Genomic DNA, 121,896 nt, shown 5'->3' with positions numbered 1-121,896 from the left:
CGCCAAAATTTTGACAATCGAAAGAGCTACGCCATAGCTCAGGTCATAGAGACCCAAAAATTATTTTTTGACACGGTACCCTAACAAATAGGTTTCGGCCACTCTCAAAAATAGGGTTTCCGAACTTTTTCTTCGATCTAAATCAATTCCTAGGTATTCTTAGGCGATATCTAGGCCAGGAAAACTCTCAGAAAAATTATCGGGTCGAAAACTGTCGCAGGGGTATTTTGGTCAATATTTTTAGCTCGGAAACTCAAAATCAGAATTTCGAAAAACAAATTAGATGGGGTCGATACCAATGATGATTATGACGACTAATCCTACTAACGCTAAGCTCAGTCGAGAGTTTTTGACTCAAAAAGCGGAACCTTTGTCAGAAATGGGTATTTTGAGCAGAATTGAAGTTCGGCGGCGATTCGACGAGATTCAGCGAAATGTAATCCGCTAAACATGCTCAGGGCCACGCAGGAAATAAGTTTAGACAGAGAAATCAAGTTATTTGGACAGTTTTACAAAAAGCTCAAAACTTTGAGCACAGAAAGACATAGAGAAAAGCGACATAATTTACGATTAGAGGTAAGGAAAAGCATTAGTACCTCGAGGCTTATGCGTAGCAACGAACTGTGCGACGATCAGACAAGAATCGGCGAAAATCACTTCTGCTCCTTCCTCCTTGGAAGCCCACGGCTGTGTGTGTGTTTTTTGATGTTTTTTTATTTTTTTTTTCATTTTTCAAGCTATTTATAGGTGATAGAAAATGCGGAAAAATGAAAATTTCGCGATTCCGATTTCTCCTGTGCCATCCTCTGTGAATTCTAAGATAGGTTATGGCGACAGAATTCCATAACTCAAAATAAGTTTCTTGGAATTAAGGCAAACGACCTAAAGTCGGTGTAAATCCATTTTACCCGAAAAACTACTTTTTGCAGTTGATGTCGGATGAGAAAACTTCTTTCTGAAGAAAGATTAGAAACATCGAAAGAAATGGGTGCACGCATGTGGAATCTTCGTTTGAAGCTCCGAATAGAAAATGTCTTCATTAACCGTCTATTTTAGGTTTCTTGAGCTATCAGGGTTTTCGTTTCGGCAAACCTCCGAGAACTAGAATCGGACGTTCGTACATTCCAGGGTTTCGCATCGAAACGCTTGTCATGGAAGGATTAAGAGAAGTTCTAACATTTCACTGAAGATTTTTGGAATTAGTTTCCATCGTGTCTTTAAGTGCAAATTAGTCGTTTACTAACGTTTTCGCCCTAAGGCGGAAGTGAATGAACTCGTGCTATAGCCTATAGCAACTATATAACTATTCTTAACCATTTCCTGAACTTTATTCTTCATAATATTAATCCAAACATTAAACACAAGTCAAGTTCCTCTCACGCTTACACATAATCCTATACGTGAGTTGGAAATTAATTATTTATTTAATTCTAAAATCTTGGGTCTTACACCTTTCATCTACAATGTGGTCAATTAGAAATTCAGACACCAGGCACTCTAACAAAGAGGACCAAACCAATCGTGAATGTTGTTTAAAGGATTGTTTCCATACAAAAATTTATTTCTGAATCTATTTAAGAGTAAAACTGAGCTTGAGACAAAGAAAACATGATTGAATAGGGAAGAAACTATTACAAAACCTTGCAAGTAAAAAAATGAGATCACTAAACTCGACCCCTCATTCGTTTTGGCTTCTTAACAAAACTCAATCGAATCTGCTTCAGGCATCTTCTCTTTCTAGCCATTTTCTCAGGCAAGGTTTCCCTCTTCTTCACAGCCTTGACCTTCTTCTTCTTCACATATCTTGGGTCAACAACGTACTCCTTAGGCGTCACAGCCAATCCTCTACTCTGGGCTTCATGGAAAAGATCATTAGCCTTATCAAGACGATTGTCAGCACCCAATTTGGACATCAACAAATCATAAGTCTTAATCCCAGGTTCACACCCATCAACTTTCATCATGGCAAAGACCTTCAAAGCATGCTCAACCCTCTCAATCCCACACAAAATTGTGAGAAACTGATAGTAAGCCTTCTTATCAAGAGAAGCACCAAACCCAGCAGATTTCATCCTATCAATCATTTCATCCCCTTCTTCCAACCTTGCAGCCTGATACAAGCTCCTTACCAAAACAACAAATGTAGTCTCATTGGGATAGCATCCCCACTCTCCAATCCTATGGAACAATTTCAACGCATCATCGGTCTTCCTAATCTTACACAAATTCGTTATCAGAACATTGAATGTCTCCACATTCCTGGGAACCCCACGATAGTCCATCTCAACCAGCACCTTCTCCACCTCCGAATGAAGCAGAAACGGATCCTTCTGGCGACAAAGCTCACACACACAATGAAGCATCGCATTGTAAGCCACTATGTAAGACCCAAGATTTTAGAATTAAATAAATAATTAATTTCTAACTCACGCATAGGATTTTGTGTAAGTGTGAGGGGAACTTGACTTGTGTTTAATGTTTGGATTAGCGTTATGAAGAAGAAAGTTCAGGAAATGGTTAAAAATAGTTCTATAGTCGCTATAGGTTATAACACGAGTTTTATTCACTTCCGCCTTAGGGCGAAAACGTTAGTAAAGGGCTAATTTGCTCTTAAAGCACTGTAGAAACGATATTCAAAAATATTTAGAGGAATATAAGAATTTATCTTATTCCTTTCCATGACAGGTGTTTCGACATGAAACCCTGGAATGTACAAATGATCGTTTTCGATTCTCGGAGGTTTGCCGAAACTGAATCCCTGATAGCTCAAGAACCTTAAAGTAAACTGTTGATGAAGACTTTTTCTATTCGGAGCTTCAAACAAATATTCCACACGCATACACCCATTTCTTTCGATGTTTCCAATCTTTCTTCAGAAGGAAGTTTTGTCATCCGACATCAACTGCAAAAATTAACTTTTCGGGTTAAATCGATTAACACCGTTAGTGAATCGTTTGCTTAAATTCCAAGAAACCTGTTTCGTGTTCTGAAATTCTGTCGCCGGATTCTCTCTTATAATTCACAGAGGAATGTGAAGGGGAAATCAGAATCGCGAAATTTTCATTTTCCCGCGTTTTCCCTTTTCTATAAATAGCTTGAAAAAAAAAAAACATCACCACCAACACACACACACACATGGCCGAGAAGCTTGAAGAGGAAGGAGGGGAGAATTGATTTTCGCCGATTCTTGTCTGATCGTCGCTCTGTTCGTTGCTACGCGTAGGCCTCGAGGTACTGATGTTTTTCCTTACCTCTGATCGTAAATTATGTCGATTTTCTCTATGTCTTTCTGTGCTCAAAGTTTTGAGCTTTTTGTAAAACTGTCCAAATAACTTGATTTCTCTGTCTAAACTTATTCCATGCATGCCCAAGAGCATGTTTAGCGGATTACATTTCGCCGAATCTCGTCGAATCGCCGCAGAACTTCAATTCTGCTCAAAAACCCATTTTTATGCTGAGGTTCCGCTTTTTGAATAAAAAACTCTCGACTGAGCTTAGCGTCAGTAGGATTAGTTGTCATAAACGTCGTGGGTATCAACCTCATCCAATTTATTTTTTGAAATTCCGATTTTGAGTTTCCGAGCTTAAAATCTTGACCAAAATACCCCTGTTCTAGTTTTCGATCCGATATTTTTCTGAGAGTTTCCCTGGCCTAGATATCGCCTAAGAATACCTAGGAATTGATTCAGATCGAAAAAAAAGTTCGGAAACCCTATTTTCTAAAGTGGCCGAAACCTGTTTGTTAGGGTACTGTGTCCAAAAATAATTTTTGGGTCTCTATGACCTGAGCTATAGCGTAGCTCTTTCGATTGTCGAAAATTTGGCTTTGGTTTCGTGTAATTCCGAGTTCTGTAGCTCAAGTTATGCGCGTTTTAGCAAATGAAGTTCTGTTGTCAATTCGTGCCTAAATAGGAACTCTGAAGCTTTAAAAGCTTTCTTTCCGGTTTCGATTAGTGTTATTAGATCCATTAATTCTAGTAGGTCTTGTGTTGATGATTGTGTTTCCTTGTTCTAGGTTCGCAACTTCCATGCACAACTTCTACTCACGAAGGTAAGGGTAACTCAGTTTTAGCGTGTCTTTGAGTCTTGCCTACTTTTATCGCACTGTCTGCGTTTGAGATGAAGATGATTATATTCCTTGAGTTGATTTATGTTCGTTGATAATAGGAATAACATGTGGTTACTCTGATTGATCATTTGTTGGGCATTGTTGTTGGCTGACTTGGCATATAGGCTTTGGTCCTTAAGTGACAATGAGGTGGGTGTGGTCCCGCGTGATTGTTCCGTCTTTCGAGGCGTTATAAAGTGGAATGAGGTTGGTGTGGTCCCGCGGGATTGTCCCATCTTTCGAGATGTTCTAAAGTGGCGATGAGGTGGGTGTGGTCCCACGCGATTGTCCCGTCCATAGTGGCGCTAAGTGACGATGATGTGGGTGTGGTCCCGCGTGATTGTCCCCTCTTTCGAGGCGTTATAAAGTGACAATAAGGTGGGTGTGGTCCCGCGGGATTGTCCCATCTTTCGAGATGTTCTAAAGTGGCGATGAGGTGGGTGTGGTCCCACGCGATTGTCCCGTCCGTAGTGGCGCTAAGTGGCGATGAGGTGGGTGTGGTCCTGCATGATTGTCCCGTCTTGTGAGACGATATTGATCGATCCATTTTGGTAGAAGCATATAGTCGCATTATAGGACACTAACATTCGATGGTACTGATGTTTGATTTGATGTTATATTGTTCAATGAATCGTCATTTAACTTGATATATGTTGTTAGTTTAATTATCATGTTATATGATTAAGTTCGAATAACATGTTTTCTCTTTCATATGTGGAAATGACATGGAGTTAACCATTTCTATTTGCTACTTGTTGTTTGGGCGCTTAACGCTTTTAGGCGATGGAGATCCTTCCGTCGAAGCTTAGCTGCTCGAGTTGGAGATCGGGTTGTTGGCGGTGGAGTAGAGGTGTAAGAAGCAGCTTTGCTTCTCTTATTGTGGACTATGTTTGAGTCTCCTTTTCTATATGAGAACTCTGTTATTAAATCCTTGCTTCCGCCACTGTTAAAGTGCGCATGTTTATTCTGAACCTTACTTATGGTATTGTAAACTATTATTGCTGTATATCGGGAAACAGGTTATTTAAATAAAGTTATGATGTGTTTCCAACCCTATGGTATTTAGTCATTTTCAAACAAAAAATACCCTTGGATTTTAGGGATTGCAGAATAGTCCTTAGACTTTGTTAGGTTACTTAATGTGATTCCTCAGTTGAGAAATTGGGGTGTTACATACTACGCCAAGCTAAAACCCTCCACGATACATCTCCCCCGCAAGCCTCCGAGCTTCTTCAAGCTTCCCATCAACGTACCAACCCTTGATCAGCAAATCACACATGGCTTCATCCGGGAAGATCACCATAGCCAAATCCTTCACCATCCTCTCCGCATAGCTCGCGAAACCCTTCGAACACAGCTTCTCCACAACCACCTTCAGGGAACCGCGATCACGCTTCAAGCCATAATCCCGCTCCATCCTCTCGAAAAATTGAACCGCTTGGCTCGGCCGCCCGGCGCGAACAAGCCGGTCGATCGCCGCGACAAGGGTCTTGGGCCCTGCACCGCCGCCGGAGAGAACATCGTGCGCGGCCTTGAAATCTTTGCGACGGCTGAAGTAGTCGGCGAAATGGCAGAGCGTATCGTCTGTGAGGTTGAAATTGGGGTGCGAAGCGAGCCATTGGTGGAACCCGACGGTTCTGCTAGCTCTGAGAGAGAGGTTTATGACATGGAGGACTAAATCAGGGGTTGGTGTGACGTGAGAGAAACTCAGGTTGAGATGCTGCGTGACAGAGCGAGGGTCTGAGTCAGAGTCTTTGAGAAGCTCCGAGGAGAGGGCAGTGGCAACTGGATCCGAATCTTCTGGGAGCGTTTGGGTTGGGGTTGGGGTGACGGGTTTCGATGAGAAATGCCTGGTTTTGAAGAGTGAAGATGGAGTGAGAAGGGTTGGGGATTGTAAATGGGGTGAGGGATTGGAAGAGTGGTGGTGGTGAAACGGAGGAGAGGGTTCGATTTGATAGGAGGAGATGGGTGCTAAGGAAGAGGAATGGAAGGATCGGAGCAAGAGCCTCCGAAGTCGCAGAGACGCTAATGGCGACATTTTTAGGGTTCTAGAGTAGATGACAACCGTTTCATGCCTAATATTTTCTCAGGTGTTTGATGATGGTAAACTCATTCAGATAATTGTGGTCATCCCCTCCGAATAAATGATTTTTTTGAGATTTAAATTTGTGTCATCGTCCTTATGAGAATCCAGTTTGTTTGCCACTAAACAAGCACATTATTGATTCTTGGACTATGTTTGATCATTATCTTGTTTATGATTGTTTGGTCTCCTAAATTCTTTTATTCCTTGTTTACCATTAGTAAAACTTTGGTCTATGTTCGGTTTCTTGACCTAAAATAACTGTATATGATAATAGATTTTTTAATCGGCGATGGCTTCTACTGTTTGAAGGTCAGTCAAGGTGGATAAGCATACTTTGAAGGTGTGTTATAGTCATTATTCTTGAGTATTGTGAAAATAAATTCAAGTGAACATGTGGTAGGGAAAACTTGACTTAAAGGTTAAAGGTTACAAGTTGCTTATGAAGGTCTCCACATCATTTATGATGGATACTACAAATGTCACTTAGGGGTATCTAAATGACGTGTTCATATGACATTGTGTCATAACAAAAACTCACCGATAAACTTATTAATGACTAAAGAAGGACGATAATGACATGCATTAAGTTGGACAAGGGCAATTGAAAGTTAAAGCTCATATAAATGAACAAATTTGGTATTGGTTTGACCAAATTGACTCAAGGTTAATGTGTAACACGTATGATTGTGGTTCTAAATAAGTGAGTATGAGTTAAGTTTCATTTTTTGTACTTAAGTTATGCACCTTAATTTGGGTCGAGGGCCTCAAGTGCCGATTTCCCTAACTTGAGATATGATGTTGAACATCATCAGTCTAATAGCTCTAATCCAAACCAAACCATGTGTCCAAATCAATAAAGTATGAAGGCTTAAAAGCACTTTTGGTCCCCCACATTTCACCTTTGTGCAAAACTGGTCCCTCAACTATTTTAATAGCATTCTTGGTCCCCCACGTTTGCCTCCGTTATGACTGTTGGTCCTTGGGTTCTTTTCCGTCTAAATTTGGACGGATCTCTCCTACGTGGATTATTTTAATGACTTGGCCAACATTAGGAGTGAGAGAAAGACCACGTGAGTGGCACGTGATATCTTCTCCTTCATCTACCTGATTCTAACCCAAACCCATCAAATCCCTAATTTCATAAAATCCCCAATTGTCTCTCTGAACGAAAACGTTGATCAATCCTTCGTTTACGTGTCTCTTCTCCATTATCTCCTTCTTCGATTCTTAGTTATGGGTGGCTATGGTAGTCCGTCAATTCGGTGGGATGGAGGAGAGTCCTTGGAACACACAAGGTCAGCCTCGCATGGACGAAGTGAGAACTCAACGGGCTCATCTGATTCGAGGAGAAGAATAATGAAAGTTTGTGGGTGTGGAGTTGAAGCTCCGTTGCTGACTTCGTGGACTGAGGATAACCCTGGGAGGAGGTTCTACGGATGTTGTCTGTTCAAGGTAAGGTTGCTGCAGTTTCGATTCTTCCATGTTGCTGCAGTTTCGATTCTTCCATGTTGCTGCTGTTTTGATTCTCTTCTGCTTCTGTTTCTTTCTACTTCTCTGTATTAGGAACACAAGGTCAGGTTGGGGATTAGGAATTGTGTAGGAAAATTGTTGGTGTATGTACAGGGAAGTGGAGACAAAGGCTTTGGAAGAAGCATTGACTGGTCCCCTGCACCGATATGGACATCACGATGGTCCCCAACACTAACCTCTGAACCAGATTCGCGATTTGTATTCATCTTCACCCTCTGTCTTCCCATTTCTTCTTCAATCGGCAGCACCTAAACCCAAGAACCACGGACCTCTTCTTTCTCAAGTTTCTCAAGTGTGCAATTTTGAGCCTACACCTTACTAATTTCAGATTTCGCGAACTAGAGAGATTTAGGGTTCAGGTCACGTGCAAGCCACGTGACTGACATCTCTCTCTCTCACTAAGTTTCTTCTCTCCTAATAAGCATAGCCTCTCTCCTCCACGTCAATTAAAAAGTGACACACATGAAAAATCCGTTCAAATTTTAACAGAAGGATCAACAGTCATAACAGAGGCAAACGTGGGGGACCAAGAATGCTATTAAAATAGTTGAGGGACCAATTTTGCACAAAGGTGAAACGTGGGGACCAAAAGTGCTTTTAAGCCAAGTATGGAGTGTTTGAGTTAGGATGATCTAAAACCCACTTACATCTTCACATCACATATTCCAAAGCAACAATAATATACGTTAGGAAGGAAAGTTTGAAGAAATACCGATGTGACGTGACAAAGGTAATTGTGATGTTTAGCAGAAATCATGAGGTAATGAATAGTAATTTTCTCTTTTTGTGTTTGCATTTATAATTTAACATTTTTCATTCCAATTAATACAAGTATAGTTTTAGTACACAAACAATGTAAAATATTTTACACCAACAACTAATCACCCTATGCTATGTTGGAGAAATAAATAAATACATTTCTTTTGTATTTGAATCGAGTAAACAACTTATTTTTGATGATGTGGCGGAATATAGTTAGATATCTATGTGAAAATATGATTTAACACATATTACTTTAAATTACATTTAATACCTATATTAGATAAATCTTTTTTGTTTTATAAAAAAATAGTTTCCGATTTTGCTTTTCACTTTCCTTTCTCTCACGCATTCTGCTTATTCTTACAATAATATCATTTCTCTTGATTTCATTACCAGACGCAATTGAAGAAGCTGCGAAGAAAAAAATCAAGCAGGTTACAGAGAAATCGCTATCTCCGATCCCAATCCACAAACCCTAAAGCTCCGTTTTCCATTCAGGTAAACCCCTCTCGATTGCAGATTTCCATTTCACGTTCAATTCAATCGAGATTTTCTGTTTTCAAGAATCCCGAATCGGTTTCGATTCTTGAAATGTGTGAAAAACCCTCTAATCTGTCTCCATCCGAGCTTGATTGAGCTGAAATGAGAATGGTTGTTGAAGTTGGAGTTAGAAATTGCTGTTGATTATTGTTCTCTAGTTCATTTTGTTGTATGAGTATTTTTCAACTTCATCGGCTTCTGTATTTTTCTTGGCATCAGATTTGGATGGCGGTTCGTCATTGTTATCGGTGTTGGTTCAGAGTAACTGGGTGATCTCACTTGAAAAATTAGTCTCACGAGAAGTGAGAACTGGAACTGTTGGGTAGTTCATGAAGTGTCACAACTCACAAGTAGATGGTTGATCTTAGTGAGGAAGGATGAATATTGTTAAGGGTGTCGCTGACCTTATCCGGAGAACTTCCTCTGGCCATACCGGCGAATCCCCAGGTTTCCAAGCTCAGAAGTTCTCTCCTCCTGGGCCCAAGATTCGCTTCAGGTAAAATTATATATCGAATAATAAAGCTTCTTGGTTGCGTTAATTGCAACAATTTGAACAATATTGTTATGAAATCATGTCATTTGATGTTCTCAGAGTGCAGAAGTTGCGTTTTTTCGTAATTGAGTAGAGCATTAGGAAGGGAGTTTTATGGTTAATATAATGTTTCATTGTGTTTTGATTCATAGAGAATACATTGTGTTTGGCAATCTCTTAGGTACTCTTGATCAGGGTTGTTAATGGCGGATAGCGTAGTGTAGCGGCAAGCCCATAAAACGCTATTTCGAGCGCTATTGCGGTAGCGGCAAATAGCGGTGAATAGTGGAGTAGCGGTGAACCCCCAGGGCGCTACGCTATAGGCTATTGCGCCGCTATAGCGTGCTATTAACAAGCCTGCTCTTGATACAATAGGACTAATAGGGATTGTATTGCAAATATCACCCCTCTTGAGATTGGGAGTGACTGGTTGACATTAAGTGTGCTTGTTTTTATGGAATTATATTTCTTTGACCAATGGAAAAGATGTGAATTTTGCTTTATTCAGGGTATTTTCTTTTACCGCTTTAGGAAAATAAATAAAAAAAGGCAAATAAATGAAGAATATAATGCTTAAATCTTGTTAAGTTTGTGCCAGAGAAAGAAACTCATGTAATGATTATTGTCGATCAACACTACTTGCGACTATCATTCCTCTTGGACTTTCTTGAATCCTCTCTCTCGATGACCCTTGATCTGATTGGGGAAGACACCGATAAGAAATGCACTATTTTTCATGCTATTATGAAGGGTTTCATCTTAGAGCTTCAAACCACATTTATTTTGTAAGCTTTTTTCACCAACTTTTTAATATCTGGGCGGTGATCTCTGTCTGAGTGACCATGTTGTCATACAAGTGAATGTTGTTAGATATTATTAGCTGTTTAGCACGTGAATTACTTCTTATGCAAATCTGTCTTGAATGTGTAGGATATGATGGCCTTTGTTCTATTTTTTATCTATTAATGATTGCATGACTATAGAGGGTGCTAAGCTTTGTATCTAGTTTCATATATATATTTTTTAGATATATAAAAGAATATTGTTAAAGTGCGAAACATAAGAAAAATTGGGGTGAGGATACGGTACCCCCAGGAGCTGGAAAGGAAAAACTAAACAGTCTAAATTACATAGGAATCTGGGAATACAGTGGCTTCCCAAATCCCAATCCATTTATACGTCAGAATTTTTCGCTTCCTTTGAACAACCTTCCGCAGAACACAAGAGTGGCTAGGTACCCCAAAGCTAGTTAATGTAGAATTACAATGTGACTCCCTTAAAGATGTGCGCATTTTGTTGTAGATTCTTGCATCAAATATAGCAACATCTCATATTGCTCCTCTTTACTCTTACTAAATCATATAAACTGTCATAAAAAATAAATCTAGTGTAAAAGGACTCTCCTAGTGCTCGTCAAAGATCATAAATTGGTTGATCCAGAGGCGGCTGCCTTGTATGAAGAAATAAGCGTTGACATCATGTCCCTTTCTCCAAAGGGCATTGGGTAGTTTATGATTCTGCAGTAAATCATTTTTGGTAATCCTGTTAACAACACTCTCAAATAGGAATTTTCAATGATGAATTTAAATGGTTAGGGGATTAAGCGAGAAACTGATATAGGGATTCACATTAGAAGAAGCTATGAGAATCATTTGTGCCAAACTGCCAATAATGATGCGATACCTTTTTCTCACACTTGAATTTCATTTCACTTTTGACTTATTCCAGTGACGTTGGTGATGAGGCAATTGTAAATACTCTTTGGGAGCGATATGAGAAAGTTGATGATAAGGTACGATTGAATTTGTGCTTACTAGATTTATGCTCATTTAATGTTTGTATTTTCTGAAGAAAGCTTCATAAGAGCTATTTATTGAAAATTTTGTATATGCATTTAGTACATGTAAGATATGCAGTCTGTTGGATTTATTTATTTATCTGTTATGTATATGTAAAAGAATGTGTTTTCTAAATTTTTTGGTTGGCACAGTCGTTGAGTATGATGTTACATGCATGCTTTATTTCTTTCTCTCACAACAGTAATTACCTATTCAGTAGATTTCCCTAATATAATATAATGACCTTAATGTTTTAGGTGGAGAAAAAGAGATTGCTTCATGTTTTCATCAAGCAATTTGTAGCTGCCTTCAAGGATTGGGAACCTGTAAATTCAGGCATATTATTAGAGTCTGCTTCTGTTGAGAATTTTCCATCAACTGATGATGTGGTTATTGGCTGTTCATCTGGACATCCTGTTGAAGTCATTCGGGTATTAGTTGAAGAGGTCACACAGTTAAGCTCACTAGTCACTGAGTGTAAGATGCATATCATAGCCATCCTCATTATTCTATTCACCTTCCTCTTAATTATGTAGCGTTCACTAAAAGGAAATCCACATGGGTTTACACATGTATACAAATTTAGATTTTGGGCCTATAGCATCTATATGCAAAATAAATGAAACAGATTTAAGAAGGTATATACTTATTAGAAATTGTTTACTAGGATCAGTGGTTTAATTTACTCTTAAATTTTCATTCGCTAAGTTAAAAATGAGTCCCATTCTGATTCCAAGATGTTGTTGTCTCAAATGTATAGAAATGATAATTTTGGTTTATTGTACTGGTAGGTTATTGATGACATGTAATTCGTGTCTCCCTCCCCTTGTTCTTTTCAGTGACCACCAGCACAGTGCAACCGTCAACAGAATTTTCTGGGGCTGCGACCAAGTTGTTTATCACTTCTGAAGGATTTTACATTTTGGATGCACTGAAAATTATTGCTCGTTCATTGTATAATTGCAGACTTTTTGGATACTATGGTGGAATTCAAAAACTTACAGCGCTAATGAAAGGTATAATCAATGTTATTTGATAATGGGTTTTCTTTTTTTATTTCTGGTTTTGATTAGTTTTGTGCATGATGGTTGCTGAAAATTGGTAATTGTTTTGTCTAATGTTGTTTAGTTCTGCATATTGTTTCTTTATAGGTTGATTACTTTAGCATTTTGTTAGGTTTTTAACGTTAAGGCCAGGCCTACGTGTTCCACTGTTATAGCTAAACAGATGTTTTTTTTTTTTTTCTCACTTCAAATGATTTACTGCTACATTTTGTTCAAACTGTCGTACCTTTACAAACCAAATATGATATCAGTCCCAGCAATTTGAAGGATTTAATTCCTAAATCTTATTTTCAACCCTTTTATGCATCGTAGGCCTATGTTTCAAAATTTTACTTTGGTGCTTTGATTAGTTGCTTCTTGTTATTCACTAACATGTGTCAATTATAAGCCTATAAAAATGAAATATATTCTGACTCTGGGTTCAATTTATTACAGGGGCTGTGGTCCAACTTAAAACCATATGTGGTGCCCTTTCTGCTGATGAAAGTTTGTCTGACTCTTCTTTGGAGAAAATCAGGCTGCTTCAACAAATTCTTATATATGTTGTGTCAGTAATTTATATTTTTATCGATTTAGGTACCAATATAGACAAACAGGATGAGTTGTTCTGCACACATGTTGATGCTCCAATCAGCTCTTCAAATAGTTCAAAGGTTTTGTCTACTGAAGCAAGGTTACATTGGCGACAGAAAGCAATTGTTTCTGTGATGGAAGCTGGTGGTCTAAATTGGTTAGTAGGTAAGGTACGCATCTGTTATATTAGTATATTTTGAGCAATTTTTTTAAACCAAACTGGTCATTAAACCGGTGGAGGGATCTTTTGTATTCTGTTAAAGTAGTTACACTGTTCAATACACAGTGTATATTTATAGTACAAGAGTGTTATATCACTAACTAACTGCTTGACATTACAAGTGTATATTATATATTCTATTACTTTAAAAGTTATTAAGTGGAGTGACTTTGATAAGAGTTACTCCTGGAGTCACTTGATCCCTCCTCATTTGTATTATAGGATATTAGTATCATATCTTACTTGTTAGAGATTTAGAACGATCCTTTCCCTTTTAACCATTGTACCTTGTATCTATGTCCATCACACATCAAAGTGAGAATCAATAAAATATTCAGTTTCCTTAATTTCTAGTGTATTCACCTAACCTAAATTTGTCTCAGAGCTATTACGTGTCATTAGAAGATTCAGCATGAAAGAACTGTTGATGGATGATTCACTTCAGTACTTGAGCATGAAAATCCTTTCCTTGGCCTTATCTTCAAATTCCCGGGGTCAGAATCATTTTAAAAGTATTGGAGGGCTGGAAGTGCTGCTGGATGGTCTTGGATTTCCATCAAATTATGCAACAACTTACAGTAAATTCGTGTTGACTCATGGATTCAGGTATTATTGGATATATTTCCAGCTAATTATTCTTTGGTTGGTTTAGTGGCAAAATATAGTTTTCTTAAGCAAGTTGTGTATCTGCATTATTCTTCTTTGAGGGATTATTGCAAGTCTTAGAAGTTTGATTTTGTGATTAATAGCTTGATAACCAGCTTTATACTAGTAAAGTGTCTGTACTTATGCATCACGGTTCAGGTTTGTTGTCTGTTTACTATATCCTTTTAGCCGTGACATGCACGTTTTGTCTCCTCTGGTGGTTTTGGTTAGTATCATGCATGTAGGAAAATCTATCTGGTATTTCTGCTGTATCCATCTCTCTGGGAGTGTGTCTACATTATTACATCATAATACATCCTGTCTTTCAATCTTTAAGTATTTGCTTGTTTTTGGCAGGGATGATAAACCATTGCAAAAAAATTTTGTGCTCCATCTTCTTTCTCTGGAAGTTTTAAGGGAGGCAGTGTATCCTTCTTAATGTCCTCATGTTGTGAATTTTGGAAGTTGTCTTCTGTGCTACTTTGATATGCTCTTTTATGTGAATAATCAAATGCTAATTATCAAAGGCCAAAACACACAAAAGTAGAAAAATTGCTTCAACACTATTGCCTACTAGAGTCCCAACACATTTAATATGTGTTTTTTTTTTGATAGGCAAACATTTAATATGTGTATATTCACACAAGATGTATTTTATGTAGTAGTTCTTGATGCTTGAGACCTTGACCTTGCTACAGCTTTGGGAACGTAAACAACCTGCAATTTCTTTGTGAAAATGGTAGGGTGCATAAATTTGCAAATAGTTTTTGTTCACCGGCTTTTGTGCTTCAAGGTTTGGGACAGGAGAAGGATTTTGCTGGCAAGCAGGCTGTTGGCATGCCTTGTCTTGACATACAAGAAAATGAGAATCGTGTGAAACCTGATCCAGTGATGGCTTCTGCTGACCTTCCAACCAGTGCTTCTTTTTCTCATTTTTGGAATGATTATGTTCTTATGTTGAGCAGAAGTCTCTGTTCATTTCTTTTAGTTCCTGAAGGTTCAAAGTCTCATGTCCAAGTATCTTCTGGTCGGCTTGCATTACCTGTTTCCTCATCATATTGTGAAATGTCAATCAAATGGGTCATGAGGGTTCTAGTGTCAATATTTCCTTGCATCAAAGCTTGCTCGAGTCAGAATGAGTTGCCAAGCTTTTTAAGGTGAATATTACCAATGGCTTGCAGTGTCTCTATTGGTGATCTTTGCTGAAAATTCTTATTGACTCTCAAAAACTGTATCCTGAATTGTTTTGTTTCTATGATTATGAACTAATTTTGTATGTTGATTTTCTTCCCATTTTATGCAGGGTCTTTGTCACCATTCTGCAGAACACAGTTCTTAATGCATTTAGAAATCTTCTTTCTTCTTCTCCCTTGTCACTTGAAATTTTTCGTGAAGAGGGAATATGGGATCTTATATTTTCAGAAAATTTCTTTTACTTTGAGTCAGCATCAGAAGAATCTGCTGGACAGATATCTGCATACAATAAGAAGTCTGAAATATTGTCTGCTTCAAGTAACACTAGTGATACAAGTACAACAGAAGTTAAAGGAGTTAATAGTCTACAGATGGAAGCACTGTCATTTGTGGAATTTGCTGCAACTTCTAATGGAAATACTCACAACATGGTGGGTTCTCCCCCCCCTTTCCATCTAGTATGATATTTTTCAAAAATTTCTTTGATTCTGTGAAATTGAGGCTTCAACACAGGCTTCTTGTCCATAGGTAGAGAGGGAGAGAGAGAGTTGTGTTGGATATTTGTTTTAAATTTGCACTACCTGTCTTGTTAATTGCTTAATGCATCATTTTCCTGAAATAACATTACTGGTATGTGTCCTTTTTCATACCTGTGTTCAATCGCTTCATGTCTTCTGAAATAAAGAGAGATAGAAAAGATAGGCATAGCTTGAAATCTGTGAGTCAAGCTACTCAGCGGAGAGCAGTGATATGTGAATTGATCTCTAGTTATGTAGACTTTTGGTATATAATAGATAATTTTATCATTTTACCGAACAGAAGTGCAGGGATTTGTGTAAAGGTCTTTCTATGAAATTGCAACAGTCTGCAATCTTGAAATTATATGTTATTATAGTACTCGTGTTGGATATTTGTTTTAAATTATGCACTACCTGGCTTTATGCATTGCTATTTTGCTGAAATAGGATGACAAGTGTGTGTATCTTTTTGCTTGCCGGTATTATTGAGAATTTTCTAAGTATTTTTATCTGGTTTAAATTACAGACTGAATTGTCTGCATTGCTGGATGCACTTGAACATTCTGCTTGTAATCCTGAAATTGCTGGTGTTCTTGTGAGGACTTTGGTTCGCATTTTGCACGTATCCCCTGAAAAAACAGTTGCTTCCTCTATGACCTTGAATGCAGTTTCTCGGGTTCTACAAGTTGCCTGTGTTCAAGCACAAGAGTCTAGAAGATCTGGAAGCATGAATCCTTCCAGTGTGAATAGTGGCATAGAAGTATTGGTATCAGTGCAAGATCAACAAAAATGCAATTCACCTGACACTGTACAAAGTTGGTTTAGTTGTATGAAAATGTGCATGGAGTTCTTTACCATGTTTTTAGCGTCCGCTGAAGATACTAGGAGTTTGATATTGCATAGTTTTACATGCATTGATTGCTTGTTTGATTTATTTTGGATAGAAGATTTGAGAGATGATGTGCTCAGACACATACTTGATCTCATGAAGGTATTCATTTTGTTTTATTTACTTGAGTTTGGCTGTGTTATAATGTAAATGTGGAATTCATACTCTAGGTCATGATTGATTGATTATCATGTGAATATTATTTATTAATTTTCTTTGTTTAACATTGCTCCTTTTCAGATTATACCATTCTCTGAGGAAGATAAAAAAGCAAAGTTGCAGTTATGCTCTAAGTATTTAGAAATGTTTACTCAAGTAAAAGAACGAGAGAAAAGCTTTGTTGATCTTTCTATTAATTTGCTGGTTGGAATGAGAGATATGCTCCAAGCTAACCAGGCAGTATGTGCCCAATGTTGATTTTTTTTTTCTTAACCTTATTTGCTTTTATGTCTTCAGAAGCATTTGGCAATTTAACTGAATGGCTACCTTGGATATTGTTTTGCTTCAGTACTATCAGGCTCTATTTCGTGATGGGGAATGCTTTTTGCATGTTGTATCATTACTTAACAGTGACCTTGATGAGGCAAATGGGGAAAAATTAGTTTTAAATGTACTCCAAACACTTACTTGTCTGCTTGCAAGTAATGATACCTCAAAGGTACTTGTCTTTCTTCATAGCTCTCTTATTTATTTTTTTATCCTTCACTGCAATACTTATTGATATCACTATCTCACTTTTTTTTTGAATGAGCACATATATAGCTGATATTGTTCTGTATGGTTCAAAAGTTCATTCTTGTGTTGCCCTTTGGTTGCTTTTGGATTGTGGTAAACTAACTAATGCAAAAGCTTAAGTTGTTGTATAATGTTAGAATTGATAACATGTAAACATTTGATAGCGGTTACTGATTTGTAGGGATTGAATTTGGCATCACATTCAATTGTATTCAGTAATGTACAAGAAAAAATTGATGCATTTGTAGACTAATTAGTCACACATGATTGACTTTGTTGCATCTCTATAAAACAGCCTTCGGGGCTTGTGGTATGAATAATTCAATGGCCCGTTTTTTACTCTGCTGAAATCCAATTTTTATTTAGAGGCAAGACAAAATATGATAGGACATCTCTTTTTCTGTGATTTAATCTTCTTTCTCTTTTAATAAATTGATCTTTCACGATATCTAGCATCAATGGAAAAAGGGATGAAAACTTTGCTAGCTGTAGTGCTTTTTCTTTTGTCTTTTTTAATATGTTTAGAAGTTTTTTGTCAGCACTATTATTGTGGCACTTCACAAAAGCATTCAACCATAAAAAGAAATTGATACTTCTTTATACTCTTTCATGGATTAAAATGTTGGTGATCCTGTATAACCTGAAATTGAAGGTTTTAGTACATGCTTGGCAATAATCAATTTGGGGAGCAGCTTTTCATTGAAAGCTTTTATTAACAAAAAATAAACTAATTCAAACACACATAATGGCAAGTCCCCTTAATTTCTATATCTAATTTTGAAGAGTTGAGACTTGAGAGTCCCCCCCCCCCCTCCCCCCCCTGAGAATGGAAAATGCATGAGAATCTAGAACATATTCTTATAAAAGCAAGAGACAAGATGATGTTGCGAGGTCAAGTGCAAAACAATGTAACAAACTATCAAGTCATTGCATCGGCTACTTGTGAAACCATTTAGCTCACCTAGTTACTTTAGAAAGTTTGATTTGGGGAGGTAATGCATACGACACTCATTTGTGATAAATATGTTATTCTGTGTAGTGTCTCAAATCCAGTATTTCGTAATAAGATTAACACATTGAAAATAGATTGTCATTTCAGTAGAAATGATTTTGTCTGGAGACATCATCATTAGCTTTGTCAATTTGAATGATCAATAAACGTATGTTTTCATCAAGTCTTTAATAAGTCCTTGAATAAGTTATATCTATTACAAGCAGTGTTTTAAAACTCGGCTCGGTCATCGACTCGGCCGGGGTACTGAGTCAATGACAATGAGTCACTGGTCAGACCAGTGAGTCAGTGGGTTGATTGCTTGACTCGGTTGTCTATTAAAAAAATCTAAAATTCAATATACTAGCTATTAATATGTATAGATTGAAAAATGAGTCTGCCCCCTAATAACACAAGCTGCCTAACCCTTATTAAATATTATACTATAATATAGTCAGATAAAATTTGATTAAGAAAAGTAAAATGATAATACAGCTGTATATAACTGTCCGCCTTTTTGAAATTGAAAAGTTAAACTCAAGTCACTAAGATTAGACGGTTGGCTACTTCAAGTAAGAAAATTATTTTATCTTATACATGGGAAAGAGGAGTATGAAAAGCAAAAAATTGGGGAAAGGAAGCGTCTCTCTCTCTCAGATCTCTACTTTCATCTCTCTCGCTACTTAGTTTTCTTCCATTCAATTTAAGCGTCGATTCTCGGTGGTTTACTTTGAAGATGCAAGGGGTCTCACTTTGAGATGTGAGATGTGATATGCGCTTCTTTTTTATCAAATAACATTATTTCCGTTTTGCTTGGAGCTGGTAGTCTGAGTTTGAGTATTGCAAGAGTGCAAGGACAGCCCCAACGATGGCCATTCTCCATTCCTTCTTCATCTTTCTTTCTTCTCTCTTTTTTTTCTCTTTTTCTTGACAAAGGTGACTCACTGGTTCGCCCAGAAATAGGCCGAGTCATACCGGGTCCCACCGGTTCCATTACTTATCTGATCCGAACAAAGACTCGAACCGGTCATATGACCTAGTTCTGGTCGGACCGGTTCAACTGGCCGGCCTGAGCTGAGTCTTAAAACACTGATTACAAGCTTTATGCATATCTACATGCTTCAGCTTGAGAGTGAGTGTTAGAAGGAGAATAAATACGGCAATTATATGCTGTAAAGTGTTATGAAATCAAGGTAATTGTAAATCTTTTTATTTATTGCTTCATGTCAATATGATATAGTTTTGCTGTACAGTTTAAACACACATATTCATCAAATGTCTCGTGTCTCTTCTTTCCTAAGAAGGATGCTTGTATTCTGAATTATATATCATCTTGTACAGTAGAAGATGCTACATGAGCATTATCAGTTACTGTCGCATATAATCTGGAACCAGTTTTTCTTGAAGTGTGGTTTAGTGTCATGTTTCATACCTCAATGAATATGTGATTGCATTTTTTTGTATAGGTTACTAGACGGTCAGGAATACTATAGAATTTTAATCTTCATTGCTCTCTGCATCATATCTCATGGCAATGATATTAGATAGGGAAAATACTGGCTGCCTGTGCAAGTAAAACTATTACACTCTAGGTCTTAAACTGCATTGAGTTTTTTTTTACTGTTGTTTTCTTAACATACAAATTTGGGTACAGCCGTACAGGATTTTCTATTGATGATGAGCCTTTTTTTTAAGTTAACTGTAGTCCATTTTGTATTGCAATGAGGTCAAACTTATATGTAGTTATTGTTGTTTTGTACTTGCTTGCATTGTAAGAGTGCCTTTTGATTCAAAAGTTTACTCCTTCTATCTTCATCTCTTGCAGGTTGCATTTAGAGCTCTAGCTGGAAAAGGGTACCAGACTCTGCAGAGCCTGCTGTTGGATTTTTGCCAAGGGCATTCAAGTGAAAGCCTTTTAGACGCTTTGCTTGATATGCTTGTTGATGGTAAATTTGACATAAAAATGAGTCCTATTATAAAGGTAATATGCTATTACGTTGGCATAGCTTCCAAAATTGTTTGATAAACTTGCACTGTTCCAGTTTCTGTTGCAAGAAACTGGGGAAATTGGTATTGGGTGCACCCACATGCTGTATCATATTGATTTAGTAAATCTTCATTTAATTAATCTTAATTTAGTGTTTTCTTATTTTTCTACATTTCTATTTTTTATTTCAGAATGAAGATGCAATAACATTATATCTGATTGTGCTGCAAAAGGTTTCCCATTCACTTCCCTTTGCCTTTTCCCCACCAATTATTAATTTATTGTTATTCTTGATGATTTTTTAGTACTTGCTAGACTTTACTTCGAGAATATAATGCCATCTGTTTATTGTTTGCTATCTTGTGATTGGGCAGAGCAGTGAGTCGTTGCAGCATCACGGGCTAGACGTGTTTCAGCAACTACTAAGAGATTCCATTTCTAATAGAGCTTCTTGTGTCAGAGCAGGAATGCTTGATTTTCTTCTTAATTGGTTTTCTCAAGAACACAATGACAGTGTGATCTTTCAGATTGCCCAGTTAATTCAAGCCATTGGCGGGCATAGCATATCAGGGAAGGACATTCGCAAAATCTTTGCTTTACTGCGAAGTGAGAAAGTTGGGATGAAGAGGCGGTACTGCTCTATTTTGTTAACAAGTCTCTTGGCAATGCTGCATGAGAAGGGGCCAACTGCCTTTTTTGATCTTGATGGGATTGATTCTGTAAGTCCTGAATCTATTATTGACGCATCTCTATTTCTATAAAAATTCCTGGTTCTTCTTTAGTTACTACTTGAAGTATTTTGCATCAGTTTTACATTTTCTTCCATCCTGGATATATGCTAACACAAGGTGTGTCGTGTATTTCTATGGTGTCAATGGTTAGTTATAGTTAGATGACAATTGTCATCATAACTGCTACAGCTAGAAATGTTGCATCTATCTCATTGTATATATACAGATTTTTATATGCATGCAATTCAGTAATGACATCAGATTCACAATTAAGAAATCTTTCTCAGATTTTCTCTTTCTCTGATTACATTTTCTTTCACTTTTTCTCGCTTTATTAGGGAACACTATGAGTGTGTATAGAGTTACACGTTAGCATTGCTGACTGTACTATCAGTCAGCACTAGGTTTGTTATGCTGAGTTGGCATTTCAGTTAGGCTAGGTTTATTAGGGAACACTGTATGAGTGTGTATAGAGTTACACGTTAGCATTGCTGACTGTACTATCAGTCAGCACTAGGTTTGTTATGCTGAGTTGGCATTTCAGTTAGGCTAGGTGGTTATGCTTAGCTGGCTAACTGAATCTGTTAGAGTTCTTGTTAAGCTTGTTGAGAAAGCTATAGAGTTCTATATAAGCTGTAATTAAACTCTTGTATCCTCAACTTTTCATAATCAATGATAAACACTTTTCACTATTCTGAGTTTCTCTAACATGGTATCAAGAGCCTTCTACGATCCTTGAGATCCTTCTCTGATTTTTCTTTCTTCTTCATCATCATCATGGCTGATGAAGTTCATGCAGATCATTCTTCTGCAATTCCTATGCCAGTTCCAGTTGCTGTTGCTCCATCACAGTTGAGTTCTTCTACGTTGGTTCACAAGCTCACGCTGAAGCTTGATGATTCCAATTTTCTCTCCTGGAAGCAACACGTTGAAGGCATTGTTCGTACGCATCGGTTACAGAGTTATCTTGTTCATCCAGAGATTCCACCGAGGTTTCTCAATGAGCAAGATCGTGAGAATGCAGTCGAGAATCCTGCATACCAGATTTGGGAGCAACAGGATTCAGCGTTGTTCACGTGGCTTCTCTCTTCACTCTCGCCTTCTGTGCTTCCAACGGTGGTGAATTGCAAGCAGTCATGGGAAGTGTGGCAAGCTGTGCTTGATTTCTTCCAGGCTCAGACGATTGCGCAATCAACACAGCTTCGATCTGAATTGCGAACCATTACCAAAGGATCGAAGAGTTCATCTGATTTTCTCAAGCGCATCAAGTCGATCGTGAACGCTCTTGTCACGATTGGTGATCCGATCTCGTATCGCGAGCATTTGGAAGCAATCTTTGATGGTTTGCCAGATGATTATAGTTCGCTGATGACGATTGTTTACAATCGCGATCAACCTTGCTCGATCTCGCAGGTTGAAGCGATGATCATTGCGCATGAAGCGCGTTTGGAACGCACGCGTGTGCGTCAGATGCAAGCGTCTTCTCCAGCGGCGTTTCTCGCTCATACGACTGCGCCATCGCTGGCGCCTCCAGTTGCGCCACCGCCGGCGACACCTACTGCACCGCCTCCGACGACAGTTGCGCCTCCATCGCCGGTGTACTCAGAGGTCAACTACGCTGCTAGTAGCGTTGACTCGTCCAGATCTGATGATCGTAATCGCTCCGGTGACTCACGCGGTTATGGCGGTGATCGTGGTGGTTACAATAACTATGGTGGACGTGGTGGCCGCTCCAATCGTGGTGGACGTGGCGGTGATCGCTCCGTTCAATGTCAGATCTGCCACAAGTATGGCCATGACGCAAGCATCTGTTATCATCGTGGTGGTTCTTCTACCTCTGCTTCGTCTTCACACAGTGGTATTCAACCACAGGTTGCTTTAGCCTCACTTCTTGGCTTCAATCCTAATTTTGGAATGCTACCACAGTTTGGTTACTCTCCTTTCAGAGGCATGTCTCAGTTTGGTTCCCCTGCACAATTTGGAGTTCCGTTTACTGGAGCAGGATTTGGAGCTGGTTTTACCTATCCTTCAAGTGCTATGATGTATCCCACTGCACCTGGCTCTCTTCCCTTTGGCATGTTTCCTCGTGCTTCTGCTCCAAATCCTCGGGCACCACAGGCGTTGCTCACAGGACCAGCATCTTCTGCTTCTAACCTTGGCACTTGGTTTCCAGACTCAGGAGCAACACATCATGTCACTCATGATGCCTCTGCAGTTTCAGATAGTGTATCCGTGGCTGGCAGTGATCAAATCCTGATGGGAAATGGTAAAGGTTTAGCTATAAAGTCTGTTGGTTCTGCCTCTTTTCCTTCTCCTTATCACACACAAACCACTCTTACTCTTAAAAACTTGCTGTTAGTACCTGATATAACTAAAAATCTTGTGAGTGTTAGCAAGTTTGCACAGGATAATGGAGTTTTCTTTGAGTTTCACCCTTTTCATTGTGTTGTGAAATCACAGGACACTTCTAGAGTTCTCCTTCGTGGCTCACTTGACAAGGATGGCCTGTACTCCTTTGATGGCATGCACTCTTCCACATTTCTCAAGAATTCTCTTCCTGTTCAGTTTCCTTCTGTTTTTGCTGTTTCCAAGCATAATTCTGATGTGTCAAGTCCTAGTGACTCTGTTTCTAGTATTGTACCTAGCCAAAGTTCTTATGACTTATGGCATAATAGATTAGGGCATCCTCATCATGAGGCTCTGCAGAATGCATTGTCCACTTGTAAGATTCCAATTCCTAATAAATCAAAATTTCATGTTTGTCATTCTTGTTGTGTTGCTAAGTCTCATCGTTTACCATCTTCATCTTCTACTACTAGTTATTCTACACCCTTGGAATTAATTTTTACTGATCTTTGGGGTCCTGCATCAGTTGAAACCAATTCTGGTTGTCTTTATTTTTTAACTTGTGTAGATGCCTACTCTAGGTTTACTTGGATATATCCAATTAAGAAAAAGTCAGAAACCAGCTCAGTTTTTCTTCAATTCCAGGCCATGGCTGAGTTAAAATTTGGTACAAAACTGAAATCAGTACAAACTGATGGAGGTACAGAGTTTAAGCCTCTCATTTCTCACTTTGTCAAAACAGGTATAGACCATAGAATTACATGTCCTCACACACACCATCAAAATGGAAGTGTGGAAAGAAAACATCGTCATATAGTGGAAACTGGTTTGTCATTACTAGCTTGTGCTAACATGCCTTCCCAATATTGGGATCATGCTTTCCTTACAGCTGTTTTTCTCATCAATAGGCTTCCAACACCAGTTTTGAGTAATCTCAGCCCTTATCATAAACCATGAGGCAGAGTATAGGAGTCTGGCTAATACATCTGCAGAGTTGCTTTGGATTCAGTCCTTACTCCATGAGCTGCATGTTCCATTTTCTACTCCCAGAATTTACTGTGATAATATGGGAGCTGTGGCCTTAACTCACAATCCTGTGTTGCACACCCGCACCAAGCATATGGAGCTAGACATCTTCTTTGTCAGGGAAAAAGTCCTCAATAACTCTCTTCATGTGCAACATGTGCCCTCTATTGATCAGCTTGCTGATATCTTCACCAAGGCTCTCTCTCCTACTCGCTTTGAGCTTCTTAGAAGCAAACTCAATGTGTGTGAGAAACTAGTTTCTCACCCACCTTGAGTTTGAGGGAGGATATTAGGGAACACTGTATGAGTGTGTATAGAGTTACACGTTAGCATTGCTGACTGTACTATCAGTCAGCACTAGGTTTGTTATGCTGAGTTGGCATTTCAGTTAGGCTAGGTGGTTATGCTTAGCTGGCTAACTGAATCTGTTAGAGTTCTTGTTAAGCTTGTTGAGCAAGCTATAGAGTTCTATATAAGCTGTAATTAAACTCTTGTATCCTCAACTTTTCATAATCAATGATAAACACTTTTCACTATTCTGAGTTTCTCTAACACGCTTTCACTTAGTTTATTCTCAATACTTGGGTTATGGTGATTCTGTTATCTTATTGAAGTTATGACAAATGCAATCACGACCTGCTGATAGAAATGCTACCCAACTATATCAATATTGACATTTATGTGGTACCAATTTAAAATTTCAATCCTCTTGGATTCTGTAAGCATTCTTTTTGTTAATTGTTAATATATGCTGATGCTGTTCGTAGAAGTACGGTTTTTTCCTTCCCCTTGTAGTGTTTTTGTGGAACAATTTTTCCATTTCGAAATCTGATACTATGACATCATTCATACTTGTTTACTATTTATATTCTAATTCCTTTCAAATCTTTGTAGGGTATCATTCTTAAAACGCCTCTGCAGTGGCCTCTCAACAAGGGATTTTCTTTTTCCTGTTGGCTCAGGATTGAAAACTTCCCTAGACATGGAACAATGGGTCTGTTCAGTTTTCTTACAGAAAATGGAAGAGGGTCGTTGGCTGTGCTTGCAAGGGAGAAGCTCACTTATGAGGTTGGGAATAATCTTATGAAAATTTGTTCCTCTGTTCAAGTTATGTATTTGTTCTTTGTTAAGTTTATTTTTTTGTTGCTTTACTTGGCCTTACCTTCAATACATTCCGTTTCTGTTGTTTTTGACTTGATTTTCCTTTGATGTTTTTATTTTGCCTGTATATTGCAGTCAATCAACCTGAAGAGACAGCGTGTGGACCTGCACGTTAATTTAGTCAGGAGGCGATGGCATTTTCTTTGCATAACTCATAGCATCGGAAGAGCATTTTCTGCGGGTAGCTTGTTGAGATGTTACCTGGATGGTGATCTTGTTTCATCTGAAAGATGCAGGTTCAAACCATGATTTTTTTTTATTTGTTTAAGTGAATTTATATTTGGGATCAATTGCTAAATAGCTTTTTGTGGCGTTCTGACTTGATTTACATCTCTGTTAATTCAGGTATGCAAAAATCAGCGAATCATTAACAAGTTGCACGATTGGTGCTAAACTTAAGATGCCTCACTATGAAGACAATGCGCCCTCGTTCGAATCTATCCGTGATTCATGCCCGTTTTCTGGCCAAATTGGTCCTGTTTATTTGCTTAACGATGCCATTTCTTCTGAACAAGTACAGAGTATCTACTCTCTTGGTCCGAGTTATATGTACTCTTTCCTTGATAATGAAGCCTTACCTCTTTCTGGTGATAAACTGCCGGGTGGGATTCTTGATGCCAAAGATGGTCTCGCATCTAGAATTATCTTTGGACTCAATGCACAGGTCCTTTTTTTCATTTCATATTCACTTACCTATACTGCATACTCGTTTAATATATATATATATTTTTTCATATAAGAGGTATGTTTGAGCCATATTTCATCTTTTATTTTTCAGGCAAGTGTTGGTAGAATGCTGTTTAATGTTTCACCGATAATGAATCATGGATTAGATAAAAATTCTTTTGAAGCAGCTGTAATTGGTGGGACTCAGTTATGTTCAAGGCGCTTACTGCAGCAGATAATATACTGTGTTGGTGGTGTATCTGTGCTTTTCCCTCTTATCAACCAGTGCAGTAAATTTGAAAATGAAGAAGTTGGAAAATCTGAGAAAACAGGACTAACAGAGACGGCAAGGGAGTGTGTGACGACTGAAGTTATTGAGCTTATTGCCTCTCTTTTAGATGAGAATTTAGCAAATCAGCAGCAGATGCATATTGTATGTGGATTTTCTGTCCTAGGATTCCTGTTACAATCCGTTCCTCCTAGACAACTTAATTTAGAGACTCTTTTTGCATTGAAGCATCTTTTTAATGTTGTTTCAAATTCCGGTATGCAATTTGTTCCTATTTGTTGTCCATCCAATTTTCATTTGATGAAGTTTTCTGTGGCTATTATGGTTTTTTTATTTCTGTTTCTATGCTCTTCAGGACTGACAGAGTTGCTTGTGAAAGAGGCTATATCTAGCATATTTCTTAATCCTCTCATCTGGGTTTACACTGTTTACAAGGTGCAACGTGAACTATACATGTTTCTGATCCAGCAATTTGACAATGATCCTAGATTGCTGAAGAGTTTATGCCGGCTTCCACGTGTCCTTGATATAATTCACCAGTTCTATTGTGATAATGCTAAGTTTCGATTATTTATTGGAAGGGACGCCCTTCAACTTGCTGATAGCAATCAAGTTAATGGCAAAAGGCCTAGTAAAGAAGAGATGCATAAAATCCGTCTCCTTTTGCTAAGTCTTGGTGAAATGAGTCTCAGGTAAGATCTATCTCCTTGTTGTGTTTACTTTCATTTCCCCCATTTCACTTAACAATTGCTATAGTATATTTTCCCTACTCCACAGATCTGTTGTTCAATTTTTCATCCCAAATTTTGGTGATATGCAGGCAGAACATTGCTGCTGGAGACATAAAAGCTCTCATAGCATTTTTTGAGACAAGTCAGGATATGACCTGCATTGAAGATGTCTTGCACATGGTTATCCGTGCTGTTTCCCAGAAATCTTTACTTGCTTCTTTCCTTGAACAAGTTAATATCATCGGTGGCTGTCAGATTTTTGTCAATCTTCTCCAGCGGTATGTCACACCTAAAATTCTGTATATAAGTTTTAGTAACAGAAATAAAAAATGAATGATAATCTTTAAATCAACTTTATATTAGAATTCTAGAGAGAAAGAGAACGTGAATGAATAGATCTGAGAAATTCTGTTATTCAATTTGAATCATTACACTGCATGAGCTACATTATAGCTTGTGCTTAGCTTCAATAAGAAGCTACAAGCAATTATAATGTAATTGCCTAAATAACTAACAGTACACAACAACTAACGTTAGAGAATTAGTAGAGGATCAGGGTATGCTGCCAAAGCCTACGTCAGGCTACATAATGCAACTCTTTTATAATACAAAGATCACAATCTGAAACATGTCCACCCTGCAAGCTCAGGTTGCACGAGAGAAGGAAACCACCAGAACAACAATCTGAAACATCTAACATTCCCTCTAAGTTCAGGTTGAGTAAGAGGAAGAAACCGACCCCGAGTTTGGTTATGAGCTCTGCAAACCTTTGCTTGTTGAGACCCTTGGTTAAGATTTCAGCAACTTGTTCATGGGCTGGAATATGAACAACAGCAAGAACTTAGCCTGCACTTTTTATTTGGGGAAGAACTCGCAAGCTCAATTTGATTTGTTCTTGAGTGAAGAACTGGATTATGGCATAAAGCTATTGTGCTTTTGACTGTCACAATAAATCACTGGGTAGGGACAGAAATGTGTAATTCATTGAGAAGAGATTGTATCCACACAATCTCTGCCAAACTGATTGTTAAAACAATACAAAGCCATTCATGTGTCTCCACCCAACACTTATAGCTTTTGGGGGATAGTTGGTCCATGATATGGGATCACAGCTTATCGCAGATCCATATCTTGGGTCACCCGCAGATGTTCAATTTTGCAAACTTTACACTCCAGATGTTTTGCCCTGGGTGTGAGTGAGTGTATTAAGTTCCCGCATTGACTAGAGATATAACTAAAATAATCCTTTTGTAGGGTAGAACAATTATAACCCCTGAGCTAGCTTTTGGGTAGAGTTAGTCCTAACTAGAATTCTTAGAACTAGTCTTACCTCTACTATCAGGATTTGGGAGGCCTAACTCGACCCCAAAAGCTAGCTTAAGAGGTGAGGATCGCCTTCCCATATATAAGAGCTATATTGGCCATATCTCTATTCAATATTGGATTTCTCAACATCTACCATTTCTTGAGGAGTCTTCTTAGCTTCTTTGGGTTTGCTATTTCATAGTAGGGTTGTTTCTTCATGGTTCATAGTATATTGAATGTGATTGGCATGCTTTGCCAAATGATATTTCTCTTGTTTTATTTCTCCCTCTAAAAGATTAATCTATTCTCTGCTTCTGTTTTTTTTTCTCTTCTCAGTTAACTTCATTTATCAAAATGATTTTTTACTATTGATTGGGACATTTGGATGTTCTGCACATTATTGTTTCAAACGAGTTGTCAATTTTTACATTCAGAGAGGCTAGGCAGCCTTGCTTCTTTATTGAGTTTTTTATATTACTCTGTCTTTCCTTGTATTGCACTTATGCATTCTTGTGTTTTTTGGTCTGGCCTAGGGAGTCCGAGTCTATCAGATTGCTGAGCCTACAGTTCCTTGGAAGGCTTTTGGTTGGCCTACCATCTGAGAAGAAGGGGTCAAGATTCTTCAATCTCCCAATGGGTAGATCCAGATCTATATTGGAAAGCCAAAGGAAAATCAGAATGCAACCAATTTTCTTGGCTATATCTGATAGGCTTTTTAGCTTTCCACAGACAGATAATCTATGTGCTACTTTATTTGATGTTCTTCTTGGTGGTGCTAGCCCCAAACAGGTAATGTGTCATATGGACCCTTCTCTTAATTTGTTCCTGTTGGTTCAGTATTCATTCAGACAATAGTTTTGGAACAGCATCATAACTTTATAAGGATTTAAGTGGTGTGCTTTAGAAGGGTTCAAGTTAATTAAGTTTCAAGAAGACTGAGTAAATTAGTCATTACGATGCTTATTTGATCGTCACTTGCTGGCAGACACTAAAGAAAACGGTGGTTTACAGGTTTTACAAAGACACAACCACCTTGAGAGGGTGAGAAGCAAGGGCAGTAGTTCTCACTTTTTACTTCCTCAGATGTTACCTACGATTTTCAGATATCTCTCTGGCTGTGAGGATGCGTCCGCAAGAATAAAAATTATCAGAGATATACTTGACCTCCTTGATTCAAATGCTTCAAATGTTGAAGCTTTTATGGTATGATTTTTGTAAAGTTCATATTTTTTGTTAACAGGTGATGGGTTGATGATTTGTTTTTGATTGATAATACTGTTAATAGGAATATGGGTGGAATACCTGGCTAACATCTTCTATAAAGCTTGGTGTGTTAAAAGACAACGAGGCCAAGTTACTGAATCAAGGTGACAGTGGGATGGATGAGCTGCTTTTGGTGAGAAATTTGTATTCTCTTGTTCTATGTCACTATTTGCATTCTGTAAAAGGTGGCTGGCAACAGTTGGAAGAGACAGTCAATTTCCTTCTTATGGACTTCAAGGAAGTATGTTGGAACCGAACTACTCTTTGACATTAATGCAAGAATGTGTTTATGAGTAATGCATGAGTGTGTTTATGAGAATTATTCTAGTTTTGTTATATAGTCAGCTTATATCATTCAAGTGATGGTTTTGTTTAAAACTTCTCTATGTAGGGTCAAAATTCATATCGATTCTTTCTTCGTGATATATATGAGGATTTGATTCGCAATATGGTGGATCTTTCATCGGTGGATAATATTTTCATGTCACAACCCTGTCGAGATAATACATTGTACCTTCTGAAATTGATTGATGAAATGCTGATCTCCGAAATTGATAAAGAACTCCCGGTACTTGTTTTACCTACAGTTTTATTGTATGAATTATAATCTATTTTTCCTTGATAAAATGCAGCATTTTGAGAAAAATGAATTCAATGCATGGATGATGAGATATCCTTATAAAAACATATAAAAAGTTAAAGGTGCCTAGTGCAACAGCATACTCAAATTTTGTTGAAACAGCTGTTGTGTAAGTATTGTAGATATGCCAACAAAACAAGTAAATCTCATAGAAGCTTGGTAGGCAAGGATTTCTGCATTGATGTATTGGCACTCTACTCAACCTACACAAAGCAGAGTCACAAGTACACCATCACAAATTGAACCTCTATTTTCATCCCTACCTTTATGGTGCTACAAAAAAAAAAGTTTCCAAAACTGGACAAATCCAAGGAGGACAAAAAATAACAAAGGGTCCTTCTCTTAATGAGTTCCATTATCATATATATGAGGCCTTTGAGCCTGCAATTGGATCATGACATGTCTTTAATAGCATTTAGGAAAGATTTAGGTCTTCTATCGTGTTTTGATTTTTATATAGACCTAATGTTTCCAGCATTTATTAAAACATTCAAAATTGATATATTTATTGAAGATTTGTTTTTTTTCTTTGTGGCAGTTCTTTGGATGTGACTTTGATTCTCACCTTGATTTGGAAATTGAATGTCACAAGGAGTACAGCTCTGCCTTAAAGGAAGTGTTGATAGGAGATGCTGATGAGCAAACATCGAGGTATTAAAATGTTGAATCTTGTTATCCCCCTCCTAGCACTTCATACACGAATATGATTATCTAATGCTTGGCAAATAATAGTATTTACAATTTGGTCCTGTACTCTTTCAGAAAACCACGGAATTTTAGGCAGTCAATACCAAATGATGAGTCAATTGATGAGAAATGGTGGAATCTATATGACAAGTTGTGGGTTGTTATTGGCAAGATGAACGGTAAAGGACCCAGCAACACGTTACCCAAATCATCGTCATTTGCAGGACCATCTCTTGGTCAAAGGGCACGTGGTTTAGTTGAGTCACTGAACATTCCTGCTGCTGAAGTGGCTGCAGTTGTTGTATCAGGAGGGATTGGCACTGCTTTGACTGCAAAACCTAACAAAAACGTTGATAAAGCTATGGTTTTACGAGGAGAGAGGTGCCCTAGAATTATTTATCGCCTTGTTATTCTATATCTGTGCAAATCTTCTCTTGAAAGGGCATCACGGTGTGTTCAACAGTTCACCTCACTTTTGCCTTGCCTTTTAACTGCTGATGATGAGCAAAGCAAGAGTAGGTTGCAGCTTACTATCTGGTAATATTTTTTACTGATTACATGAGAGCAAGTTTATAAATTTTCTAATTATTGGTAACAAATATGGTCAATTCTTAAGTTTTAAGATTATAAACCCATCAGAAACTAACTTTATGTTTGGATGTTGGTAGGGTGCTGCTTTTTGTTAGGTCACAGTATGGAATGCTGGATGATGGTGCTCGCTTTCATCTTTTATCACATTTGATTCGAGAGACTGTCAATATTGGAAAATCAATGCTTGCTACTAGTATTGTGAGCCGAGATGACACCTTGGATCCTAGCTATAACTTTAAAGATGCAGGATCCATACAAAATTTAATTCAAAAGGATCGAGTTCTGGCTGCAGTATGTCTCAAAATGCAAAATGCTTTACTGAATAAAATATTTTGTTGAACAGATGTGTGTGACTTGTTCTTCTTTTGGTGGGGGGGGGGTGAGTGTGTTTGAGGGGGGGAGTTCAATGCCTTTGAGTTAATTTAATCAAGAGAAAGTTCATATTTAGATGGTTGATATATCTAATTATTTGAAAAATATGCTGTAAGTTACCTTTTATGCATTTCTACTCTATCAGTTAAAAATTAATTTGGATGAATATGAAATTTCCAAAAATGGTTGTGTAAGAATTTTATACTTCAATCATGTATTAGGAAAGGGGAAGAAAGAACAAAGAATTTGAGAGATTGAATAAAAGTTCTTTTTTTTCATTACTTGTGATTGACAAGAGTATCACTTGAAGGGGGAGTATTAGAGAATACCAAGTGGAGACTCAAATAAGTCCCACCTTCTCTTCAGCCCTTGTTTTTCACTATGACTATATACGCTAATTTTGCGTTTTTAACTTCTTTTTTTCACTTTTCAGGTCAGTGATGAAGCCAATTATATGAAGATGTCAAAAACTGACCGCACCCAGCAGATACAGGAACTCCATTCCAGAATAGATGAAAACACCTTGGCAGAATCTACTAGTAAGAAAGCTTTTGAAGATGAGATACAAAATAGCTTAAACTCTGTTCTAGCTTCGGAAGATAGCAGAAGAGTTGAATTCCAGCTTACTTATGACGAGGAGCAGCAAAATGTTGCTGTATGCATAACATCCTTTATTGTTTTATTATTTATAATATATATATTTTTGGCCTTGATTTTCTTCTTGTAAAAGGTGTTAAATTTAATATTAGTTTGTGGATAAACAGTTTGGGTTGCTTTTACAGGAAAAATGGATACACATGTTGCGTTCATTAATTGATGAAAGAGGTCCATGGTCTACTAATCCTTTTCCAAATTGTGTTGTAACACACTGGAAACTTGACAAGACAGAGGACACTTGGCGACGGAGGCTGAAACTAAGGCAAAATTACCATTTTGATGAAAATCTTTGCAATCTTCTTTCTGCCACTGCTAGTGGGGGTGGTACTCCTGTCAATGAAAGTAATCCTGGTTTTGTGGGTAAAATACCTGAACAAATGAAGCAGCTCTTGCTGAAAGGGATGAGAAAAATAACTGATGAGGGGATCATGGATGCCAATGAAACAAGTAATGAAATAAGTGGACAGAAGACTCCAATTCTCCCCGATCATTCAGATTGCCAATCATCTGACTTATCAAAGGATACCAGTGACAGAAAGGATACTATGCAAGAACGAAAAGAGACTTCCTCTTCAGCTGAGACAGAAGCCAGTGAGGTATGTGGTATCAAAGAATATGCTCTTTTGGTATTTGACAGGAGTCTGACATGTGTCATATCTAATTTCTGTTTTCAGGTGCTTGTGTCAATTCCATGCGTTCTTGTAACCCCAAAGAGAAAATTAGCAGGTCATTTGGCAGTCATGAAAAATGTTTTGCATTTCTTTGCTCAATTCTTGGTGGAAGGTACTGGTGGATCATCTGTTTTTAGGAACTTCGATTCCTCAGCTAATTCTGATCTGACCAAGTCTGATCAAAAGCAAAGATCATTGAAGTGGCCTGCTTCTAATATGGATCTTCAGAAGGGAATTACAGTTGGTAACGTAGAGGTATTAAATGGGCATGGGGCTGTTAAAGTTTTGAGGTGTGTTAAACGGCATCGTAGATGGAGCATGGCCAAGGTTGGTTTATTCGTTTCATTGTCTTCCAAATTTTGTCATCCTTTCAGATTGAAACCAGATTATTCTGTTGTCATTTTTTTTTTTGGGTTTTGGGGGGGACTTGTTCTTTGTGTTGGATTATAAGGTTTTAGTCTTTTAGATAAGAAAAGAAAGAACAGAAAGAACAAAAACTTCCGTTTTGATATGAATATGATATATGAGCTGTGATACAAAAAGTAAAGCGCTAACCCGACTCCTTTTCCTAATCAAATAGGGAAACTTATTATGGTAATTACTAGATTCTAATCCTAATTAAATAAATAAGGAAACAATTCTTGAGATATAAAGAAATATGGAAAGTGGAAACTAATTGAAAGAGATAATCTAAGGTAAACTAGGAAAAGATAAAATATCATAAGTATTTTTTATATAGTTCAACAGAGGTGCAGGATTTGGAAACCAGAGATGAAAAACGGTTGAGAGAGAAAAGGTGGGTAGAATTCATGCATTGATGAGGAAAAGAAAAGAATTGTGAAGATAATATTATTATAGTAGAGTTCCTGACATTTGGGAACTCCTCTGTGGAATAGTGACAGAATATGTCATGGAGGGTGATAATACTTTTATACCATGTTATAGGGTTTAAGATGAGAGAGAAGAGAAAGAACAAGGACTTTGTGATACAAGATGTGATGTGATACAAAAGACAAGCACTAACCCTTATTGATACCAGGGTTGTTAATGGTGGATAGCGTAGCGTAGAGGCTCGCCCAAAAAACGCTATTTCGAGCGCTATTGTGGCGCTATAGCAGCAAATAGCGGTGAATAGTGGAGTAGTGGTGCACCCCCAGGGCACTACGCTATAGCGCTATTGCGCAGCTATGACGCGCTATTAACAAGCCTGATTGATACTACTATAAGACTTCTGATCCTGATAAGCAGGGAATCTATTTAGGATGATTACTACACTCATAATCCTTATTAAATAAGGAAACAGATTGTTAGAGATATGTGTCTCTCGCTCACTCTTTTCTTTAATGTTCTATATTGTTAACTGTTCCCTTATGTGTTATAACTTTGATAATCGCTAGTCAGTTTTAGACTGTAGCTGAGTTTGTTGAGAGTTAGTTAACCTTCTGTTGGAACCTACCAGTAGCTTCACAACTCTATAAATAGTTACACATACTCTACAATTCAGATTCTAAATGATACACTTCTTTTAATTTCAGTTTACTTACATTTCTATCCCAAATCATAAGATAGAAAGAACACGGAAACTAATCTTAAGAGATTATCTAAGAAGATGTGTTAGAAGTCCCACATTGGCTAGAGATATGACATAGATAGCCTTCATAAAGGGTAGAGCAACCCTCAACTCTTGAGCTAGCTTTTGTGGTTGAGTTAGGCCTCCCAAATTCTAATAATATGGATACTAATTCAACACTTTTATTATCTTTTCAGATAAAAGCTGTTCATTGGACTCGGTATTTGCTCAGATATACTGCGATAGAGATTTTCTTCAGTGATTCTGTTTCCCCTGTATTTCTGAACTTTGCATCACAGAAGGATGCAAAAGATATAGGAAACTTGATTGTTACTACAAGAAATGAATATTCACTATCCAAAGGAAGTGGAAGGGATAAGAGTGGATCTATTAATTTTGTAGATCGAAGAGTAGCACAAGAAATGGTTGAAACTGCCAGAGAAAGCTGGAGGAGAAGGGACATAACAAACTTTGAGTATTTGATGATTCTCAATACACTTGCTGGAAGATCTTATAATGATTTGACCCAGTATCCTGTCTTTCCTTGGGTCCTGGCTGATTACTCGTCAGAGGTTCTTGATTATAACAGATCATCTACATTTCGAGATCTGTCAAAGCCTGTTGGAGCACTTGATACTAAACGATTTGAGGTTAGTTGGTTTTATTGTTTTTTAAAATATTTATTAGATTGGTCTTCTTTATTTTCTAACTAAAATTCTTGGTGTGTGCTTCTTACATTTAGGTTTTTGAAGATAGATACCGTAACTTCTGTGACCCCGATATACCTAGGTAATTATCATGCTTGGTAGATTTATTATGATCCTTTATTTATCTCATACACACATATCAGTCATAATCATACATGATCAGTCAATATTGGCTTTACAACTTAACTGAAATCTAATATTGACCATTCATGTATAGTTGCAGAGTCAAGATTAGTTCCTTTCCCTCCTTCCTTTGATATGCTCTTATGGACAAGAACAATTGATGCTAGATGTCAAAAAATTTACCCTTAATAAATTTATGTAGAATGCGAAATTAACCAATTCACTGTTTGATGCTTAATTGCTCTACTTTTTGTTGAAGCTCGTATCAAGTAGATCAGGTTTAAACATATTGCAAATCAAAATCTAGTTGATATTTCATTGCACTTCTTCCATGATAACATATTTAAACTATAAGTAAACATCCTTTATTAAATAACATACTACGGATGTTTACATTTTATGAAATTTGATATACATGATCGTAAAGATATTATCACATGAACATGATTTAATATAGATGAATTTATTAATTTTGCATTATACAAAAAGCTATTAAGTAGAATAAGTGGAGAAGTTTAACACCTGGTGTGAATTTATCATATTCCATATATTTTTTTAAAAAGCCAAATAAATATTAAGGAAGTACAAGGGGTACTTCAACCAATACACGAAGAAAGAAACAAAAGGAAAAGAGAGAAACAGGCACAGTTGCCAAAGCTACAAAACTACTAACTATATTCCATATATGAATGTATGCTTGTATGTATGTATGTATGTATATGTAGAGCGCATAGTTCAACCAATACACGAAGAAAGAAACAAAAGGAAAAGAGAAAAACAGGCACAGCTGCCAAAGCTACAAAACTACTAACTATATTCCATATATGAATGTATGCTTGTATGTATGTTTGTATATGTAGAGTGCATACTTCTCATAAAAATCATACTCTCACCTGGAGCCTTAGGAATTTACATAATCCACAATTTCATCAAGCATGGCAAATCTGTCCGACTTCAACCACGGTTACAAACTATTAAGCATAAATACACTCACATTTTCACAGTAGTAATCCATCATCTCGTAAAAAATAAATCTATTTTACATTCCCTTTTATCCACAACTTTGATTAGCTCATATAGATGACTCATGATTTTTTAGATATAATGAAAAATAAACATCCTATACATTCATGGACCAAAATCACTCTTAGTCTAAACTATGAGGTCCAAAAGTGCAAGAAAACCTAAATGTCATGAAGTCCCACATCAACTAGAGATTTGGCCTGATAAGTCCTTGTAAACTGGAGGGCAATCCTCACCTCTAAGCTAGCTTTTGAGGTAGAGATAGGCTTAGCCCAAATTCTAAGATGGTATCGGAGCCTATTGGAGACCACCTCCAATCTTCTAAATTCCACGCTTCAGATGTCTAGCACTAGGCGTGAGGGGGGGTGTTGAGTGATGTCCCACATTGACTAGAGATATGGCCATTTTAAGTAACTCTTGCCCCCGAAGCTAGCTTCTACGGTAGAGTTAGGCCTGACCCAAATTCTAATACTAAATGAAAAAGTATGAAACATGAAGAAGAAGAAGAAATGATAACTTGAAAGTTTGTAGAAAATGCGAAGTGTATGTTTATTAAAAACATAGGCAATCAAATCCAGCCAAAGGTATTATTAATATCATAACTGCATTGCAAAGCCACTAACCTTATTGATGCTGGGATGTGGGAACAAATTCCTGCATCGCATACACTCATCTAATATGTTTTACACATGTACAGTCACAGACACATTCTCTCATGTACTGAGGTTTGTCGATTGATGCAGTTTCTACTATGGATCTCATTACTCAAGTATGGGCATTGTGCTTTATTACCTTCTTAGATTGGAGCCCTTTACCTCTCTTCACCGTAATCTGCAGGTATCACACTTCATTACATGTTTTTAAGCATTATGTAATTTGTATTTAGTGCAACTTCTATTTACAAGGCAAAAGTTCACTGCTGCTGTAGATATTGTTCTGTTAATGTCTAACTTTGAAATGTCTAACAAATTATGTATACTGCAATTAGTTTGTGAAAGCTAAAGTTGTCAACTGTCCTCCCATTCCCTCTTCTTTCAGTAAATAACTTTGATGTTGAAATTATAATGTTCATTTAAGGAAGGAGCGAAAGAGAAGATAGACTCAGAATAATAGGATATTAAACTGATATGGTATATTATAATGTGATCCAAAAGGCGTAGCACTAATCCTAATTTATATGAAGTACTACACTCCTAGTCATAATCAAATAGGGAACATAGAGCTTTCATAGCTTTAGATAAATCCCCTCAGAATAAGATATGGTTCTTGAAAAGATAAGACACTAAAATTAAGTAACAGTTATCCCTAGACAACATAGTCATTTAAAAAATCAATTCTCCTAAAAGCTGAAGCTTGATTGATCACCCAATAATAGTTCATATATTCCAATATAAATTAAAAACTTCTTATAAAGCCACTGGTTGGGGGGAGTATATACACGCACCATGCAACATGATAAAAGAACAAACAGATCAAGAACTTCCGGTTCCCATTAGGGTGCACAATTTATTTTTTTGGTCCACCCATGGACCATGGGTGTTTAAGTAATTTACAAAATATTAAAAAAAAAAGTTAAAACCTAAACATTTCAGATCTGGATCTTCTCCACCAGATCAGATCCAACCCTCAAAGATTTCTCTCTTTCTCCCCCACAGCATCTTCTTCTTCTCTTTTTACCTCCTGCAACTCATCACTCATCACCTCACCATGTCTACTTCTTCTTCTTCTTCAATCAACGAAGCCAGCCACCACCACCTTGGCTCTTCCTTCTCCTCCCACGCGCGCACCACCATGGAAACACGACCACCATCACCTTCTTCCTCACGAGTCATCACCACCGTTGCCTCTCCTCCTTTCTCCGGCAAGCATGGCAGCCATAGCTACCATCACCCACGCCCGGGACCATGAGCGACGCCACCAACGCAAGGGACAGGGAAAACGAAACCCTAACCACCGCTACCTTCTCCTCCTGATCTCCGGCGAACCACTCATCATTTGGAGGAACCAACACCACCATCGTACTCCCCTCATCATCCGCAACAAAACCCCTCAACAAATTTTCCGTTCTGCCGCCGGAAGCGATTTCTGGCGAGCCACTATACCTGCAACTGGCTCTTCTGAACACATGGCTGAGATTTTGGAGAAACGGACGCCACGATCGTGTTCCTGGCCTCGAGAGGAACAAGACCCCCTTTCACTTCCGGCGACAGCGCCGCCGCGCACCACCGTCTTCTCCGGCGAGACCTCACAAGTGCTACCCTCACCCACCCAGGATTTATTTTTGTTTTGGTTAGGAAATCCCAGAAATTATATTTTTGTTTTATCCCTTAATTAATAAAAGAAAGAATATTACATTTTCACCCTTTTATCATCCTTTTGATCCTAGCCATCCATCTAAAGAATATTTCTAGATTCCAAGATCTAACGGTAATTAACAATGGACCACCGGTGGACCAAAAAAATAAATTGTGCACCCTAGTGGGAACCAGAACTTCCTCCTATTCCTTCAATAATTCTTACTTTTGGGTGGTGTCTGGTTAGATTAAATTATAAACTGTAACTTCTATTAATCATACAATTTCTCTCTCTTGATCCTTCAATACTTCAATTTTTCTGTACACTCGCACACAGTGGACCACACACTCTAGTCTATCCTAAAGAAATGGTAGATGTCGAGAAGTCCCACATTGACTAGAGATATGGCTAAGATAGCCCTTATATATGGGAAGACAGTCCTCAACTCTTGAGCTAGCTTTTGGGTTGAGTTAGGCCTCCCAAATTCTAATATTGGGAACCAAATATTTCAAAAGCCTCTTAGGCGAAGACTAAGAATTGCTTTAAACATTATATTTACAACTGGAACCTTACTGTATTCTCAGTGATTTCATCTTATCTATAGTAAGTTATTTGTTCCGGTACTTGATTAGGACTAGGAGTTTAGTACTTATCCTAATTCCCAGATAAATAGGGGTTAAAGCTGTTGTTTTCTTGTATCAAATCATAACCATTGATAGAAGATGAAAGTGAGAGAAAATAGAGATATGCTTCTCTGAAAAAATTCTAATGAGTTTGCATTAATGAATCTGAAGGACATATATAGTGTGCATGTATGAATGTGAAGTTAATAACGAATTTGTCTATTAATTATTAACAGAATTCTAACTATAATAGAGTTAACCGAATTTGTATAGTAAAAGCACAAATCTACTGTTCTACTTATTGCACTCGCAATCATAAAAATAAACCATATGCATACTTGAAAGAAGAGGAAAAGTTTTTGAACCAAAGCTATAGAACTGTTTCATGGACAAAGGTATTTACATTTATATAGCAACCTTTATTGCTACTTTCCAGTACCAAAGCTATACAACTGTACTAATATGTCATAGGAATTTGTAGAATTCGGGATAGGCCTGCTCTACCCCAAAGACTAGCTTAGAGGTGAGGTTGCTCTGCTATAGGACTTACTTAGTCATATCTCTAGTCAATGTGGGACTTCTCAATACACCCCTCACGCCCAGGACTGAATATCTTGCAGTAATGAATGTGGTCTCCAATAATCAGTCTAGGATAGACTCTGATACCATCTTTGAATTCATTTTAGCTTAACTCTACTCCAAAAGCTAGCTTAGAGGTGAGAGTTGCTCTACCCTATATAACGACTTATTTAGCCATATCCCTAGTGGGACTTCTCAACCAGAATTAATTAGGAGATATGGCTGTAGAAGGAGTAATGATAATTCCCAACCCTTCTCTCATGCTAGTGTGTGGATATCTGTCATTCTCAATTTGCTAGTATGCTCCTGAAACTGCTTTGTAGGAAGTCCTTTAACACATCTGCCAATTGATGATATGATGGAACATGAGTTGTAGCGATCAAATTGTTGTCTAGTTTCTCCCTAATGAAATGTCGTTTAGTATATGCTTTGACCTATCATGATGGACTGGATTATGAGCACAATTTGCCAGAGATATGGTCAAAGTAGTCCTTATAATGGGTAAAGCAATCCTCCCCCTGAGCTAGCTTTTGGGTAAAATTAGGCCTAACTCAAATACTAAGATACTCCGATGTCAGATTTTGTCGTGCTGTTTCTTCCTGCTAATGCTAGTGTATACACCCTCTGTACACTCGCACACATTGGATCACACACTCTAGGCTCTTATTAGTTTCCTGGTACCTGCTGGACAGCTGTTCAGTTAGTTTGCTTAGATTTTTAGTTATTCTACAATGTATTAGAGAATACCAAGTGGAGACTCAAAGAAGTCCCACATTGGCTAGATTAGCTAGTGTACATGTGTATATATAATAAAGAACACACACACCCATTGCCTTAAGCCTAAGGTTTTGTGGTGTGTGGTTCAAACTTATGATTTCTAACACAATGTAATTGGTTATTCAGTAAATAAGGTTTGCCAATGTAATCAGTTATTCAGTAAATAAGGTTTGTAACTTTGTTTCAGTCTTTCTGTTTATAACTTATTTCCCCGTCACTTGCATTCCATCATGGTTCTCTTTTTAATGCTCCTTTTTATCTCTTAGGGGGGTAAATTTGATCATGCTGACCGCCTGTTTCAAAGCATTGAGGGCACATACAAAAATTGCCTTACAAATACTAGTGATGTGAAGGAGTTAATACCTGAGTTCTTTTACCTGCCTGAGTTTCTTGTCAATTCAAACTCTTATCATCTAGGAGTTAAACAGGATGGTGAACCTATTACAGATGTTTGCCTCCCTCCGTGGGCTAAGGTACGTTAATTTCCTAAAATCAACAATGCAGAACAAAGACAACATACTCAAATAAAGCTGGAAAATGTTAATATATTACCACACAACTTTGTCCGATTTTCAACTGTGTATATGATGTTCAAACCTATTGTTTGGCACCTGCATATTATATCCATCATCTTTCACATCACCGAGCATTTATCAGATTTTGTCTTTGGAATTCAAAGATCAACGGTGATTTGAATTATTTGTATTAATTGCCTAACAAATGTGATAACCCCTCTTTGAAGATCTACAAGAGTAATCTCTTTAAACTGCGTCACATGATCTGTGAGCTTTGCTCCAAAGATGTAAGATGAACAATCCTGTTCTATCCAGTAATAAACTAGGATTTGAGATTCTTTCCCAAAGTAATGATAATTTTGAGGGTACCAAAAAGAGATTCTGAATTTGGACATTTGAGGATTAATATATTCTCTACCCACAAAAGTCAAAGAATAGAAATCGTATCTTTTTTGCACCTAAAAAATGTACATCTTTTAAGACCTTACTCTGTAAAATGCTTTATGGAGGTGAACCTACAAGAACTCTTTCAAAAGGGCACCTCCGAAGTTCACTATGTAAAGCAATGAGCAATTTACACATTGCAGCACACTATCCAAGCTGTGGGAAACTTGGAACAAGCAAGTGGTGATCATAAGGAAAACCATTATAAGGCTGTCTTACCTATAACATATCATTAATATTTAATTATTTATCTTATTATGTATGCAGACTAAACCAAGGATATAATGTTAGAATGGGGAAAATATTAGTTGTAAGGTACATGGTCTTCAGTGGATGACATATAGGTCATAATAAATTTTCACACATCAATCAGGAACACGTAATTTTTTTTTTTGAACTTGGAATACGTAATTTAATATAATTAAATTAAACTCTAGCGTAGTTCTTTCAAAGTGCAATGTCTTCAAAAATATTCGTTATCTGACTGACCTCTGTACCTTTCAGATGTGTCTATTCTGTCAGATTAAAGCATCCAGTAAAACACGTTCAGCTTTAGGCATGTAAGATGAAAAAATAAATATAAACAAATATACAATAAGGTCCTGAAAATTTGTCTATAGTCTAAACAAATTAGGGCTTGTTTGATTTCTGTTTTTGATTCTGTATTTATAAACAATTTTTAAAATCTGCTTTTCAAAAAGAAAAAAACTGTTTGAGTGAGATGTTTTACAACGTTAAAAAAACTTTGATTTGAAAACTAAAAACAGAAAACATCTAAGCTGTTCTCAGATTTTAGTTTTAAAAACTAAAAATTAGAACTGTTTTAAAAAACAGGTATTGAGAACACAAACAATTTATTTTAATTTTTCAATTTTTAAAAATAGAAAACAGTTTTCGAAAACTGCAAATAAACAGGACCTTAGTCACTGAAATTGTCAAGTTGCAAAGAAATTCACTTTATCAACATAACTTGCAAACTAGTTCACCTCTACAGGGACCTATTTTGTGTAAATGGAAACTTTTTAATATCGAAGCAATACAAGTAACATCTTTTTGGGACTAAATTGTATTTTGAATAATAGGTATTGATTCCAGAGGGTTTTATTCTTTTTCTTTTATTCTCTTCTCGCACTGCATGATAAAGCAAATTATTAACTTAGGCCCAGTTTGGAAGAGCTTATTTGAGCTTATCTGGCAGCATAAGCTCTTATACCAGTGTTTGGGAGAGCTTATGCAAACAGCTTATGGCCTGCCATTAGCTATTTTCAGCTTATTTTCATAAGCTACTCAGGACAGCTTATGAAAAACAGCTTATGCTTATATACAGCTTATTTTTAATTTATTTCAATAAATTTTTAAAAATAGCTTATATCATAAGCGCTTATGACCATAAGCGCTTAATTAAGCTGTTTTTCCAAACGGCCCAATTGAAATATTCATGAAATAGAAATGACGACCAGAAATTCTAACTAATTCTAATTTACTGGACAGAAAGGACTCAGTTTTAATTTGTTTGCACAGGGTTCACCAGAAGAATTCATTAGGAGAAATCGTGAGGCCCTTGAAAGTGAATATGTTAGTTCAAATCTCCATCACTGGATCGATTTGGTATTTGGTTACAAGCAACGTGGTAAACCTGCTGTAGAGGTACACCTTAATCTTCACAATTTTTTTCTTTTAATAATTCATACAAAATAGATTTGGCTTTAGTGTAAAATCTTCAGGTTAGTTGTTAAAATTTTAACATTGGATTACAGGCAGCAAACATCTTCTACTACTTAACCTATGAAGAAGCTGTCGATCTGGAAACAATGGAAGATGATTTGCAAAGATCTGCTATAGAAGATCAAATAGCCAACTTTGGTCAGACTCCAATCCAGATGTTTCGTAAGAAACACCCAAGAAGAGGGCCACCTATTCCAATTGCACATCCACTGTACTTTGCTCCTGATTCCATCAGTTTGACTTCCATTGTTTGTAATGCAAGCCATTCTTCATCAGCTATACTTTATGTTGGTCTGATGGACTCGAACATTGTGCTTGTGGATGAGGGTCTCAACTTGTCTGTTAAGATGTGGTTGACAACTCAACTGCAATCTGGTGGAAATTTTACATTCTCTGGTTCCCAGGTTAGGCCTTGGTTTCACCAGAAACTGAAATACATTTGGATTGGTTGTTTCATTTGTTTTAGGCTTTTAGCTTTGATTAGAATTATGATCTGTTGGATGAGTATTGAAACAACCTCCAATTTCTGCAGGACCCATTCTTTGGAGTTGGTTCTGACGCACTTTCTCCACGTAAAATTGGGATTCCTGTGCCAGAAAATGTTGAACTTGGAGAACAATGCTTTGCAACAATGCAAACACCCTCCGAGAATTTCTTAATATCATGTGGCAATTGGGAAAATAGTTTTCAGGTCATATCATTAAGTGATGGTAGAATGGTTCAGAGTATTCGACAGCATAAGGATGTGGTTAGCTGTATTGCAGGTATGTTACATGATTTAGTGAGGCTTCTAGTCTGATAGCCATGAATATCCAATAATCTACTGGAATGGAATGTACTCTCTTGTTTGTTGAAGATGGGCATGTATCTGAAATCTAGTTTCTCATGTGATCTTGCGTGCTCACTTAAAAGATATGATGTCTTCTTGGGCCTCTTGAGCCATAAGTTTGTAGTTATTATAGCCATTTAATTCTAATATGCTTTCTTTGCTGTTTGATGAATCAATTGAATGAAACATTTTCTATATCTTAAGATTACTAACACTGAAATTTGTGTATCATTTCACAGCTTTTAGTTAGCATTGTTGTTTATTTTCCTTTGAATTTGTGATTTCCAATCATCCTGTCTGACTACAAAATTGTATCGCTGCAGTTACATCTGATGGAAACATCCTTGCAACCGGAAGTTATGATACAACAGTAATGGTTTGGGAAGTTTTTCGTGGTAAGACCACAGATAAGAGAATGCGCAACAGTCAGTCTGAGTTGCCCCGTAAGAACTATGTCATAATTGACACTCCATGTCATATCCTTTGTGGGCATGATGATATAATAACGTGCTTATATGTTAGTCATGAGCTTGATATAATAATCAGTGGATCGAAAGATGGAACTTGTGTATTCCATACCCTGCGAGAAGGTAGATATGTCAGATCCTTAAGGCATCCAGCAGGTAGTCCAATATCAAAGCTGGCTGTCTCTCAGCATGGTCAGATTGTGATTTATGCTGATGATGATCTTAGTTTGCACCTTTATTCAATAAATGGAAAACATCTTGCTTCCTCTGAATCCAATGGACGCCTTAATACTATCCAATTGAGCAAATGTGGCGAGTTTTTGGTAGCTGCTGGTGACCAGGGGCAGATTGTTGTTCGCTCTATGAACACCCTTGAACTTGTTAAGAAATATCATGGAGTTGGAAAGATTTTGACATCTCTAGCAGTAACCCAAGAAGAATGCTTCTTAGCTGGCACAAAGGATGGAAGTCTCCTTGTCTATTCTATAGAAAACCCTCAGCTCCGGAAAACTAGCCACAACAAAAATATAAAATCAAAACAGTAACAGAAAAGATAACAATAGAATGCAGATGAAGATGCATGTGGAATTTTAACAGTTAGAGCTGCCCCGTGATGACTGTTCCTGGTAATCATTCAGGACACTTGATTCTTTTTTTTCTTTGTCCAGTGCTTAACATTTGTGCTTCATTGCTTATACCTATAGAGAATCTCTATAAACTACTTTTTATTTAGTTACTAATGGTTAACAATGTCTTCCTAATATGATACTTGAATATCATCTTTTTAAATCATTCGTAAAGCATAAACTGCCACTCAAAGTAGTAAGTACTACTGTTACTGCTTGTGGACTTTTTTTGTCTGTGCATGTGTGGGACTTATTAACTTAAAGCTCAGTAAGTGACTATTGAGTTAAGACAACTTTTTAGGAGTCGGTATTTTGTCAAATTTATCTTGCTAATGGTATTTCATATTAGTCATTACGACTCTTTTACCATGTTTGTTATTGATCAAGGAGATAGATTACATGTACATCTAGTGTTAACTCTGGTTAGGTTAGTCTACCATAATTAACTGTAACTGGCTCTCTAACTGTGACTAATTCACCCTAACTGAATCTAATTACTATGTTAGCTGTTTAGTCACTGGATCCTGTACATATAGGTGCAGTCAGTGTATATACTCCAGCACAGTTTAACTTTGAACCCATTTATCAGTTGAATCATTTTAATTATCCATTATAACTTAATTAACCATTTTCTGTTAATCACTCATCTTAAGTGGTTGATATAGACCTACATTTGTTAAATTAAAAGTAGAAAAATCAGAGGCTGACACCTATACTACTTCAAATCACATGCTAGTTTTATTGACTTGTCTAATAAACCCAAACTTAGAACTTAGAACTTGCCTAGTAATTATTCTTCAGGATAAACATTGTGCAAACCACTCACATATCTCTTTTAGTATAGTTGACACTCTGTCCTTGCATGTATAATTTCCCTAATCTTGCCTTTCTCTAGGGCGATGATAGTTTAAACTTTTATCTTGTTCAAACTTCAAAGTAGGACTATTGTTTCTTCTGGACTCTTTCTAAATGTAGTAGCAAATTTTTCTTCCCCATATTTAGTCATGCCTCTGTATTTGTCAATCTATAAATAAAGCCTATAATCTACTGTATTTCATGATCATACTTAATGAGTAGCATCCAAAATGATCATATTCATAAATAATGGGCAGCATTAAAACTACTAAGTACTAATGATATTTCCTCCTTGCATATTATTTTCCGAAATATTTATGAACATTCCTCCATTTTTCTTTTTACAGGTTTGCCCACTGACTACATTCTTGAGATTGTGCTTAATAAAACTTACATGTTGATCATATCACTTTCTTTCATGAGTTTTGGGTTTCATCCCATGAGTTCTTGGCTTGTGGATACTGAAATAACATTTCAGACAACCAGCTTTACCTGAATATAGAAAGCCTATTTTGACTTCTTTCATACTGGAATAGAAGAGCGGATTGAATTATCACATTCTTTCTGAACATCAAGAGGCAATCAGATTCCTGGATTCAGCTTTTTCAGGCTTTAAATTATAAGGGATAAAGACGTCGGGGTTTTGTTCATACATGTACATTATGTTCGCTAATTCTTCAATAGGATGGCCGGGATTCTTGTGCACTTAAAATTGTAGCTGTGAGCTACTATTATCTTTGGGTTTGTGTTAACCTAACACTAGTATATTGTACAGACAGGCTCCAATGCCTTATCTTTACAGCAGAAAGTATCTCATCTCCAATGTGTTGTATCTTACAGCAAAAGGACTAATCTTAATATAGATTGTCAGGGTTATTTTAGAGTTCTAAAATCTGTGTGGGAGATCAACGACGGGGAATTATTTATCCCCTTAATTTTGCTTTCAGCATTCGGTTTTCTGCTCCTTTCACACCCATATCTGTTTCCTAGATGGGGATTTCTCTTTTATGCAATGAGACTGCAGGCTTGTCAAAACTTGAGGGACCTAACTTAGATATCTTCGGCAGTTTGTACTTTGTACAGCTAACATAATACATTGAATAAAGAAGGCTATCTTTGAAGAAAAAAGAAACATTAAATGCAGCGATTCTACTATGTGCTAATCCTATTAGGTTTGACATGTTACTTATAAGCTTTTAGGGCGTAGAATCCATGGATTTGCCGTATTATGAAAAATTCTGCATTTTCTGGCCAGCGTCAGACAGAAGACACAAATGCATCAATTAAGTTAAGTGTGCGTTTGTTAAAAGTTTAGTTTTTTTTTTATAAGTCAATTTTTGTATTTTTTTTTTTTGAAAGGAATTTTTTGTATTTAAATTAGCACAAGGGGTGCTCACCTAAATACAAAAAGACAGTTCAAATAGACAGGATAAAATTACATCCACTGTTATAAGTCAAACAGGGAGCAATTGAAAAATAGAGAAAGGAAAAAAACAAATTACATCCACTGTTATAAGTCAAGCAGGGAGCAATTGAAAAATAGAGAAAGGAAAAAAACAAAAGGGTAACGTTCCTTCATAGCCCAAAACACGGCAGCAAGCTAATCCCACCACAAATTCAATTATGTGTATAACCTTGCATGTTTTTTTGAACACAACCTTGCATGTTTAGTATTTGACTAAGTATAAAAATTGAATTCAACATAATATATTTTTCATATATATTAAGAACCATAATATTCTCTTTTTTTTAAATTATCAGTTAAATTTTAAATATTATTATTATTATTTTATAGTAGTATATTAGCATCAAATTAATAAAAACCGCTAAAGCATGTATAAATTTTAATTTTTAATAAGTATAATTTATTTATCAATTTTCTTATCACATAACTAAGAGAATATAAGTATAAATGGGTATTTTTGTCTATGACTGCACATGCATTAGGTTGGATGTATTTTGAGGCTAATCAAGATACGAACCAATCAAATTGTTTTGGGTTGGATTTAGCGAATTTTCACCTTCGAACCTGAACCAACCCAATCTGACGATCTTCGGGTTGGTTCGATTGGTTTGATTGAATCGCTATATTAAAATAGTAATAAATATGGAATATTAAAAAAAAATCATAAAAATTGGTAAATCTATTATAGTACCAAATAGCATAAAAAAGAAACCAAATATTGTACTAAATAGTATAACAAAAATGACATATAGCCCGATACCATGAAAAACAACTACGGGAATGAAACAAGTTAATCAATATGATAATGCATGACACTTAAAATTTAGATATCTTCATTCTCTGACATGTCAAATAAAATTGAAACAAAGAGTGAAGAATTTGAAAAGTGAAACTATGAGATAAAATTTGGATTTTAGAATTTACATGTAAGTTGGGTAAAACTATTAAAAAATATATTGTTATTGTATGTTTGGGTTTTGGGTTGGGTGGGGTGGATTGTTATTAAATTCGATATTTGATCCGAAGTTGATTGGATTGTAATAAAACTCGTCTGATTGATCCGTTGCCCAATAAAACCCGTTATTAAGAGTGTTTTATTTGATTTTATTCAATTGCATAATGGACTGGGCGAGCCCCTAGAGGGGCAACGCCCAGCATGTATCCCGCCCTGAGGCGGGGCCCTAGCCTTCAGATGGGCCTTGACCTCGGAGGCCCAATTGGCCCAATAGGTAGTACCCAAGCTCTATAAATAGGAGGTAGTTATCAAGTGTAGAGGACTTTTGGCTCATTGGATGAAATAACACTCGAAATTCAGCACACTCTCTCTCATTCTGATTCTCTCTTAGCACAATCCCTCTACCTCTAGGTACTATACCTCTCTTGAATGTTCATTCCCAGAACATTTGGCGCCGTCTGTGGGGACTGTAACCTTTCTACTCCCATTCACGTGGATTGATTGTGCATGAAGTTACCTCTGATTGTGATTAGGCAATTCTCTGGTTTTCTGATTTTGATTCTGTGACTAGTGATTGGTTTTCCGATCGAGTTTGCATCGTTTCTGGTTTGGATGGAGACTCGACGCAGGAGGCAACATCATTCACCAATGCGACAGCGGATTTCGCCGCCTCGGCGGTCTCATCGTGTGGTCCTGGATTCTCCGGTACGAACGACAGGAGTACAATCGCCTTCTCCTCCTCCATCACCTCCTGTACCACCACCTCCTCCATCGCCTTCACAGGTGGGATCTCTGGAGCGCTCACCAGAGAATTCACCTGCTCCGGAACAACAACCGGCGGTGACACAGGAGCAATGGCGCCATTTGATGCGCAGCATTGGCAACATCCAGCAGCGGAATGAGCATCTACAGGCTCAGTTAGATTTCTACTGTCGCGAGCAGCGAGATGATGGAAGCAGAGAAGCAGATTCCGTGGCTGAGTTCAGTCCGTTCTCGGAAGATGTCGAGAGTGTGGCGATTCCGGATAACATGAAAACGTTAGTTCTGGATTCTTACAGCGGAGATTCCGATCCGAAGGATCATCTTCTGTATTTTAATACGAAGATGGTGATAATTGCGGCGTCAGATGCGGTGAAGTGCATGATGTTTCCATCGACGTTCAAATCGACGGCGATGGCGTGGTTCACAACTTTGCCGCGCGGATCGATTTCAAATTTCAGAGACTTCTCTTCCAAGTTTCTAGTGCAATTCTCGGCGAATAAGAATCAGCCGGTGACGATCAACGACCTATATAATATTCGCCAGCAAGAAGGAGAATCACTGAAAGAGTACATGGCAAGGTACAGCGCAGCGTCGGTCAAGGTTGAGGACGAGGAGCCTCGAGCTTGTGCTTTAGCATTTAAAAACGGTTTGCTACCGGGAGGGTTGAACAACAAATTGACACGTAAGCCGGCGCGTTCGATGGAGGAGATGCGTGCTCGCGCCAACACTTATATTCTTGATGAGGAAGACGACGCTTTCAAAAGAAAGCGCGCGAAGTTGGAAAAGGGCGACACGTCGCCCAAGCAGCGATAAAAGGCGGAGTTTCAGATCGGTGGCAAGGCGGAGGGGAAAGAACAAGGTGCGTTCACGAGAGAATGACAGATCGAGATTCAGGGTGAAGGCGCATCCAGCGATGGCAGATCGGAGCAACACGGTTCAGACCGACAATGAAGAACGTCAACAGAGGTGAAGCTTCAGATCGAGGAAGCATGTAGGCAAGGGAGAGCAGATCGGTAATGACGAAGAAAAGAACAAAGGCGAGGAATCTGTCCAGAGAACAATACATGAGGAGCAGAGCCAATCCCGAGACGTTGGAATTCTGGCGGGCACGTTTTTGCTTTGGCGGGCACGTGTTGAAGTTAGGCGGTGGGCAAATTCTGGTGAGCACGTGTTGGCTTTGGCGAGCACGTTTTGAAGGTAGGCGGCGAGCTAGTGTTGTTGGCGATGGAGTTCGACGGTGAGAGAATGTCGTTGGCGTTGGAATCTAGCAAGCACGTTTTACTCCGGCGGCGGAATTCTGGTGGGCACGTTTTGTTTTGGCCATGGAAGTTTGGCGAGTAAAGCGTTGCTATGGTTAAGATCGCTGGCCAACAAATTTTCCAATTCCTTCAAACTTTTCCTCCATCTTTCATTTGATTCCCTTCTCAGTTGTTGTATTTCCTAATTTTCTTATTTTGAAGTTGATATTAGAAGTTATATTGTCTTCACTGGTTTTGATTCAGACAGAGGGGAGCAAATCGGATCAAAGAGAAGGAGTGGGTGAATTGAGGCACACCATTAAAGTTTTGTGAAACTTGGAAGACTCTTCCATAAGCGGTTTGTTATTGGGTGGGACAAGCTCCTGATGGCGCGATTTAGTTACAAAGTGAAACAAGTTTCACGATGAACTAAATTAGCCCCGGAAAAGCCCACGTAACAACCGGATTCATTGGCGATGTGTGGGGTACAAATTGCCCATTCTACTGAGCACCGCTTTGGTAATCCAACTGGCCATTGGAACCCAAAGCACTTTGAGTCCCGAAATGGGACGATCACACCAAGGGTGGCGACCTACCGCTAGGGTGGTGACCTCATGCCAAAGGGTGGCGACCAAACGCTATGGGTGGCGACCTGTAAGACTCAGTTTTTAGACACACAAAAGTCGCCAAAAGGGTGGCGACCTCACGCTAAGGGTGGCGACCTACCGCAAGAGGGTCGCGACCTACCGCAAGAGGATGGCGACCTACCGCTAAAGGGTCGCGACCTACCGCCAAAAATGAGGGTAGCGACCTACCGCAAAATGGTGGCGACCTACCGCAAGAGGGTCGCGACCTACCGCAAGAGGGTTGCGACCTACCGCCAAAAATGAGGGTAGCGACCTACCGCAAAATGGTGGCGGCCTTACGCTGAGAGTGGCGAGCAAGTCAAACTAATTTCTTATAAGGCTAAAGCAAGATGGTGATGGCGATGCGGCAAGTGAGGACACTCCTACTCCTCATGACTTGGACAGAGTCTGGTGGACTTGTAGACTATGGCGAGTGAAGGAGCATGCGTGCTGGGCGGATCTTCTCCTAGGGACGATGCGGCGGCGACTTCAGCTTGAAGACACATTGTGCTCTCATGCTTCGAGCTCGGTGTCTTGTGGACTGGTTGAGTCCCTTCGCCATATTAGGGGACTCGCCCAGGAAGCAACTTGATCCATGAAGATGCTACGAGGGGCGGATGCGGGAGAGATTGGCGGTTCGTGTTTCATTTGCGCCATGTCGGCGACCTACACGCTTTATACATTCTTTGTTGATCCCGCCAAGTAGCGTGGCTAGGTGATCTCCTAGGCGGGGAAGCTATTGCAACTAGAAGCTTGGGAATAGTTCCTGCGCGTTGGTCGAAACCGCCAGCCGAGGAACGCCGTACCAAGTGGAAAGTGGCAACGGGCGACCTGCTAGGGGGATCACAAGGGGACAGAGATTGACGGTCACATTTTGGAGACACACTTCGCTCTCCTGCTTCGAGCTTGTGGACTTGCGGACCAAGGGCGCTCGCCCTTCATCTTTTGACTGTCAAACCCAATTGTTATTGTTTGTGGGAAAGCGCGAAAAGCCTCGCCACTATAAATATCAAACACCATCGCCTGACAGGTGACACCAACAACAAAGTTCAGTCGCTCGCCGGGGTTACCGCCAGTCAATGATTGAATGATCAGCACATGACCCATGCCTGCCACCTTTTCCACCGGCGAACGATCATACACCTGCTCCAACTTATCGCCAATACGAAGTAATCGTTCTCGCCGCTTGTGGACTAGTGGACTTGCCAGCTCGGGTTGCTCGTCAAGTCAGTGGACTGGGTAACTGAAAATGACAGTTTCCTTTTGCTCACGCCATGTTGGCGATATAGTTTACTTCTCTTTTCTCAAGCCATGTTGGCAGTGCAGATTCTGGTGTACTGTAAGACATATGTAAAAGCATTTAAAAGACACCCTTAGCTCTCGTACCTCGAGCTCGGTGTCTTGTGGACTAGTGGACTGGGCGAGCCCCTAGAGGGGTAACGCCCAGCATGTATCCCGCCCTGAGGCGGGGCCCTGGCCTTCAGATGGGCCTTGACCTCGGAGGCCCAATTGGCCCAATAGGTAGTACCCAAGCTCTATAAATAGGAGGTAGTTATCAAGTGTAGAGGACTTTTGGCTCATTGGATGAAATAACACTCGAAATTCAGCACACTCTCTCTCATTCTGATTCTCTCTTAGCACAATCCCTCTACCTCTAGGTACTATACCTCTCTTGAATGTTCATTCCCAGAACACATAATTTTTCACGAAATTGAAGTGTTATGTTCAAACAACCATTATATTATGTTTTGTTCCACCATAAAAACATAACAAAGCTAGTATGTCATGTTCGGTTTCGTTCCAATTTGTCTGTCAAATTTGCCTTAGGTCATGTGAAAGATAAGCACAACCCGTGTCCACACGTCCCATGAACACTCTTAGTTACCCACTAGCTTTATTTTAAAAAAAAAGCCCACTAGCTTGAAAATATGGCATTGCTTATAAATGAGAAGTGCATAGAAGAATGTAATTTCCTAAATTACATATAAAGATTTTAAATTTCATGTCATAGTAGATACAAGCTATGTTGCACGGGCACGCCAAAATTTGGCAGAGTACTCGTACCGGGTACGTACCCGATACGGGTACGCAATGGGTACGCCGTGGGTACGTACCCAAAAGCATCGCCAAACAAAAAAAAACTGGGTACGTTTTGGGTACTCCGTGGGTACGTTTTGGGTACATCAAGGGTACGCCGGATAAGTTTTTTTTTTGTAAATGAAAAATGTTCAAAACTATTTTGTTTTGTACTTTTTTATGTAATTTTAAAAATTAAAAAAATTATTCTCAATTTATTCAAAAGACCAAAACCTAATTTACCTTTCACTCTTTCTAACATACGACTGCTATGAAGAATGAAGAGAGAGTCGTTCACGTTCTTCTTCCTCCCATTATGCCACCATTGAATCCACCGTTCTGTGATGACTTTCATGTTGGTCTTTGATATGAGTATTAGCCAAGAAATACGAGTATTGTACATTAGGAGATTTGATATTTTTAATTAATAATATTGTGGTAGAAAACAATTTATTTCAATATAATATATATATATATATATATATTTAAATAAATATATATATATAACCGGCGTACCCGTACTTTGTTTTTTTCAAAAAATGCCTTACCACATACCCGTTCTGGTACCGTACCCGTATCCGTGCAACATAGGATACAAGTATCCAACAACTCGATAAATATCAACCATGAAATATTATAGTAGAAATGCATTTCATTATTCAATTAGATTGGAACATTGTGTAATGTAAATTCAATACAAATACTCTAGCAAGTGTGTATCTTATTTTATAATTCAATAATGAGATTGAAATTCATTCTTTACATAATGTAATTTATATTTATTTTCATCACAGTTGAGATTCACATTCAATTTACATTTTGGGTTAATACATATCATTTTGTTGTCTGGTCTTTGTTACATCAGTACCCGATTAGGTTTTATCAGTCTATGGACAACTTCACATTAAAAAAATTATTTGGTAAATATTTAGCATCGGATGAAAGATAAATACAAATTGTCTCGATTCGTCCCACCAAACCCTCTAATTAAGTCATTATATAGTCTAATATGTTTGAATCTATAAATAACTCAATATTTTGGGATATTATACTTATAATAATCTAATGTAACAATTATAAAATAATTTCATGTTAATTATATTTATTTAAATTGGCCGGCCTATTAGGCTTATAAGATTTTCTAAATGGTTTAAGTCTGGCATATTTAACTAATAGAATTTTGAAAAAGTTTTGGCTTTCATTATTTAATAATTTGGTAAGGCTTATCTTGTACTGTCAAAGGCTGATATGAATGGTCTAACTTATTTTCATCCCTAACTATCATGCTAGAGCCTCAACATTTACATTCTCGTGGGGTTAGCTCTCCCTAGTAATGTTTTTCTCTACAATATATTCAAACTTGAAATATTATCAAAAAGAAATTAAACATGTACATCTAAAACCAACCATAAGAATTAGAACATGATTATACTTTGCTTTATGAGCATTAGTTGGTGCATCTGGACAGACTATGTTTCACTTACTATTGACAGCGAGACCCGTATAGCCATACCCAAAATCTTATAGGGATGATGGGTGGTGTTGTTCGCGATTCTCTAGGTGCTTGGCAAGTTGCTATGGAGGTAGAATATTAAGAAAACTTACTATCATTCTCTATTAGCAGAGCTCATGCCATGAGAACGAGTCTTCAATTGCAATGGAGGAAGAATATTAAGATAGTTTATTGCGATGCAAATTGCATGAAAATTGTGGATATTCTCAAAAGGGAGAAATTCAGATTTCATGCGTTTGCTAGTCTAGGATATCTATCTCCTTCTTGCACATAATTGAGATATTCACATTCGTCATATTTCTCATAAAACTAATGGTCATATTAATTGTCTTGTAAGTTTGCTTGCTCGCATGCAATGTAACTTTACCCGTCTTCTTGATGTTCTCCTGGGTGCTAATGTTTCCTTTTGCTTTGTAGTCGTTTGTAAGTTTTCCATAAAAAAAGAAAACATGATTATACTCAAAATTTAAGGGTTCATTTAGTGTACACAAGAAAATTCTTGTGTAAGGTTGCACCACCCTAGATTTACTTGTTGTAGTAGGTTACTTTTCAGGTTAATTTTTTTTTTTTAATTTTTAACTGATTATTAAATCTGGTTTAACATTATCTAATTTAGTTTCACCAAAAAAACAAAAAAAAACCACCACCACCTTCTTACGATTCTTACTGGAGAGAGGAGAGGAGGAGGAGAAAGTGGCGGCCCCGGCGGTAGGAGGAGAGGCTGCGGTGGCACTTGGAGCGAGGCTCTGGTCTGAGGACCTTGCACTAGTCCTTCCTCCACCACTCCCTTCGTTCTTCTCTATCATTGTCATCATCGAAGCTTCGAAGCTCTACCTTCCGTCACAAAAGCCACCTCCTTCCGCCTATCATCATCGAAGCTCTACCTTCCGTCACAAAAGCCACCACCTTTCTTCTTCAGATTTGGGTTCTTAATAACAAAGTCACCACCTTTCTTTCTTTGATTATGCTGTTGAGGGAGGAGGAGGGTTTTGCAGTGGAATAGGTGGAGAGAAAGTGGTCGGCGATGGCTTCAATGAGTTCTTCTCCGATTTTCCTCTCTCTCTCTCTCTATATATATATATCTAAGTCTTTCTCTGATTCTGTTGTTGAGGGAGGAGGTATTGGGGTTGGGTCTTATCTGGGTTCGTTCTACTCTTGAGGGAGGAGAAGAATTTCTGGTCTTTATCACAGAAGCAGGAGAAAATGAAGTTTTTCAAATTGAGAAAAACTTTGCATCAAGCTATTCCAAAAGAGAGGAAGCATTCAATTGGTATGAGCACCCCCAATAATTCAAATCAGTTTCGTCATCATAATCTTCCAAACTCAACAACTTTTGGGTCACAGTTACACTCATTGCAAGCCACAATCAATGTTGTGCTATAGAAATGATTCACTGATTCGAAAAGGAGAATATGGGTATGATTGAAAAGCAGCAAAGATTCAAACTTGGTAAAAAAATTGAAATGGGTCGTACCAAAAAGCAGAGAATTGAAAAGGTGAATAATGAGGAAGAGAGGTAGAGATTAATTTCTGGTGATTTGTTTCTTGAATTTTTTGGTTCTAGTGATGATGTTTCTGGGTATTTTTTTGTGGGGATCATACAATATTCCTTGTTTGTTGTTGGGTTCTAGTTGAAGGAGGAAGAATGGGAAGAGAAGAACAGGGTGGAGTTGGTGGTGATTGGTGGGGGAGGGAGGAGAACATCCGATGGAGGTGGTGGCGGTGGCAAATGGGGTGGAGCCGTGGAAGTTGAGGGGAGGAAGGGTGGTGGAGACGAGAGGAAATTAACATATGAATTTGAAAATTAAAGAAATATAGGTAACTTAGAAACTTGCAATAGCAGGTAAAATGAGACTTGTGCAACCTTACACAAGGATTTTCTTGTGTAATGAACCCAAAATTTAAAGAAACAAAACAGAACATTATTTAACCATGTTCCATTAAATTTTTGAGAGACAAATATAGAGAGGCCCATTAGGTGGTTGTTTTTGTTTTACCTCATCCTCTTTTCAGTTTTCACTCCCTCATACATTGCTCACCTTCACAACACGACATTCTGAGACACATTTATCCCCTTTGTCCCTCCCTCGTTGGTTCCTTACTCCATTCTCTTCGACAACTCACTCTCCCTCTCTCAAATTCTCACATAATTATTAGGGTTAGGGTTTCAACCATTCCTCCAATTTCGAATGCATTGAAAGCCCCTAATTCTCCCACCCTGCTACCAACAATGTACAGCTCCATGAACATCCCCGATCAGATCGAAGACAACGACGGCGAAAATCACATCCATTACGATTCCCATACCCTCGATGACGGTGGCGGTGGCGGTGGCGGAGTCGAAGATGTTTCCACCGACAACGCGTATGGTTCCGGTGGTGTAGGCCATGAATTGTCTATCCCGCCCTGCGATGATTCTAGCCAGCTCACGCTTTCGTTTCGGGGCCAAGTTTATGTATTTGATTCTGTCACGCCTGAAAAGGTAGCTTTTTCCCCTTTTCTTCTTCACTGTTGATTATTTTCCCCCAATTTGATTTTTTTTCTTCAATAAAAAATGTGAATTTTCCATGCAACTGAAGGAGATTTATGTTGTTTTTGAGAATGAAGTGTTGCATTTGGTTTCTGTTGACAGGTTCAAGCAGTGTTGTTGCTTTTGGGAGGGTGTGAATTATCTTCTGGGTCGCAAGGTTTGGAGATATCGCCTACAAATCAGAGGGTATATATATACACATGTTCATTGTAGGACTTCAAGCTCAAGCAAAAGTGGCTGATGAGTTTTTGTTTTGTTTTGATTGGTTGTGTTTTTGGGTGCAGGGTTCAGCGGAGTTTCCTGCGAAATGCAGTCTACCGCAGCGAGCAGCCTCGTTAATTAGGTTTCGTCAGAAGAGGAAAGAGCGGTGCTTTGATAAGAAAGTTAGATATGGTGTGCGTCAAGAAGTTGCGCTAAGGTGTGAATCTGATCGTGAGCATACTGGCTTTCTAATTGAAACTTTTTAAATTAATGTTGGCATGGACTCTTAAATGTTGATGCTGCTTTATATATGTACCATCATTCAAATGATGGTTAGGAATGGATTTTTTTGTTTGCTTTTAAACCGGTTTAGATGTAAGTAGTACATATGTAATTTGTCATTATGGTGGAGACTCAAGAATACATGCTTTAAAGTGTCATCTCCTTACAAAGTATTGGGAAATATAGATTTTAGAGTGGGCGATGTGCATGAGTTTAGTTGAAAAAATCTTTCTTTGGTACTTCTATGTTAAGAACTATGATTACCTCATGACATATATTTGGGACAATCTTGACTTGGATGATGACGGTGTTGAGTAATCTCATAATTTCACTATTTAACAGCCAGTGCTTTTGTATAATGGAAGGACTGGATCCTAATTTAATATCCAACTTTGTTATGTTGTGCCAGCATATACTTACATTTGCCGAATACTATCGTTAAATCTTTCATAGTTTCATTGGTGTGATGAGGTGCATTATTTTGTACATTTTTTTCATTTTCGTTTTACTTGTCTGTGTATAAATTTAAACATGTTATGGATTCTTGCAATTGACTCAATTCTAAAACCTAGGTTTTCTTATTTGCGGCATGTTTGTGCTTTAAAGAGAGTGATTTTTCTTTGAAAATATTCTCACAAGTTTTATAACTATGTAACAAGTCTTTTTGAAAAAAAAGACCAAGATCCTAGGCAAAATCTGCTTTGATAATTTTCTCATGAGCTAAAAATAGCAGATTCTAGAGAAAGGTTCTGAACAAAAATTTATCATGAAAGTGCTATATCTCAAAGATGAAATAAGCACACCCTTAATAGATATATTCCTAAAGCACTAATTTTACCCTTTAAATGAGTGATTTACATGAAGATATTTCTAAATCTGATGATGGAAAAGATTTTGTTTCCATTTTTTTTGCACTGTTTCTAAATCTTCTGTTTGCACAACTGCCATCTGAACTTCTATATGGCGGGATTTCGGCTTTCTGCCATCCACAATCAACAACACTTTGTTTATTGTTTTTACTTTTTAGTATAGAGGTTCTGAACTATGACTATTTGGATTATGAACTACGTGGGTTTACAAGTTTTTTCATTGCAGCTGCTGTAGTGGCCATTCTATGATCTACTAAGCTGCATATAGCATTTTCGGGGTAGTCACTCCAAGCCATGTTCTGTCGCTAACCACTTTTTTTGTTTATCCCTATTTTCCTGTTTTTGTGTGTCAAATATTGAGCATAATAAGTTTAGATGAAAGTCACAAAACTAACATTATTGCTTCCATGTTTTTTTTGCTTCCTCTTCTGGTTTGCATGTATTTAACTGAGTACAAAAAATATGAAATATAAGGCATACTTTAATATCCTCCGACAGTATGTTGAATGCTTGATACATCCATTTATTTATGTATGCTTGAGTGAAAGGCTACATTTCGTAAGCTCTCATCTTCTCGTGGAGTATTCCTTGTCATCTCTGTTCCACTTTTTTTGTTGTTGTTGTATGTCATTTTATCTTTCGACTTTATTTGCATCAATTCATAATTTCACTTATATATTTTCAAATGTAGGATGCAACGTAATAAAGGACAATTTACATCAGCTAAGAAACAAGATGGAACTAACAGTTGGGGTGCAGATCAAGATTCAGTTCAGGATTTAGTTCAATCAGAAACCTCGTAAGTTTCATGTTACCCATGTAATACTGTAGCGCGAGTCTTTTGTCATGTGAATTTTTCGACTGAATGTGGGTTTCTAATGGTTCAATTTGAACTGAGATATGCATTGGATGTTTTACCATCTCCTTGATTTGCCTGATTATATAGGTGCACGCATTGTGGAACAAGTTCAAAATCCACCCCCATGATGCGAAGGGGGCCATCTGGTCCAAGGTCACTTTGCAATGCTTGCGGGCTTTTTTGGGCAAATAGGGTAAGTATTTTTCCACGTGGTTTTTATGGGGGGGGGATATTTTATTCGTGTTATTTTCCATTCCTAGACATCTTTCTATCTAAAGCATTTGAAATTGGGGAAAAATATTATCTTACACAGTTACACACTTATTTCTAACCAGAAGAGACTCCCCTCTGGCCGTGTTTTAAATCTTTTTGCTATTTTTTCCTCTGTTTCTTGAGTGCTAAGGATTGAACCCTAGGTCTCTTATCTTACATCACTTTGTTATTAGAGATTTGCCTGTCAACCAACAGCGGGGACAGACCCAGTCTTTGCCAGCAGAAGAGATTGATGTAGGAGTATGAGTCCCAATATCAGCTGGATGGGAGACACAGAACTCCCATTTTAAGTAAAGGCTCTCCACAGACTGGCTTTTAGGACTTAGGAGTGGACACTCTACATCTTCATCTACTGGAAATTGTAACTAGAAAAAACATTAGTAAATTGTTTAATGTTAACTGAGAGTTGGTTTGTTTTTGAGAAAGGGAAAACCTAGTCTTATAAAGCTCCTGCTACGCATAAGTTCCAGGGAGGGGCCGAACTCACTTTGTGGATCTAATGTAGGCAGCCTTACCTTGCGTTTTTGCAAGAGGCTGATTCCACAGCTTGAACCTATGACTGCAAAGTTGTAGACTTATAATTTCATTCTTTCTATATGATTTATATGGTACCATAGTAGTCAATCCCGGATAGCGACGCGTAGCAGCCTGCCCCAAAAGTGGGATGGCTGCTATTCAGATTTTTTATATATAATAAAAAGCTTAATACTATATACATATAAATACCTAAAGATGTCAAATATTGCCTAAAATTCATAACATTCATGATAGCAATAAAAGTCATAGGTCTTGAACGATAACACACAACTAAAAACCACTATTGGCCGTGATTCAATATAGCACCGCTATTGGCCGCGATATGCCGCTATTTTGTCCGTTATTCGCGTGCTACGGCTGCTATTGTGAGGTGTGCCGCTATTTCATCTCAATAGCGGCAGGTAGCTGCTACGCCGCTATAGCGAGCTACTGACTACTATGTATGGTACGATTTTCAGTTAGTAAATTATGTGTGAACTTTTCCAGGTGTGTTTGGATGAACATTAGCAAAATTGATTATGGACAAAATTGATTCTACTAAAATTGCGTATGGTACATGCGAGTTAAAATGATGTGATTTATGTTTGGAAACCTTTACAAAAAAAGTGGGTTTTGTATGGTAATATTATTATGAAATTCAGTCTTAAAATCTCAAAAATGATTATGTGTAACCCAGAAGCAACTACTTGATGTGTCAAGTAGAATTGATTCTGCTTTACTGGTGCACCCAAACGTCATTTTGACTAGTTAGAATTGATTTTAACCAAGTAGAATTGATTCTATAGAATTGATTGTGGTTTCCAAACACGCTCTAAAAGACTAAAACTATTTGTGATTATAAAAAAAATCTTAGGCTGTCCTGCTTATCGATTTCACTATGAATTCTTAGTCTCAGATGTTAATTTAATTTCCTTTTCCTCCCATTTCAAAGCATATGAAAGGGAAGTGCACATATATTCTCGTAGGCATTAAATTCAAATTTAGCCAACTGAATCTGAAATTTGCTACTTTCATTCATTCTGAATCTTATCGTGGAGTTGTCAATAGTCCCGGGTTTTGACATTGAAATTGTGCAGGGTACTTTGAGGGATCTTTCTAGGAGAAACCATGAACAGTCTTATGCTCCTCCTGAGCAGGTATGATGCTTTTCATCTTCTATACATCAGGTTATCTTCTACTCCATCTGGTAATAAATGCATTTCCCCTAATTTTGCGCCTAATCACCAGGTAGGAGAGGGTAATGACTTGAACTGTCGGACTGCAACCCCTTCACATCACGATCCCCGGACTGCAACCCCTACACATCACGACCCCGTTGATGATAAAACAGCTTTGGTGGTATCTGATTGTTGAGTTTTTCTGGTCCTTGACAGTGGCAATTGTAGGTTTTTAGTAATTGCATTCAGTTTGGCTGATAGTTGTACAGATATAGCAAAGCTTTCATCAATACAAGAGGTTTATTTCTATACTCTTGGATTAGTTACATTTGTTGTTTGTCTCTGAATGCATAAACTAGAATTTGAATGATGACTTGATCTCATGCCCTGGACGGTTGTTTTAGTTTGATCTTAATGTGAAAATATTCCAAACAGTATGCAATAGCTCAATTTAATCTTTCCGGTTAAATGAAGTTGGATAACCATGGCCGACTCTAGGCTTTCAGTCTGGATGAATCGTGTGGGACTAAGGGCCAGACCCACAAGAAATTAAGTTTTGATTAACCAGTTAAAATAATAAAATGAAAAAAAAAAGAATTGAGACTAAAGATATCTGTTGACACAATGCAAATAGACATTATCGCTCACTTTGTGATAAAAAGTGAATGAAATTCTTTTGATTGGTAGAAAGTTTGTATGTGACTACACATTGCACCCAAACTAGTATTTGAATTCATAGCCAGTGTATAGTCTGCCACTCCACCTTCAACACCATCTCTCCCACAAGAACCACCATAACCAACATTACCTTAAACCCCATTTTCTTCTCATAGAAGCCAAACTCCATTGCCCAGAAGAACCACCTTCAAACCACCTCCATTGCACAGAAGCCATAACCAAGTCATTAATTCATTGTTCATACCTTCATCAAGCACCATAACCAAGTCATTAATTCATTGTTCATACCTTCATCAAGCATAACTGGTGATATAATAAAATACAACGGAACAAAATGAAATGAGATAGTACAGATTAAAAATACTTTCCACTGTTTAAATATAGGGTTAATGGTCAAATGAGGCCCTGCGTTTGTAAGTGTGTTTGATTTTAGTCAATTTGAGAAAAAAATGACGTTTAGTGGCAGTCATTTTTACAATTACTGGCAGTTTTTGACCGCTACTAAACGTCGTTTTTCGTCAAAGGGTCTAAAATCAAACTCGCTTACAAACTTAGGGACTAATTTGACTATTATATTATAATGAAACATAAAAAATTTACCATTATATTATTTGGAAAATAAACGAAACCAAATGAATTGTAATTTTTTATTACTTCTATATTACCCTTATTTTTAAAACACTAATATTGAATAATATAGAAACCTAATTTTGTTATTAGCGTCTTCATTCGATCTCCTTCTCGAACCTTCTCTCACCTCCCGAATTCAATTCATTCATGGAGACTGAGTCTGTGTCTGAGTTCGATCCATGGAGCTAGCTTCCAAATTAGGGTTCCTACTCCTGTCCACAAATTCAGAAATCGATGGCGGCCGTGAATCCACCACAGCCTCTGCAGTTCGAGGACCCTGCGATACCGCTCGACGACGACGACGGTGCTGCCGGTGATGATGATGATGCTATGGATGAGTTGGAGGAGGCGGATGTCAATCCAGTGAGCGTTGCAGTGAGTGCGAATCACGAAGCAGTTGTTTTGCCTTCGCGTACTAGTGAGCTCACTCTCTCTTTTGAGGGTGAGGTTTATGTCTTTCCCGCTGTCACACCTCAGAAGGTTAATTTACATTTTTATCTACTTTTTCCACTTTTTCTTGGAAACTTCCTATCACTTCTAAGGTTTTTTCTTTTTGTTTGATTGTGCTAGTTGTTGTTCTTATTGTAGCTTGTTGTTTTGTTGGCATAATTCATAGTAATTGGGGACAGGTCTGGTTTTGTTGAATTTAGTACATGAGTTGTTAAATTGTAGTTAGGACTGTATATTAATCAAACTTACACAGGGTTTTACTTAATAAGATAAAATGAAATGCTAAGTTCAGTGGCTTGCTGATTATCAATATATTTTTATCAGTGTTATCAAATATCTGCCATGGCAGTTTCTCATGGTGTTTTTCCGCTGTGGCCGATATCCCACCATATGGCCGCTATTTCCACCATATTCCGCAATTTTTAATCATGTATGGCGGGATTTTGGCTTTTCGCCATGACCCGCCATCCACAATTAATAACACTGATTTTTATAGAACTTCTTTTAGAGCGCGCATAATGAAGCCGTAGACAGTGTAATAAAATCCAATCAGCAAAGTAGTTTGGTCTAAAGGTGTGATGCTAAATCAATAGTTCCCTACGGGGCATGTGGACTACTCGTCTATTCCTTTATTGGGTCATAACATAATTGAAAAGAAAGATATGTGAGGCTTGGGTGTGAACCGGAAAAGCGCTGCAGAAGTGTAAAGTTGGATTATTTGAAGTCTGTTATTGTAATCTGTGTTGTGATGTGAAGAATCAGCTGTTCGAGTTCCTAAGCAGTATATGGCAAAAACTCAAAGACTATATGGTATAATTAAATAAGGGCGTTCTTGCTAAAAAAGATTAATGCACCACAAACTACAAGTTGGTTCTTATAAACGGACCAAGCTATATCTCCAATTTGGTTTTTATAATAAGGAATGAGGGAGTACTTCAAAACTCTTTAAATTAAACATATTTACTGCTTGACTCTCCCAAAGGACAATGATTGAGGGTTTAGCTATTGAACTGTTTGATAATCAAATTTAACATTGCAGGTGCAAGCCGTTTTGCTGCTTTTGGGAGGACGTGATGTGCAGGCAAGCATGTCTACAGTTGAAGTACCACTTGATCAAAGTAACAGGGTAATGAAGATATTTGCTTAACAATAACAGGTTGTTAACATGAATTGCATTTTTATGCTTGCATTTGTGCATTGGCTACTGCAATATCTAGGGGACGGATGGCAATCCAAAGCGTTCAAACCTTTCACGAAGAATAGCTTCCTTGGTCAGGTTCCGTGAAAAACGCAAGGAAAGATGTTTTGACAAGAAAATTAGGTACACCGTGAGAAAAGAGGTGGCACAGAGGTAAATATATTACAACACACCCTTTCACCCCATTAGTGAATGACTTATTTTACTTGTATGAATTTGTTTACCGAAATTGTCTTGGCAGTGATGAAATATGGTCACTCTGTTGTCTTAGAATATTGTTTGTAAACCTCAAGAGTTGTGGTAAAGCTCAGGAAGTTATTTATATGTTTTGCATCTTGGCCAAGTGTCAGCTCAACTCTGCACACAATATTCCAGACAAGACTGTTAAAAATTTCAACTTTAGAGAAAGTAGAATACTGGTCTTTTTTCTTCTTGAGGAGTGAAGTAGAAATAAATAAATTCAATATAGCTTCGTAATCCTCTTTGCAAAACAGTAAAGCAAATATGTTGGGAAAAGCCACCAACACCATTAATGTAAAAGAGGTTTCATGCTCGGTCTGAATAAATTTATTTATATTGAATTATCATACAGTGAAATCTTAGACTTATTATCAGGTAAGGCAAATCAGTGAGCATACTTCTCAACAGCTAAAAGTGAGGAGTGAGGAACATAATGCATTGTCTCTGGATAATTGGTAATTGAATGCCATTTTGGTCATTTGAGGTCCAATACTGTTATCCACTCCTTGTATGGTTTTGTTTGATTTCAAATTGTTTTCTAAATTTGGTGTTTTTATAAGAAAATATAAATGTCTTTTTTTTATTATGGTTTTGTTTGATTTCAAATTGCTTTCTAAATTTGATGTTTTTATAAGAAAATAATAAATGTCTTTTTTGATTATGTTTTTGTTGTCTTCTTTTTTCTTTTTTTTTTCTCGCTAGGATGCATCGGAAGAATGGCCAGTTTGCATCCTTGAAGGAAGGCCCAGGTTCATCTAATTGGGATTCTGCTCAGAGTTCTGGTCAAAATGGCACTCCTAATTCTGAATCTCTGTGAGTTTTAAGCTTGGATACTTTTTGTATATATATTATTTTATTCAAATGTAATGGTTCTTTTGTGTGAGATACATCATTCATGCTTCTTGTTTTTTCATGTCCTCCAGACGTAGATGTCAACATTGTGGTGTCAGTGAAAATAACACTCCTGCAATGCGCCGTGGCCCTGATGGACCTAGAACTTTATGCAATGCATGCGGCCTTATGTGGGCTAATAAGGTGAGTCATTATGCTAATGTGTACATTTTGGATATAATGCTTTGTTCAACTTCTGCACTTCATTTAAAGTCCAATAACAACATTAGCCTTTTCCACTAGGTGGTGTCAGCTATATAGGTTAAACTTCAAACTATGCAATCATGTAATGCCAAAAATCAAGTCATTAGATTTAAAATAAAATGATCAGAATCTGACTTTTTTTTTTCCTTTTATATAATCCCCTCCTTAAGTTGATTGGAAACTATTTTGGATCTCTTTAGATTATGCAACTAAACCATATCCATTTATCATTTTTTACGGTGCCATTTCATTGTTGATGATCTGGACTAAGTTCTTACAGGTATAAGAACTGGCTGGGGCTTTATAGCAAATGGCCCCTAGGCCTTAGTAGTGGCAAGTTAGATCCAGATATATGATATGCTGGTCTAATATATTTGTTCCGTTTTTTCCTTGCATTCATTCCCACTGAGTCTGCTTCTTAACTATGACAGGGGACACTCAGAGTTCTCAGGAAAGGAGGAAGAAGTATTTCTGTTTTGCAAAGTGAACCGGTATGTAAGATGTAGTTTTCTATGTTTTCCAGGTGTATTCCCTGATTGGAAGCCAATTGTAAATGCTAAGTGACATTTTTAGATACTGTTAATTACATCAGTACTAAACACATAATAAAGTGATTTGGATACCAACTTGATGGAATTTGCAGGACCTTTCTATTGATGTCAAGCCTACTGTTCTTCCAGGGGAATTGCCTGTCATCCAAGATGAGCAAGTAGAACTCTTTCACATATTGCAAGTTTATCCTCAGTACTGTTGTTCCATTTAGCATTTACATAAAAAAATTGTGGTGTGTATTCAGGGTATTTCTGAAGATCCTTCTGAGGCCGTTGCTGCTGAAGTTTCTAACAATCGTGCTGTGAACCCCGGTGATGAGGTAGTTCTAAATGTTTTTTTACCTCAAATTTCAATTATTCAGACACCTTTTTTCAAGCATTGACAAAATAAAAGCTTCTAATGGGTATTAGGGTGATTTACTTGTTCAGGAATTGCCTGAATCTGCAGATCACTTTAAGAACTCTCTGCCACTGGATATTAGTCATTCTTCGCCAAATGATGATGAGCAGGTATTGTTTGAGTTGTTTGTTTTGTAGAGTAGTTTTGCCTATGTGGCTCTTGTATTCACAACTCCCACAACTGTACAGGTGGCTCCACTTGAACTATACCAATGAAACTTAACATGGAGCTACTGGTACATTAGTAAATGCAAGAGCTGCATAAGTAACCTAATTCTCCATAGTTATTACTTATTAACGTGAGGTTTGTTTGATGTACAGGAACCTCTGGTTGAACTTTCTAATTCTTCAGACACAGATATTGACATTCCTGGAAGCTTTGATTAAAAGGTCCCAAGAGATTCATCACGTCTGTGATTTTATACAGGCTCTCTGTAATATATTGTTCATGTACTAATAAGATGCACAGATCTAGAAGCAGTGATACAAGACAATTAAGAAAATTTGGGTTATGACCAAATTTAACACTCACAAATGGAATGGCCATTCTCTGATGAGCAAGTGTAGAGAAGCTCTGCTGTTCCCGCCTAACATTAAGGAGTCTGCAATATTGTTTGTGTATATGTCATCCGTTGATCTTCCTTGACTGTTTATATCATGAAATACTAATTAGCTAGGGCTCATGTTAATAAAATGCCCCTGACTCTGATAATTTAGTTCAGATCAAAGCATTGAGACAATAAATCTAAGAGATGAAACTATGGCGATATGCTGTGCCACTCAATGGATCAAAGCATTGATACCATAGAAATAGACTTGTTTCGAACTTCTGTACATGTACTTGTAAATAAATATAGTTTGTCTTACTCGTCTTCTCAGCTAGTTACATTTATGTTGTCTATTGTCTTGGACATTTTGGTTCTTGTTGTCTTCAACTCATCATCATATACAAATATCCTAATATTGTACTAAACTTAGTCATATTAAAATGAACTTCTCAGAAATGTTCCACCACCTATAAGTCAATTAAGCTTATTGAATTTAGTTGCAATTTGTCATTCTATGTGCTAGATCCGTTGGGGACAATTGTTATACTGTATCTGTATAAAATAACTACTATATATTGAGTCCTTCCTCAAAAAAAATTTGGTTGAAAAATCATTGCCTGCATCACTAATGAGCACTAGTTTCTCTTTATTTGAGATTTGACCAATAAAGTGTTAATAAGTTAGACCCCGTGAATGAGAGCATGAGTATGAATTTTAGGAAAAATATTTGTTGGGAGAGATTAGAGATGACAAGAAAACCCAAATTCACGGGCCCTACCTGAACCTAGCCCGAAATTTCGGGCGAAACCCGATATTTTTGGGTTTGAGTTTCATCCGAATTTTAAAACTTGTTTGAGTTTGAGTGTGAGATTGATTAAACCCGCACCCAAACCCGAATTTGTGGTTGTTTTTGTTATTTTATTTGTGGTTGTTGTTGTTTGTTGAAGACTTCGATCGGGAAGTTTAATTAAAAGAATTTTGAAGAATGAAGCTTAATTAGACATTTAGAATTGAGATGTTTATAAATTCATGAATTATGTTGTTTATCAGCTTATATTTATGAACTATAATTTTTCCTTTCTATTGGAAAGATGATGAGGTTTAATCAGCTTATGCTCATGTTGTTTTCAGATCGGGTATTTCAGATTTTTGAGGGTTCGGCGCCCACATCGGGTTTTAAATTTGAGTTTGGGTAACCCGAAACCCAAGGGTTTGGGTTTGGGTTTAATATTTTGCACCTATATTGGGTTTGCGTTTGGGTTTAGGTGTTAAGTTCGGGTTCAGGGGAATTGTCAAACAGTTGAGATTCATTCATTTCAATCTCTCGACTCCTTACTCCTTCGTTTCCACAGCGCGAACAAAGTAGAGCCGCTCAATCTAGAGGTATTTCTCCATTCCCGAATGAATTTCATTTTCCATTTTTCCTGTATGATTGATCATGCTTGCTGATACTTATTAGGGTTCTTTCTAGGTTTTTTCCCCCAATGCAATCGAACATGACTTTGCTTAGTTTTGAAAATCCACTCTATAATTGCATCTCTGTTACTTTAGATTGCAGAAGAATCATTCTATATATTTTTTTCCTTTACATGCATAGGCACTTATCTGAATGTCTGATTCAACGGTTGAGATGTTGATTCCGCCGAAGGCGAAGCCAGAAATGCCCAGCCAGAGTGAAAATGAAGATAGTACTGATTCAACAGTTGAGAAGGCAAAGCGAGGAAGACATAGTGAAGGTGAAAGTGAGAGTGAGAGTAAAGTGAACAATGACAGGCTTAGTGATTTGCCCGATTGCGTTCTGCTTCACATTTTGTCATTTGTGAAAGCCAGGAATGCAGTTCAAACTTGCATATTATCCACAAGATGGAAGGATCTATGGAAAAGTCTTCCTTCGCTCATTTTACTTTCCCCAGACTTTTCGACATTGAAGATTTTCACCAAATTCGTGTCTAAGCTTTTGGAACTTCGTGATGGCTCACTCCCGCTGCACAGCTTTGATTTTGAGCGTCATGGTTCTATTGAGTATATTGTCCACAGACGGGTAGTAGACTATGCTTTGTCACATAATGTTCAGCGATTGGCAATGACTGTGGAATATGACTATTGTCACGTCGCTCGCATTTTTTCATGCCAGTCTTTAACATCTCTTAAGCTTTCCGTTCACCCTAAGCAATATAATACTTTTAGCACTTCATTTCCAATATCTTCATGTCTGAATTTGCCAGCATTGACCAGCTTGCATCTGGTTGGTTTCACCTTCCACGGGAGTAACAATGGCCAAGTTGAGCCCTTTTCGGCCTTTAAGAAGTTGCATAGTTTGATCATTCGCAATTGTACCGTTAAGAATGCACAAACCTTCTGCATATCAAGTACAACACTTGTCGATGTAACTATGCGTACTCCTTTTGGGGACTTTCACAAAATTGAGCTCTCTGCACCAAGTCTTCAAAGGTTTGATTTTACTGGCTCCTCTCCCTATAAGCGGCTTTGTGGGAGCAGTCTTTCTTCTGTTAAAGAATTAAGTATCGATGCATATATGGGCTCATATTCCCCAGAGCCTCCTTTGGTTCTACTCAGCTGGCTGGAAGAGCTTACTAATATCAAATCATTGACAGTCTCTACAAATACTCTTCAGGTGCCTTGGCAGGCTTTGGGACTTTATTTTTACTTACTTCTTAAGATGCTTTTTAATTTCAAATTTTGTTAAATATCAGTCTACTTGCGTTTTATCGTTCCTAATTCACCCTCATTTCTCATTGCTTAGGTTCTCTTCTTAATTCCTGACTTAGTGAACCGTAAGCTCCCATTCTTAAGTAACCTGAAGTCATTGAAAGTTAAAGTGCAGCGACTTTCATATATTCTTAGAATGACAATGATAGCTGCGAAGATACAGAAAGCCACTACTGCGTCACGGAGAGAAGCTGCCAGGTTACGGAAAGAAGCTAAATACTTAGGGAAAACAATATATGAGCGTGCACCGATACCTGCTGGAATAGTGGACTTTTTGCTTCAAAACTCACCAACAGCAAAAGTTGAGACCAAAATGTGCTAAAGGTAAAATTGGCATTCAACTTTTTGAAAAGAGATTCTTATAATTTGTTTTGTTTTTCCTTCCTTCCCTATTGTTCTTTGCTCAGTCTCTCTGCTTTTAAATTATTGATGGATAAATTATGAATCCCTTGGGTTGAGAAACAAATTGTACATGTGCAATAATGTGATTGTTTGTATCCTTCTCACAACAGTAAGTCGGTTCTCTTTTGCTAGGATGGGGTAATGTCATTGCTTGTATTGAATGAAAGGAAGTGGCTGGTGGTTTGGGAAAAATCTCTATTTTGACGTTAATGGATGTTGATCAGAAAAAAAGAATAAAGAGTTTTTAGATGTTGAAGAAATGTGAAAAGTAGAATCTTTTGGTGCATAAAATTTGATTGAATACAGAGTGCTAGTTATCAGAAAAATACTTCTTTCACGTTTGATTTTGAAAATGGTAGCAGGACAATACAAAACTAAACATGCAGGACAGCACACTAGTCTTAAAATATGTCGCTCAGGAAATCATGGGCAACTTTTTGTCCCACACAGAACATCATCGAAAAAGAAAAATGTTTGCAAAATTATTAATGTTATGCACCAACCACCTACACATTTGATAGAACTAAAAGTTGTGCAGTGACTTAGTTAATTTAATTATATTGTGCTGTTCTGTGTATGTCATACCTTAAAAACACACCCTTTGTGCATTGGTCAGTGCATCAAATGCATGATAGCTTAACAACCAAATACATATTTGGTTGGGTGCATCTTGATCACATGTAGTATTCTTTCTAGTTGATTATAAAATTTGCGTAGTCAATAAATCATTCTTTACAAGCAGGATTGTTGATGGAAAATGGGAAGCAATGTAAACTTGAAATTGGCGAAGAAGTCAAAGTTTTAAAGGGCCTTTGTTTGCATATTGGAAGTTGCAGTGCTGTTTGTGTCTTTGTTAGCAAGTCATTCTTTTTAAAATAAGGCTATAGTTACTTATGTGTTTATTCTTAAAAAAAAAGTTAGTTATGTGTTTCCTTTGTTTTAGTTGCGTTATAATTTTGCATATCCTACCGTCTGTTTCGAATTTGGTTAGATTAAGGATGATCACCCATTCAAACATCCGGAGTACTCAATATTTTGTTTTCGGAATATCAGAAGATGAATTTTGGTGCAAATGTTCAGTTGCATGTATTTAGTTATTGACTTGTTGGTGATATGGTTAAGTGATGATAACTTGTGATCTTTGGTGTGAAGGGAATACTGGAGTTATTTTTTGGCTGTTTGGCTTTATTTTCAAAATGAAAATGCTAGAGTTTTGCATCTCAAATTTCAGATCAAATCTTGATTTTGTGGGCATGCAAACATATTTGGGTTAAAAACTATAATCGTCCTGAACTTTGAGCGAGTTTTGAAAACCGTCCCTCGCCGGAAAATTATCTGAAAACCATCCTTAGACTATTGAAAACAATTTCGACCCGTCCCTCCGGCCACCATAGGTCCGACCAACGTGCTTACGTGGCTGTCCACGTCAATTAATGAGCCTACGTGTAATTTTTTTATTATTTAAAATTAAAAAAATTCCTAATTATTTTATTTAACCCAATTATCCTAAATTAACCCTAAACCCCCTTTGAACCCAGAAATCTTGTAAGGTTCCATCTTTGAACATTCTGCATTGAACATTGCTCTTGAAACAGAGTAAAACAGAGAAGGAAAACACTGCATCAGATTCTGGGGTGGGGTTGGAGAGGGAAGAGAACAAGAAACCACTGCCACCACCCCCAACCTCACGCACCACCACGCCCACCCACCACCACGGCACAAACCCATCACCCCCAACCTCACCAACCCAGAAACCCACCCACCACCAGAGCAAAAATCAACCACCCTCACTCCCACCACCCTCAACCTCACCACGGCACAAACCCACCACCCCCAACCTCACATACCCAGAAACCCATACCCACCACACCCACCCACCACCCCCAACCTCACCAACCCAGAAACCCATACCTACCACCAGAGCAGAAATCGACCACCCTTACTCCCACCACCCTCACCCCCATCGAACAACCCCCACCACCAGGAAACTCAAACCCAACCCCACAGATCTGTCAAGCAAACCAGAAAAAAAAAGAGAAGAAGAAGAAACTAACACAACAACAACAACATGCAAATGGAAAATCAAAGTTTAATCGTTTAGATCTGGCCGTTTGGGAAAGGATTTAGGGTTCGATTTGTTTGGGAAGGGATTTAAGGTTTGATTCAGGAGATGAAATGGGATTTAGGGTTTTTTTTATGGAAGGGAATGAAAAGGGGGTGAGGAGAGCAGCAAGAAGAAGAAGAAGAAATCATAAAAAATTCAAAATTTTAATTTTTTAAATGAATAGGAAATGAGTAGTTTTAAATAGGAATTTTTTAATTAGATTAATTTCTAATTAATTTTTTTTTAATTTTAAATAATAAAAAAATTACACATAGGCTCATTAACTGACGTGGAATGCCACATAAGCAGCTTGCCGGAGCTATGGTGGTCGGAGGGACAGGTCCAATTTGTTTTTGAAAGTCTGAGGATGGTTTTCAGATAATTTTCCGGCGAGAGACGGTTTTCAAAACTCGCTCAAAGTTCAGGGACGGTTATAGTTTTTAACCCAACATATTTTATTGCAAATTGATTGATTGTCAAATACAACCATCCTTTTCTTCATCTTTCACGCCCTCTGTTTGAACTTTCTAAATCCTTTTCTTCATTTGATCCCCAGGACCCTCTGGTTGAACTTTCTAATTCTTCAGACACAGACATTGACATTCCTGGAAACTTTGATTAGAAGGTACCAAGAGATTAATCACCTCGGGGATTTTATACAGTCCCTCTGTAATATACTGTCCATGTACTAATGAGATGCAACCTACAAGCAGGGATAGGAGACAGTTAAGAAAATGTTGGTTATGACTGAATTTAACACACAAATGGAATGACGATTACTGACGAGCAAGTGTAGAGAAGCTCTGCTGTTCCCGCCTAATAACATTAAGTTGTCTGCAATATTGGTGCTGGTATAAGTGGCAAAATATCTTTTATGCTACCTTAACCTTCCAGCCAATTAAGCTTCTTGTTCAATTTACTTGCAAATTTGCCATATTATGTGCAATTTTATGTTTGTCTAAATCTTTGCCTACCATCGAACCTCGGCAGAATGTTCATCCATGTGTAGCACATTTCTCGTTTCAATTAGGTTTGTCCATTTGTTTATGTTTAATAGAATTAGGTTTCTTATAATAAAAAGTAGAATAGAATTGCGATTGAGAGAATTAATTTGTTTGACAATTATATGGTTAAAATATGTTTAAAAAAGTGATTGATATTTAGCTAGTAGGATAGAATTACTCTTGAAGTGTAATGCATATATGATTTGTGAGTCTCCAAATCAGAATGAATTCTATAAAATATTTACTTCGGATAAATGTATTTCATTTAAATGAAATGGTGAGAATTTGCTCAAAAGAAATAAGTGACTCCATTGACATCAAACACCATATATTTTTTAATTTTCTTTTTACAAATAAATTAAATTTCGTTTTCTAACATTCTATAATAAAATATAAGGTAGCGTTTATTTGGTAGACAGGTGAGAAGGGAACGGAACATGATTTATGAGTTCCGTTATGTATTTGTCATATTTTTAAGATGAATTGGAACGGAATAAAAAGTGACATGAACGAGATACTTTGGTTCCCTGGAAAAATGTGGAACAAAAGGGAACATAATGAAACACTCTCTTAAAACTTTTACACGGTCAAAAATACTCCTAATCTATATTTGAAATATTTTGTATCTAAACCGTTTAAAATCACTTCTAAAGTGAAAAACACTTATTATATTTGTAAACAAAGTTAAATGAATTTCTGTTTTTTAAGAAAATTACTTAAAATAGAATCAATTATATTTTTAAAAGTAAAATCACTTTTATGTTTGTTTTAGCTTTTCTAAAAGCTGAAAATAGATTATTTGAAGAAGCTACTTTAGCTTATCATGAAAATCTATTATGATAGATTAGAAGAGATAAAAAAAAAATTAATTAGAGCAGTCAAACACGAATAAACTTATGCTTTTCTCAAAATCTCTAAAAATAAAAAAAAAATTATAGAGTTTAAAATCATTATTTTTTAATCTGAACAAACGCACTTGAAATACCTTAAAGATATAATCAGATTTCTGTTTTTTTCAAAAGCATACTGAAACAACTTAAATAATATATAAGTTATTATTTTAAAGAAATAAGTGATTATTTCATGAAGTAACCAACAACAAACAGTTTCTATGCATAATGTTCAATTGCGTTCAATTTTTCCTCAATCAAATATTAAACATGCAGGGTTATATATGTAATTAAAATTATGGTTATGTTCTAATGACTTGGAGTTACCAAACACAACACACAAAACATTATTGTCATGTTCTAACCTGTTCTATCCCGTTTCGTTCTGTTCTGTCTTGTTCCGTTCCATCACCAAACACTACCTAAATGTCCAATAGACATAAAAATAATAAATAATATTTTGTTCCCTAAAAGAATTGAAATCTATCAATTTAGTCATGAAATATGCAAATTAAAAATAACTTGAGAGGTGATCAATTTTGTTTTTGTTAAAAAAGGTGATCAATTTAGCTCTTCACATGTTCTAAATTGATGTAAAAAATCATCTATCAAGGTGCCTTAGAGAAAAAGTGCATGTAGTTATTTTTAAATTTTGATGCACTTGATGATTATTAGATGTAAATAAAGATATTTTTAAACTTTGAGAAGAAGATAAAAAACTACTTGTTCCGGAAGTATCATATCTTAGAGTTATAGAGCATTAATGCAATTTGTTAGTCATACTGAACATCAGTGGCGGATCCAGGACCCCGGGATCAGGGGTTCAAAATTTTCAAATTAGCAAATCGATAAAAATATAATTAAAAGAAGACTACATGCACACTTTTTTTTTGTCAGCAAAAGTGAAATTAAATTAATCAATCCCACTACAATAGACCAGAATAGAAGGGCAGATTTATTATACATGACTAAAAAGAGTACTAAATTACTCAAGACAAAGAGATACCTCCAAGGAGCACTATAGTCTAGACCATCTTCAAATGCCAAAGCTAATTCCTAACACGAGCAATTCCAGCCATGGAAATTCACTAACCAATTAAGCTAATGCAACTCTGCCAAATGCCCAAGAATGAACCCTGCAAAACTATCAACCTTCTTCTCACATAGATCCTCACAATTAAAAGCCACATATCATATTGCTGTCAAGACCATGCCCCCAATATCGCTAATGAATCCCAACAATGTATAACAAAGCTTCATGAATTCCAAGATGCACTTCATCCATTCATACCTGATCTTACTACTCCTTTGACAGACTTATTAACCTTAAACAAAATCCAAAAATAAAGAAAACAAGCATTAAAAGAAGCCCTGTCTTCTGATTACCTCTGCTGAAGAAGTATGAAACTCTGAATGCTCCAATACCATACACACCATCCAACACCGATATCACAATACTCATGTTCCAAATAGCACTCCATTCTAAATACATCATTAACAGTTTGCCAATAGCCACACAGCAAATCATTGCAAAAAAATGTAGCCCCCAAAAACCTAAGACAAACCGTAACAGTTTCTCAATATCCATGGGAAGGGGAAAATCTTGAAAACAAGAAACTAGGATAAACAAATTGAACAGGTGAATTCTCTGAAGTACAAATTGATTCCCAAAGATAAACAAATTGACAAACTAACACAACAACAACAACGTATCTCAATTGACAATCAGACAATCACGCATCTACAAGAAGTCAAGAAGGAACAAAACAAAATACCTGCATACGAAGGAAAGGCAAGGCGAGGCGAAGCGAGGTTTGAAGGAGTAGGAATAGGATTTAGAATTACAAGCCAAGATGGAGAATTAGGGATTCCAAATTTAGGGAAAATCATATTCAAGCTTGAGAAGAGAAAGGAGAACTGGACTAGTGGTGGCATGGTGGTGGCCGGTGGTGTCGCCGTGCCGTGATGAGGGTGCGAGAGGGTGAGGGCGTCTGGGCGTGGTGACTGGTAGTGGTGAGCGTGAATCAGAGAGGGTGAGCCGTGAGTATCAGAGTACGTGAGTGTGTGAGAGAGGAGTAAGTGGGGTCTGAGTGCAAATATAAAATCTCAGGGGGTTCAAAAAAAATTATACAAGGGGGTAAGTAGAAATATTTTATTTTTCAGGGGGTTCATCTGAACCCCTTGAGCTTGTTGTGGGTCCACCCCTGCTGAACATGAAATATTTTTCGCTTTTAATTTATTAGCAAGATATAATTTTTCACCCATATGAGGATATTGAATGAATAAAACAAGTCTTTCGTTATCTTAAAGACACAGTGAATTTGTTTTCCCCAATATATTAAAGCTCGGCCTAGTAGGTTATGAAGATGTTTAGTATTTGCCAAACTTACATAATCGGTGATCACAAACAAGTTATTTGCTTACATGTGGCAAAGTCAATTCATGGAATTCAACATTACAAACTAAAACAACCACATCAACTAACCATGCATAAATATTAGTATTACACAAGACCCGAGAATACGTTTTATTAAGATCTTTGATTAAAGCATCCTTGAGATATGATAATATGACGAATTTATTCAGGAAAGTTCTTCCAACTAAAACATCTGAAAATTTTATACAGAATATGTGAAATCACTGACTCAAAGGTCTAAACTAACATTCATTATACTATTTTTCGTTAGTCATATTTTTTTACATTGAATTTTTCTAGTAAGATTTTTAATAAGATAGTGTTTTAAGACATAATTGAGAATTTTGTACTTTGTTTTCCTTCCTTTTCTAGTTGCTTTTATCCCACATGTTTTTATTTGTTTGGAAAATGGATGATTATGTTAATGAAGATGCTTCTTTACCTTCGGCCCAAAATTAAAATTTCAAATTATCAACCCTATAAAACCTGAACGTGAGTGACGGTTGTGATTATTTTCCATTATTTTCCCAGCGCAAACGAGGTAGGGTTTGCTGAATTTCGTTTTCCATTTTTCCTGTATGATCGATCATGCTTATTAGGGTTCTTTCTAGGTTTTTTTCCGCAATGAAAATCCACTCTATAATTGCCTCTCTGTTTCTTTCAAATGGCTGATCCTTTAGATTGCACAGGAGAAGACTCACCCTATATTTTTTTTGGCATCTCATGCTTAGGTAGGTTATCTGAATGTCTGATTCAACGGTTGAGATGTTGATTCCTCCAAAGGCGAAGCGGGGAAGGCGTAGCGAGAGTGAAAGTGAAGAGACCACTGATTCAATGGATTCAGGGGTTGACAAGGCGAAGCGAGGAAGGCATAGTCAGTGGCGGATCCAGGACCCCGGGTCAGGGGGTTCAAATTTTTCATATGAACACAACGGTAAAAATAGTTAGATTTATACAAAAGAAAGAGCAAAAAAAAAAAAACAAGGCATGAGTTAAATCAGCAGTTTAACTCTTGTTGAAGGGGGAAAAGTAGCAATATATGGTAACACAAGTACACAACATTTAAGCTAAGCATCATCTGAGATTACAAAATTTCCAAGTGCAAAAATTCATAAACAAGATTGTAATCAAAGTGCCTCCCAAAGCAGGATGTTCAAATCTTTTACATGATTGGTTAAAGTAAATCTACAATATCATGATCATAATCTCCTACGAAAGAATTTTACACATCATACAGATACACAACAACAACAAGAACAACATCATCTAAAAAATCACAAATCACATAACCTATGCCTCTTAATACTTGGCTTAAAGGCAGAAAATTTTATTATGAATGGTTGAAATTGAATTATTTCCAAATCATTTTTTTGTTTTTGAAAGCAAAATCTTTATTGATAAGGAAAGGTAACCAAGAGCAAAAAAATAGCTCAAAGAACCAGTACAAGGCGCAACACCAAAGATCCACACAAAGGATCACAAGGTCAGCAAAGTGAAAAGAAACAGTTACAGAACAGAAAGCATTACAAGTAGCAGAAAAAGAAAATAATTATGGGGGCATAGCATTCAAAAGAGTACAACATTCAACCAATTCCACTCCATTATAGAAAGCCACGAGCTAGGCTTCAGTATACTAATCAGCAAGGATCACAACAAGTAGGAAATAGCAAATATCACAGCCTCATAACCACAGCAAGATATGCAAATACCAGTGCAGAGAAACACGATCATTGGCAGAGAAGCTGCAGGGAAAATATGCAGCAAATTATTTCCAAATCATATGAATATCCTTACTTTACTGCCATTGAACATTTGCAAGACTATACAAACAATAGGACAAAGCTGTGATGGACAAAGTGCAGACAAGGATACAATTCATAGAGGCTTCAAATCCATAACTAGCTAAAGGAAGTGAAGCTTCATTTTTTTCTTTTTGTTTATTCAATATAAAAAGTGAGGAGAAAAAACATGGGTGATAAGGTGCTAAGATAATCATGGAAACAAGATGAAAAAACAGAGGAGAACAAACAGGAAGACAAAATGGGGGAACAAATCAACTCATGATTGCATGAACAAGTAACTATTTACACATGAAACAGAGTTCTAATAATGTTATCATCCTTTAAATTCACTAAAATTTGGGGATTAATGAAATGAAACAAAATCCGTGACCAAAGAAAACAGCTTTATCACATACCACATGAATTGCCTCATCATCATCATCCTCATACCCTGCTCCAGCATGATTAATCTAGTTCCACTTCGCTGTGACTTGCCAGAATTTCTCTAAAAATGAAGCGCGTTCACCTTCAGCAAGGTCAATGTACTAAGATATAGGGAAAACAAAAAAGTTGAATCAGCAAGCACAAAAAATTGAGCAGAAAATTGTGAAGAGGAGAACGGGACCAACTAAAATTCGTCGACCCACCAAATCGAGAAGATCAACCAGCGTTTGCTGCAATGAAATTACGCAACTGTTTTCAGCAAACACAGTTTCAGGTTCACGAATTGAAGAATTGAATAAGAAAATACCAATTTGACTTGAAGCCTGTCTACTGCGAGGTAGAAATGGCGTGAGTGACTGAAGATTCATGAAAAAGAAAGGGTTAGACAACGAGATCTGGAGAAGACAAGAAAGAGAGGCAGAGGCAGAGGCGCGGCGCAGGGTGCGTGGTGAACTGGTGGTGGCGTGGTGGTGGCCGGTGGTGCACTGGTGCGTGTGTGTGCTTGACCTAGGGTGAGAGAAAGAGGGTGAGGACTGAGGGCTGAGTAGTGAGTGCGTGTGTGAGAGAGAGGGTCTTTGGTGCAAATTGAAATTTTCAGGGGGTTCAAAAAAATATTATATAGGGGGGTAAGTGAGAAATTTTTTTTTCAGGGGGTTCATCTGAACCCCTGGGTCTAACGTGGGTCCGCCCCTGGGCATAGTGAGAGTGAAAGTGAGAGTGTGAGTGATGAAGAGAACAAATACATGCTCAGTGATTTACCTGATTGCATTCTCCTTCACATTTTGTCATTTGTGAGCACCAAATCCGCGGTGCGAACTTGCATATTGTCCACGAGATGGAAGGATCTCTGGAAGCGTCTTCCTTCGCTCATTTTACTTCCCTCAGACTTTTCGACATTGAAGATTTTCTCCAAATTTGTGTCTAAGCTTTTGGAACTTCGTGATGGCTCACTCCCACTGCATATCTTTGATTTTAAGCGTCATGATTCTATTGAGTATATTGTCCACAGACGGGTAGTAGACTATGCTTTGTCACATAATGTTCAGCGATTGGCAACGGCTGTGGAATATGACTGTTATCTCCTCGCTCGCATTTTTTCAAGCCAGTCTTTAACATCTCTTAAGCTTTCAGTTCACCCTGGGCGATTTAATTTTCAGGACACTTTATTTCCGAGTTCTTCATGTCTGAATTTGCCAGCATTAACCAGCTTGCATCTGGATTGTTTCACCTTCCGCGGGAGTAACAATGGCATAGTCGAGCCCTTTTCGGCCTTTCATAAGTTGCATAGTTTGATCATTGACCATTGTACGGTACAGGGTGCACAAACCTTCTGCATCTCAAGTACAACGCTCGTCGATGTAACTATGATTAATCCTTTTGGGGGCTTTAAAAAAATTGAGCTCTCTGCACCAAGTCTTCGAAGGTTTGATTTTACTGGCTCCTCTCCTTATCAGCGGCTTTGTGGGAGCAGTCTTTCTTCTGTTAAAGAATTAAGTATTCACGCAGATATGAGCTACTATTCCTCAGAGGCTCCTTTGGTTCTACTCAGCTGGCTGGAAGAGCTTACTAATATGGATTCATTGACAGTTTCTACAGATACTCTTCAGGTGCCTCCTTTGGTTCTACTTTTACTAATATGAGACTTTTTTTTTTACTTCTTAAAATGCTTTTTTCAAGTTTTTGACCAAAATCATTCTACTCACGTTAAGTCATTCCTAATTCACCCTTGTGCTCAGGTTCTCAACTTAATTCCTGACTTTGTGAACCGTAAGTTCCCGTTCTTAAGTAACTTGAAGTCATTAAAAGTTATAGTTGCGGAGAGAAAGAAAGCTGCCACTGAGTCACGGAGAGAAGCTGCTAGGTTACGGAAAGAAGCTGATTACTTAAGTGAAACAATATTTAAGCGTGCACGGATACCTTCTGGAATAGTGGACTTTTTGCTTCAAAACTCACCATCAGCAAAAGTTGAGATCAAAAGGTGCTAAAGGTAAAATTGGCATTCAACTTTTTGAAGAGAGATTCTTATAATTCGTTTTGTTTTTGCTTCCTTCTTTATTTTTCTTTGCCCAGTCTTTCTACTTATAACTAATAATTGGTGGATAAATGATGAATCCCTTAGGTAGAGAAACAAATTTTTCATGTGCAATAACGTGACTGTATCCTATCTCACAACAGTAAGTAGGTTTTCTTTAGCTAGGATTGGGTAATGCCATTGCTTGTATTGAATGACAGGAAGCTGGTGGTGGTTTGGGAAAAATCTCTATTTTTAGGTTAATGAATGTTGATCAGAAATAAAGAATAGAGTTCTTAGTTGTTGAAGAAATATGAAAAGTAGAATCTTTTGGTGCATTAAGTTTGCTAAAAAATGAAGTGCTAGTTATCAGAAAACTACTTCTTTCATGTTTGATTTTAAAAATGGTAGCAGGACGAGACCAAACTGATCATGCAGGACAACACCGTATAATATGCCACTCAGTAAATCATGGACAACTTTTTGTCCCAGAACATCATCCAAAAATAAAAAGGATGTAAAATTATCAGTGTTATGCATCAACCACCACCACATTTGATAGATCTAAAAGTTGTGTTGTTATGAGTATGTCATACCTTAAAAACACACCCTTTCTGCATTTGGTTGGATGCATCAAATGCATTAAAGATTAGCAACCAAATACATATTTGATCGTGCATCTTGATCACACACAGTATTCTTTCTAGTTGGTTATTGAATTTGCGAGTCAATAAATCATTCTTGAAGAGCAGGATTGTTGTTGGAAAATGAAAAGCAAGATAAAGTTGAAATTAACGAAGATGTCCTAGTTGTAACGGACTTCTTGGAAATTGCAGCGCTGTTTGTTGCATTGTTAGCAAGTCATTCTAATCGTAAAGGCTATAATTTAGGTTATCTATTGAGTGGCTTTTGGCGGGCTGTGAGTGAGGGGGGTCTGTGGGCTTTTTGCAGGCTTTGTTAGGCTTTGCATTTTTTGGTAGGTGGTCTTGTATAGGTCTTGTGGGCTGTTTAATTGGGTCCTTTTGGGGAGGTTTGGCGTGTTTCGGTTTCGTTTGTTGGGGCTTTTTTCGGTTGTTTCTGACTTTTTGATCCTTTTGGGGAGGGTGTATATCGTGACTATTTCCTCATCTTTATATTAATACAGATTTCACTTTCGAAAAAAAATTAGGTTATCTATTGTTCATTTTAGTTACTTTTGTGTTTCCTTTGTTTGTTGCGTGATAATTTTCAAGATGCTAAGGATCTGTTTAGCATTTGGTTGGATTAAGGATGATCACCCATTCAAACATCCAGAGTACTCAATAATTTTTTTCGGAATATCAGAAGTAAGTTGAATTTGGGTGGAATTATCCAGTTGCATGTATTTAGTTATTGACTGAAAAATTTGGTTGCACCCTTTCACTCACCCCTTGAGAGATAGGGAAAGAAGAGATAGATATAATATGATATGTGATAGGAAAGAATAAGAAGTTGGCGGAAATATGATGGAAGATGAAGTTAGGTGTGAATGAATCAAAAACCTTATTGACTTGCTGGTGATAAGGTAAAGTGATTATATTCAAAATACTGGAGTTTTTTTGCTCCAATTTCTTACAGTTTGGTTGCCTTTCCATAATGCAAATGCCAGAGATTTACACACTAAATTTCAGATCATATCTTGATCTTGTGCACATGAGAACATTTTTTTTGCAAATTGATTGATTGTCAAATACAACCAGCTTTGTTTTGACTCATGTTAAATTCTTTTAATTAATTGTTCTCGCTTTGACAATTGATAGTGTTACTTTTTGGGCTTTATAACGAAACATGTGAATTGATAATATTAATTCATTATTAATTTTTTTGGTCAGGAGTTCTCATTGAAAATATTGTCTTTCAGCACCTTCTTTATTCCTTTCTTTTATATTTCAGGATGAGAGGTGACTTGAGATATAGATATTATTAGATCAGATAAAGGACTAAAAGACAAATCACTTTTGCTGACTTTGCTGCGGTAGGATCTGACATTGCCTCTATAAAAAATAAGGGCTATCAATTTACCTCTTTCTATGGAGGTCCAGCAGATTGAGTCTTATATTGCTGATCGAGTCTCCACTTTTAAAGGCTTAATTCTACTGTACAGATCGAATAACCTGATAGCAGTATCTCAGCTAAATTCTAATTTACAAATGCTTTGTACATATTGCTGATAGAGTCTCCACTTTGGAGTTAAATATGTTTTTTAGTCATGGTAAATTATGATGAATTGGATTTGTTCTCTCTAAAAAATTTCATTCATAGCTTTTAGTCCCAAAGACTCAAATATTAATGAAATTAGTAAGATTAATCCTGGGTTCATATTGTGGTAGTTTAAATTGCCACTAAAACAATAAATAAACAATTTGTGCAAATTAAAATTCACTGCTAATACACAAAAATCACCGTGAAAAGCATGACAATGATTAACTTCACCTATTTCAATGGGGTTGGAGAGTAAATGCTATGAATTTGTTTTTTGGATGACCAGATTCAATTCATCCTTATTTTACAGGGACCAAATACATATTTAATCCAATACTTAAAAAGATCATGTTATGGTGCACACAAATAACCAACTAAGACTATCAAAAAGTTATTAATCAAATTAATTCAACATCCAAATGCATAATAATACCACGTTCAAAAAAAAATGCATAATCATACAACTTTCAACAAATCACAATAATAGAGTGCATTGTTACTTACATCTCATACTGATTTATATGTTTTCGAAATCATCATATTGATTAATATGTTTTATAAATTATTTTAATAAATATATGCTGATTTTTAAAATTTAATAATATATATATTTTTTGGTAAATATAATATATTATTAATTATATACTCATAATATTTATTACTTGTTTTAAATTATATTTATAGGTTAAAATAGTTTTTCATATTTCTATCTACTTGTGGCTTAGTTTTAAGTTCTTGAAACTATAACCAAAAAAAGTTTTTGAAACACTGGTTGGGTAAGCCCATTAAATCCCTAATTGTTAAATGTTCATCACATTAATGGTTCACATAGAGAGCTGCATGACCACTCCTTCTTCTTCTTCTCCCATGGCGAAGAGAGGAAAGCACCGTGAGAGTGACAATGAAGGTAACAAAGACATGCTCAGTGACTTGCCAGATTCAATTCTCCTTCACATTCTGTCATTACTGAAAGTCAAACTCGCAGTTCAAACATGTCTATTATCCACAAGATGGAAGAATCATTGGAAACACATTCCAACCCTCGCATTACATTCCTCAGATTTTTCAACTTCCAAGAGCTTCACCAAATTCACGTCCACGATTTTTACCCTTCGGGACGGCTCAACTGCACTGCATGGTCTCGAGTTTGATCTTTGCTGTGTTGATCCCATCCAGCCTAACCTGATCAAAAGGGTCCTAAATTACGCGGTTTCTCGCAATGTCTAGCGACTAGGAATCTATGTCGGATTCGACATTGAACCCCTTCTACCTTGCATTTTCGCATGTCAATCGTTAACATCTCTTAAGCTCTCACTTCACTATGAATTTGTAAATTTATTTCCCTAATCTTTGAATTTACCAATACTAACCACCTTGTACCTTTAGAAATTTCTTATTTTCCTCAAGCGGAAACTTCTGTTCATACCCATTTTCCATGTTTAACAGATTGAATAGTTTGATAATTGATTGTTGTAGCATGGAGTATGAAGCAAGAATCCTCTGCATATCAAGCACAACACTTGTCAATTTAATTGTGCTTCATCTTGGGAGGTGCAAAATTGAGCTATCTGCATCATGTCTTCATAGGTTTGCTTGCAAGGGTTCTTCTGATCAGTACCCTAGTGGAAGCAGTATTTCTTCTGTTCATGAAGTAGATATTGATGCACATATGTCTTCATATTCCTTGGATAATACTTTGTTTCTACTTACCTGGCTGCAAGGTCTTGTTAATATAACATCACTAGCAGTTTCTTCAAACACTCTCCAAGTTATATATTTGTACTCTCTTCTTACCATGGGTTTTTGTTTAAAATCAAATTTTTACTCATCTTTTGTTGCTTAGGTTCTTTTATTAGTTCCTAATATATTGACGATGAATCCCCCTTTATGGTCTAACTTGAAGAGATTGAAAATAAAACTGGAACAACTTCCATTTAGGCTAAAGTCGACTATGACACGTGCAAAGTAGCTCGCGACCAAGGTCATAGACAAGAAGGAGCTCGCGAGCAGGAGCAAGGAAGGTAGTGCCAAGACCGGGAGGAACCCCCTTGTCCAAAGCAGGCAACGAAAGCAGATGAAGGGAGTTTGTTGGTGGTGGTGGTTGTTGGGGTTGTCGGGTTAAGGTGGTGAAGAAGAAGAGAGGATGGAGGAAATTGGGGAAGAAAGGTAAAGAGAAAAATAAGAAGAAAAGTGAGTGGATGGAACCCTCATTTTGGTTGATTTCAGATTCTGGGTTAGTTGGACTCATTCTCGGAGGTGTGGGTTCTAAGAATACCGCCGCCACCGCTCCTTGTGCATAGTAAACTTCTTGTGCTTAGTAAATTTCTCCAATTTAGTCTTCACATGTTCTAACTTGATGTAAAAAATCATCTGTCAAAAGGGTCTTATAAAAATAATAGAGAAAAAGTGCATGCACTTGAAGGTTATTAGATGTAAATAGATCTTTTTAAACTTTGATGCACTTGAATATTATAAGATATAAATAGAGATGACAAAGTACTTGTTACTGAAGTATCATATTTTAGTGCTATAGAGAATTAATGCAACTTGTTAGTCATACTTAACATGGAATAATTTTCACTTTTAATTTATTAGTAAGGTATAGTTTTTCGCCCACATGAGGACATTGAATGCATAAAACAAGTCTTTCGTTGTCATAAAAACAACAATGGATTTGTTTTTCCCAATATATTAAAGTTCGGTTTCGTAGGTTATGAAGATGTTTGGTTTGCCAAACTCACCTAATTGGTGATCACAAACAAGTTTTTTTTTTAAGTGATTCATTCAATTAAGAAGAAATAAACGGCATATATGTCATGCATATATGTCATTACATCAGATTAGACCAAGTCAATAAGTTCATGAGGAACCTCCTCAATCCAAACCACCTCACCCAAACTAAAAAAAAAGCTTAGCTAAAGCATCAACCACACAGTTCTGGGAACGACGAAGAAAAAGAAAACTGAAAACACCAAAACAAGAAAGCAAAGTATGACAACCCAAAAGCAAAGAATCCAAGATAGAACAACCACCCCCCACGCTTCCATGCCTCGAACAACACAAGGCAATCCGTCTCAAGCACAATCCTGTGCGGAAGCCAAGGTCTCTAGCCAATCCAACTATCCAAGAGTCCACCGCATGCAAAGGGTCTCCGCCACCAAAGGGGAGATGACTGGTTAAATGCAACCGCAGGCAGCAATCAAGACCTCACCACGACAATTCTGAGCAATGAAGCCAAAGCATGCATCTCCTGAACGTGTCACCGCCGCGTCAAAATTTATCTTGAAGGTCCAGGAGGAGGACGAGACCGGGTGCCAAGGAGGTTGCTAAGCTAGTGAATATGCCATTCTCGACAGCGGACGCAGCGAGCCCGCGTGGTGCAAAATCAGCTCCATGGATGGTGCAATCAAACAAAACAAGAACTCGTTGCGGGCATGCCAAATCGCATACAACAAACTCAGGAAGACACCATGCGTTTATGGATCTGCAACTTGCATAAATTCAGATACAAAAACATGGACCGTGCATTCCTGTTGTAGTCGAAGGCCTAGGGGACAGACAAACCAGATTGGGCGCACAAGCCACAAACAAGTTATTTGTTTACATGTGATGGCAAAGTATTTTCATGGAAATCAATGGAACAAACTAAAACAACCAAATCAGCTAACTATGCAGAAATATTAGCATTACACAAGATAAGTCGAGAGTGCGTTTTGTTGAGATTTTTAATTTAATACATGCTTGAGATATGATAATTTGGCGAATGTATTCACAAAAGGTTCTTCCAACTACAACAATTGAAAAATTTGTACAAAATATCTGAGTTCGAGTTCGTCGACTCAAATGTCTAAACTAACATTCATTGTTCTCCTTTTCTTAATTATATTTTTTCCATTGAATTTTTTCAGGTATGATTTTTAATAAGACAATGTTTGCAGACATACTTAAAAATATTGTGCTCTTTTTCCATTTAATTGTCCAGAGAAAGATGAAACACACATATTAAAAAGTGTAATTAATTTTGTTAATTTTTAAAAATCTATTATTTGTTTTTGTATTTTACCTCTATAATGTGTTTTATTTTTCATCATTTATTTCTCCAATGAGGGCACTATTAGAAAAAACATCATTTAATGCTGTCTTGAAATGTTAAGTGGACAGATATATAAGAACAATTTTTTTCCAAAAGTGGAAAATTGATAAGGAACATATGTAATATTAATCAATAATGATATATATAAACCTCATTTTTTAAACACTTCATTTCCACCCATTTTTATTTATATCCCTCTCCTCTTATCATCTACTATCACATTTCATATTTTCACTCTCTTAATTTTTCTTTTCTTCATATCTCTCTCCTCATTCCACCTATTTTCACCTCACTTTGAGGTGTAAAAGTAACATTATTCAATATTAATTTTATCCCACTTTTTTTTTGGAAAATGGATGATTATGTTAGTCCAGTGGTGGCGGGATAAGTATTATGCCCCAAAATTAAATTTTCAAATTATCAACCCTATAAAACCTGAATGTGAGTGACGGTTGTGATTCACTTTCCATTTTTTCTCCAGCGCGAACAAGGTAGGGTTTGCTGAATTTCATTTTGCGTTTCCGAATGAATTTCATTTTCCATTTTCCCTGTATGATTGATCATGCTTGCTGATACTTATTAGGGTTCTTTCTAGGTTTTGTTTCCCCAATGCAATCGAACACGAATTTGCTAAATTTTGAATCCACTGTGAAATTGCCTCTCTGTTTCTTTCAATTGGTTGATCCTTTAGGTTGTAGAATAATTATTCTATACTTTTTTTTTTTGGCTTTTGATGCATAGCCACTTATCAGAATGTCTGATTCAACGGTTGAGATGTTGTCTCCACCGAAGGCAAAGCGATTGCGTAGCAAGAGTGAAAATGAAGAGAACACTGATTCAGCAGATTCATCAGTTGAGAAGCCGAAGCGAGGAAGGCATAGCGAGAGTGAAAGTGAGAGTGTGAGTGATGAAGAGAACAAAGACAGGCTCAGTGATTTGCCTGATTGCGTTCTCCTTCACATTTTGTCATTTCTGAGCGCCAAATACGCGGTTCGAACTTGCATATTATCCTCAAGATGGAAGGACCTCTGGGACTGGAAGCATCTTCCTTCGCTCATTTTACATTCCACAGACTTTTCGACATTGAAGATTTTCACCAAATTTGTGTCTAAGCTTTTGGAACTCCGTGATAGCTCACTCCCGCTGCACAGCTTTGATTTTAAGCGCCATGGTTCTATTGAGTATATTGTCCACAGACGGGTAGTAGACTATGCTTTGTCACATAATGTTCAGCGATTGGTGGACTGGGCGAGCCCCTAGAGGGGCGACGCCCAGGGTTCAGCCCGCCCAAGGGCGAGAGCCTGGCCTTAAGTTGGGCCTCAACTTCAGAGGCCCAATTGGCCCAATAGGTAGTGCCCAAGCTCTATAAATAGGAGGTAGTTACCAATTGTAAGGGACTTTGGAGCTCATTTGATCAAATAACACATGAAATTTAGCACTCTCTCTCTCATTCCCATTCTCTCTCTAGGCACGTTCTTCCACTCTTTAGGTACTACCCCTCTCTTTAATGTTCGTTCCTAGAACATTTGGCGCCGTCTGTGGGGATCGATAAACTTTCTACTCCCATTCACGTGGATTGACTGTGCAAGAGGCTATCTCTGATTACGATTAGGCGATTATGCAGTTTTCCGATTCTGATTCTGTGACCGGTGTTCGTTTTCCGATCGAGTTTGTGTCATTCCTGGTTTAGATGGAGACTCGACGCATAAAGCAGCATCATTCGCCAGTGCGACAGCGAATCTCGCCGCCTCGGCGGCCTCAGCGAGTTGTCTTGGATTCTCCGGTGCGAACAACGGGAGTACAGGCTACACACGCTTCTTTGCCGCCTTCTCCTCCTCCGTCACCACCACCTCCTCCATCGCCTTCGCAGATCGGATCTCAGGAGCGCTCACCGGAGAATTCACCTACTCCGGAGCGACAACCGGCAGTGACGCAGGAGGAATGGCGCCATATGATGCGCAGCATTGGCGACATCCAGCAGCGGAATGAGCATTTACAAGCTCAGTTGGATTTCTACCGTCGCGAGCAACAAGACGATGGAGGCAGAGAAGCGGATTCCGTAGCTGAGTTCCGTCCGTTCTCGGAAGACGTTGAGAATGTGGCGATTCCAGATAATATGAAAACGTTGGTTCTGGATTCTTACAGCGGGGATTCAGACCCGAAGGATCATCTTCTGTATTTTAACACGAAGATGGTGATAATTGCGGCATCAGATGCGGTGAAGTGCAGGATGTTTCCATTGACTTTCAAATCGACGGCGATGGCGTGGTTCACAACTTTGCCGCGCGGATCGATTTCGAATTTCAGAGACTTCTCGTCCAAGTTTCTAGTACAGTTCTCGGCGAATAAGAATCAGCAGGTGACGATCAATGATTTATACAACATCCGCCAGCGAGAAGGAGAGTCACTGAAGAAGTATATGGCCAGGTACAGCGCTGCATCGGTCAAGGTAGAGGATGAGGAGGCTCGAGCTTGTGCTCTAGCATTCAAGAATGGTTTGTTACCGGGAAGGTTGAATAGCAAGTTGACACGCAAGCCTGCACGTTCAATGGAAGAGATGCGTGCTTGCGCTAGCACTTATATTCTTGATGAAGAGGACGATGCTTTCAAGAGAAAGCGCGCGAAACTGGAAAAAGGCGACACGTCACCCAGGCGCGCGAAAAGAGATAAGTATGGCGAAGGCAAGGGGGATGGCAGGCGGCTGAGAGAGGATAAAGGAAAGGCAGTGGTAAAACCGTCCAGGGAACAGTTGTATCCACGACGCGATGATTATGAACAGCGCCGGCCTTGGCAATCTAAGTCTCATCGCCAGCGGGAAGCGACTGACATGGTGATGAATACCAATTTAACGGATATGCTCCGCGAGGCGAGAGACGCACATCTGGTGGATGAGCCAGAAGCCCCAAAGTATCAACCGCGGGACGCCAATCCCAAGAAGTGGTGTGAATACCATCGGTCCATCGGGCATGACACGGACAACTGCTGGACTTTGCAGCGGGAGATTGACAAGTTGATTCGGGCGGGACACTTCAGGCGCGATGGGCGAGGAGACGAGCGTCACGACGATGAATGTCAGGACAATCGTTCCGGTGCTGGACAATATCGAGGAAATCGCCAAAGGGAGTGGCGCTACAATGGCGATCGCAACAAAGCGGGTAGGCGAGAGGAGGAGCGAACAGACAATGAGGGCGAGAAGAAGCAAGAATCAGCGGCTATCGCCACAAGAGGGGCTGATGACATGTTCGCCCAACACTCAGGACCGCCCGCGGGGACCATAAACACCATCGCCGGAGGATTTGGCGGTGGAGGCGACACCCACGCGGCGCGGAAACGTCATATTCGTGCAGTTAATTAAGTTCAAGAAGTTGCTTTTGGATTCGAGCACCCTGACATAACAATCTCGATGGCAGACTTTGAGGGGATAAAACCTCACAAGGATGACCCAATAGTGGTGCAATTAAGGCTGAATAGTTTCAATGTTAGAAGGGTACTCCTTGATCAGGGAAGTTCAGCTGATCTTATCTATGGCGACGCATTTGACAAGTTGGGACTGACTGACGATGATCTGACTCCATATTCGGGAACCTTGGTGGGTTTCGCAGGAGAGCAAGTAATGGTGCGAGGATTCATTGATCTGGACACAATATTTGGGGAAGATGAGTGTGCAAGGGTTTTGAAAGTAAGGTATCTGGTCCTCCAGGTGGTGGCATCTTATAACGTCATCATTGGGCGAAATACATTGAACCGCCTCTGTGCTGTAATCTCGACAGCCCACTTGGCGGTCAAGTATCCACTAAGCAATGGCAAGGTTGGTAAGTTGAAGGTCGACCAGAAGGTGGCGAGGGAATGTTATAACAATTGCCTCAACCTATATGGCAAGAAGAGTGCGTTGGTTGGACACAGATGTTATGAAATTGAAACTCAGGATGAAAATCTTGACCCACGTGGCGAGGGGCGAGTGAACAAGCCCACGCCAATTGAGGAAACAAAGGCGCTAAAGTTTGGCGATCGCACCTTGCAGATTGGGACCAGATTGACGGACGAGCAGGAGACGCGCCTGACAAAGTTGCTAGGCGAGAACTTAGATTTGTTTGCCTGGAGCTGCAAGGATATGCCTGGAATTGATCCAAACTTCATCTGCCATCGATTAGCATTGAATCCAAGTGTAAAGCCAGTTTCACAACTCAGGCGGCGCTTGGGCGGAGACAAGGGAAAAACGGCTCAGGAGGAAGTAGACAAGTTGCTGGCGGCGGAATTCATCAGGGAGGTGAAATATCCGACGTGGTTGCCGAACGTCGTGATGGTGAAGAAGGCGAATGGAAAGTGGCGAATGGAAAGTGGCGAATGTGCGTGGATTACACAGACTTAAACAAGGCATGCCCAAAGGATTCTTATCCCCTTCCCAGCATTGATAGCCTCGTTGATGGTGCATCGGGCAACGAACTGCTTAGCTTGATGGATGCTTACTCTGGTTATCATCAAATCCGCATGCACCCGACAGATGAGGACAAAACAGCTTTCATGACCGCCAGAGTCAACTATTGCTATCGCACCATGCCGTTTGGATTAAAGAATGCTGGGGAGACCTACCAAAGATTGATGGATAGGGTTTTTGCTGAACAGGTTGGGAGAAATATGGAAGTTTATGTTGATGATATGATCGTTAAATGAGCGCGTAGCTTGGACCATCACCAAGATCTGGAAGAAGCATTTGGCGAGATAAGGAAGCACAATATGCGCCTCAACCCGGAGAAATGTTCTTTCGGTATTCAAGGCAGCAAGTTTTTAGGCTTCATGATCACGTCCAGAGGAATAGAGATAAACCCAGATAAATGCAAGGCGATTCAGCAGATGAAAAGCCCCTCTAATGTGAAAGAGGTCCAACGATTAACAGGGCGAATAACAGCTTTATCTCGATTTCTTCCTAAGTCTGGTGATAGATCCTCCCCTTTTTTCAAGTGTCTTCGAAAAAATGCTGCATTTGAGTGGACGGCGGAGTGTGAAGAAGCTTTCGGTCGCCTCAAGGAACTCTTGTCATCACCGCCAATCTTGTCAAAACCAATGCAGGGACACCCGCTGCACTTGTATTTTGCTGTGAGTAATAGTGCTCTGAGTTATGTGATACTGCAGGAAATAGATGGCGAGCAGCGAATTGTTTATTTTGTTAGCCACACACTCCAGGGCGCAGAGATCAGATACCAGAAAATTGAAAAAGCGGCACTGGCGGTCCTTGTCACCGCCCGGCGGTTGAGACCTTATTTTCAGAGCTTTTCAGTGAAGGTGCGGACGGATTTGCCTCTGAGACAAGTGTTGCAAAAGCCGGATTTGTCAGGTAGATTGGTCGCCTGGTCGGTTGAATTATCTGAATATGGGTTACAATATGATAAGCGAGGCACAGTTGGTGCACAGTCATTGGCTGATTTTGTGGTGGAGTTGACCCCAGACCTGGTTGAAAGAGTGGACACCCAGTGGACTCTCTTTGTAGATGGATCCTCCAATAGCAGTGGCAGTGGCGCGGGAGTAACGTTGGAAGGACCAGGAGATCTAGTATTGGAGCAATCGCTGAAATTTGAGTTCAAGGCAACAAACAACCAGGCAGAATATGAGGCTCTCATCGCCGGATTGAAGTTGGCGCTTGAAGTAAAAATCAGAAGGTTGTTGATAAGAACGGACTCGCAGTTGGTAGAGAGTCAAGTGAAGGGAACTTTCAGGTCAAGGATCCCAATATGATCAAATACCTTGAGCGAGTGCGATATTTGATGACACTTTTTCAAGAAGTTGTGGTAGAGTATGTTCCTCGAGCAAAAAATCAGCGAGCGGACGCGTTGGCCAAATTGGCGAGCACACGGAAGCCTGGCAACAACAAAAGTGTGATTCAGGAAACGCTAGCGTGCCCCAGCATTGAAGGCGAGCTCATAGCATGTGTGAACAGAGGGGCGACGTGGATGGGACCCATATTATCTATCTTGGCGGGTGACCCGGCGGAAGTGGAGGAGTGCACGAAGGAGCAACGGCGAGAGGCGAGCCACTATACTCTCATTGACGGACATTTGTATCGCCGTGGTTTTTCGACGCCGCTGTTAAAATGTGTGCCGCCAGAGAAATATGAGGCGATAATGTCTGAGGTGCATGAAGGAGTATGTGCAAGCCACATCGGGGGAAGGTCTTTGGCCTGCAAGGTGTTAAGGGCGGGGTTCTACTGGCCCACCCTTAGAAAGGATTGTATGGACTTTGTGAAGCGATGTAAAAAATGTCAAGTGTTTGCGGATTTATCCAAGGCACTGCCAAAGGAACTGATAACAATGAGCGCCCCATGGCCTTTCGCCATGTGGGGTGTGGATTTGGTAGGACCATTTCCGACCGCCAGGTCGCAAATGAAGTTTATATTAGTGGCGGTGGACTACTTTACTAAATGGATTGAAGCTGAGCCCCTAGCCAAAATAACCTCTGCAAAAATAGTTAACTTTTACTGAAAGCGCATTGTTTGCAGGTTCGGGATCCCAAGGGCGATCGTATCCGACAACGGGACCCAGTTTTCAAGCAACCAGACAAGGGAATTTTGCAAGGAAATGGGCATACAGATGAGGTTCGCCTCTGTGGAGCATCCGCAAACGAACGGGCAAGTAGAATCTGCAAACAGGATAATTCTGCGCGGATTAAGGCGACGGCTTGAGGAAGCTAAGGGAGCCTGGCTGGATGAACTCCCAGTGGTACTATGGTCGTACAACACCACTGAGCAATCTACTACAAGAGAAACTCCCTTTAGAATGACCTATGGGGTAGATGCTATGTTGCCGGTGGAGATTGACAATTTCACATGGCGGACTCAGCCAGATTTTGAGGGCGAGAATCAAGCCAATATGGCGATGGAGTTGGATCTTTTGTCTGAAACGCGTGACGAGGCGCACATTCGAGAGACGGCGATGAAGCAGCGCGTGGCCGCCAAGTACAATAGCAGGGTTCGCGTCCGGGATATGCAAGTGGGCGATCTGGTCCTCAAGTGGCGATCAGGAACCTCAGGAAACAAGCTGACTCCGAATTGGGAAGGTCCCTACCGCATTGTCAAAGTTTTTGGTACAGGGGCCTATCACTTGGAAGAGCTTGATGGAAGGCGACTACCCAGGTCATTCAACGGTTTGAGCCTGCGCTATTATTACAGTTGATCATGGACGGGAAAGCTGGAAAGGTGAAAAGCTCCAAGGAAGAGCTTCTGATGAACAAAATGAATTCTCCAAAGTTAGATGTCTTCAATTTTTCTAAAAATATCTCCAAACTCTCCAATGTATCGCCATGACAAAAGCGTGCTCTTTTTCTCCGAAAGGAGTTTTTTAACGAGGCGCTTCGTCAATAAAACGAAAATTCATGAAATTCATGTCCAAAGATTCCAGGGATTCCCTGACGATCGGAATTGCCGATCGAGGTAAAGAATTACGGCGATCACTAGGTGGGACAAGCTTGATCCTCAAAGGGGCTTGCTGGAACCCTGAAGGTGGCGGCGATTCCACAAATGGCCTTTGACGCCTGGGAATCTCCCCCCGGAAAGTCTGATGTGATCGCCGGTCCCGTAAACGATGTGCTGGGTAAGTCTCGCCAGAATACGACGAGCGCCATTAACTAGGCAAAAGTCTTGGGACCCCCAAATGGCCATTGGGACCCAAGCATTGTAAGCACCGAGCGGGCAGAGCCCCGGGCGAAGCCCTCGAGAATGGAGGCCATTTATCCCTTTGTGGAAAATGTTTAAAGTCTTGACGGAGAAATGTCAAGCAATAAGCCCTAGTTAAAATTAATGCATGAAATCGTTAGGCATAATTCAATTACATGACGTGTGAAAAATAGCGCAAGATATAAGGTTGGCGAATGAATAAGGTGGAAGGCGAGTGCTTTGTCACTCAGGATGTTGAGTATTTTATTACTCTGGTGCGTCGGTGCGTTTAACTATGAAATTCATTCTTAAATTTTTTAACAGTAAGAATGCAGCGATTTGCGAAGGGTCGACCAAGAGATTTACGGCGCGGCGAAAGCAATCATTTAACAAAATTTACAAAGTATTTAAAAGCGATATAAAAGTAATGGCGAAAAGGTTACTTATATATAGAAATAACAGGAAAGTGCATTACAGAGGGCGGTAAAGGCTAGGTAAAAATTAAAGTTACACTATTCATTATTTCTTTCTTCTTCTCCTGTTTCTTCTTCCTCCTCTTCAGTTGCGGTCCAGAAGTGTTGATCAATCAAGGGAGGATCGTCAGGGCCAACCAGTCCTTCAGCGGTGATTTCTTTCATTATTCCCATGGCGCTAAAATCAAAATCCGGGAACAAGTGTTGAGCCTGGTCCTTGGCGAGGTAGAAGCCGCGCTCGGGATTGTCATAGGCAATATCGGCGGCTTGTTCCCTCGCCTCACCGGCTTTGGCTTTCTCCACCGACAGCTCGTTCTCTAGCTCTTTGATTCTCGCAAGATGGGAAGTAATCTCAGCATCTCTCGCGGCGAGGGCTGCCCCATGAGCCTCCTCCGCCTTCTTGATCTCTTCAGCAGTGGCTCGCATCACCGCCTCCAGATCTGCCTTCGCCGAAGCCAAAGACTCAGCAGACTTCCCCTCCTGTTCCGCCAGCGCCTTCTTCGCTGACTCCAGTTCAGCGCACAATATTTCAAGCTCTGCCTCCTTGGCAGCCAACGCCTCGCCTTTGGCGGCCAGGTCCTTCTCTACTTATCTTTTTGCTTTTTGCAAGCTTGGAGGCTTGCATCAAGGCCGTCCGCCTCCTCCTTCATCAGCTTCAGATGGTCTTCCAGCTCGCCGATCTTGGTCCCCGCCGTGCCAATCAGCTTGTCGGCCTGAACCTTTTCCTTTCCCGCTTGATCCAACAGCTTGTCGAAGCGCTTTTTCCAAGCAGCAGCGGCTTCTTGGTGCTGGGCACTCTCAGCCTTCAACCGTTCAGTTTCAGCAGCGACGGCGTTGAAATTGTCAAACGCGTGGGCAAAGATACACCCAGCGCGTAGAAGACAAGCAAGGGTCTCCTCTTTGATCTCATTAATACCCTGGCTTGAAACTTCTTTTTCTATGGCGTCACGGTTGAGGCCGGTAAGCAAGAACTCTGAAGGTTCGATGGCGTTGGGAAGCATGTTGTAGTAGCTAGGGTAGCCGCCCTTGTTGCCAGGAGCTTGCTCGATGCGGGCTGCTTCGAAGGTAGGGGCGGCATCAGGAGGGGGTCTTTCTTCTTGACGGGGCGGGGGAGACAGGGAACGCCCGTCATTCGTCGGAGGCGGGCTAGGAGGTGCGACTTGGCGAGGGGGAGACTTGGGGGTTTCTTTTTCTTTTTCTCTTTATTTCTCCCCAGCGGAAGCATTGGAGGACGTGGCAGCGGTTGTGGCGTTGATGGCGGCAGGCTTCTCAACAACTGAGGGTTGAGAAGTGTTGGTGGTTGTGCCAGCGGTTGATGACTGGTCAGCAGCTGCGGTTGTGGCGCCTATAGAGGTGGACTTAGCAGCGACAACGGTGGCTGTACCAGCGGCAGCGGAATTGGGAGCCGTGACAGTGGCAGATTCGGTGGCCGTGGCGGCGGAAGCTTGGGCGGCGGGAAGTTGGCTCGACCCGCCAGTCGGAGACTGGGAGCTGGCAATGGTAGCAGTGGCGGCAACATTCTTGCCTTTGGACACGGCGGCAGCGGTGGGTTGGGCGCCGGGGTTGGAAGAGACTTTGACTAATCTCCTCCTCTTGGGGGCTTGAGCGCCCTCGGCTTGGCTCTCAGCACCGCCCCGTTTTTTCCCGTCTCCCTCAGCGTTAAACTTTGGAGAGAAACGGGCCATTTTCCTCTCGCGGGCTTTCAGGAGCTCGGCGTTGGTGAAGTTCATGTCTTCTGCAACAATAAATAAACAAAAAAGGGGTCAGTAGCGACATAAGGGGTAAGAAAGAAAATGATGATGAAAAAATGAAAGAGAAATGGCGATGATAAAAATAAACTATAAATGACCTAAGTATTTGGGTGTCCTTGAGAGGCGAGCGCCCTCAATGACTGTTGCGCAGTCAAGAATAGGGAGCGGGGCGAGGAGATTCAAAAGGGCTTTGTCGTTGACAGACAAAGATTCTTCTGAAGGGTAGGTAATCCCATTGGGCTTCTCCGTCCAGTAGAGGGGAAAAAGGGTAGTCCCGTCCCTAAGGGTAAAGGCCTCAGGATAGGCGGGGTGAACCGCCACGCAGAAGTATCTCCGGGCGAAGGAGGACTTTGCGTTACTCTTGTGAGGGTTCAAGCACTTACGGCCGGCTCGGGCCTTTAAAGAGATCCATCCTCTATTTTTGATGGACTTGGAGTCAACATCGTAAAGGTAGAAGAAGCTGGTGGGAGATGGGGCGGTGCCAACAACGGCGCACAAGATCTCGAAGCACCGGATGAAGGCCCAGGCGTTGGGATGGAGTTGACAAGGAGCCGCATTGATATCGCGGAGAACGGTTTGAACGAAGGGCGAAAAAGGAAGCCTGACTCCAAGCTCGCCAAACATATACTCATATACAAAGAAAAAATGGGATCTCTTCACATCGCCGCCGACCCTATGAAGCCAGGGGCGGTCCTCAGCGCTGCAGGGCCAAATCCTGAGTTTGTCGTTTATCTCATCATCGTCAGACAAACCGCCAAGGTTACTCACGAATTCCACGATAAGCTTCCTATCCTGAAAACGGAGGGTTGGTCTATAGCTTCGTGGGAAGGTGCTATCTGGACTGGAAGGGGCAGGGTTGCGAAAGTTCTCGATCGGTAATGGGGAATTTCCGGGACCTCTAGACGGAGGCCGCCGGCTGCGGTAGAGTCAGGGTCATTCTCAGAAGAAGAAGAGGTGTGATTAGGGGAGTTAGGGTTTGAAGCCATCTTTGACAATTAAGTGAGGAAAAGGAAAAGACAAGTAGAGATAAGATGCAGAGATAAGGGAACAAGGACTCACCGGGTAAGGATGTGAAGAGTGGGTAGCGGAAAGGGTGAAAGGCGACGGCACCAGAGCGGAAGTTGGAAGAGGGAGCTTGGTAAGCGATAAGAGAAGTAAAGAGAGGTTTCGGAAAGGGATGATTGTACGGAAAAAAAGGTTTCTATAGGCAGGGGAAGGGAGTTGGAAGGGTGACGCGTGGTGGACGCGTGTGGAAGGTTGGAAGTCATTATGGCTTTTGGGAAATGGGACGCGTGCGATGGGGAGTTACTGCGCATGATTGGACAGTTATGAGGAGTGAGGTGACGGTTGCGGAGAAAGGGGGAAACTGACGTAACTGACGCATCACATGGAGCAGTTAGAGATTTGAAAGGTTTTCGAAATAAGGGAAAGCGCGAAAGGCCTCGCCACCATGAAGACTAAACGTCATCGCCTAACAAGCGATGTCGCCAATGAAGTTTAGCCGCCTGCCAAGGGCATCGCCAGCCAACATTTGGATGATCAGTGCATGGTTAACGCCTGCCACCTAGCCCGCCGACGAAAGACGCTCGCCTATTCCAACTAATCGTCAGTACCAAGCGATCGTTCCCGCCGCCTGCGGACCTGTGGACTTGCCGGTTTGGGTTGCTCGCCAAGACCAGTGGACTGGGCGACTAAAGATGCTTGTTTCCTTTTGCTTACGCCATGTCGGCGACGTAGTTTTCTTCTTTTTTCCTCAAGCCATGTTGGCAGCTTAGATTCCAGCACACCATAGGATGCACGTAAGAGCATTTAAAAGACACACTTAGCTCTCATACTTCGAGCTCGGTGTCTTGTGGACTTGTGGACTGGGCGAGCCCCTAGAGGGGCGACGCCCAGGGTTCAGCCCGCCCAAGGGCGAGAGCCTGGCCTTAAGTTGGGCCTCAACTTCAGAGGCCCAATTGGCCCAATAGGTAGTGCCCAAGCTCTATAAATAGGAGGTAGTTACCAATTGTAAGGGACTTTGGAGCTCATTTGATCAAATAACACATGAAATTCAACACTCTCTCTCTCATTCCCATTCTCTCTCTAGGCACGTTCTTCCACTCTTTAGGTACTACCCCTCTCTTTAATGTTCGTTCCTAGAACAATTGGCAATGACGGTGGAATATGAATATTATCAACTCGCTCGCATGTTTTCATGCCAGTCTTTAACATCTCTTAAGCTTTCATTTCACTCTGGGCGATTTAATACTCTTGGCACTTTATTTCCAAAAGCTCCATGTCTCAATTTGCCAGCATTAACCAGCTTGCATCTGGTTTGTTTCACCTTCAGCGGGAGTAACAATGGCATAGTCGAGCCCTTTTCGGCCTTTCAGAAGTTGCATAGTTTGATCATTGACCATTGTACGGTAAAGGATGCACAAACCTTGTGCATCTCAAGTACAACGCTTGTCGATGTAACTGTGATTAATCCTTTTGGGGGCTTTAAAAGAATTGAGCTCTCTGCACCAAGTCTTCTTAGGTTTGATTTTACTGGTTCCTCTCCTTATCAGCGGCTTTGTGGGAGCAGTCTTTCTTCTGTTAAAGAATTAAGTATTCACGCATATATGAGCTACTATTCCCCAGAGCCTCCTTTGGTTCTACTCAGCTGGCTGGAAGAGCTTACTAATATCAAATCATTGACAGTTTCTACAGATACTCTTCAGGTGCCTCCTTTGGTTCTACTTTTACTAATATGAGACTTTATTTTTACTTCTGAAAATGCTTTTTTCAATTTTTTTGATCAAAATCATTCTACTCACGTTAAGTCATTCCTAATTCACCCTCGTGCTTAGGTTCTCTTCTTAATTCCTGACTTAGTGAACCGTAAGCTCCCGTTCTTAAGTAACTTGAAGTCATTGAAAGTTAAAGTGCTGCAACTACTTTCATTTCGGCTTCGACTGGCAATGGTTGATGTGAAGAGAGAGAAAGCCGCTACTGAGTCACGGAGAGAAGCTGCTAGGTTACGGAAAGAAGCTCACTACTTAGAGAAAATAACATTTAAGCGTGCACCGATACCTGCTGGAATAGTGGAGTTTTTGCTTCAAAACTCACCATCAGCAAAAGTTGAGACCAAAAGGTGCTAAAGGTAAAATTGGCATTCAACTTTTTGGAGAGATTCTTATAATTCGTTTTGTTTTTGCTTCCTTCTTTATTTTTCTTTGCTCAGTCTTTCTGCTTATAACTAACAATTGGTGGATAAATTATGAATCCCTTGGGTAGAGAAACAATTTTTTCATGTGCAATAACATGATTGTATCCTATCCCACAACAGTAAGTAGGTTTTCTTTAGCTAGGATTGGGTAATGCCATTGCATGTATTGAATGAAAGGAAGCTGGTGGTGGTTTGGGAAAAATCTCTATTTTGAGGTTAATGAATGTTGATAAAAAAAAAGAATAAGAATAGAGTTCTTAGTTGTTGAAGAAATGTGAAAAGTAGAATCTTTTGGTGCATTAAATTTACTGAAATATGAAGTGCTAGTTATCAGAAAACTACTTCTTTCATGTTTGATAGAACTAGAAGTTGTGCTGTGAGTTAGTTAATTATATTGTGCTGTTTTGAGTATGTCATACCTTAAAAACACACCCTCTGTGCATTTGGTTGGGTGCATCAATTGCATTAAAGATTAGCAACCAAATACATATTTGGTAGTGCATCTTGATCACACGCAGTATTCTTTCTAGTTGATTATTGAATTTGTGAGTCAATATATAAATCATTCTTGAAGAGCAGGATTGTTGTTGGAAAATGAAAAGCAAGATAAACTTGAAATTAAAGAAGAAGTCCAAGTTGTAAAGGACTTCTGTTTGCATTTTGGAACTTGCAGCGCTGTTTGTTGCTTTGTTAGCAAGTCGTTCTAATCGTATTTTAAAATAAGGCTATAAGTTAGGCTATCTATTGTTCATTTTAGTTACTTTTTTGTTTCCTTTGTTTTAGTTGCGTGATAATTTTGAATATGCCTAGGGTCTGTCTGTTTGGCATTTGGTTGGATTAAGGACGATCATCCATTCAAACATCCAGAGTACTTAATAATTTTTTTCGGAATATCTGAAGTAAGATGAATTTGGGTGGAATTATCCAGTTGCATGTATTTAGTTTGACTGAAAAAAATTTGGTTGACACCCCATTTTCACTCACTCCTTGAGAGATAGGGAAGTAGAGATAGATATGATATGATATGTGATAGGAAAGAATAGAAAATTGCCTTTCAGCACCTTCTTTATTCCTTTCTTTTTTATTTCAGGACGAGAGGTGACTTGAGATATCAGATCAGATAAAGGACTAAAATTCAAATCACTTTGGCTGACTTTGCTGCGGTAGGATCTGACATTGCCTCTTTTAAAAATAAGGGCTATCACATTACCTCTTTCTATGGAGGTCCAGCAGATTGAGTCTCATATTGCTGATCGAGTCTCCACTTTTAAAAGCTTAATTCTATTGTACAGATCGAATAACCTGATAGCAGTATCTCAGCTAAATTCTAATTTACAAGTGCTTTGTACATATTGCTGATGGAGTCTCCACTTTGGAGTTAATTATGTTTTTAGTCCCTGTAAATTAGGATAAATTGGATTTGATATCTCTAAAAATATAATAACTTTTAGTCTCAAATCTATATACTATTAAAAAGAAAATCGTTATCCAAAATAATTTTACACATGGCATTCCAATAATCAATTTCAACCCACCCTTCTCTCTGGCTGACAAGTGTCACAGCTAGAGCAACTGTTGTTTCAAATCTTTCATTAATAATTTTAATTTGTAAACAATTTTAAAGGTCAATAAGTTCATATTTTAAACCCTTAAAAGTTACAGCCACAATTAGTGTGACATAATTTACTCCATAATTAACGTTTTATTAGTTTTTTTTTTGAAACAAATAAAAGCTAATACGTTTGGAATCAATTACGTAAGGACTTAGAAATTTCATCCCAAAAAATATATATAATGCACGGTGGTAAGCATCAGTCTGCATTCACCTTTTCCATGGAACCAAGCAAGAAGGGAGGTTCTGGTGAGGCCAGGGCAAAGAGAAAGGCATTATTATCAAATAGAAGAAATTGTGCTGTCTCATCAAGTTCATCCAACCCAATTGTTCTACCTTAGATATCAATACTCAAGCTCTACACACACCTGCTACAATTTCAAGAAAATTATTCTCAACTCCTGCAAAGAGCTCTTTGAAAAATCAGTCCCAACAAGTTATCAATAGCAGTGCAAAAAAACCCATGGCTAAAGCACGTAAGCCCCTTTCAAACGATGAAAATTCTCCAATCATTGGTAATGTATATGGTTTTTTGTTTTGTTTTTTAGAGTGGTTATAATCGCTATCTTTAGTATACATTCCAGTGTGAATCATTTAATTTTATAATTTTTTGTTGTAGGATCCAGCATTATTGACAAAACTTCATTAGGGTATTCATCTATAGCAGTGCCCCCCTATCAGTGCAAAATTCCAACTACAGTACCCCATTTACTTCAAAAGAAGCCAAAGCAAAGAGAAAATATGTTCTCTCGCAGCATAAATGGGGTAATAAATCTGCAAGGCCGATTCAGACCGAGGGCAATATTAATGAGTATCTGTCTAATCATGAAGGTTTGAGTATTTGAGTCAAGTGATTGAAACAAGTCAAGTAACTAAAATGGGCAATAATGTCGTCCCCGTAAATTCAATAAGTGGTGACAGAACACTAAGTAGCGATGATGATATGTCAGGTTATTTTAAATATCTTTTCCTTTAGCATTCCATATTTTTCCCAATATCTACCATGGTTATTATTTTGGTTTATATACCATTATAACTCTTATATTTAACCTTTGGTTGCATGACAAAAAATGCAGATGCAGAAAACGCTGAATCTGAAGACAATGACCCAATAGAAGAGCCCATCCCAAAGATCCGTCCAAACATTATTGTTTTGCTTAAAAAGGCTGAAGATACAGGTTCACTATTTCATTTATTTAAATTAATTTATTTGAAAAAGGTTTTAATATATAATTGTATTTATAATTTATTAAAAACACATTTTAAAAAATTTGCAGAAATACTTGACTTGGGTGATCCTACGTCTATTTGTTTCTATTGTAATGTTCTAATGTGGCATGATGAGAAAACTAGGAAAATAAAATCCTCCGGACAAGCTGCATTTTCATTGTGTTGTTTAAAAGGAAAAGTTACCCTTCCTTATCTACGCAACCCGCCATCTTTATTACTGGATTTATGGACAGACAAAGATCCTAGAGCTAAGAATTTTAAGGAAAATATCAGAGCATATAACAGCATGTTCGCATTTACCTCTATGGGTGGTAAGGTTCAAACTTCTATTAATGACGGAGGCGGGCCTCCACAATTTGTCCTATGCGGTCAAAACTATCATCGAATAGGAAGCTTAATTCCGCAAGTAGGTCAACCCCCAAAATTTCCTCAATTGTATATATACGATACATAGAACGAAACAAAAAATCGGATGAAAATTCTTAGGTAACACAAAAGTTTAATATTATACGTATTGTCATTAGATATTACGCCATGTATATCTTTATTTGTAATTATTTAATTTTTTTTTAAACATTGTGCAGCTCTAACGGTGTTGGAAAAGGGCTTGATAATTCATTGGTTGAGGATTTAAAAAACTTGATTGACCAGACCAATGTGCTAGCTAGAGTTTTTCGGCAGGTTCGTGATCATCTATCTTCTGATGATACTTCTCAACTTTCTGTGCGGCTTTTTCGAGCAAGGGGAAAGGATCCCAGAACCTATAATATGCCTACGGCTGATGGGGTTGCAGCTTTGATCGTTGGTGACTTTGATGATATGTAATTTGGTAGGGATGTTGTTGTTAAATTGAGAGATGGTTTCTTGACAAAAATCCACGAGACGCATACTGCATTCATCCCACTGCAGTACCCTTTACTTTTTCCTTATGGAGAAGATGGATTTCGTGAGGACATTCCTATTAGTGAACTATTCAGGAACATGGGTACTTATAAAAGACACATTTTTTCTTTGAGGCACCTATGTTGAACAAACATTGCTTTGAAGCTTTGGACAGATCTCTAAATGACATTATGAAGACTAGATCTACTTATGGTTATGACATTCCATTCGTAGGGAAAGTTGTGGTACTAGGAGGCGACTTTAGACAAATACTCCCAGTTATTTCCAAAGGAAGCCGTTCGGAGATTGTGGGTTCTGCTATCAATTCTTCATATCTATGGAAGCATTGCAAGGTAATGAAATTGACTGTTAATATGAGATTGCAAAATGGTAACTCATCTTCTTCATCAGTAGAAAGAAAAGAGTTTGCTGATTGGTTGCTTCAAGTGGAGACGGAACAATTACAACCATTGATGAAGCCGAATCACTCATTGAGATTTCTCCAAATCTTCTTATTGAACCGTGTAAGGATCCCTTACTTGAAATAGTAAATTTTTCATATCCGAAACTTTTGTTTAATTTGGAAAAAAATTCATTCTTCCAGGAAAGAGCAATCCTTGCACCAACAGTTGAAAGTGTAGAGGAAATCAACAACTTTATGTTAGCTATGATTCTTGGTGAGGAAACAGAGTATTTGAGTTGTGATACTCCATGCAAGTCCGATGAAGATTCGGGTGTCAATGCGGAATGGTTTACATCTGAATTCTTAAATGATTACAAATGCTCCAGAATTCCAAACCATCAAATTAAACTAAAAGTCGGTGTCCCTATCATGCTCATTCGAAATATTGACCAAGCTGCAGGGTTGTGTAATGGCACTCGAATGATAGTCAGCGCTTTGACTAAATATATAATTGTTGCTACTGTTCTAAACGGAAACACGATGAGAGAAACAACCTTTATTCCAAGGATGAGCTTAACTCCATCTAATGCTGACATTCCATTCAAATTCTAGCGCAGATAATTCCCTGTTATTTTATGTTTTGCAATGACTATAAATAAAAGTCAGAAACAATCTTCAACTCATGTTGGACTGTATTTGTCAAGGTCTGTCTTTACTCATGTGCAATTATATGTTGCACTATCAAGAGTTAAATCTAGAAAATGTTTGAAGATACTAATCCTAGATGACCAAGGAGTAGTTTCTAACACTACCCGCAACGTTGTCTATCAAGAAGTCTTTGAAAATATTTGATATGTATGTGTTGTTTTTTACTACAATTTTATTGGGTTTATATTTTTTTAAATACCAAATCTGATATGCCTTTGTTTTAATTGTTGACGGTATAAATAAATGTCAAGCAGCTTATTGGTCATCTAACTTGAAGGATAATTCCGTTGCTATAAAGTTTGTTTTTAATTTTCAAATGATATATCAAGTTCATCTTTGTATTGCTTACTAATTATTACTCTGATATCTACTTTTTCCATTGTAGGTTATGTTGCTCAAATATTGAATTGGTAGCAAAATTCAACTTCAAGTCTGAAGTCATTATCACTGAACATGGACAACAAGTTCTACTAAGCGATCATGCTATTGACATTTTTGTGATTTTTTAATTTGTTTGTTTTTGCAACGCATTCCGTAAAAACATGGATTTATAATATTGTTCATGCGTTGACTTCGGTAGGTCATACAACGAATTCTATTCAACATTTTTAAGTTGGTCTATTCACATACATGTTTGAACATATTCTTTGTTATTTGATATTCTACAAATATATCTACACAATAAACGTAATCGTCGTGCAACGCGCGGGTGAAAATGACTAGTTAGTCAATTCAATTCAAAATAAAAATTAATGCGTGCAATCAATTCATTGAATTCAAATCTACGAATTTATGGGTTATAATTAATTAATTAATTAATTAATGCGATAATGTCCATTTAATTCTCTCTCTCTAACTCTCACTCTCATTCTCTCTCTCTCTCTCTCTCTCTCTATCTCTCTCTCTCTCTCTCTCTCATTTGTCAGCCTCTACTGCTTAGTTCACTAATGATGAGGCAATGTATTAGTCTTACACCTACCAACCGTAGTGATACCTTGGATAAGATTGTTTTTAGCATTTTGTTAAAAAAAATAACGCCTTACCATATTAATGAGGTAATTCTTTAAATAAATATTAATGTGGTAATTAGTCAATTCAATTCAAAATAAAAATTAATGCGTGCAACCAATTCATTGAATTCAATTCTACGACTATATGGGTTATTATTAATTAATTAATTAATGCGACAATGTCCATTTATTTCTCTCTCTCTCTCTCACACTCTCTTAGAGTCTCACTCTCACTCTCATTCTCACTCACTCCCTCCCTCCCTCTCTCTTTCTCTATCTCTCTCTCTCTCTCACTGTCATTCTCTCTCTCCCTCTCCCTTTCACTCTCTCTCTCTCTCTCTCTCTCTCTTTCTCACTCATTTGTCAGCGTCTACTGCTTAGTTCACTGATGATGAGGCAATGTATTAGTCTTACTCCTACCAGCTGTTGTGATACCTTGGATAAGATTGTTTTTACCACTTTGTTAAGAAACAAATAACTTTTTACGATATTAATGAGGTAATTCTTTAAATAAATATTAATGTGGTAATTAGTCAATTAAATTCAAAATAAAAATTAATGCGTGCAATCAATTCATTGAATTCAATTTTATGACTTTATGGGTTATTATTAATTAATTAATGCGATAAAATCATTAAGTAAAAAAACTCAATGGGATGGGTAAGAAAACAACTAAGTACAATGCAATTTAGTTGAGATATTTGAGGCAGAATAATCCGATATTCAATAAGTTTTTCAATAATGTAGCTAAAAGACTTTGGAAAATACTTCCGCCGAATTATCACTTAAATAAATTTGTTGAAGGTTAATGTCACCTTTCTTTTGTAAGACATGAGGAAGAATAGTTTTGGTTTTTTTTTGGATAAGCGAAATAGTATTGATCCAAAAGTACAAGGGGTACTTCAACCGAGTACAAAAAGATGAAAAGAAAAAAACAACAACAAAAACAACAATAGAAAAGTTACAACCAAGATATGTGTACACTAAGAGCATCTCCAATGCAAGGTTCTTAGTTCTTATTTTATAAGAACTAAGAACTAAGAACTTTACCATTGGAGGTGCTGACATGGACTCCTTAATTCTTAAAAATAAGAACTCAGTTCTTATATTAAAAGTTTTGCTTTTTGAGTTCTTAGCTTAAAATATTAATTATTTCTCTCTCATCCAAATTACTTTATTACTTTATGAGTTTTGTTTTATTACTTTATGAAAATAAAAAGTATAAATAATGTGGCTGATGGGACCAAATGAATAGTGGTAAGAACTAAGAACTAAGAACTCATGGTTGGAGCAAAATTGCTTTAGAGTTGCTTAAACACATGTGGCAATACGAGCGCACATGAATAGTGCTAAGAACTAAGAAATAAGAACTAGCATTGGAGATGCTCTAAAAGAAGAGTTTTGGTGATATGTGTTATGTTTTATCCTTTTGACGCATCCTTTCTGTGTTTAGCAATACATGCAATGTTATTCTCATATGTAATTGTTGGAAATATTTTTTCAGAGATAGACCACAAGTCTCAAGCACACATTGAATCACAACTTGTTATTGACTTGCCTTAGGGCTGTCCATAGGTCGGGTACGGTCGGATTCGGGCCGACGACGTCGGTTACGGCGGGTGAAAACCACTCAACCATCAGGCCCGCCGCCGACTGTCTAGTAGCATCGGGTTTGTCGGATTACAGCCGAATAAGTCGGTGTTGTCGGTTCTTGATAAAACAATCCCAAAAACAGAAGAAGATCCAAGACAGAAACTGAAGGTATGAAAAACGGTAGAAAGGGGGGGTTTGAATAACGTTTTCAGTACAAAACTTCCACCTTAAAGATTTTGACAAATCTTTCGAGAACTTAAGTGCTAAAGATAAGAGATAGAGAAGCACACAAGGATTTTATCCTGGTTCACTTGATAAATCACTCAAGCTACTCCAGTCCACCCGTTAAGGTGATTTCTTCCTTCTTAGAATGAAGGCAATCCACTAATCAGGTAAGAGTTACAACTGCACTTGAAACCTACAAGTGACTAACAATTACACTGACTTAGCTCACACTAAGATTCACTCTCTTAGTCTTCTCTAGGATCCGATCAACCTTGATCTCCTAAAGGAACTAAACAAACTGTTTATCAAAGAAATGTTTACAAGAGATTTGCTTCTAAAAAGCTAATAGTAAACTCAATGAATTTCAGATGAAAGAAAGCTTAGAATATTTTGAATATGTCTTGCGCGTATGTGTTACTTCTACGCCGCTTCTTTCAATCTTCAGCCTCTATATATACTCCAAGGATTAGGGTTGAGCGTTGCATGGGAAATGCTACCGTTGGAGGGAAGTTCTGGAAAATCCAGCTTCTGCTGTGGCTGAGAACGTTAGGTAGGTCGTCAGGAAGGTACACTTGCTTTTGTACTTGGATAGCGACTTGACCTTTTAACCTAGGAGACTTCTGATCAGGGGAATACTTCATATTGGAACTTGTGAAGCCGGTTGATCAGAGTCAGAGGGAAAGCACAGATCCTCTGACCATTGTATCTTCTGATTCTGAACTCAGAGGGAAGAACATGGCCTTTAGAGTTTCTTGCTTCTGGACTTCAGAGTTTCCACTATTCAGCTTCTGGATCTTCAGAGTCTTCTACACCATCAGAACATCTGAACCTTCAGTGTTTCTTGGTTATCAGAACTTCTGGATCTTCAGAGCTTCTAGCGACTGAGTCCACATCAGAGTTTGTATAGCTTCAGAACTTCTGAAGCTTTTCCACTGTTCATACTGAACATGGTGAATGCGAAAGCGTTGCTTGGGTTACTCTTTATACACAATGCTTCTGATTTGTGTGAGATTGAGTTGAGGTCAGAGCCTGTAAATAGCACACTCAGAAAAACACGTTAGAGTACCACAATTGTTCATATCAAAAGGTTAACTTGTAATCATCAAAACATAGAGTTGTACTACTCGATCAAAACTTGATCTTACAATCTCCCCCTTTTTGATGATGACAAAACTAGGATTTTTGATGAACAATTCTTAAACATTAAATTGAATTCACTCAGAGTTTAGAGATATAGAATAAGACTTATCCTGATGTGAATAGTTTATCTTGCTCATTCTGAATTCAAGTCACTGCTTGATTCTGAACTTAGCTCCCCCTGAATCTAATACTTGATGAAAACGTTAGTAAAGTCTAGATTCTGAGCTAAATAATATAAGAGTTCAGAGTGAAAAACTTATGACATAGATGAAAATCGAGTAAACAGAGCGCATAAGTAATCAGAGTCATGGACAAGGTATCAGAGTCTTTGGTATCAGAGTCAACTTATAATCACTTCAGAAGAAGTGAAATGTATTCCTTGTATTTGCCCAGTGACACATCTATGGTCATGAAGGTGGAACTCTTAAAATCTCCAAAAGAGAAATAAATCACACTAACACATCTTACACATCAAAAACTGGGTTTACTCCCCCTTTTTGTCATAAGCAAAAAGCCTGGGGTGTGAAAAACTTAGCTTGAAGTACAAGGTACTCCCCCTTAGAGAAGGTCTAAGTTTAAAGAAAACGAAAACGATGTAAGAATCAGAGTTAGGTGAAATAAATAAAAGAGTTAATGCAAGGGATGAACGTTTACCACCGGTCAAGTGAGTAAATAGAAGGGTCAGTTACCAAGAACTTAACCTCGAGAAACTGTAGGAGCATTAACTTGCAGAGAGAAAGTGAAGCCTATAAAAAGCGTTGGAGAGAAAGGTAAGCTTCACACCTCGAACAATTTTCAGTAAAAAAGAATGGCATCATACAACGTAGCACTAGAAGAGCTGAGGAAGAAGGCCTTTGAAGAGGACTTGTTCCTGAACATCAGGCATCCAGAGGGTACAACGACCATCTCGGAGCTAACACGGACACTGCTGGAAGAGGACCTGCGTCCAGAGTTGGAGAGAGACCTGAAGGAATTTCTTGCCTTCGTGGAGGAGGTGCAAGAACTCAGCCGGCTTGAACTCAAGCTGCTGGAAGAGAAAGAGTGTTTGGAAGAGAAGCTCAAGACTTCAGAAGAGATTCTGGAGAGGGATGAGCTAAAGAACAGGCTCAGCAACATCCAGCATGTACTGGAGCGTCTGGAGAAAGATAGGTCAGAGCAGCGCCAGGAGTGCAGAAGAATGAGGAGAGATCCTCCATTCTAGACTTTATAGGGAAGTAATGTATGATGTAAACATAAAAAGATTATGAATAAAACAAGTTTAGCAAACATATGTGACACAAGTATATAGATATGCATATATAATCACAAACGAACAAATTCAAAAGGAAACAAAGTTTAACAAAAGGAAAACAAAGTTAACGAAAAAGAAGAAAAAGAAGAGATCCTAAAACTAAGGTTTGTCAGTGCATCGCAGAAGTTCCATCATCATGTGCTTCATCTCAATCAGCATGGATTCATGAGTGTCAAGACGTTGTTCCATGATGTCGAGTCTGGATGAGCTTGGCTGAGTAGAACTGGAAGGAACATTCTGAGCAGCTTGAGGATCTGGAATGGAAGCAGAAGCAGCAGGAGTAAACACAACTGGTGCAAGTGCTTGGCATCTAAGAGCTTCAGCCTCAGCTTCAAGTCGCTCTGCCTCAAGTCTGGCTTGTTCAGCTTGAGCTGCTGCCTGACGTGCAGCTTCTTCTGCTTGTTCTTTCTTTCTCTTGGCTTCTTCAATAGCTTCAAGAAGCTTATTTCTCTGTTCTTGTTCATGAAGAGCCACCCTTCGAGCAAACCTTTGCTTTGCAGCCTCAATGCTCTGACTTCCCTCTGCATGCAGGAGCTGCATCATAATTGGAACTTGAGCCACTAGCCAAGTGCTCAGATTGTTCCACTCATCAGCCACACTTTCAGCATTCTCACTGAGGTCAGTCTGACCGTGCACATTGCGGAGCCTCAAGGAGGCTTCATGATAGAAAATATTGATGCACTCAGAGAGAGATGTGGGTTGAAGGTGAGTATAAGGAATTATGGAGAGGTTGGTTTCAGGAGAGGCTGGGTGATTGCTGCTATGAGCTTCAGAGACACCTTGTGGAGAACCAATGTTAATCATGGGAACATTGGGTTCAGAGGTTCCAAGGTGAGGGTCTGAAGTTTCAACCAGAGGATGAGGTGATCTAACCGAGGATTGGTTAGACACTGAATGTTCGGGTTCAGGTTCTGGTTGAATAGGCTCTTGTTGGTCAGGGACATGGTGAGCTTGTTGAACCAAGGGGTCTGCCTCTTGTAAAGGATTAGCCAAGATAGGTTCATCTGGGTCTACTAGACGTTCAGGTCTAGGGCCAGGATATCTCCTAGGGCTTGGACAAGTTAGGTAATATTCTTCCAAGGTAGACACCTTTTCTTTTCTAACCTCCATGAATTTTCGAATGGATTCAGAGTTATTGGAGGGAGAAGAATCAGCAACATTGGTTGGGAAGGATACAGGTGTAAAGGCTGTTGAAGAGTCTGTATCCGTGGTTCTAGCAGCAGGACGTGCTGATGCTCTGGGAGCAGAGTGATCAGACGTTCTGGGTTGTGGTTCTGTTTGGTTTGGCTCGGGTTGTTCATGGATGATTGGTTCAGAAAGTAATGGGTCGTACGGAATGGTGAGGAGAGAGGTTGGTTCTTCTGACCTAGAGGGTTGGTTCTGAAGCAAATTCCAGAGAGGTGCTTCAGTAGGAGAAGGTTGAAAGAAGGAAGATCTTGGGGAATGTGGTGGAGTGGTGGTTTGTGCGGCTGGCTGGGATTCAGGAATAGGAGTGAGGGGATTGGAGGAGTGTTTGAGCATAGCAGAAATAGGGAGTGCATCAAATAAATTCAAATCATCATCAGAAGCAAGTGCAGGCTTACTTGAATGTGCTGATGATCGAGTCACTCTGGCAGGAGGTTCAGTCCTTCTGACCACTTCAGCAGCTGGTTCCACCCGAGTAGGCTTCACCACGATTCTGACCTTCTTCTTCTTCTTCTTTGGAGGACCATCCTCACTATCACTGTCATCACCATCATCAGGCTTTCTCTTCGTCTTCTTGACCAGAGGGACATCAGATTCCTCTGAGGATTCTTCCAGAACCATCTTCCTCTGAGCTTTCTTCTTGGGAGGAGAAGGAAACTCTGGAGCTGGCGGCAGTCTGCTGAAGAATTCATCAAGATCAATTTCGAATCCTTGAGCCCTTAGGTCTTCAACATAGCATCTGATGGCGTCAGGATTGTCTGCTTGAGTCCACAGAGGGTAGTCATTCAGAGGCATCCTTCTGCTTCTGATCTCAGAAGATGTGTCTTCATGAGCAGGAGCAATCTTCTTCTGGACCAAACCCATCTTCTTCAGAGAATTTGCAGTGAAGACATCACTGACAGTGGTGCTCAAATCCTCTGTGCAACCAGCATTGATCAGATCTTGAATGAGGCCACTCTCAATCAAGAGATCAGACAACAGTCTCCCAAAGGGGATATACTTGATTGCTGACTTGATGGAGGCAGTAGTCCTAGACTTCCGGATACATTCCTTCAAGTAGGAGAACAGGAAGTAGGGAAGGCAGATCTTCCTCTTGTCTTGGATGAAGAACAACATCGCCTTCTGGTTGAAGTTGATGTAGTCTGGGGAACTGCCCTTCGGTCTCTGGTTTATGCAGTTGAGCAGGATCTTGTGCCAGATCCTGAGTTTGGGGTGAAGGTCCATCACCTTGTAACTCGTCTTGCCCGGTTTGTAAGTGGTGTACAGGGCCTGGTTGGTTTTGTCTTTGGTGCTGGGTTTCAGCTTCGACTTAGTGAATTGGAACCGATACCCATAAGCAGTGTCTGCACCTAGCAAATTCACGAATGACTTCTCCGTGATGATGATCTTTCTGCCAAGAATGTGAGAGACCACCTGAGTATCATCGCAGTCTGCGTGCTTCCAGAATTCCTTTACCAGTTTCTCATACACCGGTCCTCGAAGTCGGTTGAAGTAGTTTCCCCAACCTTGAGCTTGGACTTCAGGACGAAGATCATACCCATTTGCAGCCAGGTTGTCGAGGTCGAATCTCCATTCTGCCAGGACTTGAAGTTCCTCAGGAGCAAATACGCAGTGAACGGCACAGCCCCGTTCTGCAATTGGAACAATCTGCTCTTGAGCTTGAACTTGTTCTTGTGCCGGGTTCTCAGAGCCCCTTTGACCCGTTGCTAGACCAACTACCATGTGAGGGAACTGAGGTGCATCTGCATTAGATCTTCTGGTTTGTCTTACCATTTTGAAGAGGTTGAAGGTTTGAGGTAGAAGATGAAGGTTGAAAGATGAAGAGAGATCGAGAGAGAAATCGAGAAAAAGGCGGTTTTGAAAAGCAGAGAGAGCGAGAGTGAAAACCGGAAGTGAAAGAGAACGTGTGTGTATAGTGGGTTTTATCAAATAACCGTTGTTGATTCAAAAAGCACTTTAAGATCAACGGCTGAAAATTAAAGATAAATAGTAACAGTAAAATACACAAATCACACACAGGAGATAAGCATATCTACACGCAATCATAACAGACTGTCACACGGGCACAAGGAACTATGCATCAGAAATTCTGACACACGTGTTGTTGTCTCAGCTTCAGAGTCAGTACCAGTGGGCACACACACTCTGATTGAGTTACCTTCTGGACTAGACATCTTCTGATCAAGAAGTATCATAGTCAGAGGTTCTGATCCATCTTCACTCTGGACAAAAGTCCATGTTTAGATTTTTCAGAATAAAATTAAATCTATCCTCAGCTAAGGGCTTTGTAAAGATATCTGCCCATTGATGGTCAGTATCAACAAACTTCAGAAGAAGTACCCCCTTCTGTACATAATCTCTAATAAAGTGATACTTTACCTCAATGTGCTTTGCCCTTGAATGTAGGATAGGATTCTTACTCAATGAGATTGCAGCAGTGTTATCACAATAGATTGGGATATTGCTCTCAAGGATCTGATAATCCTCCAGCTGATGTTTCATCCAGAGCATCTGAGTGCTGCATATTGCTGCTGAGATATATTCTGCCTCTGCAGTTGATAGTGCAATGGTTGATTGCCTCTTGCTTGCCCATGAGACTAGATTGCTTCCCAGAAATTGACAATTTCCGGAAGTACTTTTTCTCTCTGTTCTATCTCCAGCATAATCAGCATCACAATAACCTGAAAGCTTATACTCTGATGTTTTCTTATACATCAAGCCAAGGTTAGTGGTGCCTTTCAGATACCTTAGGATCCTCTTAACAGCAGTTAAGTGGGTTTCCCTTGGATCTGATTGGAAGCGAGCACATAAGTGAACACTAAATAATATGTCTGGCCTAGATGCAGTTAAGTATAGAAGTGAACCTATCATGCCACGATAGAGCTTCTGACATACTTTACCACTTATATCTTCTTTCTCCAGAATGCATGTTGGATGCATTGGAGTCTTGGCCACTGTAGATTCCAGCATATTGAACTTCTTCAGAAGTTCTTTAGTGTACTTGCTCTGATGGATATATGTTCCTTCTGGTGTTTGATCAACTTGTATTCCCAGAAAGTACTTTAATTCTCCCATCATACTCATCTCAAATTCAGCCTGCATCATCTCAGAAAATTCTTTGCATAGAGATTGATTAGCAGAACCAAATATAATATCATCAACATAAATTTGCACAATTAAGATATCATCTTTATAAGTCTTGCAAAAAAGAGTTGTATCTACTTTACCCCTTACAAACTCATTCTCCAGAAGGAATGAGCTAAGTCTCTCATACCATGCTCTGGGAGCTTGCTTCAGACCGTAGAGTGATTTCTTCAATTTGAACACATGGTCTGGTTTCTTTTCATCTTCAAAACCTGGGGGTTGATGAACATAGACTTCCTCTGAGATATAACCATTTAGGAAGGCACTCTTTACGTCCATCTGATGTAGAACTATGTTGTGATTTACTGAGAAAGAGATCAACAGTCTGATTGCTTCCAGTCTTGCTACTGGAGCAAATGTTTCAGTGTAGTCTATTCCTTCCTGCTGGCTGTAGCCTTGAGCAACTAGCCTTGCCTTATTTCTGACTACATCTCCTTTCTCATTCAGCTTGTTTCTGAATACCCATTTCGTTCCAATAACATGGACACTCTCAGGCTTCTTCACTAAGCTCCAAACATCGTTCTTGGAAAATTGATTCAATTCTTCTTCCATGGCCAGAATCCAATCCTTGTCCTGAAGAGCTTCATCTATGGACTTGGGTTCAATTAAGGACACCAATCCTTTCAGACTCAGCAAGGTCTCTTCAGAGGGTCTGAAGGCAGATCTGGTTCTGACTGGTTCGTCTTTGTTGCCTAGAATCAATTCCTTAGGGTGAGCTGCAGTGATTCTGCTCTTCTTCAGAGTTTGTGAGTTAGAGGGACCAGCTTCTTCCTCTGGTTCATCTTCCTCTAGCTCAACTTCCTCTGGAGCTTTGCCTTTGTCAGAAACATTAATGCTTAAATCTGCAAACTTTTCAACTAGCTTTGACTGGTCAGAGTCAAGCTTATCATCAAATCTAACATGAATAGATTCTTCAATAGTCTTAGCATCAGTATTATAAAATCTAAACCCTTTAGATCTATCAGAATAACCAAGTAATAGACACTTAGAAGACTTAGCATCAAATTTATGCAATCTATCCTTAGTATTGAGAACATAACAAACACAGCCAAAAGGATGAAAATAAGAAATGTTGGGTTTTATGTTCTTCCACAATTCATAAGGAGTCTTATTCAGAATTGGTCTCACAGAGATTCTGTTCTGAATGTAACATGCTGTATTTACTGCCTCTGCCCAAAAATGCTTAGCCATGCCAGTTTCTTGGAGCATGGTTCTAGCCATCTCCTGAAGAGTTCTGTTCTTCCTCTCAACAACACCATTTTGTTGAGGAGTTCTGGGACAAGAGAAATCATGTGCAATTCCATAGGAATCAAACAGACTCTCAAACTTGTCATTCTCAAACTCTCCACCATGGTCACTTCTGACACGCACAATCCTACAAGCCTTCTCGTTTTGCACTTGAGCAATGAAGGTAGAGAACACAGCATGAGACTCATCCTTGCGGGTTAGAAACTTTACCCATGTCCAGCGGCTATAGTCATCAACGATAACCATCCCATATCTCTTGCCACCTATAGACTCAGTTTTCACTGGTCCAAAAAGGTCGATATGCAGAAGTTCCAACGGCCTTGAGGTTGAGACAACATTCTTTGCCTTGAAAGGGACTTTTGTGAATTTGCCTTTCTGACATGCTTCACAAAGAGCGTCTGAAGCGAACTTCAGATTGGGTAAGCCCCTGACAAGGTTTAGCTTGCTCAGCTGAGAAATCTTTCTCATACTGGCATGCCCTAACCGTCTATGCCATACCCACTGCTCTTCATTAACAGACAGAAGGCACTTCACATTCTGAGCCTCCAACTCAGATAATCTGATCTTATAGATGTTGTTCTTCCTCTTGCTGTTAAATAGAACAGAGCCATCGATCTGACTTACAGCCCGGCAGGCTTTTTGATTGAATATAACATCATAACCCTTGTCAGCTAATTGACTTATAGACAATAAGTTATGTGTTAAGCCGTCTACCAATAAAACATTATCAATGCATGGGCTACTATCTACACAAATAGTACCAGTACCAACAATTTTACCCTTTTCATTTCCTCCGAAGCCAACTTCGCCTCCAGGCTTAAGTTTCAGCTCTCGGAACATACGCTTTTCTCCCGTCATGTGACGCGAGCATCCACTGTCCAGATACCATGATTGGTGTTTCAGTGGAGCTATCAAGGATATCTGCAACATAGATAATCTTGTCCTTAGGTACCCACTTTCTGGGTCCTCTTTTGTTAGTTACCCCAGAGGTTCTGATCACCTTGGGTGTCTCAACATAATATTTTAAAGGAATATTTGCATGATATTTAGTCATAGAGAAAGATCCCTTTTTAAGAGGATGTTTAGCAACTTTAGCAGGTACAGGATCAGGCAATATGGTACCAGAGGGAACAAAGCATTCATACAAGGATTTAGCTTTAGACAAAGAAGGCTCATTTCTAATTGGTTTAGAATAGCCAATGCCATGCATTCCATTTCTGCTTACGCCATAGATCATTGAAGCCATTAAGCTTCTATCCACGCTTTTAGCTAGGAATCTTTGAAAAGACTTTTCATACTTAGATTCATTTCTACAATCAGAGGCATCACAGGCAACAATTTCTTCTAACTTAGCAATCTGGTTCTTAAGCACAGAGTTAGAATTTACCAAAGCATGATTTTCATTTTTCAAATCAGAAATAATTTTCTCATGTTCAGAAGGAGTCTTGGAGACAGCAGATAAGTTCTTTTTCAACTTTTTATGCTTAGACAATAAGGAGTTATACTTATCCATGATATCAGACAAAGCATGTTTCAGTTCAGAGGTAGAGAAAGAAGCAAATACCTCATTTTCATCGTCTGAGTTAGGATCTCCTTCTGATTCTGAGTCAGAGTCAACAGCTTCCTTTGACTCTGCTCCTTTGTCTTTGACAATGGCCATGAGTCCTTGGACTTCACCATCAGAGTCAACATCCTCTGACTCTGATTCATCGAATGTCACCATCAGACTCTTCTTGGTCTTGAAGTGCTTCTTTGGCTTCTTGTCTTTCTTCAACTTTGGACAATCACTTTTGTAGTGCCCAGATTCTTTGCACTCAAAACATGTGACTTCCTTGATTGAAGACTTCTTCTGGCCTGAGGACTCATACTTTCCTTTTGCCTTTCCAGAGCCTTTGAACTTGCTCTGCCTGTGCTTCCAGATGCGGTTGAGTCTCTTGGAGATCAGAGTCAGCTCATCTTCATCAGAATCTTCTGATGCTTCTTCAGATTCTTCTTCTTCAGCTTGAAGAGCCTTTGACTTCTCAACCTTAGCCTTTTCAGATTTGGATTTCAAGGCTATGGAATTTTTCCTCAGATCTTGCATCTCTGAGCGCTTCAGCTCATGGCATTTCAAAATGCTGATGAGTTCTTCTAAACTCATATTCTCAACGTCTCTCGTGAGCTCTATTGAATTCACCAAGGGCATCCAACTTTCAGGAAGACACCTGATGACCCTTATGACATGATCTTTTGTTGTGTAGCTCTTGTTGAGAGGTCGTATGCCAGCTACAAGCAATTGAAATCTGGAGAACATTTCTTCAATGGACTCATTTGGCTCCATGATGAAGGATTCATACTTTTGGATCAAAGACAATGCCTTTGATTCTTTGACTTTCTTGTTTCCTTCATGAGACATCTTCAGAGATTCAAAAATGCCTTTAGCAAACTCACGATCTGTAATCTTCTGGTACTCTTCATAGGAAATAGCACTTAGAAGAATTGCTCTTGCTTTGTGATGTTGTGAGTACAGCTTCTTTTGATCTGCAGTCATCTCTGACCTTGGGATCTTCTTGCCATCTGCATCAACTAGACGCTCGTAGCCATCCACAATAATATCCCAGAGATCTGCATCGAAACCCAGAAAGAAACTTTCAAGTCTATCTTTCCAATATTCGAACCTTTGACCGTCGAACATAGGAGGCTTTGCATTGTAACCATCTCTTTGAGTTTCACTGGTGGTGGCAGCCATTGTTTTTCACACCGGCCCGGATCACTGAACACTGTTAGGTGTGGTAATCAGAACTTGCGCTCTGATACCAATTGAAGGTATGAAAAATGGTAGAAAGGGGGGGTTTGAATAACGTTTTCAGTACAAAACTTCCACCTTAAAGATTTTGACAAATCTTTCGAGAACTTAAGTGCTAAAGATAAGAGATAGAGAAGCACACAAGGATTTTATCCTGGTTCACTTGATAAATCACTCAAGCTACTCCAGTCCACCCGTTAAGGTGATTTCTTCCTTCTTAGAATGAAGGCAATCCACTAATCAGGTAAGAGTTACAACTGCACTTGAAACCTACAAGTGACTAACAATTACACTGACTTAGCTCACACTAAGATTCACTCTCTTAGTCTTCTCTAGGATCCGATCAACCTTGATCTCCTAAAGGAACTAAACAAACTGTTTATCAAAGAAATGTTTACAAGAGATTTGCTTCTAAAAAGCTAATAGTAAACTCAATGAATTTCAGATGAAAGAAAGCTTAGAATATTTTGAATATGTCTTGCGCGTATGTGTTACTTCTACGCCGCTTCTTTCAATCTTCAGCCTCTATATATACTCCAAGGATTAGGGTTGAGCGTTGCATGGGAAATGCTACCGTTGGAGGGCAGTTCTGGAAAATCCAGCTTCTGCTGTGGCTGAGAACGTTAGGTAGGTCGTCAGGAAGGTACACTTGCTTTTGTACTTGGATAGCGACTTGACCTTTTAACCTAGGAGACTTCTGATCAGGGGAATACTTCATATTGGAACTTGTGAAGCCGGTTGATCAGAGTCAGAGGGAAAGCACAGATCCTCTGACCATTGTATCTTCTGATTCTGAACTCAGAGGGAAGAACATGGCCTTCAGAGTTTCTTGCTTCTGGACTTCAGAGTTTCCACTATTCAGCTTCTGGATCTTCAGAGTCTTCTACACCATCAGAACATCTGAACCTTCAGTGTTTCTTGGTTATCAGAACTTCTGGATCTTCAGAGCTTCTAGCGACTGAGTCCACATCAGAGTTTGTATAGCTTCAGAACTTCTGAAGCTTTTCCACTGTTCATACTGAACATGGTGAATGCGAAAGCGTTGCTTGGGTTACTCTTTATACACAGTGCTTCTGATTTGTGTGAGATTGAGTTGAGGTCAGAGCCTGTAAATAACACACTCAGAAAAACACGTTAGAGTACCACAATTGTTCATATCAAAAGGTTAACTTGTAATCATCAAAACATAGAGTTGTACTACTCGATCAAAACTTGATCTTACAGAAACCCCAATCCTCAAAGCAAAGATAGAAAATTTTCTAAATAATGCAATCAATTCCCATAATACATATTACATAAATCCAAACTTTGGACATAATAAAACCCAAAAATCAAAATTTTGTCACAGAAAAAAGAGAGGAGAAGGAAGAAGACCTAATTTTTACACTAAAATTAAACCATCATCAAATGAACTAGATTAAGAGAGGCCATGAACCGTATTCTCTTCACCATCTTCTGGAGATCGAGCCAGATCGTGTGAGAGAGACCTGATCTAGTGAGGTAGAGCCAGTGAGCTAAGACCTGAAGTTGGTGGTGAGATGGCGTTGTATGGTGGCGACGTAACCCCTCCGTCGCCTCCTAGAACATGCGCGTCGTTGCAACCAAACACAATCCATCATCTGCTCCAAGCAAGCGCGCTTTGTGCGCTTCCTTCTTCAACGATGGCGGCTTCGGATGAAGATTGGGCGGTAGGAGAGGCGAGGGCTGCATCGAGTGAAGAAGAAGGAGGTGGGTGAGGGTGGAAGCGCATGAAGAAGGTTGGAAGTGCAAGAAGAAGAAGGAGGAGGCGCAAAGGTGAAGGAGGCACAGAGGTGAAGGGTTGGAAAAAAAGAGAAAATAATGGCAGGGTTAATTTTTTGTATTTATATCTCTGGTTCGGTCGGACCAGCGCCTAAACCGAACTCGACCGAACCAAACAATCTAGGACCGTTTTTTACACCCGAGAACCGACCTGGCCTGACCGAGTGGACAAAAAAACGTCGGCTTGGGCCGGTTTCGGTTCGGGCCGACCCGTTCGTGACAGGTCTAACTTGCCTCATGTATCTATTACTCTTCAATGGAACATTGATTCTTGATAAAAAGAAATATAAAAAATCAATTTATCATAAACGCAAATAAATTATCATAAAACAATGATTTAAATGATATAACTAACATTAAAAATGGGATAAAATTAACGCATAAATAACTAATGTTTCATTAAAAAAAAGTAATGTTTTAATTTCAAAAATTTATGATTTGTAACATTTGGTAAGTATTTCGAACGATTTGTCCCTGTATAATAACTCAAGTGGTAAGAGCTGGATGATATATGAGTTGAGAAGGAGAGGTCAAGAAATCAATCTTTGACGGGTGTAATTTATTTTTTTCGATAAAAGAATGAAACCATAAATGAATCACGCAGAATGAATCCATCCACTTTATTTGCTGGCAACCGTCAATTTCATTTAAGCTCGTGCAAGACGCGTTTGATCCATTTTCTAGCAGTGAATTGGATGGAAAGACTATTGGAAGTTTTCTCCATGAGGACAACCCTCTTCGTCAGCATGCTGCATATTATGTTCTAAACGAGGATGTGTCCCCTTGTGTTGTTGGTTCTATTGAAAAGTAAAGATGGTCTTATTCTTGTGCCAAACAGTTGATTGAGA

The 121,896-nt window shown here is 38.8% G+C and overlaps 7 protein-coding genes and 1 pseudogene across 14 annotated transcripts; 6 read left to right on the top strand and 2 right to left on the bottom strand.

Annotated features, from left to right (window-relative positions):
- Window positions 1-1,534: 1,534 nt before the first annotated feature.
- Window positions 1,535-6,146, bottom strand: LOC130732111 (pentatricopeptide repeat-containing protein PNM1, mitochondrial-like; annotated as a pseudogene).
- A 2,681-nt stretch (window positions 6,147-8,827) lies between these two features.
- On the top strand, window positions 8,828-47,452 carry LOC130719456 (BEACH domain-containing protein B). Of its 3 annotated transcripts, XM_057570084.1 has the most exons (41): window positions 8,828-8,984; window positions 9,246-9,522; window positions 11,287-11,350; window positions 11,654-11,873; window positions 12,236-12,412; window positions 12,896-13,198; window positions 13,637-13,859; window positions 14,256-14,324; window positions 14,597-15,055; window positions 15,202-15,523; window positions 16,137-16,601; window positions 16,740-16,898; window positions 17,008-17,157; window positions 20,051-20,206; window positions 20,404-20,445; window positions 20,587-20,931; window positions 25,210-25,383; window positions 25,552-25,712; window positions 25,822-26,140; window positions 26,255-26,687; window positions 26,787-27,123; window positions 27,252-27,440; window positions 29,001-29,256; window positions 29,479-29,670; window positions 29,753-29,971; window positions 30,122-30,298; window positions 30,909-31,021; window positions 31,133-31,594; window positions 31,726-31,939; window positions 32,454-32,675; window positions 32,803-33,273; window positions 33,352-33,675; window positions 35,116-35,568; window positions 35,661-35,707; window positions 37,515-37,608; window positions 41,312-41,518; window positions 43,526-43,651; window positions 43,762-44,133; window positions 44,262-44,493; window positions 44,882-45,651; window positions 46,854-47,452. In XM_057570084.1, exons 2-40 carry the CDS (start codon window positions 9,404-9,406, stop codon window positions 45,568-45,570), a joined length of 9,756 nt encoding a protein of 3,251 aa, XP_057426067.1. In that variant the 5' UTR covers window positions 8,828-8,984; window positions 9,246-9,403; the 3' UTR covers window positions 45,571-45,651; window positions 46,854-47,452. The 3 variants fall into 3 exon arrangements, with proteins under 3 accessions (XP_057426067.1, XP_057426071.1, XP_057426075.1); XM_057570088.1 differs by lacking the exons at window positions 8,828-8,984; window positions 9,246-9,522; window positions 11,287-11,350 and having other exon boundaries at window positions 11,711-11,850; XM_057570092.1 differs by lacking the exons at window positions 8,828-8,984; window positions 9,246-9,522; window positions 11,287-11,350; window positions 11,654-11,873; window positions 12,236-12,412 and having other exon boundaries at window positions 13,063-13,203.
- A 9,708-nt stretch (window positions 47,453-57,160) lies between these two features.
- Window positions 57,161-62,286, top strand: LOC130719413 (GATA transcription factor 25-like). The gene is made up of 7 exons (XM_057570042.1): window positions 57,161-57,623; window positions 57,774-57,857; window positions 57,956-58,089; window positions 59,715-59,822; window positions 59,970-60,075; window positions 61,769-61,828; window positions 61,920-62,286. Exons 1-7 carry the CDS (start codon window positions 57,372-57,374, stop codon window positions 62,043-62,045), a joined length of 870 nt encoding a protein of 289 aa, XP_057426025.1. The 5' UTR covers window positions 57,161-57,371; the 3' UTR covers window positions 62,046-62,286.
- A 935-nt stretch (window positions 62,287-63,221) lies between these two features.
- Window positions 63,222-67,956, top strand: LOC130719406 (GATA transcription factor 24-like). Of its 2 annotated transcripts, none has more exons than XM_057570038.1 (10): window positions 63,222-63,637; window positions 64,647-64,733; window positions 64,825-64,958; window positions 65,748-65,858; window positions 65,969-66,080; window positions 66,572-66,631; window positions 66,784-66,849; window positions 66,937-67,011; window positions 67,121-67,201; window positions 67,412-67,956. In XM_057570038.1, the coding sequence occupies exons 1-10, from the start codon at window positions 63,392-63,394 to the stop codon at window positions 67,475-67,477; spliced, it is 1,038 nt and encodes a 345-aa protein (XP_057426021.1). In that variant the 5' UTR covers window positions 63,222-63,391; the 3' UTR covers window positions 67,478-67,956. The 2 variants fall into 2 exon arrangements, with proteins under 2 accessions (XP_057426021.1, XP_057426019.1); XM_057570036.1 differs by having other exon boundaries at window positions 63,235-63,637; window positions 67,103-67,201.
- A 915-nt stretch (window positions 67,957-68,871) lies between these two features.
- LOC130719386 (F-box/LRR-repeat protein At3g26922-like) lies at window positions 68,872-73,990 on the top strand. Of its 4 annotated transcripts, none has more exons than XM_057570022.1 (4): window positions 68,872-69,021; window positions 69,236-70,273; window positions 70,403-70,692; window positions 73,431-73,990. In XM_057570022.1, exons 2-3 carry the CDS (start codon window positions 69,248-69,250, stop codon window positions 70,688-70,690), a joined length of 1,314 nt encoding a protein of 437 aa, XP_057426005.1. In that variant the 5' UTR covers window positions 68,872-69,021; window positions 69,236-69,247; the 3' UTR covers window positions 70,691-70,692; window positions 73,431-73,990. The 4 variants fall into 4 exon arrangements, with proteins under 4 accessions (XP_057426005.1, XP_057425999.1, XP_057426011.1 ...); XM_057570016.1 differs by lacking the exon at window positions 73,431-73,990 and adding an exon at window positions 71,513-71,908; XM_057570028.1 differs by lacking the exon at window positions 73,431-73,990 and adding an exon at window positions 70,903-70,962.
- A 1,578-nt stretch (window positions 73,991-75,568) lies between these two features.
- On the bottom strand, window positions 75,569-77,879 carry LOC130719416 (uncharacterized). 2 transcript variants are annotated; one of them, XM_057570046.1, is made up of 3 exons: window positions 76,544-77,241; window positions 76,155-76,322; window positions 75,569-75,904 (listed from the first exon to the last, which is right to left on the bottom strand). In XM_057570046.1, exons 1-3 carry the CDS (start codon window positions 76,701-76,703, stop codon window positions 75,870-75,872), a joined length of 363 nt encoding a protein of 120 aa, XP_057426029.1. In that variant the 5' UTR covers window positions 76,704-77,241; the 3' UTR covers window positions 75,569-75,869. The 2 variants fall into 2 exon arrangements, 1 of the variants encoding a protein (XP_057426029.1); XR_009012903.1 differs by lacking the exon at window positions 76,155-76,322 and having other exon boundaries at window positions 75,569-76,093; window positions 76,544-77,879.
- A 2,156-nt stretch (window positions 77,880-80,035) lies between these two features.
- On the top strand, window positions 80,036-81,394 carry LOC130747915 (F-box/LRR-repeat protein At4g14096-like). Its single transcript, XM_057600978.1, has 2 exons — window positions 80,036-81,028; window positions 81,146-81,394. Exons 1-2 carry the CDS (start codon window positions 80,153-80,155, stop codon window positions 81,392-81,394), a joined length of 1,125 nt encoding a protein of 374 aa, XP_057456961.1. The 5' UTR covers window positions 80,036-80,152.
- Window positions 81,395-84,459: 3,065 nt separating this feature from the next.
- On the top strand, window positions 84,460-88,993 carry LOC130747908 (uncharacterized). The gene is made up of 3 exons (XM_057600965.1): window positions 84,460-84,785; window positions 85,087-85,408; window positions 88,475-88,993. The coding sequence occupies exons 1-3, from the start codon at window positions 84,460-84,462 to the stop codon at window positions 88,991-88,993; spliced, it is 1,167 nt and encodes a 388-aa protein (XP_057456948.1).
- The last annotated feature ends 32,903 nt before the right edge of the window (window positions 88,994-121,896 follow it).

Source organism: Lotus japonicus, chromosome 1, assembly GCF_012489685.1.
Source record: "Lotus japonicus ecotype B-129 chromosome 1, LjGifu_v1.2".
NCBI classification, from domain to species: Eukaryota; Viridiplantae; Streptophyta; class Magnoliopsida; order Fabales; family Fabaceae; genus Lotus; species Lotus japonicus.
This window is presented reverse-complemented; position numbering and strand designations above follow the sequence as displayed.

Bases quoted from the DNA above. Each gene is read 5' to 3' on its own strand.
- LOC130747908 (XM_057600965.1), top strand. From the start codon at position 84,460: ATGGTTCACATAGAGAGCTGCATGACCACTCCTTCTTCTTCTTCTCCC. The intron at 84,786-85,086 runs GTTTGATCTTTG...CATGTTTAACAG, and splicing joins ACTGCACTGCATGGTCTCGA to ATTGAATAGTTTGATAATTG. The intron at 85,409-88,474 runs GTTATATATTTG...TTTGATGCATAG, and splicing joins TTTCTTCAAACACTCTCCAA to CCACTTATCAGAATGTCTGA.
- LOC130719416 (XM_057570046.1), bottom strand. From the start codon at position 76,703: ATGCCACCACTAGTCCAGTTCTCCTTTCTCTTCTCAAGCTTGAATATG. The intron at 76,323-76,543 runs GTATTTTGTTTT...GGTTTGTCTTAG, and splicing joins TGCCTTTCCTTCGTATGCAG to GTTTTTGGGGGCTACATTTT. The intron at 75,905-76,154 runs GTAATCAGAAGA...ATAGTTTTGCAG, and splicing joins TTCATACTTCTTCAGCAGAG to GGTTCATTCTTGGGCATTTG.
- LOC130719406 (XM_057570036.1), top strand. From the start codon at position 63,392: ATGGCGGCCGTGAATCCACCACAGCCTCTGCAGTTCGAGGACCCTGCG. The intron at 63,638-64,646 runs GTTAATTTACAT...TTAACATTGCAG, and splicing joins CCGCTGTCACACCTCAGAAG to GTGCAAGCCGTTTTGCTGCT. The intron at 66,632-66,783 runs GTATGTAAGATG...TGGAATTTGCAG, and splicing joins CTGTTTTGCAAAGTGAACCG to GACCTTTCTATTGATGTCAA.
- LOC130719413 (XM_057570042.1), top strand. From the start codon at position 57,372: ATGTACAGCTCCATGAACATCCCCGATCAGATCGAAGACAACGACGGC. The intron at 59,823-59,969 runs GTAAGTTTCATG...CTGATTATATAG, and splicing joins TTAGTTCAATCAGAAACCTC to GTGCACGCATTGTGGAACAA. The intron at 60,076-61,768 runs GTAAGTATTTTT...GAAATTGTGCAG, and splicing joins GGCTTTTTTGGGCAAATAGG to GGTACTTTGAGGGATCTTTC.
- LOC130719386 (XM_057570022.1), top strand. From the start codon at position 69,248: ATGTCTGATTCAACGGTTGAGATGTTGATTCCGCCGAAGGCGAAGCCA. The intron at 70,274-70,402 runs GTGCCTTGGCAG...CTCATTGCTTAG, and splicing joins TCTCTACAAATACTCTTCAG to GTTCTCTTCTTAATTCCTGA.
- LOC130747915 (XM_057600978.1), top strand. From the start codon at position 80,153: ATGCTCAGTGATTTACCTGATTGCATTCTCCTTCACATTTTGTCATTT. The intron at 81,029-81,145 runs GTTCTACTTTTA...CCTTGTGCTCAG, and splicing joins CTCTTCAGGTGCCTCCTTTG to GTTCTCAACTTAATTCCTGA.
- LOC130719456 (XM_057570084.1), top strand. From the start codon at position 9,404: ATGAATATTGTTAAGGGTGTCGCTGACCTTATCCGGAGAACTTCCTCT. The intron at 9,523-11,286 runs GTAAAATTATAT...GACTTATTCCAG, and splicing joins GGGCCCAAGATTCGCTTCAG to TGACGTTGGTGATGAGGCAA. The intron at 37,609-41,311 runs GTATCACACTTC...TTTATCTCTTAG, and splicing joins CTCTTCACCGTAATCTGCAG to GGGGGTAAATTTGATCATGC.